This window comes from Castor canadensis, chromosome 11 (genome assembly GCF_047511655.1).
Source record: "Castor canadensis chromosome 11, mCasCan1.hap1v2, whole genome shotgun sequence".
In the NCBI taxonomy this organism is placed as follows: domain Eukaryota; kingdom Metazoa; phylum Chordata; class Mammalia; order Rodentia; family Castoridae; genus Castor; species Castor canadensis.
The window spans coordinates 137741057-137884273 of NC_133396.1; the positions used below are offsets into that span (position 1 = coordinate 137741057).

The 143217-nt window shown below is 37.5% G+C and overlaps 2 protein-coding genes across 3 annotated transcripts; one reads left to right on the forward strand and one right to left on the reverse strand.

Moving 5' to 3' along the window:
- Window positions 1-2836: 2836 nt before the first annotated feature.
- On the reverse strand, window positions 2837-111052 carry Cdc73 (cell division cycle 73). Of its 2 annotated transcripts, XM_020156198.2 has the most exons (17): window positions 110714-111051; window positions 108140-108245; window positions 105110-105179; window positions 101323-101385; window positions 101187-101239; window positions 96548-96636; window positions 92062-92278; window positions 87522-87620; window positions 85583-85661; window positions 84048-84112; window positions 35032-35089; window positions 28225-28260; window positions 27858-27945; window positions 17562-17723; window positions 15544-15644; window positions 8604-8745; window positions 2837-7774 (listed from the first exon to the last, which is right to left on the reverse strand). In XM_020156198.2, exons 1-17 carry the CDS (start codon window positions 110842-110844, stop codon window positions 7738-7740), a joined length of 1596 nt encoding a protein of 531 aa, XP_020011787.1. In that variant the 5' UTR covers window positions 110845-111051; the 3' UTR covers window positions 2837-7737. The 2 variants fall into 2 exon arrangements, with proteins under 2 accessions (XP_020011787.1, XP_073904863.1); XM_074048762.1 differs by lacking the exon at window positions 8604-8745 and having other exon boundaries at window positions 110714-111052.
- Window positions 49141-58393, forward strand: B3galt2 (beta-1,3-galactosyltransferase 2). The gene is made up of 2 exons (XM_020157839.2): window positions 49141-49842; window positions 54207-58393. The coding sequence occupies exon 2, from the start codon at window positions 54332-54334 to the stop codon at window positions 55598-55600; it is 1269 nt and encodes a 422-aa protein (XP_020013428.1). The 5' UTR covers window positions 49141-49842; window positions 54207-54331; the 3' UTR covers window positions 55601-58393.
- Window positions 111053-143217: the final 32165 nt, after the last annotated feature.

A 143217-nucleotide genomic window follows, 5' to 3' on the forward strand; every position in this document is an offset into this window, starting at 1 on the left:
AAGATGAAAGGCATAGACAAGTTCGAGTGTGAATGGGAAAAGGTAAGTACAGGCTAACGAAATGAACATAAGAGAGGTAACAGGCATAGTGCAAAACTTGCAACAGTGACAGGAGGAGAGGTAGTGTGAGAAACACGTATGAAAGGACAAGTCCTGAGTGAGCACAGGGTCCCAGCAGCTCTGTAACAGGAGGAAAGAAAGAAAAGGTGCTCACTGCAGGTATGCAGTCTTGTGAGACACAGAACTCGAAGTCCATGGCTGTTCCTCCATCAAGAGGAGGTAAGGGCACATCTGGGTGAATAAAGCTGGTCACAGCTGGACCACAGCTGAGGCACTGGCAGGAGAGCAGAGGAGGAAAGACTGGAAGCAAAATCAGTCACCAAACCACTAATAAGGAAACAAATGGATTTAAATTTAGAGAAGGCTCAGAATAGCATCTCACTATAGGAAAAGAAAGCTGACATCTTAAGAATTCTTTCCCCAAATCCAGAACTAACTAAGGAAACAGGTAACTCATAGAAAAGTCAAAGTCCTCAAGAATAAAAAACAAAAAAACTTTCCTACTACCAGTATCCTCAGAGATTTTTTTTTTTTTTAAACACCTCACACTTCAGGAACCATATAGGGATACAGGGTACTCTCTACTCTCTCAGTAATGAGATGCACACAGAACCAGTGACACTTAAGCAATGCTCAAAAAGAGGGCTGGCGAAATGGCTCCAGCCTGAGTTCAAAATTCAAATTCCAGTACAGCAAAAAAAAAAAAAAAAAAGCTCAAAAAGGAGCCAAGTCCAGGTCTTCCAATGAAGCTCTCCCCAGTACTAGAGCTACAGAAGGGGCAAGAAATGAAAAAAAAAAAAAAGGAGCATTGCCTGAAAGCAAAGTGGGAAGACTGGCTGAAGTCCTCACAGTCTGCTCAGCACAGACTTTATGGACAAGCACTTGACTGTTTCCAAAATTTGGTTGCTTGAGGGTAGTTACTGAAATGATCTAAACCCTTAACATTTTATTAAGTCATCTAAGTATATTAAAACGTAAACCACTCACTTCATTTTTGTTTTGAGCATAGATCCTTTAAGCTTACACTATCCAGTTACCATCTCTGGTTGCATCTTTGTTGCCCATTCTTGGCATTGTTACTACAACGTTCACATTTATGACTGTGGCCTCACAGATCCTGGACTTCTCATGTCGAAGATCGTGTCCTCCTATGTCACCACTCCAAAGGTTTTGGCTTTTTCTTACCAATATTAGACCACCACTGAAATCTTGGGTTCATGCATCCATAATAACCACCACCTCATCTTTCAGGTCACTTTACAGGAGCTTTCCATCTGCAGGACAGTGCCACTTTTTCACCTCCCTCCTCCTCCCCTTCATTTATTCCTCAAACTGACTAGATTCCATTTGCCAGTACTAGAAATCACCTTGGCAAATGTCTTCAGTTCCCTGGACTGCTTCTACCTGACTGCAATTCTCTACACCTGCAGCTGAGCAGCTAATGGTGCTGGGAAAAGCCATACCAGAAGTCTGCCTGCTTTGCTTCAATTCATGACCACCCCAAAAGTATACAAAGCAGCCTAGATCCTACTGTATTTTTCTTTCTCCTCAAATTCCTACATCAACTTGCTTTAGTCTTAAACTATTTTAAAGTTCAATTAATTTTATCCGTGACCTTACATTTCTTTTTATACTGACAAGTACCTTATGGAATAGATAAATTGTGTAAGAACACAAATGTTTTAAAACTGTTTTACAGTCAAAAGTGCCATGATGTTAAGTGTTGCTCACTTACACTAAAACAACTGAATGCGTGGTCAGCAGGCTCACCTGCTCTCCCCATTACACATACTGACTTGATGAACACTTTCAATCTGCTCCATTTGAAAGAACAATGTTTATCTAACTTATCAACTTAAAAAAAGAAAACCAGCCATTATCACATTTAGTTTTAACACTGGAAAGTCCTCAAAGGCACTTATGTGAGAGTACATTATGTTTTGTCACAGTAAATAATGTGACCTGACAAGTCTCCACTTGGAATGTGTGTAGGCAAGTGAAGCTCAGCCCAGTAAAACATCCAAATGTGGTAAAAGAATGTCTCGTGTATTCTTTGCTATGGTCTCAGTCTTATTTATGTTGCTTACATTATAAAGGTCAGCATTCTCTGTGAGGGTGAATTATAAGTCACAAATTCTGTGACGAAGGGTCTATAATTACTAGACTCAAACCCACAGCCTTCTCCAGAGATACTGAAAGTCTTCCAACTCACCATAAATGTTGATCATTACACAAATAAAAAAGGATTTTAGAAAATGACAGAAAAAAAGGTTTGACAATATGCTAGTATTTACATACCAGCACCTTTGAGACTAAAAAAAACTCAAGTGCATTTACAACTCATGTTCTATTTTAGTTATGCAGATACTCATCCAAGAGCAGAGGACTAAAGGAACAGAACAGCAGAATAAATATGTGTTTAATGGGCACTTATGAATATAAAATTAAATTTGAATATGGCCCATTAAACTCTTTATTAAGGAAATTCTGTTCCAGAAGACTCACACATTATTATTGGCACTGCTGATATGATAATGCTGTTAATGACTTGATTAGATAGGAAGCTTGTTTTGCAATTTATTTTAAAATGTTAAAATCAGGATGCTCAAATGTAATATATCAGGATATACCTTTAATACTATTACAACTCAGGAAATGTAACCAGAATTGAACTGTAAGTTCAATAGATCATATAGCTTGCTACCTTTATGGAGAACTATGACTCTAAATTGTTCATTAACCAAAAAGGAGACTGTAAATGGATTTAACACATAAATCTTCAAAATGAAAACTTTTATTTCTCAAACAGAAATAAATACCTTGCCTGACACATTTGATGAGTCACTTTACATAAAGATGATACCCCATCAATCGTTTGTCCTCTTGGTGTGAGTAGTTTGTTTTTTGAGGATGTGGGGCAGGGTGGAAATGACTCCAAGATTTTTAATGCAAAGCAAAATGTTTTATGTAAAACATTTTGCATAAAATACAACAAAATGGAATGAGAACAATTTATAAGGTGACAGAGTGGGTCAGCTCAATTCTATTCCAGAAACACTTTGTAGCAGTGATACATAAGAGAAACCCCTCTGAACGCAGACTTTGGAAATAATAATGAAAGACAGGACTATAAAACAGGTGCATTGGGAGGAGGAAGGGTGAATGGAGATGAAGGTGAGGGAATATGGTATATGGACTTCATATACATATACAAAATAGAATGATGAAATCTCTTGCAATTGCTTTACCTGGGTCTAGGAGGGAGTTGGAAGAGGAGACAGTGGGGCTGATCTAACCAATGTACAATATAAGCCTATTTGAAATTGTCACACAGCATCCCCCCTGTACAATGAATGTATCCTAATAAAAATGGGAGGAAAAAGGAATCACCTTGCTTGAGAAATAGCAATCAGTGGCGGGAAAGCAATCAATTACAGGGGTACTCCAAGGCAAAGGAACTACATTACTTATTAAGACATATAATCCAACTTGAAAGTTAAGCAGTTATTAGTAAGTTCAAAGTGGATAACAGGGAATTCAATGAGAGAGCATTTGCTTAAGTATGACATTCTATCATCCCACATTTCGAATTTTGGCAATAAAACTAGTTTTATTTCATCAGCTTTATTCATATAAAAATGCTTACTGCATTTCAGCAAACGGCACATATTTTTAACTTAGAGTACCAAAAATAATACACACAAACCCAAACACAATCAATGACCTGAAAACATTACTGCCTATTATGTATTTACTAAATAGAATTCTTTATACATCTATTATACATTTTCAACTTCTCCTTAATTGTTTGTTACACCAACATATAAATAGGGAAACAATGCTGGGGTCAATATACTTCCAAACATGGCCAGATATGCCAGAATATTTAGATCCTGGCATTTGAAAATTCCTACTCCAATTTTTAATTTGTCACGTTCAGTCATTTGTCCTGTTTACTTCTATAGTATGAGAATCACCATTTGAGTCTGAAACCTGAGTGAATAGTGGAAAGTCAGTCCAGTAATATTAAAGCTAATGTAGTTAAATTTGTTTTTTATTTAAGAAAAATAGCAGTCACCAACTTTTCAATTGAAAACAAATTTCTACAGTTCCTATTTTGCAAATTATTTTTCCTCAGCATTCTACATGAATTTTAACCAGAACTTCTCTGGAAAAAAAATAAAAATAAAAATAAAATGACCTGCTCTATTTTAAGTTATAATTTTCCATTTAAACAAACAATTTCAAAGTACAAAGTTAGCAGGGTGTAGCTAGCTTGGTGGAAGAGTGAATGCCTACAATGTGCAAGACCCTCAGTTTGATCCCCGAGACTGCAAAAAAACAAAACCCACAAAGTTCAAAGCCACTTTCTGAGCCATTAATCTTGACCAGCTTTTTATAATTACTATATTTGTAATATTGTAAAATGTCCTGTTAAGTCTCAAAGAATTTTATATACTACATAATGCAACAAATATTTCCTTCCCACCCTCCAAAAAAGAACACTGTCAATCACTTTAATTTTGTTAGGAGTCACAAAAAATTTATTTGGGAAAAATATTCCCTTCAATGCTCATTAGATAGTGAATCTTACTTAAGCGAGTAATTTTCTTTTCAATTAAAAAGCAGGCCTCTTTCTTTTCATTAGCACACTTATCTCATTCTGTGTCACAGATAAGAAATACTTCCTTCTACCTTAAAAATTGAGATTTTCGTCATTATGAATGAGTTCTTCCTGAATGGACTGCCATTGTGCTACTGCTAAACACAGTAAGGGAAAGGACACAGGGGACACAAACCATAAGCTATGATACTAGTTAATGAAATATATTACACATTGTTTAAACATTAAACAGCAAAATACTCCTATATTAAATAAATAAGATTTTAATTTCTCATTTGGGGATATAGACCAATAACACCAATAATGGGGACAGTCTAGTGCAAAGGGTGGCCCCCCACAAAACACACACACCCACACACAACATACACACAAATGAGAAAAAGGAGGAAACACAGCATTTAACACTGGTATTGTCTTCAACAAATCAAACCAGTGATTCTCACTCCCTTCTGCACATAAAAACCACATGGAGACTTGAAAAACAATTACCAGCTCTCACTCCAAACAAATTAAATCAGTCAGGACTCAGACATTAGATATTTTTCTAATGTGCAGTCAGGATTGTGAGCTAGTGATTGAAACCTACATGCTTTTTCCTTACTGTTACAAGACTCAGAAGAGTCTGAGGAATAAACAAACAGAGCCTTCCCTTATAGGTACAGCAACAAGGGTACCTCCGGTTAACAATAACTTATGGGTAAGTCCAGTTTATTAATGTGTACTTCACATCCATTAAATTGTCTACTTATGCCTCTTCATTCCCTGTAACTCTGTCTTCTCAAACTCCAATACCAAGTATAGTCAAATCACTTTTTTGTAATAAACCAGTTATACTGAAAATACATCATTCATTCATGCATATAAATATTTACTGAATGCCTACTATGTGAAGGCACTGTATTAGGTGCTGCTGTAGGACTGAGTTATGAAAGAATGAATGGTGTTTGGCTGATGTTTTTCAGAACTGTCATAAAAATTAATTACACGGTCGTAATTAAGGGACTAAACTGTTGGGGGGGGAGGGGGGAGGAGGAAGGGAGAGTGGAGGGAGGGAGGGCAAGAGAGACAGAGAGAGAGAGACATGGTATACAGCATATATGTACTTTTCCTCACATTCCATACAGTATTTCCAGAAGCCTCTGAATATATAAGGCAAATTTAAAATAGAAAAATAAACCTTGCTCAAAGTACGTGTTAATTTTAACCATACTCTGTATCAAGTGAATTTCATATATAATTATAAATACCAAAAATCTATATGGAAAGGTAGTTCATATTCACTTGTAGTAGTCCTAATAAGTAATCTTACATTAAAGTACTAACAGATTCTACCCTTGACTATTTCATCATGGCAAAAGTTTACACAACACATAATTTAAGAACAGATTTATAGCTGAGAATTTTGAATGTGAACAAAGTGAGTTTTCTTTTATTTAAAAAGGGGGTGCAAAGAAGGGGAAAATGTGGGCAGAATCTGTTCAAACCTTTTAAATACATAAAACCTAATAATTTAAGATGCTGGTTGCTTTTCTTCTGGAGAGCCTTGTGAATTCCACTGAATAAATATCTTTTCCATTTTTATTAGTATGGACTTTTGTGGTTACTTAAAAAATAAATATTTGTTTCTCATTTTTATGATAGTACTAAATTCCGAAAAGAGGCTAGGAAATGTCAGCTTACAGCTTAATAGTAAGAAAAAGCTAATTATACAAATATATATATACACATATATATATATATATATGTATGTATGTATATATATATATATATGTATATATATATATATAAACCTAGGACAGAATCACTGGGAAAAATGACCTAAGACTGAATGGTCAGCAAAGTACTAATGGCAAAAACAAGTTAGGGAATAAAAGTTCCCAGTAGCTTTTAAGTAGTGAAAGCCAAAATCAGGACTCAAGGAATAGGGTCATTCATTGGATTCCTTGGATGCAATAATACTCTTGTCTGAAGTAGAGAAATAGTAAAATATTTTACTAAGTTAAAATATAAGTTTTATATTTTATACCATATTGAAATACACACACAAAAATACCAGTGTTTTGTTTTGTTTTTGTTTTTATCTTCTTTCTGTGCAGACACTTTAAGTATGTTCTTTGGTGCCTGGGAGTTTATAAGTATTTAGGGACAAGGGAAGATAAGAAGTCCAAACTTGACATGCCTACAAAAGAAGACTGAAACCCTATGTCATATAAAATAAGAATCAAAAGTGGACTCATGAGAAGAGATAAGGAAGTTAAAGACATACTGGAATAGAGCTGATACACATTCTTTTCCCCAAAACATACTCTAGCTCCCCAAATAAAAATTACTACAGCCTATTATGTTTTAATCTGTGTTTTCAAGTGGAAAGATATCCCAGATAGAAATATATCATTCTAAGTTTTAAAATCATCAAAGTCAATGAGAAGAATGTACATTCATTAAATGTATTCATTTATAAAAAGAAAACAAGTCCTGGAAAGGCTGAAGAGTTGTTCTTGATTTTTCATTATTCCTTTTTAAATAAAGAGTAAGTATAGACATAGTGTACATACAGGTTGACATTTTGATGAATTCAAAATAGTCACATCCCTTTGATGGGTTTTTGAAGTTCCAGAGTCTAAAATTTAATACCACTCATAACACAGTATTTTCAGTAAAAGGAGCCATAGAGCAATGAAAAATCAGAAGCAAGATGGCCTTATAACCTCTAAATATACACACATTTATAACCTGTATTTCTAAAGAAATGAATTTTAAGTAATGCTAATTTTAACCAATAGAGAAAAAAACTTCTATCAAAATATACAATTTCCATTACAGACTAGAAGGCTAATATTAAAAAAATAGTTGTAAGCCAAAAAGTTTGCTTATATGGATGACAGGCATCATCTCTTTGAAGCACAAAGCATCAAATAAGGTCTTATAAAAGATTGATGTGACCTTCTTCATTTGTAAGTTCTTGATAAATTCATAAAGCTTGAGTCTCAGTCTTTAGATCAAGATATATCCATGCTTCATCCAGATTTTCAGAAAAGGAGGAACCAAATAATTCAGAATCTCAAGTGGGATTTATGCTTTACCATGTACCTGAAAAACAGTAATAGGTTATTATGGTAATAGGAAGGTTTTAAATTTTAGAATTTAACATGTACAAGTAAGGTAACATTTCTCAAAACTTAAAATCAACAAGGCAACAAGATGTTTTGTTTTCTAAAAAACTAGAAACTTGATACTGTAACCTTTGAAAATATAAGGACTTGTGAAATAAGTAAGAAACATTCCTCTTATGAAATTTTATAACCTAAGAGCTTGTTTTGTCTTTAACATTAGTATCAGTTTCTAATCATCCACTTCAAGACTCCAAGAAAGGTACAGGTTTTAAGGAGCACCTCAAAGAAAGCAACAGATTCAGTAGTATTAATTTTGATCCTGTGAGTTCTTAATCACGCCAATTACAAAACTATTATTATTGTGAAGGACTTGAAGAACTTTACTCACACTAGCAATTAAAATAAATTTAAAAATTAAATTCCTCTCATGAACTTCCCATAACTCAAATAAATCCAGAGTTAGAGACATTTGGGTGGTGTAAAACACAGGGATCACTTGACCCAAACTCCCTGGGTAGACAGGAAATGAGGTTCAGAAAGCTCATTCATTAGACTAAAGTCTATGCCTTCTGACTCACAGCTTAGTGCTCCTTCTGACATGCTATAAACCTTTTCTTCATCTATTTCTGCAGCCAATATATCAAAGACACTAATTATCTAATATAGATCAGCATCAAGTTTGACAATGTTTGAAGAAGGGAACTGGGGAATATGGTTTACAACTTTAAGGAATTTAAAATTTAACTGACGAGACAAGAAAATTACTGTAATAAAGCATAGGAAGTATATTTTAGGATCAGAATTACCTATCCAATGTTTCCCAGAACCGTAAGAAAACTGGTCTATCCAAATGACGTTTGTGATAGCTGAGCTCTAATACTGTTACGTCCCATTTTTGAACATTTGGATCTAGACGAACTTCATCATACTTGAGATGGAAGGCTTTAACTATATGGTGGGCAGGGAGAAAAAATAATAGTTTGTGCTCAAACTACAGTCGAAATTATGAAAGCATTTTGTAGAAGAATAAAAATATATATCCCACACAGATAATAACCAGAAAACAGAAGCAAAAAAAATCAACCTTTCTGGCATTAACTGAAGCTCCATTTATTACTAAAGTGATCTTTTAAATAGATGTTAAGCAGTGTAGTGTCATCAGAAACATTCAATTTAACAAATATTTAGTGAGGGAAGGTTTATACATGTCAGCCACTAGGTATTATAATGAAGAATAAGACAAGATAAAATGCATGTGGTTCAGTGAGGATATGGACAGTACAACAGCAGAGACACAAAAGAGCACCTTTTACCCAGACCTTGAATTCAGAAAAGGCTTGCTCAAGCAGTGATGTCTAAACTAGACCTACTGGTTAAGAAAGAAAGAAGCAAGCAGAGAATGAAAGTAACTCAGTTAGCAAGAGCATGCTTAAAGGGAAAATGCTTTAGTCTAAAAGATAAAGAAATGTAACAGAACTGCATATGCAAGTAATACAGAGAAGGGATAAAAGATTAAGACCACAGAGGTTCAGGGCATCGTTGGACTCATAGGCCATACTAGAGAGTTTGGACTTTATCAGAGTCTCCTACAATTCAGTAATCTAGAGGATGAAGAAGGATTTCAGCATAGAAATTATGTAGAAGAGAAAGATTCAAGAGATAGTTGTGGAGTGAAAGCAGGATTTGATTAAAAAGAAAGAGGGAAAGGAAAAAGTTGCAATTAAAAAATTAACATCTGGCAAGTGCCTGCTATATATCATGCACTATTCTAGACACTGAGGATACAGCAGTAACCAAGGCGAAGTCTCCACCCTCAGGGAGCATGCATTCTCCTAATCATTAAACAGAAAACATATACTATTCAGACAGTAGAAAGGCACTCTTTGAAGAAAACCAAAGTTGAATAAAGTGTATGAGGAGTTATTTTAGATAAGGTGTCTAAGGGAGGCCACGTGCAGAGGTGATCTAGAAGCAGGTCATTGGAAAGTATTCCTGCAAAGACTTAGAATTCTGGGCAAAAGGAACAGCTGCAACCTACGTGCTGAGATGGAGGCAGACATGAGGTGTCTATGAAGAACTGAAACTTTTAGAAGGCAATGGCCTAATAAGAAATCTGGATTTGCCTCCAATGTGAGAGTGGTTCACTGGGAAGCCTAGAGGAAGAAGGTGATAACTCTGGGAAGCCAGTCACGGTGGTGCATGCCCGCAATCCCAGTATCTGGTGGCTGAGACAGGAAGGTTTTGAGTTCCAGATCAGCCTGGCTACACAGCAAGACACTACATCAAAACAACAAAGATAACAGGGGTTTGAGCTAGAGAAAGGACTTAGACTCTTCCTGTACCCTGCTAACCCAGGTGAACCACCCCAGCAAGCTGATCAGTGTGCTTGCAATCCTCTGCCACTACTGCAGCTCTGTGTGGCACACATGTATGTAAAATGTTTAGCCTTTCTTTTTTTCCTTTTTGAAAATTTTTTTTACTAGCATTATGGTTTTTGTCATCACCTGGTGCCCGGGATTTCTAAAGAGAAAACAATAAACATTGAACAATTTTTTGATAGCTATTTTAGGAATCCTTTGTTCCACAGTGCTTAATGGTTTTTGATGTTAACAACTAATCAAGGTTCAATTCTTGATGGAAATTTAAAATCAGTCATGGGGTGGGGGGGCAGATGGACAGAGAGAGGACACTAGACACATAATTGTTATTTCTAAATTATCTGCTTTTAGAAATAAAATTCTCTTCATCAGACACAAATTACTCATTTTGAATAATTTATCTAAACCAAAGTGCTGTATGTTTTATAAATTGGAAAATCTATTTTCAAAATATTATTTATATGTGAAAAAAATTTGTCAATTTTTTAAATTATTAAATTACTGAATTAAATGTAAACCAACATTTTAACACCTTCTATTCTGCTTCCTATATTTTTCCTTTTCTAATTTGCTTATTGATTTGCTTTAAATGACTGTTTAAAATACATATTAAAAAATAGTAATTTTTAAAATAATTTATCTGACGCCATCAAGGTCTATATTCTCCTTAATAACTTCAACAGATTTAATTTTTCTTCTTATGCTATTTATTTTTCTATGAGAATATTTTGCTGGTATATTAAAGTCTACAAAGTTTTTACTATGAAGAAGCTAATAGTAAGGGTTCTCTCATCAGACAAAACATTTTATCTGCATAAAGCAACAGTGCAAGTAAACTTATGCCAATATGTTACCATAAAATATCTTCCTTATTCTGAAAATTAAGTTTGTAACCCTCTGCAAGTTAAAAAAAAAAAAAAAAGACCCAGTTATACGGTGACACAATATACACTAAAACAAAGTATTTTACATGACTCAGAATTGCTTTTTGTTTTGGTGGTACTGGAGATTTGAACTCAGGGCCTCACACTTGCAAGAAGGCACTCTACCACTTGAACCACTCCATCAGCCTGGAATTACCCATTTTGAGCAAAATGCCTAAATGCTACCAACATTTTTGGTGGGGAGCATGAAGCCAAAGGAATAGGAAGGTGCCCTTTGAACGGTATTTAGAAACACTGAAGATGGCATGACAAACTGTTAGCACAGGCAGCTAGTTAGAAATTAACAGGACTGAGGAAACGCCTGGGCTGCAAGACTCCATTCCCCTGGGCAGAATCACAAAACACCAGATGGCCCACATCCGGGACTAACTATTAAGATAATGGCCCAATAATATCCTTCTTATCTAGCAGTCTCCATCCCAAGACCACACTTGCGCTGCAGTAGCATAACGACTTTCACTGGCAGCAATAAACCAGCAAGGGCAAAAAGGATCAAAAGTGAAGGCACCTGCCCGTACCTTCTCAAAGAATAGGTTGTACAACTTCCTATACTGAGTAGCCAGTGCACAGGTGCCAAACCATTTGGGGAGAGCCCTAATTTCTTGCCACCTAGTAACCACGCCCTATTGGGTATGAAAAATCCCAAGCACCCACAACTTTGAGGCAATTGGTCCTTATTTGAGATACCAGACTCATATCTCCTAGCAAATCACTCTGTGCTGTCTTCCTACACTTTGGGATTCTTTTGCTGCAGATGAAGCACTGTCTTAATCACAGACATCGTTCCCAAATAATAGAAATACCACTGGTAACAAAATGAAAAGCGACAACGTAATACAGAAAATTAAAAAGTTTTATCCAGTGGCACATGCCTGTCACCCCAGCTCCAGGAGACACAGAGATCAGGAGCATAGCAGTTCAAGGCCAACCTGGGCAAAAAGTTAGCTATGATCTTATCTCAACACACAAGCTGAGTGTGGCGGTGCACACCTGCATTAGCACACTGAGCTAGAGGGGAGGCATAGGTAGGATAAGTGCTTTGAGCAAAAGCAAGACCCTATCTAAAACAATAACTAATAGCAGGAAGGGCTGGAGGCATGGCTCAAGTGGTAGAGCACCCACCTAGCAAGCTCGAGGCCCTGAGTTTAAGCCCTAGCACTGCCAAAAATAAAAATAAAATTAATTTAAAACTTTAATGGTAACTAGCAAGAATCTGAAGAAAACCATCATTAAAAAACCATGAAGGCTGGGGATGCAGCTCAGTGGTAGAGCTTGCCTAGCATGTACATGACCCTGGGTTCAGTCCCCAGCACCTCAAAAGAAAAAAAATTGGGGTGGGGGAGTTTTGTGGATGGGACTGGGGTTTGAATTCAGGGCTTCACTCTTGCAAAGCAGGCTTTCTACAGCAAGAGCCACACCTCCAGTCCATTTTGCTCTGGTTATTTTGGAGACAGGGTCTTGCGCACTATTTGCCCAGGCTGACCTCAAACCATGATCCTCTGATCTCAGTCTCCCAAGTACAGGTGTGAGCTGCCAGTGACCAGCAAAGAAAAGGAATCTTGATCAACATATGTGTATAGCCACTCAACCATGAAAAAACTTTTTAAAGTTAGATCTAGTCACAGATTCAAATTTAAGATCTTTTGAAAAGATCTGATTAAGCAATTTTATACAATTCAATATTAAATATCTTCCCTAAAATTTGTATCTGATCATAATTAGGCAGTGTTAAGAAGAGTTACTTTTTTACCACAGCCTGTGGAGGCACTCCTCCAAATCCTGAATTTCCCCCATGCTGTATAGCTACTGTAATTCTGTACTACAAAGGAGAAACGCGAAAATGCGTGGGACTAGTAAAAGCAGGAAGACCAACTAAGAGCTAAAGACAATATATACTCCTAAGCTTCTCATTCAGGTAAATACTGAGAAAAATGAGGCCAAGAGTGAGGGAAGAGAAGACCGTAAACGTCATTTGGAACAGGCTGAGTTTAACACACCAATGGAACTTGCCAAGCAGTTATCTGGTAGATATTGAGATGCACAGGCTCCGAATATCAAGCTAGAGACCTAACTGGCTTTTATTTGAGGAGATACAGATGGATGGAACTGGCAGCTGTGAGATTTTCCTAAGAGGGCACTCAGAATGAAAGGAGAAGAGAAATGGGAGCACAAAGCGGACAGGTGCTAGCCAGAGAAAGATTGCCAAGGAAACCTGAGATAAAGTGAAGCAAGTACTTCAAAAAGAGTATTTTAAAATGAATCAAATTCTCATGGGGATTCAAAACTGTTCCCCCTTCGTGGGTCCCTAGTGACTATGGTGGGAACAGTTCTAGTGAGAGAAAGGGCCAGACAGACTACAGTGGAGTGAGAACTGAATAGACAGTGAATTGGTGGAAACAATTCTTCTGAAAATGTAGCTGCAAAAGGAAGAAAAACAGGTGAGGGTAAGGGTCAGGGTTTGGTTTTGTTGTTTGCTTTAATATGGAAAGGGAAGGAACATTATGGAGGTGAAGCATTGGAAGTTTGAAGTCAGGGCACTGCACTTGCTGGGCAGGCCCTCTACCACTTGAGCCACACCCCCAGCTCTTTGGGTTTTAGCTATTTTTCAGAGAGGGTCTCCTGTTTTTGAATGAGCGGCCTGAACTGCGATCATCCAACCTGTGCCTCCCATGCAGCCAGAGTAGCAGGTGTAAATAACCATACTCCACTTGTTTTTTAAGACAGAGTCTTGTGTTTTTGCCCAGATTGGCCTAGAGCCACAATCCTCCAATCTCCACCTGTCACACTGCTGGGATTACAGGCACATATCAGCACACCTGACACAAGAAAGAGCACTTTTAAATGCTGGCAGAAAGGAGCCAGTACAGAAGGAAGATTGAAGAGAAAGAACAGTTCATGGAAGAAAATCACTGATTACAGCTAAAAGAAAACACTCTATGTTCTTATCTGTTTTGGAAGACTAGCAATCTTAACAATAAAAACATTATTGTATTCCTAATGAAATGCAGAGAACATTTATATCTTGAAGATAACCTCATCATTTTTGTTACAACAGTACTCAAGGCAAGCCACATATGTAAAAAAACAGGCCTTTTGCATTCGCTGGCACTTTCACTGACTTCCCATTCTCTTCAGTACCAACAACTCTCTAAGAATTAGTCAGTAACAAGAGTTACTCAGAAATAGAGCTAGCCAATGACAATTAATACTGTAATTCATTTATTAAAACAAATGAAGGCAGAAAGTGAAAACTTTCAACTCTGGACAGTTTCATGGAAGAATCATGGTGCCACTAACAAAACTTAGTTGCTGAAGAGGTTAATTCCCACAGCAGTAAAATCTACATTTGTAATAAATTATCATTTCTAATGAGTACTTATTCCATGAGAATAAAATTTTTTAAATTAATTTTACTAATGTTGCTATTTTAAATGAGTTCTCCAACTGAAGAACAATTGGAAGAGTCCTTCCAAACAAACAGATTATATTGATCTATTTTGTTCTATCAATTTACACCAATGTAGGTTTAGTAAGAGAAATGATGGACATGAAACAGTTCACTCAGAGGGTGTTTTCTCCATTGCAGAGAATACAAGGTAAGTAAAGCAGAAGAGGCCTCCCTGGTGGTGGACCTTGTATTCTCACCAGGGATGACTTACAAAAAGATGTAAAAATTAGATGATGTCAAGCAACAGTAAGTACTATCAAGGAAATAAAACAACTTAGGCACAGCTGGAGGTGATGGTAATTTCAAACAGGACGGTCACAGGATTCTTTAAAGACAGAACACTTGAGCCTAAAATCTGAATGAAAAGGCCAACTGTAATACAATTATTCCAGACAATGGGAATAGCTGATAAATGGCATACTGCTACAAAGTTCTTGTCAGCAAAGTCAACCCATATAAAATTGGTTATTACTTAACATATGAATGTATGGAAATGTCACAGTGAAACCCACTAATCTGCACAACTGATATACATTAATAATTATAACTTTTTTAAAAAATGAGTGCCAGGCATGGTGGTGCATGTCTATAATCCCAGTACTCAGGAAGCTAAGGCACAAGGATCACAAATTTGAGGTCAACCTGTGCTACACAGTGAGACCTTGTCTCAAAAAACCAATCAACCAACCAACCATAACACCAAAACAAAACAAAAAACCCTAATAATCAATTTTAATAAAAATGTGCAAGCATACAAAAATATTAATGACTTTAGGTGACCTAAAAATAATTAACGTTGCAAGATAAGCAGTATTTACTTTTATACACAGCCACACAGAAAATATTAATGCATAAAAAGGTTTTAAAAGATATTCACTGGTGGTTAAAAGTTAGTATTACACACACAGCCACATATGGCTTTCTGTTAAAGAACACATCGATACTGAATAAGCAGTAGATACAGAGAGTGCCTTACTTTTAGCAAATATGTCAACTGGTGATCCATCAGGCAAAAGCCAGGGCCAACCTTTGAACTGCCAAGCAGGACCTTGAACAAAAACTGCTACAACCCGGTCCCTGTAAGTAGAAAGGGAGAGAAGGGGATAGAGCAAGAGCATCTTAAACTTGAGCTTTATTTACTGCAAACTGCTAAGAAAGAGGCTCATAGCTATTCCTGTGATACAGTCTCCTATCAATCCTGTTGGCAAGATAAACAGTCTCACTTTAACTTTTCAGCATGTCACCATCACAGCACATCACAGCACATTAATGACTGCCATGCCTTTCAGACATAATTACAGACACAATAGCTTTCTGTAGGGTCCACTTTTGTACTGGAATAGAGATTACCAGTTCATCTAAAATACTTGATGCTGGGTGCAGTGGCTCATGTTTATAATCCTAGCCACTCAGGAGGCGGAGATTGAGGAGATCACAGTTCACGACCAGCCTGGGCAAAAATATCATGAGACCCCCATCTCAACCAATAAAAGCTGGGTTTGGTGGCTGGCACCTGTCACCCCGGCTAGGCAGGAAGCAAAAATAGGAAGATAGCGGAACTAGGCCAGATGGTGATACAGGCCAGAATGGGCATAAATTTGAGACCCTATTTGAAAAGTAGCTGGGCTGGGGGCAGAGCTCAAGTGGTAGAGTGCCTGCCTAGCAAGCTTGAGGCCTGGAGTTCAACCCCCAGTACCACCAAAAAATTATATATATATAATTTATATATAAATAAATTCATACATGTATACAAATATGTATATAGTTTTAAAAGAAAATAATTTAAAATTAAAATATGTTTTAAATGTTCCCCAACCATTTTATGAAGCCCCATGTCTTATTTTTTAGTTCTTCGATTATCTGGGAAGAAATCCTAAACAGAAAAACCATCTCAACTTTTATTCTTTTTCCAACTGTTCTACAACTATTTCATTTACCCTAAATGCAATAAGCTAGTTAGTTTTGTAAAGCAACTTGTTTTTTCTAGCCATTTAAACTGGTTTTACAGGAGAAAAAAAAAAATCTCTTTCTAGGACTGGAAGTGTGGCTCAAGTGGTAGAGAGCCTTCTTTGTAAGTAGGAAACCCTGAGTTCAAACCGCAGTCTCATTCCACGCCCCCCCAAAAAAATTTCTTTCTATACTCTATTATTTGCATAATATTTAATTAAATTGAGAAACATAATAGATATTGCCATAAATAGTTTAAGCCTGTAACTAAAGAGCTGGGAACAAAACATCAACAAGAGATAAACATTAGTAACATTTACGATGAGCATTTGCTATGCACCAGTGCCATTTTAGGCAGTTTCCATTAAACATGTAAACATGTTTGTTCTTCAAAACAATCTGGTAGGATAAACATTATTGCAAGCCCCTTTTCAGATGAGGAAACACAAGTGCAAGGGTAGATGAGAGACCAGCCCACTACACAGAAAGCAAAAGGGAAAAGGACTGAAGAAGATACTGAAAGGAGGGAGAATAAATGATTAATCTTGGGTGCTGGCAGGTGATTTTTCCTGTTTGAGGACTGACACATCACGAGAATAGTCATGTCAATTTATTATGGAAACAGTTTTGACCTTGCAACTCCATGGGAGGATCTTCAGATCTGCAGACCACAATGTGATAACCACTGCCTCAGATGAAAACTCTACTGAACCATGGTGACTCCCTATTGAAGTGAAAGACCTATAGCAATGATCAAAGTTGCTGAGAAAAAACACAACTCTAAAATTTTTTACTCAGCTCAAGATTTCTGAGGCTAAAATTAAATCTGAAGTTTAAAAACTTTCTCCCTTCCATGGCATACATGCCCCAAACTGCTAAAAACATCTTCAGCAGTGCAGCACTTTATTAAGTAAACTGCACAATGTTGAGGGGCTGCGGTTTTACTACAACGATAGCATTACTGATGACCAAATGAGATCTATACAGATTATCAGTTTTCAAAGGAAGAAATGACAGAATAGATAAGACAGATAAAGACAATCTTACCAGTCTTGAGGCATGAGTTTAAGGGGTTGGTCCACTACTCTGTAAGGTACTGTGACACTGATTGCAGTGCCTCCTGGCTGCATCTGATCTTTTCTTCTCTGTATTAGAGTTTCATTTTCTCGTTGACAGCCTTGTTTCTTCTTTTCATCTGATGGTACAAATCTTTAAACAGAGAAAAAGTCAAATGTATTCAATGTGATAAAACTGGGAAAATATATGTTGAAATGATTTTTTAATATTAATGTTTTAAGCTAAAAATGTTCAGTATGCCAAAAAGAACTCAAACTCACTTAGGATCAATGTGTGAACACAACTTCTATTCTTCTAACTAGCACTTAGCATTTTCCACATTAAGTTGTGAATTCTCAAATGCAATTTATTAGAGGCAAACCTTATGATAAAGGGAAGCTTAATTAAAAATCAAAAGGCCATCTGAAAGTAAGATACTGTTGTGGCTGGACTGGAGTCTTCCATAGGCAACTCAGCTTATCCCAGAGCTTCAGAAAACACCCTTTTTCCTATTTTTATGCTTCAACAGAATTAGAAAAATGCCATCAAGCTTGAGTCGTTCTGATGACTTTAAATTAGGGGAATCAGTGTACAACAAACATCTATCTTATTAAGTGCCACTAATACGATCAAATAGCAGCATTTATCAATCCTACCTGGTGGGTCAACTCTCCACTGCGCCCGAGCAGACACTCTCAGAAACACTTGCATTTTGGACAGCTGCTGCCAGCTCTAGAATCTGCTGATTTTCTTTACTCTTATTTTGTGGGCCTTGCACTTGCCAGGCAGGCGCTCCACCATTTGAGGCACACCCCAAGCTTTTTTGGCTTTAGATTTTTTTAAACAATGTTTCACAATCAGGTTAGGGTAATATAACCAACGTACTGAGCACCATTCTGCTTTGAAAAGTTAGGAGAGATAAAGGGGCTAAGAAGGTACATGAGAGCCTACACTTGATAGAGTTCTTTGAAAACTTTCACCACCACACTCTTGACTCACCACACAATAATGCTAACTCTAGAAAGTTTTTAGTAGATGATGACAGTGGTAATACTGAACTGTGTATCTGAGCTAACTGATCTCACATCATTTCACAGCCGATAAATGAATTACGATTTCCATATCATTTAAAAATTTGCCCCAAAATAATCATTTGCTGCTTAGAGATTTTGGTTATTTTAGCAATGAAGCTCATACAGAAAATGTCAAATATAATACTAACACTTTGAATAATAAAACACACTATTTCAAAAATTCATCATTCATCCATTTTTGAAAGCCAAATTCTAATAGAAAGCCACACTATAAAAAAAAATGAACAATATACGCAATATACAATATACAAAAGGTGAATTCCTGCACTCTCAGAACAAACTCACAGAACAAAGCCATGAGAAAGATGTTTTCCTTTATATAATTTGTCTCAATCAGTCTCTACTTACATGGGGTTTAAAATGTTTAAATTCTTAAATATAATACTGTACCTCTCTCTTTTCTGGCTTCTGAAATATTGTTAAAAGTATAAAATTATTTACAAGCTTTAATAATAATGAATTATAAAATATATATAAATGAATGATACAATACCTAACTAAAATAAAGTCTATGAAACACCTAATTCAACTTCTGTTGCCTAAAAAAATATGAGTTATACAGCATCTGCATGTTCACACATTGGTACTCTAAGTTTTATTACAGTTCAGAGTTACATAGTTTTTAAATTAACCATAGTACTAGAATTTTTTACATCTGATCACATCAAGGTATTTCCTTAGAATAGTAGTAGCTTTCTCCATAAGCAACAAAAAGCCAGGCGCTTGGAATTCTCACTACTTGGGAGGCTGAGATCAGGAAGATCACAGCTCGAGGCTAGTCTGTGTAAATAGTTCAAGAGACCTCATCTACAAAATAACCAGAGCAAAATGGACCACCAAAAGGGGTGAGGGGAGAAGCTTTACTTCAAAATGCTTTTTCAGACTTGATTACTACTCCACAGAAGGCCAATATGCATTTTACCTGTTTACCCTACATTACTTCATTAAATTCAAGACATTGTACCACCATGAAAAATAACTGCCAGTTAAACTACAGAACAGTACTACCTCAATGATACTGTTTGCAAGTCAGAACCACTATCCCTGTGAGGCATTGGCTGTTTCTTTCAAGTTGGAGTGCACTGTTTGATGTCATGACAGGAACTCCTTCCATATTTATCTTAAGAACAAAAGGCAGCAGAGTCCCATCTACTGGTTCAGGCTCTACTCAGGTGCATCTACTAGTTCCATAAAGCACCTGGCTGTTGCTTTACAAGAAAGTAAGGGACTGAGACCATTCCTCCCACAACGAGGAATTCACAAATACCAAATTTATACTATGTGGCTTCATTTCAGTTTATTTCTGCACATACAACATTTTTAATGGCATAAAATTTACATACTATGACATGTGTAAATTAGTTTCAATAAATACACACCCAATGTATGCACCATTCTGCTCAAGATAAAGAACATAATGCATTCATCCACTAGGGTGCCTTATGCATCTTTCAGTCAGTCAATTCTTACCACCCTTCTCTCAACGAACAAGCTATGTTTTGACTTACATCACAATACATTTGCTTTGCCTGAACTGAGAATTCAGACACACAGACTCATACAGGATATATTCCTTTGCACCTGGCTTCTTTCAATCAATTTAATGTTTCTGATACACATCCATGCTGTAGGGCCTTTCTTTTATTGAGGTAGAATTCTATTATTATAATAATGAAACTTGTTCATCCATTCTCCTACTGGTGGATATTTTGGGTAGGACACTAATCCCATTTATGAAGGCAAAGTTTTCATGACTGAATTACCTCCAAAACCCCCCACTTCACCTAAGAAATAAAAGTTATTTAAGCATCTGCATGTTTACATATTGGTTGCTCTAAGTTTTTTCAAGTTCAGAGTTACATGTTTTTTCATTAATCTCACACTAGAATTTTTACATACTCTGGAATTTTAATTTTACTATCATCATAGTAGCAATTAGGCTTCAACATACGAAATTTATGTGGGTTGGTGGGTGGAAAGAGACATAAACAATCTATACCAAGGTGGTTCCAAAATATGGATTATTGTTGATTATTAGCATTGCTTTCGTGAACATCTACTTTCATTTCTCTTCTAGAAACACCTTTAAAAAGAACTGTTAGATCATGGGGTGTATTTTTTATAAGAAACTGCCAGAAAGTTTTCCAAAGCAGTTGTACCATGCAATACTTCCACCAAGCTGCATGAGGGCTCTGGTTTTTTAACTTCAGCCTTTTGCTGGGTGTGCAGCAGTGGCTTGCTATGTGCTCTATGTTAGCTTCTGTAACGAAGGGTTGAGTTCCTTACATATTCCTGTAACAGATCTCTTGCTAGAAATAACAAGAAATATGTACTAAGAATATTCCCAAAACTGAAGACTCCGTCAGGGCACCAGCTAAGACACCTTTAAGATGTCATCAATTTTAGATAAACTAAATCATGAAAATAAATCTACAGCTTAGAATCAATAGGGTACACAATGCTCCAGCCAACTAACCAAAATGCTGTACACTGCAACTACATATTGCAGCATGTTTAGTTTGGCTACACTAGGCCAATTGCTAATTATCAATGTATCCTATTCCATCAGGAGTATGAGCTGATGAGAGCAATGACCAGTGGAAAAGAATTTAGAGTGCTAAAGGAAACACAACAAAACTTAAGCCTGTTCAGTGTTAAGCAGACCTCACTGTTAATACACCACTCAGTGGTGTTTCATTTCTATGCCTCTCCCTGTACAGGAACTATGAACAAATGGGTACTGGCCTATATATGTAAAATACGGTAATTGTCTATAGTTCATAAGGTGGCATCTGGAGGGACAGTGCATGTGATATTTAAATATGAATGGGATAATTCTGGTTTCCTAGCCTACCAAATTTTAAATGTATCTCTATGGTGGACTTAACATTTATATAATTCTAAGTTTAATCCGTGTTTATTTCACTATGAATCTATGAATTCATCTTCTTTATGCAAAGTAGCATTAATTTTGTACATTTTTTTAACGGTCTTTTTTTATTACCACAATTGTCACAGTTTGTTTTTTCCCTAGTAGACTTCAGGTCTCCTGGAGGCACAGCAGTCATCTACATAGGGCATTCACACCAAATAGCATGCTATTTTGCACTCGGCACAGGCTCAGATACAGGCTGAACTGAAAAGTCAATCTGAAGGAAATATTTAGATAGAATCATGTTATTCGAGATTCCCAAGTGCTCTGACTTCCATTAGAAACTATGAAATTTACATTTAATACACATTTTGAAAAATGTTTAAGGAACAATGACATTAGTTAACATTAACAAATTATGACCTTAAAAAAATGTCTTTATTTTCCTTCTGGCATGAATATGACAGACTCCCTAAGTAACTGGAATAATTCCCAAAAAACTAAAAATTATTAATAAAATATAAAAATTCTTAAAGGCATCTCTTAGTTAGCTAGCAAAAAGTAACAAATGTCTGGGCAAAGACTGAGTAAAGAAGGGAACTCAAAAAGCAACAATGACACTGCAAAGTCCTAACCATAGAAGACCGTGCAAACCAATTAAATCTGAACTTTGTTTTTCACATTTCACTGGGCTTCTAGAATAGGAAACAAAGCTCAAATTCTGCTCAATGAAGGGAATCTAATAAGAGTTCCTTTCTTCATAAACTGGGACTCTCAAGGGGTAAGTTCAGTGCAATGGTAATTAGAAATAAACCCACTTGCCCGTCCACTTTTCTCCTTTACCTCCAACCTTAACCCCTATGCTGGCAATTGCGAAGAAAATTCTAATGTCTCAAAATTGGATGTGCAGCAAAAACAATCAAAATCTGGATGTTAAAAATCTCAAAATGAGGGCCAGATGTGGTAATGCACATCTGTAATCCCAGCTATTTGGATAACAGTGTTCACGAGGAGTGCAGTCTGAGTACAGCCTGGGCAAAAAGTTAGCAAAACTATCTCAATCAACAGACCAGGAATAGTGGCGTGTGCCACTGGTCAGAGACCAGTCTAGGCAAAATGTGGGACCCTTCCTGCAAAGTAACTAAAGCCTTATAAAAAAGAGGGGTGGGATGTGGCTCAAGTGGTGGATCACCTGCCTAACAAGCACAAGGCTCTAAGTTCAAACTTCAGAAACACACACACACAAAAGCAAAGCAAAGCTAAAACTGCAAATTTCAAGTAACGCTGGAGAGGTAGTACTGCCAGGTGCTGAAACTTAGCAGATCTTCTCGGGATTCTCTGGAGTACTACCAACATTCACTGAAGTTAAAAAATTCCAAGAATATCTGAAACAGTAAGCCTAGTCTTTGAGATATCAAGAATAGCAACAATCCAGAAATTGAGTTCTAACAAGTCCCACGTACGATGTGTAGAAAAGACCTCCATATCTAAGTATGGCAGGTATGTTTAAAATAATCTTTACCATAATCACACAGAGCAGAGCAGATTTCCTTCAAAGGGTTGATTATCCCACAGACAGCTGGCTTCTCACCATCAATGGAGCAGACACTAGTGTGATGGTCTCTGCAGTGTGATACAGAAAATGATCCTATACTGCTTTCCAGAGCGGCTCTACCATTTGCATTGCCTGTGGCTGCTCACAAGCATGTGCAAAGCAAAGTGAGGCAAGTGTGAGGGGACCCTCTTGAGATATTTAGAGCGTTTTCTTGTGTCTTCTCTCCTCTGCGGAACTCTGCCGTCACGTGTCATCACTTTAAGTAACCTCACAGTCCCACTAACCTTCTTTCAAAATAATGTTTACAGAAGTAATTACTTTTGGAACTTCCACAATGACCTTAATTTTGTTATTTAGGAAGTTAAAGGTTAAGCTGAGTTTTATTTTTTGTTTCATTTATTTATTGAAGGACTAGAAATTTGAAGAATCCTAAAACCAAACAGAATCTATGCCAATTTGAACCATGGGTTACAGCCAGTACTATAATTGTGTGGAGGAGGTTTTAATTATGCATTAATTACATAGCAAAGCCTCCAGCTGCCTCAAACAGTAGGGGAGATGTCAGTTGCAATGAGGTGTTAAACAATGAAAGAAGTGTTTTAAACTTGGAAGAAAAACTAGGCAAGATCTAGCCTTAAAATGTGGTCCATCGGGCTGGGATGTAGCTCGGTGGTACAGTGCCTACCTAGCATGCATGGGACCCTGGGTTTGATCCCAGCACCAAAAAAAAAAAAAAGTGGCCCATCTAATTGCTTGGCCTCTCCATATTATGGCTAAAAAGAAAGACACTAAACTTAGTGATTTCTTTGCACTATAAATACTAGACTTGTAATAGATTGAGATAAACACTTCAAAGGTTCTGGAGAATAAAGACTGAAGGCAGAAATTCTCTTTTAACATTTTACAAACTTACTGTGAATATTTTACAACATCCAAACATATTTATAAAAAACATAAGCAGTTGTCAAATTACTAAATATTGTGAGAACTGTGTAACACCAAATTCACAAATCATAAAAAATTAAGAACTTTAACGACTACATGATCCAAAAATAAAAAAAGTGCAAAAAGCTCAATCAGGAGTAATAAAGCATCATATGAATGCAAGTCTAGTTCAAAGTGTAGACATGACCCTGTATTTCAACAAAGAAATTTAAAACTGGCAATAAATGCACTCACATTAATTACGGGTTGATAAAAGACACACAAAAATCCCCAAGTGTTTTATGTCAGGTACACAAGTCTCCCATTCTTCAATTTTTTCATTATGTTCCTTCTTCCTCGTTTATTTAATATCTATTATTATATAAACACTGTTTTAAGTAGTATAGCTACAAATACCAACAGAATAACAACCCCTTGTCTTTGAAGAAGTCACAATGTAGTTGGACACTAAAATACAACAACCAAAAAAAGCCAAATGGATATTTCAGACTGTAAGTGGTGAAAAACTACTTTTGGATATTGATTACAAAGTGGGAAGGAAATACATGAATGCTGATACCTTGAACATTTTTCAAAAGAAATGAATGTAGTCCGCATACGGTTTCAATGTGAAATGTTCAACATGGGCTCATGTGTTGAATGTTTGGTCCTGAGCTGGTGGCACTACTTTAAGGGGGGTCTGGAAACTTTAGGAGGTAGGACCTGGATGGAGGAAGTAAGTCACGGGGGCCTGCCTCTGAAGGTACACCTGGCCGCCAGCACTTTCCTTCCTCTCTCTGCTTCCTGCCCGTCATAAGGTGAATAGCCTCAGTCTGCATGCTCCCACCGCCCTAGCACATGGGGGCCAAGCAACCATGGAAGGAACCTCTGATGCTGTGAGATAAAATAAATCCTTCCTCCTTAGGTTGTTTATGCAAGGATACAAAACTAACACAAATCCATGTTGTACAGGTTTGACAATTTCAGTTATATTATCAAATCTATTCAAGAACTAGTCCAAAATTGTACTTCTTATTTACCCAGTTGTACATTATTTGAGGAATCTTGTTAGGTGGCAGGTTCAATCAGAAGACTCACATCTACTAAAACTTAACCACAAAAATACCTAATATAAAAATTTCTTCTTCCCATACTCATAGAAAAAAGATTCTTGAAAATTATCATCAGAAAGTGCTAAAAAAAAGTCTTAAGACAAATAAAACTTAACATATGTACTTCTATGTACCAGGTTACCTATGTTTTATAAAGAAAGCTAATTTAAATTGAAGGTACTTTTTAAAACTAAACTGTACATGTAGCAAAACCTGCAAGTATCGCAGCTTATTTTGCTTCTCATTTTTAATCAGTCGTAAGTTATATAAAACCAGTATGATTTTCTTCTTGGAGGGAGGTTGCTTTTATTTTCTTTCTTAAAGAATCATCATTGATTCTCTACTGAGAAAGAAGCAACAGCATTCACACTTTTCTTTCAGGTATTAATTATGTTCTGAATAAAAGTATTCTCCTAGTTACCACTAAAAATACTTAATAAGAACTTGTTGACATTAGACCTTTCAGATAACAAAATACACTGGTCAGCAGGAGACCTGATTTTATTTCTTGCTCTACAACTAACTACCAGAATTAAAATAAAAGGCCAAATAACCCTTGAGGTTCTTTTCTCTCTCTGTGTTTTCATTCAGGAGTAAGAGGGAGGGAGGAAGGAAGGGAGTCAAGCTAGATGTATTTTATAAACTTTCTAGGTCTCAAAATTGTTTAATATGTTCAAGCTATTTTTGATTAAGAAAAGCACTTGTATGTACATTCTCACTAACACCACATAATTTGTGAAAGTTGCTATGTAAAGCTCTCAGTGATTGGTATTTGTTGGGTTCTAATTTGATTTTCAGCCTGTTTGTAAGATGTGATTCAGGTATGTAAATTCTCAAAGGACATTTTATTTTTCAGTATACTTTGAACAATAAGGAATTGAAACTGGCTTTTATATTAAGTACTAGAACAAATTTAATTTCTTATCAGTTGCAATTAATGACCCTGACACACCAGTAACACCATTATGTGAGCTCCTAGAAGGTTGGGTTTGTGGTGTACTTGTCTACTTAAGTTTGCTTTTTAGTTAAATGAATAAACTCAACAACTTAAACAAATGAGTTATCACTAAATTAATCTGAATCGTGTAACTGAGGCATTAAGCATGACTGATCAGATAAAGATTGAAACCTATTTCTAATATTGACTGAATTCCAAACCCCAAGAATCTACTTATAGCTAAGCAGGCAAATGTTTTATGAAATACTTTGCATTTTAATACTCAGGTACAGCTCAAACTTACTTAGGAAGCATGAATTAAGAAACTTGCTGTGGCCTTAACAGATTAAGTCCACTGGTGTTGCAAGGAAGGAAAAGCATGTGTATTCAAGTGGTTTGTTTTTTACCATCCACACAAAGGGGCTGGAACTGGAATTTGAGAAAAGTCACACAATCAATGGAAGGAACAACTAAGGAAGAAAATGTTCCCAATCAAATGTCAAGGAAGCACATTCATCTTGATCTTGCTCTTCAGTGGTGGTAGAAATGGGCTGCTAGAAAATGCCAGCCAAGGCCCAACTCCAGTGTCACGAGGTTGATCTGAACTTGAATTTGTATTACCCTAAAAATGCCATAAATCCTTGAGTGGAGAATCTAACACAAAACCAACTTAAGGCTTTGGTTACTGTTGGAACATCTGGCAAAAGCAATCTGGAGAGCTCGCTCTGGAAGGGTATACCCTCAATCCAGGATCTCTTCAAAGAAACCTGTGCTAAGGTTAGTGAGCACCAGTCCACAGTCGTAACAAACATGAAGACCAACGCACCTGCTATGCAGTACAAATGGACAACTCGACAACGTCAGCTGGGGGTGCCACAGGAAAGTACCATACACTTGAAAACCTTACAGCAGAACACAGTAACCCCCCATTTAACACCTCTCTTAATCTCCCAAATGTTATGTATTTTGAGCGCTTCTATTTTCTTAACTTTGTATGACAAAAAGCATTGTGACAGAAGAAAAGTATCTTAAAACCCTACATCCCTCACCAGTGTTTAATGGAGTACATACTTAACAAACGGTACAACAGAGGGCAAAAAAATCAGAAAAAAACTCATTTTTGCCATGCTGACTCTTATAGACTTGACAGCATTCTGAAAAATCACTTAAGCATGACTCATTATGAGTGGTACACCTATTTACAGTCAATAAGATAAAGAGAAATGCTACTGGAAAATGTGAAGTACTTAAATTTTAAGCCTGAAGTTGGTTGCCAAGGGGAGATTTATTTTGTACCCATTTCCGTGATGCCAAATTGTAACTGAACTGACTTTAAAAAGGAAACTAGGAGCAGACATTAAAAACTTCAAAAAACTAAGCACCTATCAATGGACAAAGGGCATAGGTTTTATTTTCACTCTGCCAACTTTATTGCTGCCTAGGCTAAATAACTATGCACCCCACTTGCCCATCTCCTTGCCCAAGGTATGCACGCATCTAACGCAGAGAAAAAAAATTAAACCTGTTTTAAAACTCAAGCTCTTCAGGGAAAAAAAACAATTCATCTTAAAAGTTAACAGAATAATATTCTTTCCTCAGACTTTAGCCACAGGTTCCTGTAACTTTCTGTAAAGGATCCAGATATAGAAGAGTGTACTGTTTTGAAAAATTATCCTTTAGCTCTCTGTTAAATAAAATTTTGTTTTCTCCAAATAAGCTATCGTGAACCGAGTAACAACTACTTCTCAGTGACATCTCAGCATCCTGTAAAAAAAGTTGAACGCATTGCTTACTTCAGATCCTGCAGAAGGTCTTTTGCATTGAGCATGGTTATTAAAGAAGTTGTAGCTGCAGGAATGATGATAATAGGCGTTCGTGATCCTGTAAGACAAAATTTTAAAGACAGCAAATATATAATTAGAAGAAGAAATTGTACTTTCTTTACGAAAAATGAAAAGTTTTAAAATCTGTAACTTAATTTTTTTTGCATTAGCAATAATAAAATATTCAGTAATCAGTGTGGCTTCAGCACAGATTAATTGAGACAGATATAAGCACATCCATTCATATGGCTACACAGGCATATGAGCTCTGGCTTTGTAGCCTCGTCCTCTCAATGCTGCTTCTTAAGTAACTTTAAAATCATGGGCATGATCTCACCTTTTTTCTGATTTGGGGGAGGTCTTGCTTGAGAAACTATAAGGAAAAAAATCACAATTGAGTGTCACAAAAAAATTCTTATTTTCAAATTTATAATGAAAGCTTAAAAATTACTGGTATTGACATGACTAGCTATAAAATTAAAAACACACAAAACATCTATTTCTGTGCTTCATAAATATATTAAAATGTCTTAGCATTACTTAAGGATGTGCTGTTGCAAGAAAAGTGACTATATTACATTGTCATGTACTGTCGTGTTCATGGGTGTGCAGGTCTGGGAAAGGAAGAAAATCGCTGAATAACACACTGCTGACCACTGTCATCTATGTGTAAGACAGTACTACAAGAGCATGCAGCACTGCAGGAAAGGATAAAGGAAGGAAAAATGTACTTAACTATTTTAGAGGAAAGAGAAAAGCCTTATTGGGAGCTAAGCTCTAAAATAGTTCTTTTTCTTTCACTTCAAAAAAAAAGTAATTAAGAAAGGAACTGACCATTAAAAGCAAGGAATCAAACAGAGGTCTGTATTATCTAGAAATGACCTTATCAATAATTATAAGTGATATTATAAATAATATTATAGCTATATTAATTGATATTATTTAATAATATAGTAATTGTGTTGATAATATGACACTAATGTTAATTTTAATTAATTGTGCTTGTGTGAGGAAACAAATATGCATCCAGTTATACTAGTTTTATACATGACAGGCTTTATAATGTGTAGAAATATTTGTTAGCACAATGACAATTCCTGATGAACATTAGGATGGAAAGTACTGCATGTTCACTTTCAGTATTATTTATCCATATAATAAAATTTTATTATATACCCACACTGGAGTTTTTGTTTTTTAAAATCACAAAAATAAAAAATTAGAAGATTTAAAATTCTTAATTCACTCTACATGATGCTTTAATGGAGAACATAAGATAATAAACATTTGTCAAAAGACCACAGAACTTCACAGCACAATGAATAAACAGTGACATATGCACAACTTTAAAAAAATCATTTAGGAGAGCAAAATGTCTTAGGACAGAGTGTAGAATGTGACTTGAAAAGCTAAATGTATTATAGCTATGTAAAACAAGGTCATTGAAAAAAGGGGAAATGAGGTCGTAACAGAAGCAAAACCGGAAATTCGTGAAGTCTATAAGGCAAAAGGAAAGGTACCTAAGAATTGTAATCTAGCTGATACAGCTGTTACACATGGAAATATGGCTTAACAATTCTGAAACCACTGTGTATATGTATAGTGAGTATATAAATATATGTGCATATTGGAATTAAATAAGCTTACTGGTGGATTAGAGGAGAAAAATTCTAATTCAGTGTCAGTTCTTAGAAACAGATATCATCTTTAAACATTTTTGGAGTATGTTCCATTTTAAAGGCAGCAAACATGCTACATTTTAACCAATTCTTCGTATTCTTCTGTCTAGCTAGTTCGATTGTGATCTTTCCAGTCATACAAAGACACATTCACACACACCCATGTTTATTATTGTCATCTCATCTTTTCTCTTGCTGAGAAAAAAACATTAAAAGCTTCCTTAAAACATTTTTAGAAACAGAGCTCACAGATAAACCTAATTAGCTAGATGGTGAAGTCTGGAATATAACACTACTTAAGTAAATACTTCCTATTTGTTGGAGGACAAAAGAATGACATGAATAAACAGAAGGTATGAATGTGACTAAAGAAAATGGCAAGGAATGGGGAAGGAGGGAAGAAGCAAAGGAAGGGGAGATCTCAGTGTCATTTCAGTCAGAATTCCTTTTTTCTTTTTGTGGTGAGGAAGTCCAAAAATCAATTCAGGAATTTAGGGAAATATTTGTTAAAATAAAGGCTCAGAAGACTGAATGTAAGAAAAAGGCAAAATATAAATGCCCACACATACTAAAAAGTAACTACAAAGGAATATTAGCAGGCCCCGTATATAAGTAAGGCCAGGACTGTGATACACATACTAAAAAGCCTGACATAAAGGAGGGCGGGGTGATAAGGAGTGTGTATAGCAGAGTGATCAGTACCAAGAGCCTGTACTGAGATGATTTAAATTCACATCCCCATTTGCCAGTGCCATGGCAAATTACACTGGTAAGTTAATTAACTCTGCTCAGCCTCAGTGTCCTCCACTGTAAAACAGAGATGATGGCTTGCACACGCTGATACTGGTATGAGGATTTTAAAAAGTGAAGTGTATTAAGTCCTTACTGATCTCTGCAGCTATGCTGCTGCTTCCACTTCACAACTTTAGCAAATGCAATGACTGCCAACTTGCAAGCCAAGAAAGGGACATGAGAAAAAGCACTACTGTTGCTTTGCTTAACTTGAAATGATTATACTCTACATTTATTCAGAGGCTTGTACAAGGCACTCTACTTACATTATTATTAAAAGGCAAATAAAAGGATACTTAAATCTTGCCCTCCAGGAAGTGTTGGTAAAGTACAAAAGCCAGATCATAAACAAATACACAAATCTGAACATCAAGTGTATACACCAAGAAAAGTGTCCTTTAGATAAAATATTTAGAAAAGGTCTCCTGAAGAAAGTGACATTCAAGCTGGAATTTGAAGGATGAAAAGGAGGCAACTTGCAAAGAACAAGTAGGCGAACCATTCACAGAAATGCTTGCAAAGGAGAAAGGCAGGAAGATTGCTGTGCTTCTGGAACTGAAACAAGGCAAATATGTAAACCATGGAGAAGACAGAAAGAAAGAATGGCCAGAGACGAGACTCAGAGTATATATAGGAACCATTCCACACAGACTTTTATGTAATGTCACATACATAGACATATACATGCATTTTTTTTTTCTGTTGTGATGGGGTTTATGTTGTTCAGGTTGGTCTGTAATTCCTGGACTCAAGTGACCCTCCCACCTCCAAGGAGCTGGTACTACAGGTACGTGATACCATGTGTGGCTTAAATTGGGTGTTTGGTTTGGTTTTGGTTTTTTGGTACTAACAGTGGTTTCAGGGGGATTTTTTGTTTTTATTTTTTTCACCTGGAAGTACTGGGATTTGAACTTGGTGTCTCCACCATTTGAGTCATGCACCCATCCCTTTTCACTTTTATTTTCCATAGGATCTCATGCTTTTGCTTGGGACCACAATCCTCCTACCTATGCCTCCCATACAGCTGGGAATATAGATGTGAATGACCACACCTGGCCCCTAAGTTTGGATTTGAGTCCTGTAACTTTAAAGTTAGAAAGTGACATGATTTCATTTTTGTATCACACCTTCTGCAAAAGAAAAATAATTCAGACAAGGTATCAAAAGGAGGACAAAGTGTGAAAGCAAAAGTTCAGTTAGGACTATTACAGCAGTCCATAATGGTGGTCCTCAAGTGTGAAGCTTAAGGGTTTTTTAATGCTGCCTGAAAAAAGGCGAATTGCTAAAAAGATGACTGTGTACTTTTGTACTATTTCATCCTTAATTTCTATATGAATCTTGTTGAGGACCAGAAACAAAAAGGCAACAGAATGACATTAGTCTGCTGAGCAATTTAAGATGTTGTGGTCTAGACAAATAATGGTCTTCAGCTGGGGTGGTGGAGATAAAGCAAAACTGGAAGCAGAGATACAGAAAAGTAAGTCTGACAGATTAGGAAAGAAGAAAATACGAAGAACGAAGAATGTTGATGGTGGCACTGCTTATATATAAAGAAGCATAAAAGTATCGAGCAAAAGATCAGAAAAATTTGTTTTGAAAAGCTTTACAATGCCTATGTCATATCTAAATTAGAACAGATAGTTAATACAGTGAACAAATCAGAGATGAGATGTCTAACTGAAGATATAAATTTGGAAATTAGCACATAGACTTATAAGAAATGCAACCAGCACATAAGGTTATAAGCTGAATGACTGAATAGCATGGGAACTATATATAAAATAGATGGAGCAAACTTTTTCAATCACACATGAGCAATATCAAGGAAACAGACTAGAGCCACAGGCCATCTACTCACTGCTGAAGATCTACTAACTAGAAGTTTGGAATTAAAGCCAGAAAATATAGATAATGCACACATTAGAAACCAGGGTGAGGAAAGACAGGACATGTGCAAGAGAGTAAATCAGGCTACAGGAAGGAAATGATAGTGAGGACTACAGCTCATCAAGACTTGTATTTCTGAATCCAGGAAAAGGTGTCCACTGTTATTACACCCCCAAAGAAATTCCTTAAGTTTGATATTTTAGAGGTTTTAAGTGTTTAAATATAAATATTTTAAAATACTAAATTTAGGGCTGGTGGAGTAACTCAAGTGGTAAAGCACCTGCCTAGCATGTGTGAGGCCCTGAGTTCAAACTCCAGGACCACCACCAAAAAATATATATATTTTTTTAAAAGAACTTGCTTGGCACAATACAAATATCTGACAGAAAGATAAAATGCTCAAAAATGGAATTCCTTTCTTGAGGCATCTCACCTAAGGAAAAAACTAGTCTGATCCCCATTTCCAAATGATCCATCTCTATCTAACAAATAAATAGTATAATTCTATAATCCCTCATCTACTACATATTACAGTGCCAGGTATATTTAGGGTATTTGTTTTTTACTTAGATTTTAAAAGATCGTGATATAACTGAACATGTCAAATAAACTATTCCTTCAAAACTGGGCAGTACTCCATCAGCAAATATATTTAACATTTATGCAGCAAAACTAAAGTCAAAAAAAAAAACCTAAAGTCAAGATTTCAAACTACAACATTCATTAAAATAGGTCCTTTTTGTCAAATGAGTGCAAAAAACTCAGCTCCTTTTAGAATGGTAGGCAAGAACTATGGTTACATGGGTGTGGAGAAGTAAATGAAAGAAGAGAAGAGAATTCCCATGGAAGAGCATCTGAGAATTTAGGAGGCATTTGTGCAGACTAATTTCCACCTTTGCAGTGCACGTTGGCAGAGTGAGAAAGCACGATAGGATATTACAAAGTGAGAAGGCTGAGAATCCCTTACTTTACACATGGTTATTCTCAAGATCACATCAGAACCTAACCCCTCCCTTAACTTCATCTTACCACACCACACACCTACATTTGAGCAACGATTTTAGATACCAGTGCCTTCCTTCCCTGCTCCTCTCCTTTGATTTTGAGAAAATGTGAAATGGAGACAACTTTAAGTCATGGGCACACAAAACTAGATCAGAATCCTCAGGTAGGGATTTTTTTTTTTTTTTGACCTTGTATGTCATTTCTGAATTTCTCACTGATCTTCATTAGAATGACAAGCCATAACCCCCTACCCATCCCTCCCTTCCAAGAACAATTCTGGGGCTGTGCTTCAACTGCTTCCACAAATACTACTGTACTCATAGGAAGTATTCTTTGGACCCAACCCTATCTGCTCATCCCAGTTTCCTTCACTTTTTTCTTCCTTCCTGAAAAGTACTCCTTTAGCTCCTCCTACTTCCTGGCAAAGAGCCTAGGTACATGAAAGGTATTTTAATAACATCTGTTGAATTCAGCTGTTCTTCCTTATATTCTCACAACAGCTTTTGATGTAGTCATCACTACTTAAAATGGCCCTGACACCTGAAATAAGCTACATCCAATTGCAACTATAACATGGGTGAGGGACCTCTTCTCTCAGAGAGAGAGAGACAGAGAGAGGAAGGTAGGGAAGGAGAGAGACTCTACTAGCCATGTCTAAGGGGGTATGAAACCACAACACAGTGAAATTGCCTGCAAAGTCACTCCAGTAAGTCTCACATAATCTTAATATGACACTTTCACAGTGCTTCCAGAAATATTTAGTATTTACAATCTACGTAATTTTAGAAGTTGCCTGTGTGGCAACATATAATGAAAACAAGATATCCAAATCTGCACTGCTGCTACTGCTATCACCCAGATAAATTCTTGCCCATGCCTTTCCAATCTTTTTCATTTTGTTCAGTCACTTTGAACAGCACTGAAGTTACACTAAATGGAAAAAAATTAAACACCAAAAGTGGATATAGTATTGACATCTACATGCATCTATAAAGACCATTCTTTGTAGGTATGAGGAGGAGGGGGAAATCTTTCCAAAGTAACTTTATTACTACCCTTCCTTAATGAATTTTAAAAAGTTATTTGTTTTATGTGCTCAATAACACGTGTCTGAAATTCTAAACACCAAAGCCACACATCCATCTATTAAGATTATGATACTAACACACCTATAGTAAAAAAAATTTACATTTGCACATACTATTATGAGTCTAGGATAAAGAATTGGTGAGAAAAGGAATTACACATAGACAGCCATTCAAAACACTTTCAAAAACTCTTAGCCAAAACAAAGTAATCCTCTTAAAAGTTTTCTGAACGCTTACCTACAGCCACTTATTCAAGTAAGTATCCGAGTGGTATAACTTTAAGTCATTATGAGAAAGCACAGTGCTATAAAACCTATGTTACTGCCAAACAGTGCTACATAATCTATTTTATCAATAACTTTTACATCAAATTGGGGGAAATACTACTTTAGTAAAGAATATTATAAAATCCAATCAAGCTTTGAAACACACTGTATGAAAATAAATGATTCAGCATGCTTTTCATTTTAGCTTCTTTATGTTTTTCTATTAAGAATATAAAGATTTGGTAACAGTGCTGACCAAAGTTTAGCAATCACCATATGTATATTATCAGTTTTGAGAGCTGCTTAAGCAACTTTGATAGTCAATTTAAAGAAAAATGACCTTTCATGATTCTAAGTAAAATTTCAGTTTCTTCAGACACTATTATCATCTGTAAGAAAAACAAAAACCACCATTTTATCTTTTTACCTGGTCTTGGTACTGGCTGTGCTGCAGGAGTTTGAGTCTTTCGGGCAGATGCACCTTCCTTTAAAAGAATAAAAATTGATGTGTGACATCAAAGTTCTTTACATAATAAACATTTTGATCACTACACAGAAATCTCATATTGCTCTTTTGTCCAGTCATTCAATCAAACCCTAGGAATATGGAAGATTTATTTAAAAAAAAAAAAAAACACCTCTATCTTTCATATAATTAGTTATGAGGTACAATAAGAGAGATCTTTAGTAGAATATAAATTTCACTTGTCACCATGAACCAGTTACTGTAACGATGTTTTTAATGATTTGCTTAATTACTAACAACTGCTATTATTTTAAAATCAAGTCAAACTTTCTCCTCTAAACAATTCTAGAGTGAATACATGATAAGTGACCTCATGTTAGAAAGATATAAACAATGTTATTTTGGAGTGCATTTTAAGAACACAGAACAATTTTGAACAAATAAATGCCTTTAAAATATTCAGGAAAAATATTCTGGTAACTATGAGATGTTATGTGTTTGTTATATCTGAATTATGAGCAAATAAGAATACATTAAACACTAAGCAAATCTCAGCTAATGGCTGAGCATGTGATATGTCCAAGAAAACATGCTAAGTGCTGAAGTACATCAATTATATACTCAGGAATAGACGCCTCTGGAATATTTAAGATACTAAAAAGATGCCTACCTTTAATGCAACAGCTTCAATCATACACATAGAAAGCAGTAATGTACATTTCACAACTATTAATCTGTGGAGATTCTATTCTAGTTGTACTCAACAGAAGGAAATTTGACAAATATCAGGATGAGGTACACAAACATAATAAAAATCACTATTAGCATCACAAGAAATATTTCCAAAAAAAATTACCAAAAAAATGTTTAATTATGTTACATTCTCTTCAAAAACTGAGATTTTTTTACATGGTAAAATCATTTGGAATAACAGGTTACATCACAGCATTTTTAAAAAACTATAAAAATTAGTAGCAACAGAGAAAATGTTTTCACTTTTAATACAATGGTATTCCTATCATCCAGTCAGAATATCACATAAACTATTATTGAAAGAAGCAACAGCCAGCAGTAATTAGCAAAAACTCCTTGAAGAGGGAAAAAAATAAAGCATCTGAGGATAGCAAAATATCCTTTTGCAAGACACTCATGCATTTATTGAGTTTATTGTACTTAACACTGAGTTATTCTGGGTGCTGACTTCATGGATGTATTCATTCTGTGAAAACTCATCAGGCTTACTTATAATCATATTTCTCCAAGTAAATTACACTCAAGAAAAATTAAATGTAAAACAAGGTGAGTTGTCATTAAAGTGAACATCACGACAAGGTAGAACATTTTCTAGTTATATTTGTCTCTAAGGTCACACTGGAGGACCTGGTTTTAGTCTTCTTTGTAATCCCAGTGTCTACAGCGTAACAGGCATTGAACAAATGTTGACCAAACTGAATCCAGTTAAAAAACAAAAGAAATCAGCTGGGCGCTGGTGACTCACACCTGTAAATCCTGGTGACTCAGGAGGTAGTGATAAGGATCACGGTTCGAAGACAGCCCAGGCAAATAGTTCGTGAGACCCTCTCAAAAATACCCATCTAAAAAAAGTGCGGGGGGGGGAAGGGACTGGTGGAGTGGCTCAAGGTGTAGGCCCTGAATTCAAGCCATAGTACCACAAAAAAAAAAAAAAAAAGAAAAAAGAAAAAAAAAATCAGAAACCAATGAGGATAAACCAGGAAGTCGGGTTAGACTCACTGACGATCACCTCCCTTGATTCATGAAGAAAACTCCTAAGCAGACAGTCAGAGTAAGCACAAAATTCAAGAAAAGGATAGACTACTACCTCCCTTTTGAAAGCTACTATCTAGCTCTAGTACCCTGCAAGGAATACTTTACCCCAACCACTCTTCATTACATATGTCATTAAAATTCCCCATCTCACCACTCTACACACTCCACATACACATTTTGGCCTCATTTACTTAAGTTAAATGTCTGTCAGTTGCCAACAAGATTTTTTATCTAATGTTGTCTTCTTGGATGTAGGAAATTTTGAGATGTCCAAGTCACTATAATTTTGCTTAATTTTGGAGTCAGCATATACACACGCACCCAGACATGCACAGTTAAACAGCTATAATTCAATAACAGACTATGGACTTCTTGAGACAACCCTGAAAAGATCACTAGCAATCATGCTGTTAGTTTACAGCCATTTCTAGGACTCTCTAGATAACACTAATAGCTAAAAGCACATTCACTTTTCAACTCTACTACTTTGAAATAAAGTATGTAAGCCATTGCCTGAGGAGCCCCAGAAACCATATAACCAATCCCATCAACTACCTTAAAGACAAAAAGGTGAAGCAGTTTCAAAACCTACACAGCAGTATATCCACATATATTAAGAAACACAAATTACTGCAAATTTGGCAGTAATATGGAATAGACTGATAGTGCTTTATTTTCCAATATACTTAGACTGAAAGAAAAAAATATCACCCAGTCAGGAAAAAAGAAAAGGTATCAGCACAAAAACAGTCAAAAGAGCTGACAAGTTGTGTTAAGTAGAGGGGAAAACCTGCTTTTTCTTGAAAAGAAAAAAAAAACACCAACACAAACAGTAAAAAAGAAAAAAACCCATATGTACCCAATGCTTGCTAACACAGAAAACAGTTAATATACATATAAAGCACAGTGCTCACTCCCTTTAAACATGCAGATATAGGGCTCTGGATTTTGATAAGTAATCTTCTGGCCAGGCACTGGAGGCTCATGCCTGTAATCCCAGCTACTTAGAGGACAGAGATCAGGAGAATCATGGTTCAAAGCCAGCCCAGGCAAATAGTTCACAAGAGCCTATTTGAAAATATCCAACACAAAAAAGGGCTGGTGAGGTCAATTAAGTGGTAAAGCACTTGCGTAGCAAGCATGAGGCCCTGAATTCAAACCCCAATAGTGGTAAATAAACAGCTTTCTTTCTTTCCTATGTCCAATAACTGTCTCCAGATAAGAAACTACTTACATGTCTGGGCCACGTTCTCTCTCATTGCCCAACCTCAAAACGACTGAGTGTAGATGTTATACCTAATTTACAGATGAAAACTATTAAGCTAAAAATCCAAGTAACTTGTCCCAGGACACACAACCACCAAGTACAAAACAAGCCTAAGCCTTTTGCATTGCAAAGTCTATACTCCTAACCACTACACTCCACTGGTAGCCTCTCCTTTGAACACTTCCTTCCCTCAGCAATCTTTAGTTTCTCTCTTGCATTTTTCCTCCTCACACAATCCAATGTTTCTCCCCTGTGACCTCTCAACATTCCTTACAGATCTCTACCAAATCTCTCATGTCTTAGTCCATTTCTTAGTACTAAGAAATTCCCAGTACTGAAGGTAAGGAAGTCCAGGACAAGGCAGCAGAATCCCTGGGGCCTGATAAGGATGCTCCAATTCCACGTCAGTGTCCTCATGTGGAGGTGGGCAGGCAGGCAAAAGGGGTCTGAGCTACTTCCCTCCAGGCCTTTTATAGACACAAATTTGTTCCTGAAGGCAGAGTCCTTATGACTTAATGATTTTCCCAAAGGCAGACCTCTTAAAGTCATATGAATTTTTTGGATACCACTTCACTATGGTATATAATTACCTATTGTTTGCTTCCCACACCAGAGTGTAAGCTGCTTGACCTCAGGAACTATTATAAATGCAGCTGCTAATCAGTATAAACCAGGTAAGACACATCCATTTGCCTTACAATTTCCACCCATTATCATTATATTTAATAAACTACTTTTATCTTTTGAATGAAGGTGGCAAAAATACACAGGATTATAACATGAATTAAACAGCATCCATTCATCTACATACATTTATCAAGACTGTTCCCGAACCAAATAAGAAACCACAAATGCAGCAGCAGGACTGGAGATGTGGCTCAAGTGGTAGAGCAAGTACAAGGCCCTGAGTTCAAACCCCCCTGCGCGTGTGCACACGCGCGCACACGCACACACACACACACACACACACACACACACACACACACACGAAGAGTGAAGTAATAAGAACAAAAACAGAGTAATCTGTCTCTCATGATGCTTGCAGTCCAATGAAGGAAACGGGTGATGAACGAACGTTTACATTATAAATACAGTAATTAGTCGCTTTCCATATGGTCATGTGTGTTTGTGTATGCTCATGTGTATATGTTCACTTGGGTGACCAAAACAAGGACAAATAATTGCTAAACCATCTTTCCAATAGAGAAACATACTCTGTATAAGAATAAGACTTAGCAAACTAAATTCAAAAGCATATTAAAAGGATTATATACCACGAATTGGGATTTACTCCTAGAAAGGGTGTTCCAACATACAAAAACCAATCAAAGTAGTATAAAACAACACATTAACAAAATAAAGGGAAAAAACCCTCATGACCTTCTCAACTGGTACAAAAAAAGCATGTCACAGAATACCCTTTCACGATTTAAAACCAAACAAAAATATATCCAAGAAATAGGAATAGAAGAAAATGTCCTCAACATAATCATGGTTATTTATGAAAAAGCTCATAGTTAAATCACATTCAATGGTGAAAACCTGGATGCTTTTTCTCCTGTGACTGAGAACTTTTGCCACTTCTCTCCAACATACTATTGGTAGGACTAGCCAGAACAATTAGGAAAAAGAAATAAAATTAGGAAGAAATAAAATTGTCTGTTTGCAGATGACAGGATTTATATGTAAAAAACCTTAGCGTTTATATACACACACACCATTTGTTACAATGAACAAATTCAGCAATGTTCCAGGATACAAAAATCAACACACAAAAACCAGTGTATTTCTACTAATAATGAACAGTCTGAAAGTAAGTTAAGAAAACAATACCATTAACAATAGCATTAAAATAATAAAGCAAAACTTTTGGACACTAAAATTTATAAAACATTGCTGAAAGAAAGACATAAGTAACTAGAAACACATCTGTGCACCTGGACTAGGAGAATTAATATTGTTCAGATTTCTGCACTTCCTGAAATGACCTACAAAGTTAGTCAAGGTTAATTTTGATTCCTACCAAAATCCCAATGGCTTACCAGAAACAGAAAAACCCAACCTAAAATTCACATGAAATTTCAAGGGATTCCAAATAACTAATCCTGGAAAAGAAGATCAAAGTTGGAAGACTCAAGCTTCCTAATTTCAAAACTTACTACAAAAGCTACAGTAATTAAAACAGTGTGGTACTGTCATAAAAGACATACATGTAGAGCAATGAAACAAATAGAAAGCCCCAAAATAAATTCACGCATATATGGCCATCTGGATGTTAACATGCAAAAGAATGAAGCTGGAACACTACCTTATACCATAAATAAAATTTAATTCAAACAATTATCAAAGGCCTAAATTTTAGAGTTAAAACCATAAAACTCAAAGAAAAAAGCTTCACAACATTGGGTTTGGCACTGATTTCTTGAACATGAAATCAAAACACAGGCAACAAACAAAAAGTAAATAAACTAGACTGTGTAATTAAAAACTTCTGTACATCATAGAGCACTATCAACACAGCTGAAAAGGAAACTCAGGAGAAAGTATTTGCAAATCATGTATCTGATTAGAAATTAATGCACAGAATATGTAAAGAATTTATACAACTCAGTAACTTCCCAAATAACTTGACTCAAATATGGCCAAAGGATCTGAATAGGCGTTTTTCCAAAGAGTATATACAAATGGGCAAAGCACATTAAAATATGTCTATCATCACTACTCTTTAGAGAAGTGCAAACCAAAAACCATGGGACACCATGTCAAATCCATTAAGATGGTTACTGTCAAACACAATAACAACAAAAAGTGACACCAGAAAATAACAAATACAGATGAGAAACTGGAGCACATATGCAAAGCAGGAAAGAACGTAAAATGTCCTAGCATGCAATGTGTCAGCTATTGAGTATATCAGTTCAAAATACTGAACACAGAATTACCAAGACTCAGCAATTCTACTTTTGAGTTCCTAACAAAAGGAATTGAAAGCTGGGACTTGAACAGGTTCACTAATGTATGTAGCAAATTTATTCACAGTAGGCAAAGAGTGAAACCAACCCAAACGTTAGCATTCACGGATGAAGCATAAACAAACTCAGAGCATATTCCCTTTGCTCAGAAGTGCTGCACCATACCTACAAGTGACAATCATAAGAACTGAATTTACCCAATGAGATTCTGTCCCTAAAGTCTGAAAGCCATACTGAGATAGGCAGATACTGTCTACATGGAGCCTTTGAATTACATACAGAGCCTTGCTTATTTTGCTATGTGCACAAAGGGCCAGAAACCTCAGTACAGGTCAGAAAACGTGATGAGTAATCACGGAGCACCTCAGAGAAACAAACAGAAGTTTATTTAAGCTGGGGTGAGTAGGTTTCTGAGAGTTGAAATACAAAATGCCTAAAGTATTTTAATCTCAATGGAAGAAAAAGAAATATTCTATTCATATCCAAATCTACTCAAAGTAATTAAAACTTTGACCTGGGAGTATAATATTCATTTTCTTCATACTCACAGACAAAACTGCAATACACTGTGCCAATCAGCAACAGTATAAAGAAGCAAGATATTCATTGATTAAAAACCTAAATTAATACCAGTTTTCCATTCTTCATTCAAAATGCTTTCTTGCCTGAAAATTAAACTGGTTTAACAGTGAATGATTCACACAAAAAGAGAAAGAAGTATAAATAAACTTAGATTAAAAATTGTTTTTCAAAAGGTATAGGGAACTAGATGTAATCCTAGCTACTTAGGAGGCAGATAGAGAGGATCTCAAGACCTCATCTCCAAAATAATCAGGGAAAAATGGACTGGAGATATAGCTCAAACAGTAGAATGCCTGCCAAGTGCAAAGCCCTGAGTTCAAATTTCAGTCCCACCCCCCCATCCAAAACAAGTATAGGGGAACCATAGAAATAATCTCCATGGATTCACTAAACATATTCTAAAATATCTGGCCATGCTAGGACAGTTTTTACATGTATCACTGAGCTAAGAGGGATTACAGGTGGGAGGACAATGGTCCTAGGCTGGTCTGGGGCAAAACCATTAGACTCTTATCTGGAAAATAACCTATAAGCAAAAGGGCTAGGTAGGGTATAGCTCAAATGGTAGAGTGCTTGCCTATCAAAAGTCAAGTCGCAGTACCACCCAAAAAAGAACTGTAATTACCAACAATCCAAAGCATGTACGTTTGTATATAGGTCTCTTATAATAGTAAAGTCTATAATCATTTCACGTCTTCTGGGACAAATGAACGATTCTTTTATATGAGGTTTAATAAAAGCACTATCTTTCGTCACTTAAAACTGACAGGAATATTTTTACAGTACCAGGGGTTAGGGAGATGATCCACAGAATGCTTTATGTAGCTTAATGGGTCCAAGAATTAAAACAACAAACACATGGATGGAACAAGAAGCAGTATTAACCAATACAAAGAAACTTGAGTTAGAACTCTTGAGTTCTAAGTTCTACCTTTGGCTTTACCACAGTTAAGTGTGGACCTTTAAAAAAAATCATAACCACTCAGGGGTATAGTTACCTCATTTGTAAAATGAAGAAAATAGCTTTTCCAATGACCTCAAAGGTCCAAATGTGCTCTGACTCCATTTTTCTAATATAAATAATAACTTTTCCCTGGAAAAATACCATTACAGTTCCATCTTAAAGTTATTAATGGATTAAATCTAAAGACATAATCCAATATGGGTTTCTTCAAAGATAGTGTAATGGAATAATCATATAAATGTATTCTTTTTTTCCATGTAAATAAAAACACAGTACTCCCCTGCCTAGTTCCCTCCACCAAAAGTATGTTTTCAAAGTAGGTATTAGTTTGGTTATTTGGTATTACAACTACACAATTTTAATTACTGGAAATATCGATATTAAGAATATTATAAACTTTAAAGCACTCAATGTTTTCCCATTTAGTGTGATTCAATAAATTTTCTGGGAAAGTTATATTAAAACAGATGTGTATGTACACATCGGTACTTGAAACAACACAGTCATACACAGGTGTACACCAAAAAAATCCAAAACCTAAAAGTCAACTGAAATGTTCTGGAACATTATAAATTCTGGAGATGTAAATAAATATGAAGCATGTGAAAAGTCAGAGAACTGTAGATAAGAGTCAAAAGTTAACTACAGGAAACGAATGAAAAAGCAGATTCAGTATGTTAATAAATAATCAAGGAACTAAAATGAAGATGAAACTATTAAAATGTTCATTTTTTAACTTTGGTTCACTAAAACTCAACTGTATTAACTACAAGACCTCATCTTGTTTATATCAATGAGATTAAAAAACATTAGAACTGTGTGAGAAATTAAAAGAATATAAAAACTAATCACAACTGGAAAGAACCAAAACTCAGCGGAACTTAAGTGCTACAACCAACTACACACGAGAGTTTATATGTGAAGAAAATAAAATCAAATGACCACATAGTATTTACTTCTAGTTATGCTGCTGTCTTTATAATGATCAATGCATTCTTTAAGGCTATCAATTCCATGAAAGAAAGGAGCCTACTGATGTAGCTCGCAGCCTCCTACAGCTTACACAGAAGAAGATGTTCAGTGTATTTGCTGAATGTAAGTGAACCCCTTACGCAACCTCTTTCAAAGCTGAGATTAAAAAAAAGTCAAACCTTCAAGTCAAACATCACCACTTCAATAATGCTGTAACCTCTGCATGTCTTTTGTTGTTGTTGTTTTGTTTTGCAAAGTTTCTTTATGGTAATGTCCCTATATCTAACTAGACTATGAGTCATACAGAAGATTGCCACATGAATTTAGAATCAAGTATGGCTAACTGCTCCCTTTTTTCTTCAAAAAATCCCTTTGGGAAAAATATTCTATTTACTTACTTCTAACACAATTTCTTTTCTTATCTACTACAGCTATTTCAATAAGAAATATGACCTAATACTAATAATTTATACTTGATGACTATGCTTCTTTGTGAAGTTCTAGGAGTTTTTTACATTTACATGAATTTACAAATTTGGTATATTTTGTCATGAATTAATAATGTTAAAATTTTAAATACCAGCAGTGTGTTGGATTTGCAGGGTGTGGAGTATGAGGTGCCTGAAACAACTTACTCAACTGACCCAGGGGCTTCCAACCCTATCAAATTCAACACACACTCTTTTTTATAAACACTTTTATTAGTTTATAACAGCTGTACAAGGTTGGGAGGGGGCTTACTGTGACATTTCCATATATGCATATATTGTACCCCGGTTTGGTTCATCACCTCCATTGTTCTCCCACTTCCTCCTCCCCCTCTTAAAATGACTCTGACAGGTTTCAATATTCCATATTCACACATGTATAGAAAGTACATCAACCACATTCACCCTCCTTTGCCCTCTTCATTTACCCTCCTCCTCCCACTACTACCCTCCCCATAACTCGGCCTGTTCTACATTCATGTCCTTCATTTTTTAAGCAACACACTCTCTAAATAAAAGAAATTCTTTATGCTGATTTCTCTAACAACCTGAAATGAAATAAACTGGTAATATAATCAACCTATGTATATATTGTTAAAAAACATACTCTTAAAGGTAAAACGTTTACAGAAATTTATGATAAAAATATGTATTTCAATATTTAACTCTCAGACATGATTACACCAAACATGATTAACCATATGCAAATACCTACATATAAAAACATATTAAATGCAACAATTGTACACAGACTGTTATGTTGTATTGGTGATTCGGTTACTAAAATATTACTGCCACAAGCAACATGAATTTTTTGGGGGCGGGTGAGACTGAGGTTTGAACTCAGGGCTTCTTGCTTACAAAGCAGGTGCTCTACCACTTGAGCCACACCTCCAATGCAGCAATGTAAATTTTTGAAATGGTGAACTACTGGCAAAGTTCAGTGCAACATAAAGTACAAACTTTCCCTGACATACACTCTAATTATATTCCTAGAATATTCAGCATGCTAAAACTCTTCAAAATATTCACTATATCACAATGATGTTTTAAGTTCATTTAATTAAAGGTTTTTCACATACAAAGACATATAATGAAACACTAAGAAGTTCTACAGAAGCCAAGCATGGTGCACACCTGTAATCCTAGCACATGGGAGGCTAAGGCAACCTAGATCTTAAAAAAAAAAAAAAAAAAAAAAAGTCCTAGTCCTACTGAACATAGAAGCAGCCTTACTATTTTACAAGGATTACCCCCACAGTATGGGATGACTACCCTCCCTACACCACCCACCTAATGCTCTACAATGCCTACTAGGGAGAACTATTCTCAGTGGTGCCCTCTTGAGAACCACGGCTCTAATCAAGAGCGTCTCTGTTACTGAGAAACCAAAGAACACACGAGGATAGGATAGTTAAGTATTTGCCAAACAATTGATTTTAAATGCTTTTATTTTCCTTTCAGATCGATAATAGTGTGTATGAATTAAGAGAGATAAAGGGTCCGTAATTAGTTCTGAAAGAGACAAATTTTGCTTTGCTTTCAAGTCAAAAGAACTTCCTAACAGCATGAGTATCTGCCACACAACTCAGTGAAGACTGAGGGAGAAAAGTGAGACAGGCAAACACTGACTCTTGTGGTCATTCTGAGATTGCTAATTTGCAATTGGCCCAATTCTTCCTTTGTGAGTTCAAAGAAAGGTAAAAACCCGTTCATATATCATCAATGGACTTTGGAGGAAAATTTTAAACTCTTAATAAACAATTTTTCTTTAAAAAGGGAAACTGTTTATTAACATTAAATAATTAAAAGTCACTTATCCAAATCTTTCATGTAATAAAAAACTGTATTTAATTATAAATTTTTTAAAGTCAAGACTGCATTTAATTTTCAATAAAAAAAAAGGGTCACAGAAAGCCCCAAATATTACTATGCAAACATTTTCTACAGACCTCAGTCTCTAGAGAATATTGTCGAATGGCAGTTTTCAGAGTGGTATGGTGCAAATTACACCAAAATATTAAGAATCTTGTCTGATACTAATGAGTACCAGTTGAAACAAGTGCCTAAATTTAAGGGTTAGCTACTCATACTAAAACACAAACAGGAGTGGAAAGCAATATAGGGAAGAGCATATTTATATCTCCCTGCTCATATTATTCAAGAATATTTGCTGCTTTGTGTCTGAAGTTTGGTTTCTCCCCATTCCTTTCTCTATCTTTTTCTTACCAAGGACATACAGCTGAACTTTTACACAATAATAGATAACGTTACTCCAGGAATTACTATGGGATAGTGAGCAACTTAAGCAGCAAGTTTAGATCTGATTCATCATGTAATAATCATCCAAAAACTACCAACTATATGAAGAGAAATAATTATGTCTACACCCAGCAGAAACTAGGAGTTAGGAGAAATTACAAAGCCCACTGTTAAATTCCAGCTCTTTAAGAGTTCTTCTAGACATTCCCAGGAAAATCCTACAATCAGCTGGACAGTTTATAGCCATAATGCACAGTGATGGATGCATATTTTTCCACCAGGCATATGTTGTAAGATTAAAAAGTAGACCTACACAAGTAACAATCACAAGCCATTTATAACTGTAAAGCTTAACAAAGTAGCTGCCAGTTTGCTGAGTCTGACAAAGAAACCTGTCGTATTTACTAAGTTAGTTTAACCATAGAATTCAAATGCTGAAAGAAAGTAAAGAAAGAACCTGGACAAGCTTGCCTAGCATAAGATTTTTACCATTTCTCTTGACTAGAAACATGGCTAGAAAAAGTCAGTAGAGGAAATTTTATCTCACATCTACTGTTTTTCTGTACTTTATGTAAAGTTTATCAGCTTAATTTAAAAAGTAAGTTGCAGAGGTACCTGTAAGTTTGGTATACATTCTGGCTAACTGTGTACTGTGCCTGGCACACATTAGTTAGTACCATTACTTAGTGATGTTTAGGAGTGTTCTTGCTGTATGAACACTTGCTCTATAGCAAGCACAGTTAAGAAAACAGCTCACTGGTAATTCAAGGCCTCAACCTAAAACTGAAAGGAGTCATTAATGAGCAGGTTATCCATGAGCTCTCCTAACACTTTAGAGCCATTATAAATCCCATGGGACTTTAAAAGAGAGCCACTCAGAAGAACTGGCAAAGGTGATGAATATGCCAGCTTACTCTGATCTGATCATTACTTGTATGAAATGCCATACCCTACCCCATAAAATATGTACAATTATTATGTAGCGATTAAATTTTTTTAATTTAAAAAAAGAACTGGTAAAAATAATTTCATCCTTCCCAGAAAGATGGGGAATGTGCTTAAATCATCCTCATGGTCCAATATCTAATAACCTGTGCCTAAATGTAAATGTTAGTATATAGTAGTGGATCAGTATGCATTTAATGAAAAAGTGAAATATAAGTATTCATTCATAACTGTGTTAATGATTCCTTGGTATACAGCGTTGGCACTGGGAAAAACTCCTCACGGTTTCTCTGGCAGTCATGTAGTTTAATGTTTAAGAACATATTATAAGAATGCAGATGGTCTTGTTTCAAAGTTCTCAGCTAGGCCTCTTTCTTATCACTAATCGGCTAGTATTTGGGTTAATTAACATCTCTTGGCAGTGGCTCTTCACTTTTAAAATGGGGGTTAAAATAAACTATCATGAAGAACAAAGGTCATTTATATCACAGCTCACATAGCACACTCAATAAACGGCCAGGGCCTCCCACCTCTTAGTCAAATCCTAGAGTAGGAATCAACAGTTCAACACGCACTTAGAAAAATCCACTTCTACTTCTGGAAAATAAGTAGGTTCATAAACATTACTCTCTTGCCTACTCTGTCTAATTAACAACAACAACAAAAAGTGTGAGTCCTGCAGTTTGAGTGACCATATGGACTAAATATCAAGGAACTTAGGTTTTAGTCCTCTCTCTCCAAAATTCAACTAAGAAAAGCTAAAGTTCTAGGCCTTAAGTTTCATACTGGTGACTTTCTTTTTTCTCTCTCACGCTTAATGTTCCTTATAAATCACACAATAAACGGGGTTCTTGAAACTACAAAGCACATTTCATCAGCAAAACTCAAAAACATTAGGACAAAAAAACTTTAAATAGTAAGAGAAAACATAAATCTTTATTCATTTGAAATAACATCATGTGGAAAACAGGTATGTACAGCTATAAACATATAGCATAAGCTCCAAAACTAGTAACTTTCTAAGAGTTACTGTCTATAAAGGAAAAACTGAGAAAAGCTATTTAAAAAAATAATAACCTACCCCAGTGTTCTTGCAGAAAAAAAGAAACAAGATACCAAAAAACCACCCTATGAGGGACTCAGAATCTAGCACCTACAAAATCTGCTTGATGGCAATGTACAGAGCCAAACGAACTATTAGGATAAGTAAACAGAATTAGGAAAATCCCACCACCAAGAAGATCCGTACACGTGTTATTATCAACTATATTATTTAGTTGGAGTCTTTGTTCTAATACATATGCAAATTTGCAGGAAAAAAATGTTGACAATAAAGGTGATTTAAAATAAAGTTTACTGCCTTCAAGAACCCTAAGAACTGTAAAGCAAAAGGAGATCCGTCCCATCACTCAAGAAGCGATTCACTGCTGCTGATTTACAAAAACTGCAGGAAATAGGGGAGAAAACTCTAAGTTACAGATGGAAGACAAAGTACTAACCAGACTTTAGCAAAATCAAGCAAATTTAGAAAAAAAAATCACTTCAAGAGCAGGAATGCACATAAGGGGTTAATGTATAGCAACCTACATATAAAAGCTGAGATTACTTATGCCCCACAGATCCTTGTAAGAAACAGAAAAGTCACCACCTAAGACAGAAAATATTTAGAAAGCCTATCCCTTAATAAAAAAAAAAAAGGAAATGAGCTGTAAAAAAAATCATAACCCTTCATTTCATAATCATACCATTTTCATATCATTCACTCATCACTACACTTCTACTGAGTATATATAATTTATCACATAGAAGCAAAATTTCTAAGCCTCTTCCCTACCTTAGGCTTTTAGTCAAAATGAATGCAAACAATCACGTGGGATTCAGCCAAGCAGTGACGTTAAATTCTGCTCTGTCAGAGAGAGCATCTGTCAAGCCCACATTTAAACTGCTGCCTGCCTGTGCAGCAGCTGAGGAACCGTGGATTTCATATTATATAGACTAAAACCCCAGGAAAACTGCTCAAAAAATCTTTCTGCAGCTGCCAGGCAACAACGAAAGAAGAGAGGTAAATTCTTTTCTATTCCAATACAACCAAAGCCCTAGACTGTGGCTCTGCCGCTTTACATTGCAGCTCAGTGTTATCACTAGAAATATGGATACTGGGAAAAGAACACAGCACTGCATTGTCCAGCCAGGAAAACAGCAGATGTAAAAAGCTTCAATGCATCAACTGTCGGGAAGAGTCAACAGTGCTCCAAATACAACGGACAACTACCACTCTTTTGTTTAAAGGAAGAAAGAGAAAATGAAAGAAAAGGAAAATCTCAGAAGACTAGGACCCATATGAACAAGGAGGGTAACTCAAAGAAAGGCAGACAGATGGACACTTTGGATACTGTGAAAAGCAATCGCAGGAGGCAGACTGTTGGGGGATGTGCGCATGTTCGATAGCATCTTTTTTGCTGAAGTGATGGCGTGCCAAAAGTATTTTCAGTGGGCATAATCCTCTCCACATAAATGGCCTGACCAAGGAAGGTATGTTGATATCTTGTGTATGATATTCGTTTAAATGTGTTAGCTTTATATAGCCTGGAGGCACTAATACTTGATAAACAAGTTCATACAGTTCACTGCCCTTGAAACTATGAAAGGGTTTCTAAATACATGATTTTAAATTTTGTTATGTTTTAAAAACATCTATCACTGCTTTATTCAACTAAATATGTAGCTTGGAGTAATTCTGGATTAGAGACAGAGGAAAAAGCAAATAGTAACTAGATGTACTTAAAGGATTCTCTGAGAAAATAAACTTAAAAAAAGATTTGTAGCCCTTTCCAGAAAACATAACGATCCTCTACCAAATTAGGTCAGATTGAATCCTTGTCTAGTAAATTAAAGAGCACTCTTTAAAATGGCTATCAGTAGACAATGCAGTGAAATTACATTAAATAGTATCAAATATGATCTTAATATTATGAGCTTTTAAAACAAATCTTAACAGCCTATAGTAATGAAATCTTCCCTCCAATACCTATTCCCCAAATAAATATAATGAACATAAATAATCTAAAAGTATATCAACAAAATTTTAACTATTACTGAGCTAGAAGATCCTAAAAGGAAAACATTAGTATAGGATCACATAAGGTTGTATGAGTTTATTCACAGCATAACACCACAGTAGAGTTACATGTTATTACAGTATCATAACTTTAAACAAAGAGATATTTTAAAAATTGGTAAAAATTGCCCTATTTGAAATACTAAGCTTTTATTTTCAGCAACAGACTATTCTAAATGATCAAATCTAAAATTGTTCCCGGAGATCATTTTTAGAGTGAAATTCAAAAGCATAACCTAAAAATACTTTGGTATGAAAATACCCACTGAGAGCAATACAAGGTCAAAAAATAAATACAAGTGTAGATGGTGTGCTTCTAGGTTGCATTAATCTATAGTAATGAATTCCTGCCACTGTGTGTATACAGGACACAGATAAACCAAATGAACTATTTTAGCAACAATCCTCATCAGAATGGCAATTCAGAGCTCAAGAACTCAAAGATATTCCTAAAATTTTACAAACCTATCAGGATCTTCATTTTTTCCTCAGCCTCCTACAACTCACTGGACTATCGCTTTAAGCGTAAAAGGCAAATATTTTTAAGATACATAAGCACTGCATTCCAGAATTAAGATTAAATAAGCCCAACATCAATTCTCAATCATAAACATGAATTTTTATCCTGATAGGATTTTTTAAAAACCAGACAATATTAAACAAAATCGTGTGATTACAAAAACCAAGTCCCTGTGGTACCTTTATCAATGTGAAGTCACCAAACCAAAGGGTAGAAGTTTTTCTGTTAAAGAACCACTTAAATCTAGAGTTTTCTAAAAAACTAAATCAAATGATAAAAACTATGCATGTGTGTGTGTGGTGAGCCACATTTTACAGTGTTATTATTCTCCTGAACTTTGAAAATACCATTAAAACGTAAGTACAGCAGATAAACCTATTTCCATTCTGAAAACATAAAATGCAAAACTATTTTGTATGCTAAGATATTTGGCTTTCTTAACTTGCTCTCACTGCTCAAAAATTAAGGCAAGCATTAAAGTGGGGAGTAATTTTGCCATTTAATAAAAGGAGAAATATTTACTTCAATTTTATTTTCTTTTTAACAGAAAAATTATGACAAATATCTGAAGAACTTTCAACAATTAATTTTAAAGCTACAGACATGAGTTTCATTTATCAATGGGAGATTAACAAACAGGTAGACATGGATTTCAAGTTTCTACAGATGAATATTTACAAACATACAACTATCATCAAATTTAAATTAAGGTGTATCTCCATTACACAGTGTTATAAAATTATATTAAGCCCAAAATTATGTACTTATGCTACATTACAATGTAATCATTTACTCTCTTCTGTAACAAAGAAGCACTTTGGAGATCACTTTGGGTATATTGTTTTCATGAAAATAATGTAACTTATTACTATAATAGTTACCTTGATTCACTTCTTCAGTCTTTTACTCAAACATTCATTCAAATATCTGACCTTATGTTTATTGCTTCTTAAACCATAAATTTACACTTGTAAAAGATGTAAGTAATTAGACAGCAACCAGATTCTAAATATTTTATCAACAGAAAGCTGCTACATTATGTTTGGAATAGTGATACAGATTTTTAAAAAAACTTAAAAAGTAACTTTTGTTCCTTCTAAATTCATTCTCTCTCTCTCTCTCTCTCTCTCTCCCACCCTCCCTTCTTCTCCCCCAACCTCGCTCCCTCTCATAATCTACCAGTCTCTTTACAGGAGGGGTTGTTAGTATATACCAAATATATCATTTTCTAATAAAAGCTTAAAAGCAGTTTCCTGGTCTAAACAGAATGTCAACTATTGATACACAGGCAGGATAATATTGAGCTCCTAAGTCAGAAATGTTCAGCACCAATATTTCCAACTTATCTCATGGCAGAACTATGATACAGAGAATAGCTTTGGTCTTTATTATAGTAAGTTTAAAATTCATGTAAGTAGACTATAGTAGCAAACTAGATTTTTTTCAAGTTCCAATCTTTAAAAATCACTATATATATATATATATATATATATATATATATATATATACGTATCAAAGTGATTCAATAATTTTTTATGTTTGAGATAAATTGCTAAAATTGCTAAAAGCACTATTTAATGTCAGAAACTATAAATTGTCAAATGCTGGTGCCTGTACTGTTACACTTTCGAAATTCAAATTCCCACCTACTTGCTCCTCCTAGTGGCTGCTACTAGAATAATACTTTCATTCACATACATCTAACAATTTCAATCAATATTTTCAAGGTACCTAGCACTATGTATGTGAAATTTACTCTACAATTATGCAACTGTAAGAAGATTTACATGTGAATGCTATTTTTCCTAAAAAATAAATTTCATGTCAAGGTTGAGTGAATTTTTAATTCACCACGCGTTACTCAATATCACAGGCTAAACAAACACATGCAATTACACATATAAGTTGAAATAAACAAATGTTCCCATATTAAAATCTTACTAGTTTTCCTTTGCTTGAAGAATGAAGTTTCAGTACAGAATTGAAAAATCAAAACTATACATTTATTAGCCTTCCTTTCCCCAAAATTAGTTTCTCTTCCTTTTGAAATTCAAACTACAGTTAAGTCTATGCCTCTACCCCTTCTTCTTGGTCCAGAAAATCTAAGAACAGGAAAACAACTAAGAACAAACACGAATAAGTCTGTGTTATACACTGAAAAACCATTTTTAAACTAGCCAGTTTCTGACATGTGGCATCAAAAACCTCCCCCGCTGACACTTCAAACTTGTTTAAATCTGGGGCTCTCAGTGGTGGGCTGCTAAAACACCTACAAATTTAATGCACTCTGCATGCAAATTCCAGCGCAACTCCAGAATGCTTTAAAATATAATAGGTGAAAATTAAGATTTTACATAGTTGGATATGACAGTAGCTACTAACTATATTTTGTAAGAAGACCAGAAAAACTGTTCCAAATGTATGTGATAGTCCTTTGCCAAAACCATAGATAAAGATAATTACTTACTATATTTTAAAATTGATCTTAAGTCTACATAACGACAGTAATCTTCTGATACTTCTGAATATTTCCTATTTGAAGTGGAAGGTTAAAATTAGAAAAAGAGCACTTGCAAATGTTAAACATTTATTACAGTTTAAAAATCCTACACTGAAGTTACTGGACCCTGAAAATTAGTTTTGACAGGTGCATCTTCTCATTGACTTTCTCAACGCAGCAGGGGCCAATGGAAACATGCCAAGCAGTGAACTGTGACTAACAGAACTCTGCCATAGTCAACCTTGCCCCGTCTGTCCCACAACTGATACATGACCATTTTACAAAGAAGGCCACTGACCGGGCACCATACCATCGATGGTGTGTCAAATCAATTTTAATTAATGCCAATAAATTTCCCATCTGCTCTCAAGGCCTTCTTACACAGCCTTTGTCAGGATTCTAGTAACATTTTTCTCTTCTACATATATACAACTTTTAAATCTTCAATTTCGATCATTAAACTACAAATGACCAAAGTTGCTGAGACAAATAAGTGGAAAAAACTGATCCACTACCATCTTTAAAGTGCTCATGTGCCACACACAAAAAAAGTATTTTTAAAGAAACTAATTCTGTTCTCAGATATGTTGTTCTATTGCCACAAAAATAAAATAAATTATAAGCTTTGTTTCTGAGTTATCCTATTTTCACAGCTTAAGAAATTCCTATTTTCCTTAATTTCATTAGTTTTCAGAGTCCCTTTCAGACAATTTTGTGAGATTTGGCGTTTTGTAAGCCTTTATGCTTCATCTTTGTAGAATGACTGCGAGGGACACAACGTGACTGAATTAGAAAAAGATGATCAAAGAATAGTATTGAATCAGGAGAAGAAAACAGTATTTTGGACCACCAATCTCATATAGCATTACCGGATATTTACAACATGCTTCAGTGGAGGAGAAGACACTGCTGCTTTGCAAAGATGACCTGGAATGCTAAGAGGTCCCTGTTCCGTACCCATCTTATTGGGGTACTGTCTCTAGTGTTTCTTTTTGCTATGTTTTTGTTTTTCAATCATCATGACTGGCTGCCAGGTAGAGCTGGATTCAAAGAAAACCCTGTGACATATACTTTCCGAGGATTTCGTTCTACAAAAAGTGAGACAAACCACAGCTCCTTTCGGAACATTTGGAAAGAAACAGTTCCTCAGACTCTGAGGCCTCAAACAGCAACTAACTCCAACAACACAGACCTATCACCACAAGGCGTTACAGGGCTGGAGAATACACTTGGTGCCAATGGAAGTATTTACAGTGAAAAGGGGACTAGACATCCAAATTCTTACCACTTCAAATATATTATCAATGAACCTGAAAAATGCCAGGAGAAAAGTCCTTTTTTAATACTACTAATTGCTGCAGAACCTGGACAAATAGAAGCTAGAAGGGCGATTCGACAAACTTGGGGCAACGAAAGCTTAGCACCTGGTATCCAAATCACACGGATCTTTTTGCTGGGCCTAAGTATTAAGATAAATGGCTACCTTCAACACGCAATCCTGGAAGAGAGCAAACAGTACCATGATATCATTCAACAGGAATACCTAGATACATACTATAATTTGACTATTAAAACACTAATGGGCATGAACTGGGTGGCAACATACTGCCCACACATTCCATATGTTATGAAAACTGACAGTGACATGTTTGTCAACACTGAATATTTAATACATAAGTTACTGAAGCCAGACCTGCCTCCTAGACATAACTATTTTACTGGGTACCTAATGAGAGGATATGCACCCAATCGAAACAAAGACAGCAAGTGGTACATGCCACCAGACCTCTACCCAAGTGAGCGTTACCCTGTCTTCTGTTCTGGAACTGGTTATGTTTTCTCTGGAGATCTGGCAGAAAAGATATTCAAAGTTTCCTTAGGTATCCGTCGTTTGCACTTGGAGGATGTGTATGTAGGAATCTGTCTTGCCAAGTTGAGAATTGATCCTGTGCCCCCTCCCAATGAGTTTGTGTTCAATCACTGGCGAGTTTCTTATTCAAGCTGTAAATACAGCCACCTAATTACCTCTCATCAGTTCCAGCCTAGTGAGCTGATAAAATACTGGAACCATTTACAACAAAATAAGCACAATGCCTGTGCCAACGCAGCAAAGGAAAAGGCAGGCAGGTATCGTCACCGTAAACTACACTAGGAAAGACTATTTTTGTTTAAGTGTGCAATCTGTAAATTGCTCAAAGCATGTATAGTTAAAACCAATTACATCCATAGGACAAGTTTTAGTTAAAACTCTTCACATAAAGGAATTCGAAAAATATTTTTTTAATTTCTGAAGAAAGTAATTCTTAAAACTGCATTACATGACAAAAAGGTATCCAAACTGTATTAAAAGCTGTGTAAGGGACTGTGTGTACTAACATGCAATAACAAGCATGCATACATCAATGGTTCAAGTCTTATGTTCAGGGCCAATGAACTGTCTGTACACATTTACCACATAAATTTTAATTTAAGAAATGAAGACGGGCAAAAGACTTCAGTTTAGATTTATTTTTCATTTCAACACATAATTCAATGTAAATAAAGTATTATTATCAACTTTAAGGAAACTTTGTAACTGTGCAAAGGACAAATTTTATGACCTGACTATTATAGGGTTCTAAAAACTTACTCTCCACGCATTAAGATTTTGGTTGCGTTACTCCATAAACTCATTCATGACACTCAGATGCTTCATCTCATCTAAGTATTTACTTTTTAAAAGTAATTGATACTTGATTTTAATTTTTTATTAATACATATTGGGGAAAATTATTTTGACATGTGGTAAAATATGAGAAAAATTATTGTGTCTCAGGCTCAAGTTTTTATTTTAAAAGTTATTAAATGTTTCAAAATAATAATATATTTTGCTTCCTCATTGGTGTTAAGGACCAAATTAGTATTTCAATGAGTTTTAGATCAAATACTGCACTCTTCAAGGGTGTTACCATTTAACTTCAACCCCATATGACTTCGAGTATACCTGTGAAAATAGGTCAGGCTCCTCTCACAAGCAAAAGAAATCACTTAAAGGCACAAAGATGTACTGTTGAAAAGAGATGCACAATACCATAGCAGTTTCATTCAATACATTTTTAAAGATGCATGGCTGCCAAACTGCAACACACAGGAAGTTTATTTCCTGGTAGTAGGTGCACACATGCCATACTTAAATCATTTCATAGCACCTATTTCTCTGAGTGCCACATTTACAAATCTACAGTTTTTAATTTGGTAGATGACAAATATTCTATATCACCAACTAAATTCCTTTTTGGGAAGGACTGAGGAAAAAGCTACAAATATTTGATGAACACTCCATTCTAGAATGAACAATGTATACAATGCACTTTTATCAAGTTTTTAATAAAAAATGTAAACAAACAAAAAAAAAGCCTTCTCTGAGTGTCATGAAGCAAATATTCTCACAATAATTTTGTTTGGCTCCATCAGGCATTTAATTATATCAAGAAATACTAACTTACCACTAACTTTAATAGTGTTTTTATTCCATAATGTAAATCTATCATTCTTAATTATATGAAGAAGCTTATCTCAATTCTACTAGTTTCAAATCACCAAAGATGTTTGTGTTTATTATTTAATATTCTGAACTCTATTTAGAACCAATTTATCTCCAATTTTCAAAACAACAGCATCTATTCTGTATCAAGTAATTCTAAAAAGTGAGTTCTGAAACATACCCAAGCTCTGGGTTCAAGCCTATTTTTCCCTTGATTTATTGTATGTATTATAGAATAAGCAACATTACTAAGCAAAACTCAAACATAACCCCCAATCAGATCAGTACTTGATGAAATACAAAAAGAATCTTCCTATTCATGTGGAATGATTCCTTCTGCTTTCTAACTCAGTTTAAAACGGAAGGAGCACGTGTGTGTATGCACAGGTGTGTAAACAGAAACAGAACCCAAGTTCTGTACAAGTTATGGTTATTCTAGTGCAGATCTTTTAAAAATAGTATTTTTCTTCTGGGAAAATCCAAGTTCAAAATGGCCTTTGAAAAAAGAATACTTAACAGACACTTAAATTCCTATCTCAGGTATCAACTCTAAATCATCTCCATAATTCTAATAATTCTGTCTTGAAAATGGTAATACAATGGCATTCAGGATCTTCAAAAGGGAATTAGACCAGTGAAATTCCTTAGTAATGTTGAGAACCCCTATTTGGCCTGGCATGGCGGCACACTCAGAAGACTGAGGAGATTCACCAAGCTCAAGGCCAGCCTGGGCTAAATACTGAGACTCTGCCTCACAAACAAGCAAAGAAAAAAAAGAAAAAAGAAAAAAAACTTATTTTAAAATAAATATTCTATTTATTTTGACATTTCACTTTCAACAATATGCAAGTTATTTATTTTTTTTGGTGGGACTGAGGTACTTCATGATTGCAAAGCAGGATTTCTACCACTTGAGCCACACCTCCAGTCCCCACAAGTTAATTTCTCAAGCAAAATAAGCTGATATTTAAATATCTTACCAATTGTTAATTTTGTCTTCTTTATCCTCACATAATGTGATTTTTGTATGCATGAAAATATAATTGTAAATGACGACACTGGATTTGGTCAAAGAAAAGATTACAGGATCAACTAGGTAATTCTTTTTTTTTTTTTGCTCCCGGTACTGGGGCTTGAACTCAGGGACTACACCTTGAGCTGCTCCACCAGCCTTTTTTATGTCTGGTATTTTCAAGATAGGGTCTTGCGACCTATTTGCCTGGGCTGGCTTCAAACCACAATCTTCCTGATCTCTGCCTCTTGAGTAGCTAGGATTATGAAACCCAGCTTCAACTAGGTAATTCTTATGCTCAAAATGTTAACATATATTTTAGACTATGAAAATACCAAAATTGTCAATACTTACAACACTAGCTTATTTTGAACGAGATTAGATGTAATGAAATTCTATGTCAACTAAAATATTCAAGTTTCTCCTTACCTCTTCTTTTGTATGTAGCATAATCACATACACTCTCACCTGAAACCTTATTAATACTATTTCCAGGAAATCCTACAAAAAGAATACCAAGAACAGCAGCAGGAATTCTGTGCTCATTACAGAAGCAGTGTACTTGGTGCTGTGTTAAAGCGCATTACATACATCATCTCATAGGATGTTCATAAGCACCACTAAGAAATGGGAAAGAAAAATTCATGCAAGAGGTTAAACCCGCAAGACCACAAAGCTGGTAAAAGCAGGTTTCCACTTCAAAGAACCATTACGCTGTTCTGCTAGATGGTTCATACATGACAGTGCTAAAAGCGCAACAAACCTAAGCAAAACTGCCTATTCTGGTCACCCATTCTGTGATTGTTTCACTCTGTGCCAGGGCTTTTAGGCTTCACAGCCATTTCACATACCACAGTATGGCACCAGATGTTAGGAGCAAATAAAGAGATGGTAAAGGAGAGGACAGCTGGTCCTCCAGTTCTTTTCTCTTCTCCTTTGCAGTTGTTGATGAGAATGGACTAGAATCTTTGAAAAGCATGTGCGTTACTACTTATCTTTGGCCAAGAGTTAAGAGGTGCATGTGTACATCTGTGAATAGTGGGCAGGCAGAACTGAGAGATTATAAAACATGCCTCTTTTGAGGCACAACTGGTAAGTTTTAATAGACAAAGTGTCACTGCATTTATCCACCTACTATTTCATGGGGAGGTGGTAAAGCCACTTTTGTAAAGCCAGCTGGTTCAGGTAAAGTCCTCCCAACTTCTATTTTTAATACTAAGCTAGAAAATGATTCAATTAATATAGACTTAGAAGAAAAAAATCTCCATTTACATATATTTCTAAAATACCCTAAAGTATCAGTGTATTGCTAGATACTATTTGCGAAAGACAGGTAATGTACATCATATACTAAAATGGGACATTCTTTCGGGAAGAAACCTGTCACTGTACACTCTACCCTCTTGTAAGCAGGAAGCAACTACAGACCTTTCTGCTCTCAAAATACAACTTGGTAGGGGGAAATAAAAATTGCTTCTGTCTACACAAAATTATTTCCTCTCCCTTTACCACAGCAAATGACCAAAGCACAAGTGAAGCCAATGCATCCAACTACACCCATGTATTTATTGACATAACTACTTCAACTGAAATAATAATTTTAAACTGAACTCCACAAATTCAACATTTAATCTCACATCAAATAGTAGCCTAAATACGGAAAAAAATGAAAACAGATCACCAGCATCATAGAAATATTAAACACAAAGCTATAACATTATATAAAATATTAAATTCATGCTTCTGTAAATGAATTTCAATTAAATGCTTAAAAGACACTAATTTAGATAACATAATAAAACTAATAAGGTTTTGTACCATTATCATAATTAAAGTGTTATTAAAACTATATCTGAATACAAATAAACAGAATACATGACATCCTGATGGAATGAGAATTTTCTAACATGGCTGAAGGTTTGAGGAAAGCTAATAAAATCACATTATAATGACCACAACAAATTTATTTAAAAGCATTTAAGAAAGTCTGTTAGTTATTATTTTTTAAATACTCAGATAATTAAGACCAGAAAAATCATCTCAAACAATATTCTACTAGCCAAAATCATACCCATAAAGAAAATTAACAATAGGAGTAAGGACGCCCTAAGTCTAAAGGCCATCATCACACAGTTCTGTAATTTAAAAATCAAATTCCTTTCCTCAGATATCTAGGGACTAAGTAGCAGAACCAAAAGAAGGGTACTCTAGAGCCCTGCTTTGTCTGTAACAGCACCTGCACATTTGTATCTTAAATGAAGTGGGGCCTTATGAATGTTCATTTAAAAAAAAGAAAGAAAGAAAGATGGAGACTACCTCAATGATTCTTGAATTGAAATAACTATTACAGAAAGAAAAACTTACATATGAAATATCAAAAGAATCCACTGATTTAATGAATAAAAACATCATCAGTCAACAAAAATTAGGATGCTAAAGTAAAAGCCTTCCCATATATTACACAACAGATATGGAACCAATTTACTCCGCAACAATGACATTTGAAAAACAAGGAATCATAACGAAAAGTGGGAATTCCTATGGAGAAAACTAAACATTTACCAAGAGGTATAAAAATTCTGAAAATAAAAGAAGAGACCGTTTTTGGATAACAAGAACAGTATTTTTTGAAAAATGGAAAATCTTCCCCAATTAATATGCTTTGTCCATGTACATGAAGGAAGCTGGTATGACTTATAGGATAAGAATAACCAAATCTTTGTTTGCTTGTTTGTTTGTGTGGTGTCTTGCACATGCAAGGTGAGGGCTCTACCACTGAACTATGATCCCAGCCCCAACCAACCAAATCTTGGATGAATTTTTTTTTACATTTTTAGTATATGCAAATGAAGATCACAACATTATAGAGAAGGAATACACACCTAAGAAAATACTGTAAATGCTAAGAAGTTTCTGCTATAAAGCAACAATGATTTTGACATGTACAAGAATTAGGCAGCCAGATCAAGAAAATAATTACAACGGAATATATCAATATACATACTCGCTTAATCATGAGCAAACTAGAATTTAACAGATTATTCAATTATCCCTTATCCAATAAAAATTGGCTAATGTTTGGGATTTAATGTTTAGGATTCAAGTTACATCCTCACAATTAACTTCCATTATTACAGCAATAAGATTCCAGATAATATACAAAACCCTACATTAATAACTATAAAATCATTTCTATCACTAACCTTTTTAATATGGAAATGGCAGGTAACTTCTTTAATCAATCACACAGTACAAAACTGGGGGGGGGGAATCACAAAGATACACAGAATAGTAATTTCTATAAAAACAAAATGAACTTCCACCAAAAACAAAAGACAAAAGGAAAGAAGGGCACAGAGGGGTCTGCCTGTAGTCCGAACTACTCAGGAGGGTAAGGCAAGAGAAGCACTTGAGCCCAGGAGCTCCAGGCCAGCCCAGACAAATTATCCAAAAATTTTTTTAAAAACGGACAAGAGACAAATTTTAAGACATTGAGAAAATAGTCTTAGTTAGCTTCCCCCAAAAAAATGTAAATCAGGATAGAAAACAATGAGCAGTATATGGTTCATACTGTACCATCAGAACCATATGCATCACAGAAAATAAATATACAAAAATAGGAATCGTGGTGGTTTCTGAACATGAGTAATTACTTCCTCAATTTTTTTATTTTTTCATAGAAAAGTGAAAAAGTCAAGCCAACGAGCATTATATAAGTTTATACTGTATCTTGTGTGATTATTACATATGCATTGTTCACTAAATCTACTGTAATTTCATCAAATGTTAAATAAATTCTGAATATTTACTTCCTAGAGCTGAAGGATGATAATCAAAATCTTAATAAAGTAACTAGACTGGAAAATCTTTAAAAGACACTTTTTTCAATCATTCATCAAACATTTTTGAGAGCTTATTTGCCAGAAGCTGACATGATGATAACCATACAAAACATGCTACTTTTAACAAATGCCATCCATATAACTGCACAGCCAAAGGAAAAGGGGCTTAGATACATTCTTCAACCATATGAGAATAATTTTCAAATAGGTCAAGCAAAGATTTAAATGTAAATAACAAAACAAACCAGTTCTTGAAGAAGGAAAAGTGAGTTCTTTTGCAACTTGGAAAAAGGGGAAACTTCTCTAACTATGCAAAATCAGAAATAAGATTTACAAATATGATTATATAAAAATGTGGAGAAAATTATTTGCATAGCAATTAAAAATCAATAAAATTAGAAGTCAAATGAAAATCCAGGAACAGATATTTATAATCTAAGGTTTATAGTCCCAATGTATTAAAAGAGAGAGAGAAAGAGAAAATGACCACCACCACCACCACCACCACCCTGTTAGAAAACAGGCAAAAATACACTAAGAGTTTACAGAAGCAAAAAAAAAAAGAGTTTACACTAAGAGTTTGAGATACATACTAAACCACACCAAGAAGCAGGTCTCAAAAATGGTAACAACTATTAATGAAGATAATTTGGTAAAATCCAGCAAAATTAGATAAGCATTTACCCCTTTGTGCTGCAATTCTGCACATAGAAATCTCTCCCCAGTTACAGTCATAACAACGAGAAACAAAGTAGGCACAAACCTAGTAACTGAGACAGGATTTATAAGCAGTAGAAGACAGAAAACAACCTGAATGTCTGTCTACATGGGATAGTTTAAATAAACAGGGGTATACCACAACGTATCTGGAATACGCACCCCTACCGGGATATATTCTAAGGAAAAAATAATAGCACACAACTACCATATGGTAAAGTGTACTATTAGTATTACTATCTTGAAGTTATTAAAATATTGCCAGTGTAAACAAGAAACTACATCAAATTGATTAAGAAATGATAAGGACTGAATTGTGGCTCCACAAAATGCATACATTAAAGCTCCAAACCCCAATGTGATGTTATTTGAAGGTGAGGCCTTTGAAATATAATCAGAAGTAGATGAGATTATAGGAATGCCCCCATGATGGGATTAGAATTTGGGAGGGGAAGGAAGTGTGTGAGGCATGCACTTGGGTGTGCCACCCCTCAGGCTCAGAAGAAATGCAAAGAATTTAAGTAAACACTATGTTGAGACTCTTAATCTCATGGATGTAGGCTTGAGCCCCATTTTGAGCATATTCCTTTTGCTTTGCTAATGGTGGCTCATGCCTATAATCCTAACTACTTTATAGGCTGAGATTAGAACTATCACAATTCAAGGCCTACTCAGACAAACAGTTCTTGAGACCAGATCTCCAAATTAACCAGACAAAATGGACTAATGTTGGAGGTGTGGCTAGAGCAGTAGAGCGCCTATTTTGCAAGTGCAAAACTGAGTTCGAACCCCAAGTTCAACAAAAAAAAAGAAAAAGAAGTATCAATCTAGACCAGGTGCAGTGTCTCAGGCCTGTAATTCTAGCCACTCAAGAGGAAGACATCAAGAGGATCATGGTATGAGACCAGCCCAGGCAAAAAATTCACAAGACCCCATCACAACCGATGTCTGGGCACATGGTGCACACCTGTCATCCCAGCTACTCAGCAAAGTGTAAATAGGAGGATTGTTCCAAGCTGCCGTAAGCATAACAGCAAGACCCTATCCCAAAAATTACCAATACAACAAGGGTTGGCAGAGTAGCTCAACTCAAGTGGTAGAGCAGCTGCCTAGCAAGCCTGAAGCCCTGAGTTCAACACCCACTCCCAACATCACCAATATGTATACACACAGCTTTAATCAGCTGGCAAATAACATTCTTAATGTCCAGTTTACAGTCCCTAGATAGTACTTCCTAAAAAAATAACCATACACCTTTGTAGAAATAGTTAATTCCAGCTCTCAAGTAGAAAATGTGCAAGATAAGCATGCCAGAAATCAAGTAGGAGAGATTAATGAAATAATGTCAAAACATCCTTAGAAGCATGGTGCTGGTAGCTCACTCCTGTAATCATAGCAACATAAGAGACTGAGATCAGGAGGATCTAAGTACAAAGGCAGCTTAGGCAAATAGTTCACAAGACTCCCCATCACCAAAAATAACCAGAGCAAGATGGTCTGAAGTGTGGCTCAAACAGAAGAGCAACTACTTTGCAAGAAAATCAACTGAAAAATACGTACAAATCTGAGTTCATAACAGTAACTAAAGAAAATTCTGTCCACAAGATACAAAGGAATTGATTCTTTATTCGAAAAACTGACAAAGGCCACTATTTTGAATAAACTTGTAGTTGAGGCAGAAAGGAAAAAACTACAGTAAAATATTTTCTATATAGAAAACATACTTCATGCATATAAACATATATCCAAATGTATTATGTATATACACAGACATACACAGGTGAAAAATAGAAACTTTCAAGATTCCTTCCAGAGAAAAGGGCATCAGGAACTAGAGAAAAGGTTAGATCAAAAAGAATTAACCTAGAAGGTAACACACATGCACAGGAAATTAATAAGAGTCAACTCCCTGTATAGCTATCCTTATCTCAACCAGCAAAAACCCTTGTTCCTTCCTATTATTGCTTATACTCTCTCTACAACAAAATTAGAGATAAGGGCAAAATAGTTTCTGCCGGGTATAGAGGGGGTGGGGGGAGATGGAGGGGGTGGAGTGGGTGGTAAGGGAGGAGGTGGGGGCAGGGGGGAGAAATGACCCAAGCCTTGTATGCACATATGAATAATAAAACAATAAAAAAAAAGATTCCTTCCAGAATTATTTCATACTCCAAATGATTTACTTTAAGAAAATCCTTTCAATTAACTTTCCTTATGAACTGGCTTACATATATATGCTTGCTCATCACAGGGCTGTGGAAAGCAAAGGCACTAAAAAGGAACCAACATCACTTATTCTTATTCTCAAGCACACCACTAAGGACCACAGACAGGGTTAAAGAAAATAATGAGTGTAGGTGGGTTTGTTATACATAAACACACATTTTGACAGATAAAAGGAAAATGACAGAACCACAGGGAAAGCTGAACACTGGGGGTGGGGGGGAGAATACAACAGGGAATGGGACTCAAATTAGGAACACCATTATGTCTTGAGGGCAGAGAAGAACCATCTTTCTCAAGCAGTAGCAAAGTTTACCCAAAACTCCGGGTTAGGATAGAAACATAGAAACAGCATGAACCTGCTAAGATGAGCTATTATTCAGTCATTTTTTTAAAGACTGAAATTAAGTCTATCAGATTTGAGTCCCTGCTGTGAAGAGTGATTCCCAAACTCCACTCCCATAGAAAACTAGTTTCATCTGCTAGAGATAGAATACTCCTGAATGAGTCATAATCTGTTTTAAATCGTAGAAAATTCCCAACAGTGGAAGATTACTTTTGGGAAGCTGCTCCACCCAATTTAGAGCAACCTGGTAAGACTGTTAGTCAAGGTACCCTGCCTTGCTCCAGCAAGCTAAGATAATCAGAACTGTCCTAGTGAGGACATGAACCTTGAGGGGAAACAAGCACACACACACACAGAAAAATGTCTGAAATGAATTCATTTAAACTTCAGTATGCTGGAGAAATTATCCAGTAACTCCTGCTACCTGATCCCCAGGGTTAGGGCTCCTGTTCCTTGGAACACTTGGCTCTTAAACTTTATGGCTTCCCCACCTTTTTTTGCTTGCTTGCTTGCTTGCTTCAGTTAAGTCCATTTTTGTTTGTAACCAAAGAATACTAACTAAGGAAAACCAATGGCAAATTCTGCAGTAAATAAAATTATTCCTAGCTCCTCTGAGGATTCCATAGTGCTCTGTAATACCATGCCCTCTGTGTGCTCCGCCACCTGAACAAATAATCAGGGGTGAGAAGGGAATCTAAGAAAAACTTCTCTGTTAAAGAAGACAAGCTGAATATTTTCTATCCACTCATAATCCATACCCATAGCCAAGCTTCGAAAGAGCAACAAAGCAGTTTTTGTATATATACATAATGGAGCTGAGACTGTTGCAATAAAGACCTAGGTAGGGCCTGAGTTCCCAAGATCTCACCATCACAAGGCAAACCCAACTTGTCCCTAAAGTAACCAAAGCTTTTGGTCTAGGCTTGATACAATGTAAAACGCTGTCTGAGCCTAGAAATTAATAAGCAGAGAGGAATGGCCTCTTGCATTCATATTTGCTTATTTGTTTTAAAATTTTAAAAACTACATTCCACTGCCAGAGATGTTTTGTTTCCTGACCAAAAAAATGGAAGGAAAAAAAAAAGCTATAAGCATTTTCCCAACAAGAGAGGGAAGACAGAAATTCTTACACACTTAAGAGAAAAAGCTAACTACTTGGGAAAAAAAAAAAAAAGGAGAAGCAAAACTTGCTTTTTACAAAAATAAAACACAATTGTTAAAAAGTTCTTAAGTAAGGCCTTCAAGTATTTGGATGTCTATGTGAATGTCTGGATGTAGATGTGGGGACAGAAGACATCTTGAGTGTAAATTTCTTCTCTCAGCTCCAGAGTTAGAACCTTTCCAGCACTCTCTCAGTATCTACAGGCCACACAGGAAAACCAGGAATCATCTCTTCCTCTCCTTTACCATGTTACCATCATACCCACCTGTCTCAAGAAAGTAGATCCTTGGCATCACCCACTTTTTCATTTTGCCCCTCTAGTAAAGCATCTCCCACTTTTGAACTAAATACCTTGCAACCAGTTTCCTCAAATTCCTATTATCTTTTCTTTGTATTATACCCGTAATGGTACTCCCAAAACAAACCCATTGCTTCACTGGCTTCCCGTTATACTAAGGATAAATTTCCAAAATCCTTGGCCAGCTACAGGACTCATAAATGATTCCCTTCCTTGCTAAGACAAATCTCTCTAACCAATTTTTTTTATTATTATTCATATGTGCATATAAGGCTTGGGTCATTTCTCTCCCCTGCCCCCACCCCCTCCCTTACCACCCACTCTGCCCCCTCCCTCTCCCCCCCACCCCCTCAATACCCGGCAGAAACTATTTTGCCCTTATTTCTAATTTTGTTGTAGAGAGAGTATAAGCCATAACAGGAAGGGACAAGGGTTTTTGCTGGTTGAGATAAGGATAGCTATACAATTTCCTATGCGTGTGTGTTACCTTCTAGGTTAATTCTTTTTGATCTCACCTTTTCTCTAGTTCCTGGTCCCCTTTTCCTATTGGCCTCAGTTGCTTTTAAGGTATCTGCTTTAGTTTCTCTGCGTTAAGGGCAACAAATGCTAGCTAGTTTTTTAGGTGTCTTACCTATCCTCACCCCTCCCTTGTGTGCTCTCGTTTTATCATGTGCTCAAAGTCCAATCCCCTTGCTGTGTTTGCCCTTGATCTAATGTCCACATATGAGGGAGAACATACGATTTTTGGTCTTTTGGGCAAGGCTAACCTCACTCAGAATCATGTTCTCCAATTCCATCCATTTACCAGAGAATGATAACATTTCGTTCTTCTTCATGGCTGCATAAAATTCCATTGTGTATAGATACCACATTTTCTTAATCCATTCGTCAGTGGTGGGGCATCTTGGCTGTTTCCATAACTTGGCTATTGTGAATAGTGCCGCAATAAACATGGGTGTGCAGGTGCCTCTGGAGTAACCTGTGTCACAGTCTTTTGGGTATATCCCCAAGAGTGGTATTGCTGGATCAAATGGTAAATCAATGTTTAGCTTTTTAAGTAGCCTCCAAATTTTTTTCCAGAGTGGTTGTACTAGTTTACATTCCCACCAACAGTGTAAGAGGGGTCCTTTTTCCCCGCATCCTCGCCAACACCTGCTGGTGGTGGTGTTGCTGATGATGGCTATTCTAACAGGGGTGAGGTGGAATCTTAGTGTGGTTTTAATTTGCATTTCCTTTATTGGTAGAGATGGTGAGCATTTTTTCATGTGTTTTTTGGCCATTTGAATTTCTTCTTTTGAGAAAGTTCTGTTTAGTTCACTTGCCCATTTCTTTATTGGTTCATTAGTTTTGGGAGAATTTAGTTTTAAGTTCCCTATATATTCTGGTTATCAGTCCTTTGTCTGATGTGTAGCTGGCAAATATTTTCTCCCACTCTGTGGGTGTTCTCTTCAGTTTAGAGACCATTTCTTTTGATGAACAGAAGCTTTTTAGTTTTATGAGGTCCCATTTACCTATGTTATCTCTTAGTTGCTGTGCTGCTGGGTTTCGTTGAGAAAGTTCTTACCTATACCTACTAACTCCAGAGTATTTCCTACTCTTTCCTGTATCAACTTTAGAGTTTGTGGTCTGATATTAACATCCTTGATCCATTTTGAGTTAATGTGGTATAAGGTGATATACATGGATCTAGTTTCAGTTTTTTGCAGACTGCTAACCAGTTTTCCCAGCAGTTTTTTTTGAAGAGGCTGCTATTTCTCCATCGTATATTTTTAGCTCCTTTGTCAAAGACAAGTTGGTCTCTAACCAATTTTTTATCCCATTCCAACTTTCTACCTCATTATATTCTCTCGCCCTCTCTCTCTGATGAGATTGATTTTAAAATCAATTTTAAAAGGAAGGGTCTAGAAACACCATATAAGAACTTGACTCATCAAAGAACATAAAAGAGCCATCCTGCAATGTACAAAAGGACTGTGTGTGGCACCGAGGGCTTACATACTACAAAGCAGCAGTAACAATAGTTATAAATTATAATTACCATTCTACACACATAAAAGAAGCAAACTAGAGATATAATGTATAACAGGAACTTAAGAATCATTTGCTAAACACTTTCCAAGTAATACCTACATGACAAGTACTCTGTTCTCAGAGCTGTGGATATAGGGAAGGCAAGAAAAGTCATGGTTTCTACCTTAAGGACCATCTGTTCTTTTTTACTAGGGGTTGGGGGTGGGCAGTACTGGGGATTGAACTCAATACCTCACACTTGCTAGGCAGGTGCTCTACCACTTGAGCCACCAGCTCCAACTAGTCAAAGAAAACAACTTGAGAAGATTGACTAAAGAAAAGATGTCCCGAAAAAGTGACCTTTGAACTGAGAGCTGAAGTATAAGATGGAACCAGACTTATTAACAGCAGGAAAGACAGTTCTAATCAAAAAGAACTCAAAGAACAAAGGCCAGGATGTGAACCTGACAAGTGAAGCAGAAATGCAGCCAGGATCTTTCTCAATACACAGTGTCCCTTTACTGCAGAACACAAAATTGTGGATAGAATTTGGTGAGCTTCTGAATTTGGGTGGAAAATAAGCTTTTTACTATTTTATTTTCACCAACCAATAATTGAAATTAATAATTCCTTTATGAGGAGGCAACATACAGCAAGCTATTAGCAATAGCTGTGACTGTCAGCCAAAGAAACCAGATCCTTTCATATCACATTAAAATTATTTGATATTCTACAGTATAATGCATGACAGCATACCTTAAAATTCTACCGTTCATTATATTGTCCACTAGATCTTGTTATATAACACATATATATATATAAAATTGCAATGTCACAAGTGCCTATTTGTACGATGTCTTGGTAACTATTAATACAACTGGCTTTTCTTGATCTTAGGTACTTTTCTTCCATTAAAAGCAGTATTCGGAGACAGCACTCGTAGGTCTCAAGTTTGCCAAGTGAGTCCAAGCACAGAAACATATTATGGGCCTCTAATAATCTACAGCCAAAGAAACTTTAGAACCTAGCGATCTAAACACTTTTCAGAAATACCAAATAAAATGAAAAATAACTGGTTACCACGTGATTTTTAACATACTACTACTTATTTTATAATGCACTATAACAGCATTGTGGCCATGCTAAAGAAAAGTCCGTGTGTTTTAGAGATGAAAAGTACATACAATCAAAATTAATGTCGGGATTTTGCCTTAAAACATTTCAGAAAAAAAAAAGAATGGATAATGTAAGAGTGATTTTTAAAATAGTAATTATGGTATTAGTGTGGTGGGCAGATAAAAGATCGTATGCTACTTTCTCTAATACGTTTGAAATTTTTCATAATTAAGAAAACAAAGATACTAGAGGCTCAAGCCTGTAATCCAAGTTTCTTGGGAGGCTGAGATTAGGAGGATCACAGTTCAGTAATTCAAGGCTATTCCCTAGGAATTAGTTCAAGAGACCCCTCCAAAATAACCAGAGCAAAATGGACTGGAGGTATGGCTCAAACAGTACAGCACTTGGTTTGCAAGTGTGAAGCCCTGAGTTCAAACCCCAATCCCACCCCCCAAGAAAAAAACAAAGAAAAAGATAATCCCTTTTGGTAGTTGCTTTACCAAAAACAGGGGGGTTAGAAGGAGTGGGAAAAAAAATTTACAACTAGGCAGTACCTTTCAGAGGACAAATGCCTTCCCTAGCCTGATGATGTCCTAGACCAGTCCATCTGCCTTAATAAGGTGCAGGGATTTTCCTCTTTCCTCCCCTATTATGTTCAGTAAAGATGGCAGACATCATTAAAACTTGCTATGGCATCATTCTTATCTTGTGAGTGTGCACTCTGTCCAAAGGCATATGTTCACTTCAAAGAAAAGAGAACTTAATCCCATTTTATTTGCTGTCTGGGCCTAGGAAATTAGTCTTTGATCAAACTAGCATATCTTGGCATTAGAATTAGCAATGGTTTAGGGAAAATAATCTTATAGTCTTCAACAACCAAGTACTGATTAAATTTAGGCTTTTCTTCAAAAAGAACCTGAGGGGGGAAAGGAGGCAGAAGGAGGCAGTTCTGAGTCACTGTAGCTTTCAGGTCTGGTAGGAGGCAGAAATTTTAGATGGGAGGGTGAGGAATGCTGCACACAGGCACCTGGGCAGTATTGACTGTCCCAGGTTGTCACTGAAAAGAAACCTCTTTCTTTGCCCTTTCATGTTGCTGAGAATCAAACTCAGGGCCTTACAACATGCCAGGCCTGTGCTCTACCCCAGGCTACACCACCAGCCCAAGAGCCCTTTTCATTTGGGTAACTGGGGCAGGCTGCATATTTCCCCAGTCTTGGTATAATTAAGATAGAAACCTAACAGTTCTATCTGTGCTGCGCTGCTCTCCTAGTCTGTCATCTACCTCAACAGAGTCTCTCTCTCATCAACTGCTTCTTTGGCTTTGCATTATAAAGTCTTTTCTCAGCCTGCCTAACAGATGAAACGAACTTTGTTCCCCAAATATCACAAATCAGGTGTCATAAATCAGGTGTCTTAGCAAAAATCTATGTATTCTTTCACTAGTTATAAGAAACGTTCTTTTTTTAAGAAATACCAAACATCAGTTCTAGTTTGCTTTACACAAAATTCAGTCAGAAAAGATTTTGTTCATAAAACTTGCATTCCTTGAGCACTAAGAGACACATCTTATAATTATCTCTACACAGTAGTCCAACAGTTTATCAGTAGTAAAGTTTTATTCCAATGTTTTGAGATCAGGGCTGAAATTTACATTTTTCTGAACAAAAGGATCCAGTCTCAATCACTGCTAACAAACACTGGGTAGCCTTTGGGAATAAGTGCTACAGATTTGATAACTGTTTTTTAACCAACTCTACTTAAGTTATTAGACAAAACAATGGTTAAATAAGAAATCCATACTATCCACTTGAGTCCAATCAAGGTTGTCTGAATTACAAATACTCTCGAAGTGCTTTATACATGTTGTCATTCTCATAAACCTGCAGCAAACACATTTTCCAAACTTAAACTAGAGTTCAGATCAATTTCTTCAGCCCTCAATACAAACGCAACAGAAACTTGCTCATTTCCAAGACCACTTGGTTCTGTAACTGGGAAGCCCAGCTAGCCTTCTGTTGGTGATGGCAAATCTGCAGTGTGGTGACACACTAGACAAGGAAATAACTCAGGAGAGCTCTAGAATGCCTTCTGTGCTGTTAGGGTGCTCAGTTAACATTGTCTGCTCAAGACACAATACTTAGCAGCACCTACCTGTGTGGAAAGACTTGCTTAGAGATGAACCACATAACATCTCATTATAGACCAGAAACGAGTGCTTTCAATCAATTTTGGTGACAGGGAACACTGACTCTGACCCCAGCCAAGTAAAATGTTATCCCCTCTCCAAAACAAAAATTCCATTCTCTCATTACTAACTACTATGATTACTGCCATGCATTTCTTTCTGTCACTGAAAATTTGTAGAAATTTGATTTATCTACATAAGTACCTAAGTAAATTCTTTCATTTTATTTATTGGTCAGCAACCGTAAAGTGTTTACTATCAGGTCCTTTATGGAAAATATTTGCAAGGCCAGGCACAGGGACTCATGTCTGTAATCCTAGCTATTCAGGAGGCAGAGAAGGAGAAGATCATAGCTGGAGGCCAGCCCATGCAAAGTTTGCAGAACCCCATCTCAATCAACAAGCCAAGCATGGTGGTTGTTCCCTGTAATCTCAACTACACTGAAGAGATAGGTAGGAGGTGGTCATGGTCCAAGATGACCAATGGTAAATACAAGACCCTATTACCTAAAAAGTAACTAAAGCAAAAAGGGTTGGGGGCCTGGTTTAAGTGGTAGAGTGCCTGCCTAGCAAGCACAAGACCCTAAGCTCAAAACCTTATGTACTAGTGACAAAAAAAAAAAGAAAAAAATAAACACAGACCTTACATGTAAAGTTCATACTGTGTAAAAGATGACTTTTATGGACAAACACCAGAATCCAAATAATGGTAGGTTTTTCACTACAGACCAAATACAAACGTTTGTACATTTCATTTAAATATGAGGAGACTCAACCACATTTTTATCAATGTTATGTTGCATGTGTGGGAAGAACTGTATGTACAGAGTGAGAGAGAGGGAGAGAAGAAAGTTTCTTCTCCTATTACTGAAAATGCTTCACTGAATGAATTTTGATATGAAATACAACCAAATAAAGTGTGACCAGAACCTTCCTACACAACCCACCTGCACATCTTGCAGTTCTTGTTTAACACTGCCCCCCAGAAGTCATGTGGTGTGCATCCCAGCACACAGTGACCACACACTACTCACTCAGTCTTCTACAATGTTGCTTATAGCAGACTTTTCCACTTGTACTTCAGATTGCTTTTGTATTCACCCTCACTGTGTTTTTAAATATTTTTATACAATCCAAAGAAACACTGTAGTGCTCTGTAGCACTGAAGTTACTGAATTAATTGGGAAGGCAGGATCTTGGTAAACTCACTAATTTATCAACCTGTGATACATGAAAAGGAAAAATAAGCAATTTCCAGACTCCAGGAGGAAATCCTTGCCCTTCTCTTCCCTAGGAAATCAACAAAATTAAATGGGATTAATCCTAGGCCTACAACTAAACAAGCAAAGACATTTTACCACATCGGTCCTTTGAGTATCTCCACTATGAATTTTACATTCAAAAGAGCCAGCTCCCTCAGGAACACTTTTGTAGGAATCAAATAAAATACAAAAGAGGTGTTAGTCCTAAAACTAAATCATCAATCTGCATAACTAAGATACATTCCATCTATATGAACAGGGATTAGTCAGGCAGGACAGCAAGGAAGAAAAGCCACAAACACAAGTGATGACAAAGCCTACCCGAGCAGTGCCAGTGGGGACAGGCACCATGTCCTTGTAACAGTCTTTCCTTATCAGACTACTCTAATACCACTAAAATTTGAAAGTTAACATTTATCATGTGTTCACTGTGCAAATGAACTATGATTTCCAGTGTTGACTGACTTACACAAAGAACATGTATGTGCTAGATAGAAGAGCCATCCACCTAATGCCCTTGCCAATTATATTCCTCACTGTAAATTAATAAATTACCACTTGATTTCAGATGTTATTCTCATAAGCTTGATTAAAATGAATAATTCTCATAGTATACTACCATTACCCATTTGTTTAGACTTCCTCTTCACCATGACAAATTGCTATATAATGCCACCCTGTGAGGCCTCAGGGATCCTAGCAGCTGATCCTCTCCAAGCACTGTAACCTTCTGCACAATGCTCACCACCAACAATGGTGTATCCTTCCATGAATTACATAATCAAAGATGAAACTATTTATCGATTAGCCTCCAGTGATCTAGAAAAGACTCCAAATGTAAGACCTAATAGTACCAGTGTAACACACTGAAGCATATTTTTGTAAAATCTCCTATAATATGACCTTTATGCTGATACTTAACATTCTTTAAAAATCTAGAAACTTTTTAAAAATACTAGTAACAGCTCAAAAAACTTAAGACTAATTCCAATATGTATCACAGGTCACCCCAAAGTTGACAGTTATCAATTTATTTGAAGCTATCACACCATTTATTTCTATTACCATTTAATCCAGACAAAAACTATTTCCCAACATCAATTTATTTAAATTCTTGAGTTTTTTGTTACTGTGCTGTTTTGCTTGCAATGCTAGGGATTGAACCCAGGATCTTGCACATGCTAGGCAAGTTCTCTTCCATTGAATCACACACTCCAGTTTTAATTAAGCTCTTAGTTTCTCTTTCTTGCTATTATTAAAGTAACTTTTGTAGGAAAAAAAATACATTTCCCAAAGTTTCTGATGAATTATAATACACATATAAATTTACTATCAGAGTGACTGGTACTAGTTAGTATGCCATCCCATACTTTCAATTCGACATTCCTAAGGACAGTATAAAATATTTTATATAGCCTTTTAGGATACATTGCTGAAATATAATCACATACGAAGTTGAATTTAGGAGGATTTGTTTTTAATAAAGAAAACTAAAAACCATCTATATAAAAGAAGTTATAATTCAGTAGCTTCTGAAGGACCAAAGAGTTGATGAATTCTAATTCTCAAATTTGGTGTACTGATACATTCTAGAATTTCTTTTTTGGGGGGGTGATGCTTGAACTCAGGGTCTCCAAGCACTCCACCACTTGAGCCATGCCCCAGAAGTAGTTGCAATAGTTTTTTTGTTGTTGTTTGATTTGTTCTTTCATATAGTCTTGTGTAAAACACACTGTAGAAAAACTGAAACAGCTACATAAAAATCTCAAATTTGGGAAGGCAGATGATTAGAGGATCGACAGTGTCCAGAATTCACTGCCTGTAGGTGATTTAATTTTAAAAAGCCTAAGTCAATTCTTTATAACTATAATCTATAAAAATGTCTACATCTGATCTTACATTTATTGCAAAAATTGAAATGTAAAGTACCAGTATTTTTTCAGTGACACACAATGCGATAGTTACCCGAGTTCTACGGTATAAACTGTCTCTAATTAACACAAAAATAAGACTCAAATAGTTTCCACTTCTAAGGATTTCAAATGAATATATCTTCAACTTATTCACAGCAAAGCACCATTCTGAAATTTCAAATAAGAACTTAGTTTCCAATAGTAAGATTTGTCTAGATCAGAAGTAAATAAGAGATTAAAAACAGGTATTTTAAATAAACATGGGAACAGTCACTCACAGAGGAACATGAGAAGCAGGAAAGACAAGAAGAACAACACTAAAAGAAACATCCATCAAGTAAAAGACCTGGAAAAGAAACCAAAACTTAGAATTAAAAATCAAATGAGATCTGGGAGGACGGGGGAGGGGAGAAGGGAGGAAATTACACAATCCAATGAATACTAACACAAAAATACTGAGATAAAAAAATTTGCATGCAAGAATTATATAAAAGATTGACAACCCGTTGTTGATTTAAATCAATTGATGAGGTCCTATAAATTGATACAGCAAACTAAAGCTTAGCCGACAAAGCCATCAGAAAGGTATCAAAGACAAATCTAAACATATGAACATAGCATGAAATTAAATACACTATAACTTTTTTTTCTGTTTTTTTGGTGGGACTGAATTTGAACTTAAGGCTTCATGCTTGCAAAGCAGGCACTCCACCACTTGAGCCACACCTCCAAATACTAAAGTTTTTTCATATGCACAAAATGACTCAGATCATGCCATGACATTAAAGCAAATACTAAAGATTAATCTGGTTTTCAAAATAATAAAGGGGAATATACAAATTAAAAACACACTTCTTTGTTAAAGAATAATTGTTAGTGGTGGGCTGGAAGAGTAGGTCAAGTGGTAAAGCACCTGCCTAGCAAGCACCAGGACCTGAGTTCAAACCCACTACTGCCAAAAAAAAAAAAACTGGTGGTTAGTCTAAAAGTAGGCTGAAGAGTTGGAATTTAAGTGATAAAACATGTACAATAAATTGTTAAAATTGAATGGATTAAAGCTGTGCCAATGCAAGTTAAGCAAAAATTAAAGGTTCTATTACAGAACATCCAAAAGACAGTATTAAGCTACATGTAAACTAAAATTTGCGTTTGTACAATTCTGAGTCATATATAGTTACAGCATTATATCTGGAACTATAAGAAAGAGAATATGTACAATCAGATTCAAGTTTCATAGTACAAACTTTTATGTGAACAAAATGCCATCTCTTGGGCTGGTGGAGTGACTCAAGTGGTAAAGCACCTACCTAGCAAGCATAAGGCCCTAAGTTCAAACCCCAGTAACTGCCACCCCCCCCAAAAAAAAGAACAATCTCTTTTCTCCTGTGCTTACAATGATTAACATTAAAACATTGTTAAGACAAGGTAATGTCAAATTTATTATTAAAATTATGCAACGGTTTCCAGATTACTCCTAGATGTGTCAACAATAACTGTATTTCTTTTAAAAGTAAGTCTAAATAATTTTATAATCATGCCATAAACCATATGGTCATTAGCAGATTAATTTTAAAGGTTATGCTACACATATCACTAAAATCTCAACTAGAAATAGGTTTGGGGGGGAAGCCAATAATCACTCTTTAATGAAACGCAAAGCTAAATTAATGGAATTGGATTATATAGCCTTATGCCAAAAGTACTATACAGTGCGCAGTGGATTTTTCAATAAGTCCCAGTAAGATACATAGACTAAAAAACATTACAAAATAATCACCATTTTTTATGTATTAAAATTCCATTAATATGTTCTGGCATAACTCATTTCTCTTGATGTACATTAACATCTAAATGCTAACTCCTCTTACCAAAAAGAAGGTATCAGTGTAATGAGATTAATACTCATTCATCTAAGTAAGTGCTCACTCTACATATTAGCTAACAGGGGAAAGTGTTATCTGTACTACTTACTATAACAAGTTTACAAAATAGTGCATATTCTTAATATCAAATATTTCTGCAATAACTATAAATAATCCATGCTACAATCAAACCACACTAAAGGCAATACTAAACAAGGTACACACGTACACACTTAAACCTCAAAACAAATCCCTAAGGAAATTTACACTACTTTTCAGATGGGAACAAACTGCCTAATTTGTTGCGACAAGCAGACCAATCATAATCATAATAGAAAGTTCTCTCTTGTATCTCTATTATATTAAGACACCATCCAATCCTCGAGCAGTCCAACAAAACAAAATTAAAGAAGCAGCAACACTTGCTGCTAGACATATCAGTGGGGAAAATGACTATATGTGGGGTAGTTCATGAGTACAGAGAAAAATAAAATGCACTCAATTTAATGATGGCATCTTAGAAAAAAATCTATAAAAATGCAGATCTAATTTAAGAACTCTGTGCAAAATATTAATGTTATTACTGAACTATTGCTTCATTATCAGGTAAGTTTATAAAATTAATTTTCAAAAGCTTAAGAGCTATTAACAGTTATGCTTAATTTCTTATATTTTATACAGCATATATTCATATGAAACCAAAACATTATTTTGTTTATGGGGTACACATTTATATACTCAGAATTAAATAGGATAGAACCACCTGCTTCCTTTGATATAAAGACAAGTTTTAAAAATTATTTGAAGTGCAACACTTACAAGCACTATACCAGTCTAAATGCAGATCAAAGGAAATTCTACATTATGAAAGTAGTATTTCTGTGTAAAGTAGTATAATTCTGTGACTACATATTAAAATCTTAAATACTTCATATGCTTTTTAGATCAAAGAATATAATTTAAATCTAAACAAATTATATTTCCTCTAATACACGTAAGATTCCCTAATGGGTGGATGGAAAAAGCTAAGCTAGCTAAGTTATAACTTTTCATGAAAACTTCTTTGTAATTATCTTCTCTCAAAAGCTAAAGATCTCTGCTACAGCTGCAGCAAAAAATCCTAATATTAAGGGTTCTCTTAATATTTAAATAAATGAGTTTCATAAGCTTCAATGAAACTGTCTCACTGAACAGTAATATTAAAAACATCAATGAACTATAGCCAACATTTCTATGTAATTCAAACTGAGATCACATAATCTTAAATTCCTGAAAAAAGTCATCCTTGTTGAGTCCTCTTTGTGCCAAACACTTTACACAGTTTGTCCTCTAATCCTTAACAAAACTATTGTGTAAAATCTATGATATTAATCATAAAATTAAAAACAGAATTAGTGGCAAGGCTGGGATTCAAAGCCTTCCATTTGTATTGCTTCCAGCTCATTAACTTCTCCAGCTGGTGCTGCCTTTATTTACATCAGGAGTTAACTGATAGGGTCTATGAAGGTAGTGTAAGTAAATGAAGAAGGCTAGATAAAAGACAGAGGGGTGAGGCCTCTGACAATCTAGAAGAAAGAAGGTAAGCCACCACTAAGGTTGGATGTGGGAGTTGCCACATGAGATTAGGTACCCAATACCCAGTCATGCCAGATAGCTTCCTGAAAGAAGCTGGAAATGCAGACAAACTTCTTTTTAAATGTGAGAGTAAAATCAAATTTTAACAAGAGATTGGCACAATGAGTGATTCCAGAAGTATGTTCACAGGACACATGGGACAATGCACTGACATTTACAAGCAGGCAGGCTGCATTTACCTCTGGAAAGATTTTCCAAAGACTTAAAATCTACACAATCATCTTTCAAATAGTTCTACTTGCCATGTTTTTCCCATAATCACAGAGCTTTCATCTTTTAGTTTACTCTTCCTAAAATGTCCTCTCCTGCCATCTTCACCAGGTTAACGCCTACTCAAATTAGAGCTCTGTCTTCAAATATGATCTCATGGCACAATATACCTCTATAACTGGCATAGTCACAATCTCACATTCAAGTCACCAACTAATGTGTCCCTGTCCTCCACCAGACCACAAAGCAAGCCCAAAAGAACATGTATGCTTTCCATCTCTGACATCCCAACACTGAGCAGAGTGCATGGCATAGAACTATCCAACAAGTAATTGCTGAAGGAAGAATAGAGAGCCCTGAGGAAGAAGTCCTTAAACAAGAAATCTGTCTTGCTGAACATTACTGCTACTACAGTGACACTTCAAACAGAAATGAACAAACTAATCAACAACCAAGTAAGAATGAAGGGAACTTTATAATGGGAGGTTACTAATTAATGCATATGTTCCTGCTTTTAGAATATAACCTGGTCATGAGATTGAGATTTCTACATCCCCCTGAAAGTAAAAGTTGATGGTGATTACTATTCCACAGCTAACACAGGTACTGGAAATCTAAATTTACTATCAGAAAAATACTTTCCCATAAAAAACAATTTATTGTAAGAACTACTATGTCTCCTGGAGTTAATTCAAGTGAAGATCTTAAACAAAAGATTTCAATCCGTGTCATTTTAGGAACAAAATGCTTCCTCAAAAATGACAACAGTAAGGTGATCAAGAGTGAATAACAAGACTAGAGGCATGATTCGAGTTGTACAGCGCCTGCCTAACAAACTCAAGGTCGTGGGTTCAAATTCCATACTACCCCCCAAAAAACTCAATGATATTGAATATGAAAATTAAGTTTTATAACTTTCCACCTGATCTTGAACAGCCTAGATAGTTAAAATGAGGTGATTCTCAATACAATTACAAATCTCTAAAAATAACAAGTGAACTGTGAGTATTTTTTATTGTCTCTCCAATGGAACTATAGAGGTTCCCTACTACTATTCAACTAACAAAGACAGGTCTTCTTTATGTCCTCCAATTATAGTAATGTAATGAAAAGCATCATTGTGTAGCATCTGTAGTTTAAGATGGCCCTTTCACAAAAGGAGTACACGAGTATAAAAACATACAAAATACAGTAACTAAAGAGAAATAATTACCTGAAAATGTCAAAACTTCAAGTTCAAACTTCTCTATATATTCTCTGGCTAACAACTACTAAATGAATCAGAACACAGTACATGAAATAGATGAAAATACCTCAATGAAAGATTTCTACTTTCAACCCATAGATCTAGGACAGCTTTACTTAAGTTGATTTTGTGTAACGCTTGCTCTTTCCAGGAGTATTCCTTACCAAGAGGGAAGGAAAGGGCAGTCTCTGGGAAAAGTGCACTCTCATTTTCCAGTTTAGATGTGCGCATGTTAAAAAGAGTGAGATTCCCACACATAGTATCTATTCAATCTGTGTATTCTTAAACTTTATAGAACCCAAATGGCACACTTTGGAGGAAAGTTCCCAACTAAGAAAGGCTCTCCCTATACCAAACAATCTCATAGGTTGTGCCTCTGTAACTTTTACTGTGAAACATGGCCATTCCATGGCCTAAGTCAAAAGCTAACCAGAATTCAGCTGTAGTGGCATGTGCTGTAGTCCCAGCTACTGAGCTCAGGAGTTCAAGGCCAGCCTGGTCAATATATTGAGACCCCATCTAGAAAAAAGAAGTTCATCAGACTCAACTTACAAATTTGCAGGTTTTGTAGCTTAGGATTGTGTTCCTTTAAGAAATTTCAATAAATTACATTTTAGTATCACCAAAACACCCTGCCTGGGCCTTTATTTCCTTAACACATTTCAGTAACTTACAATTCTTATGAAACATGATTCCTAAAACACATGCCTTTTCTAGCACATGTAGGAAGAAACACATTTGAATGAAAATTATCAATATACTAATTTAGCCCTGCATCTAACAGAACTCTGATACTGAACTTAAAAGATAAATTAACTCTAATGTAGACTGATTCAATTTTCAGCAACTATGTATGTCAAGTAAATACATGAAAACTTTGAAGAACAATAGTAGCAAAACAAAATTATATATACAAGAGAAAGGAAGTCACATGTGGGCAACAAAGTCTTTTGATTTTAACATATATAGCTCATGTCTGGCTGGCTATTACAAGACAATTTTTTTTTTTTTTTTTAAGAGAGGGTCATGCCACATAGTTCAGGCTGGCCTGAAATCTGGCATGCAGACCAGGCTGGCCTCAGCCTCGAACTTCTTCTGCCTCTGCCTCCAGAGTGCTAGGACTGCAGGCATGTGCCACCTCCACAATAGAGAAAAACTTTCTTAACCAGAGAATAAGAAGAAAGTTGCTAACACTCAGACACTCATAAGTAGAGTTACAATTTCAAAATAGAGGAGGGAAAAAAAATGCTAAAAGGGAAGCCTAAGTTTGAGGAACTAAAAGGAAACAATTATCTAAAAACATTAAAGCTTTCAAGTTCAAACTTCTCTATGTACTCTCTAACAAACACTACATGAATCAGGACACAAGCAGCAAATATATTCAAAATGGGTACTGAAATAATAAAATTTGCCAGGCGCCAGTCCCACACCTATAATCCTAACTACTCAGGAGGCAGAGATGAGGAGGATTGAGGTTCGAACCCAGCCCTGGGCAAGTACTTTGTGAGATCCTATCACAAAAAAAAACCATGACAAAAAAAAGACTATATGGAGTGACTTAAGAAATAAGAATGCCTGCCTACCAAGCCTGAGGTCCTGAGTTCAAACCCCAGTGCTTGCCCAAAAAAAAAGAATTACTAGCAATTTGACCATTTTTAGTCTTTTTATTGCATTCCAAACACCTTTTTGTGGTTATTCTTTAAAATTATACAGCATAAATGTTTTAATTTACCTCTTTTAAATTCTATTTAAGAACAAAGCCTCTGATGAAGTCACAATACTACATCATCCTCCCACTGTACAATTAAGAAACTATCCTTGGAGTTTAGAAAAACTGCTCTGTTATAAAGTACCACTGTAAAAACTGGAGCTGATTTTAGTCTTTACATATAATGACAAAAATTTCATGGCATTCCAGAGCTATGGGTAAGAGGAAGTAAAAACAATGATATTGATAACAAAAAACTTAACTTTAATGGCTACCTAAGAAAAACAGTTTCAGTTCCCCAATAATTCACTTGTGGAATGAACAGTAAACAAGTTCCATTCTCAATAAAATGTCAATCACTGAATCACATAAGAATTCAAGTTAAAGCCAGGCGCCAGTAGCTCATACCTATAATCGTAACTACTTGAGAGACTGAGATCAGGAAGATCGTGGCTCAGCTCAAGGTCAACCCAGGCAAACAGTTTGTGAGACCCCCCCCCCATCCCTAAAATAACCAGAGCCAAATGACTGTAGGTGTGTCTCAAGTGGTAGAGCACCTGCTTTGCAAGCGTGAAGCCGAGTTTAAATCCCAGTCCCACCAAAAAAAAAAAAAAGAAGAAGAAAATGAAGACAATATAATGAAACACAGTTTAAAAGAGGGAATAAAAGGAGATATCTTATTCAATGTACAGAATTATCATAAGGAAACCCACTCATGTTATTAATGTATGCCAATTTAAAAATATAATAAAATCGCTAAAAAAAAAAAAAGAATTCAAGTTAAATCTTATACCCCTGAATTGAAATCAGGAAGATTTGTGCATCTACACTCCTTGACTAAATTAGAGGCACTGGCCTTGTTGCTGGTGCTGTACTAGGCTCCAATCTCTCCTGCTTTGCCTTACTGGGAAGGCTCTTCCATCAGGACTCTGCTCAACTTTCACCTCCTCAGAGAGGCCTGTTTGAGTGGTGTAATGAAGACACTTCATCTGTCTTATTCACAACTAACACAAGTGCTCAGCAATAATACTTACTGAATGAATTTATGAGTATACATACAATTTCAATAATACAAGAACTAATCTGATGACAATTTAAAGATAACTGTATTAGTAAAATATCTGATACCCTATCCCAATTTGAAGCCTTAAAAAAAAAAAAAGAAAGAAAAATTCTAACTTTTCAATCAGGTTCTCTATACTTATTTCTGTCTGCTTCTGGAAAGGAATGAGTAAACCATGGCAAATCAGAAATAGATATTGATATAACTTAATTCTCAGAAATCACAGCAATTATAATATGATTCCATGTCATCAGATCTTTACAAATCAGATGATTCATAAGCAAAGACAAGAGCAATTTTGTATTAGTAGGATTAAAGTAATAGACACTCTAATGCATATACTAGTACTTTTAAATATAAAAGGTATAATGTCCAGAATACAAATATGCAAAATGAATTCCTCCTCTACATTACCAAATCCTATCACTGACTAAATAAAAATTAAACATATTAATTATATTTAACATATTAAACATTAACTTTGTTAGACACCTAGAAATAATCATTGCTAGAGTTAAAATTTTTAAAGGGAGTTAGGAATGGTTGCACCTGTAGTCCCAGCTACACAGGAGGCTGAGAAAGGAGGATTGCTTAATCCCACTAGTTTGAGGCCAGCCTGGGCATGGGAGCAAGAGTTGGGAGCGAAAGTGAGAACAAGTGGTAAGGGGGAGAGTAAGTGAGCAAATAACCAAGAAAGAGAGTGGAGGGAGGGAGGAAGTCAGATAGAAAGAAAAAGAGCTTTGACAGCAAGGAAGGAAGAGAGAAGGAAATAGGGAGGGAGGGACAGGGTCAACAGGGAGGGAAGAAGAAAAGGAAGGTAAAAGTGAACCAAAAAGGCTCTAGTCGTGGACACGCAAATACCTGGTCCTGTCAGGTATGTACCTTGTAAGCGTTCCACTAATCACCGCACTCTGACTTTTTAAAAAAGGAGAGGTACTGTATTTTAAAGAACATAAGAAACTGCAGCAAAGAACTCTTCCCAAATGACCTTTTGAACTCCTTGATGGCTTAAAATAATCAACAGCACTATCCTAGTTGCAAGTTAGTAAAAACAGCTTTTATTTACACATACTCAAACACAGTTTGAGAAAAGAAACAGAACACCCATGAATCAAATAATGTATCACACAGAGCTATCAGCACAGGTGGTCATTAAAAATAAATGTCCCAAATAGGAAATATTAGAAAACAAAAATTGCGTTCAATATCCGCTACTCACATAAAATGCAATGTATAGAACACAAGAACCTCTACAGGCAAAATAACTTACCGTTACAGATTTTAGTGTCATACCATGGTAGGTGCCCATAGTGTCGATTTTAAAGCCTTCCGTTTCTACAAAGAAAAGGAGTTTACTGTTAGATTTTATACATTTCATGATAACTAAGAAATCTAGCTATAATCTACACTACATATGAAAGTCCAACATTATATACAAAGCCTTGAGTTTAGACTTGTAACATTACCTTACATATTTATGAAGGAAAAAGTTTTAAGACACTGGTCTCAAAAACATATCCAACACACAAACAAGTCAACTGCATTAACTGGTTAAGACTATCTCTGCAACTATGTTCAAAATTAGATTGTTCCATATTTTGTGGAAAGCAATGTTGTTAATAATGACAGTCCCATGACACAGTCTCAGCATGCTCTGCTTGTAAAAGGGTCATATAGCAAATTTTTTACACACTGTAGGCCATAAGTCTCTGTCACAACTATTGAGTTTTGCAATTGCAGTACAAGAATAAGATAAATAATATTTGTGTACGAATGGAGCAGCTGAATCTGGCCCATACAGGTTTGGATTTGTTCTGTGGGCTACTTAGTTTAATTCATTCCATAAGGAAAACATTGCAGTGAGTGAAAGAACAGATCACTGTCTTTCTATGGTGCTTATTCAGGATGTACTTTTATGCAGTAAATAAAGTCAGTACGAAAACAAATTCACTGCATGAAGGCAACATATTCTTTAAAGAAACTAAATGCAAAGATCAAATTATGCAGAAAAAAATTAGTAATGTTAAACTTTCAATTGCCTGTCTCATATTTTTATAGAAAGTCCAGATGAATGAGGATCTCAAGATAAAGCATTGTCCACCTCACTAATGCAGAAATGGTTCATTATTGCATTAGCCAGAATACCATGTAGGCCATCACAAAGTAAGTCCTCAAACTGCTGCTCCATGTCTATGCTGGCTACATTCTCAATGTATACATTTATAATCTGGGAAACACAATTTAATACATACAATCTCCAACCCAAAATAAATTCCTTAGAACCAAAACTAGTATTAATAGCAAATATTTGCAAATAATTTATTACATACCAGACACTATTCTAGGAACTTCAACTTTATTAACAAATTTAATCTCTACAATAACCCTAAGAAATAGGCATCACTATTAGTACTATAAGTATAGACAGGAGAAAACTGAAAAAGAATGCAGTTAAAATAACACTAAAATTCACATAAAAATTAACTGTGGCACAAATTATCTGGGTTCAGAATCCAAACTACTAACCAGAGGTTAACAAATTTTTTCTGCAAAGGACCAAATAGTATTTTGAGACTTTGCAGGCTATACGGTCTGCGAAAACAACTCAATAGTCTGTTAAGAAGCTAAAGCAGCTACAGGTAATACATAAATGAATGAGTGTAACCATTTGAAGAAAACTATTTACAAAAACATGGATGGCCTGCAGAAGTTATTTTGCCAACCCTTACTCTTTAAAAAGGTGATATACTGCCTCTCAAGTTCAGCACTGCATAGGAAAGGGAAGAGAAAAAGGAAGCAACTTGCCTTCTTTTCCTTTGAATCTTTCCTGGTCATACCTGTTGTAGGCAGCTGGGATAGGCTGCTTAGTACGTAACGTGGGATCCTACAGAAAAACAATTATGAGTTACAAGTTAATATTTACAATATTAAGAAACACTCCTAACTAAAAGCATTATAGGGGTATATGTTCGCTAAGCTTTTTTCTTACTATACATATGCAAATGTATAAAAGTAGTAAGTAGATTACTTGTCATTTGATGACTGTCATTTTTCAGAAAGGATTTGCTGCCAGAAAAATGTTATCCCTATCAAGAATGAGGACAAACAAACCCAAATATGCTTAAACCAAAATTCTTTAAAACTTCAAAAATAAAATGGCTAGCAATTTGATTCTGGTTATTTAAATATCTTTGTGAACTAATACTCTCCCTCCATTGATGATTTTTTTAATCAAAAAAAATGCAGTCTATTGAGCTGATGTATTAGACTGTTTTAACTGAATTACCCACCAACATTTTAATCCTTAAATAAACATGGCAACTATGACAATAAGCCCATCATATATGTATAAGATATCAGACACTGAGTACTTGGAAAAAGTTATCAATCTAATGATGCATAATTTAAGTCACTAATGCTTTATATTAAATTCATAGTCCAGAATAATCTAAAAGCAGATATTTGCCGAATATCCCAAAGCTGGCTGGGAAATTCATAATAGTCACAAAGACTGAAGTACTCTTCTTCCTTGTTACAATAGAACTCCACTCTAAATATGAATGAAAGCTATCAAGACTGTTGCTAAGTCTGTATACTTCTATAGTCAAGTGCCAAATGTTAACATTTTTAGTTTTCTAATGATTATGAAAATATCAACAATATTCGCAGTCACAAAGACAATGATTAAAATGTTTTAAGATTTGACATGCTTCCCTACAACTGCTATTAGAAATGTCAACCAATTTGTAATAAGTATCCTGTGCCTTAACATCAGAGGACTTATGCCACTACCTTTTTGTTACATCTAAGAAGTCTAGTTTCCTAGACTGCCAGCTCAAAGAGGACAGGGACCACAGTCCCCATCTTTTTCTTTCTCTGTTTCTCATTATTGTATCTCAAGACCAGAACACTGACAAACAGTATGTATTTGAACACTTGTTGGTAGACCAACCAAAAGAATTTATCTAAATATAATCAAAAAATCTCTGGCTGTGGGTGTGGCTCAGTGGTAGAATGCTTGCTCAGCATATGTGAGACCTTGGGTTTCATCTCAGCACCACAAAAAAAGAAAAAAAAAACCTGCTATCTCTAAAAGTTAAAATATCAATGATTTCATGAACAAATAAACTTACTATATCTTACATGGGCTATATTAGTACTCTATCAAAATTCTGATGTATTTTTTAAATTTGCATATTTATGTCACATATGAATTTACTTTGGGAGAGCCCTAAATGGAATCTCAAATAGTAAATAGCTGAAACTAAGGCACAATGAAAGGGCCACATGGTGGGTGACAAGGGAAGACACACAAACCAAGATGCCTCAGATACCAACAATTTCAAAAAGAGGTCCAAACAGGAAGGTAAAGCTGATGACAATGGTTAAGTACCCCTTAGATACCCCTGCCCAGGTGCATCTCCTGGGTTACAAGAACGAGGCAGGCCCACCGCTGAAAACTTTTAATACTACAGAGGGTCTTCACATCCATCAGATGTGCTAGACTGGCAAAAGCTATAGAACCTACTAATTTAAAAAGTACGATGTCTTCGAATGACAACACTGATATACAAAACAACTGGCACGTTTATTAAAATTTCTATGTTCTGCCGGGAAGGGGGGGAGGGGAGGAGAGAGAGTGGGGGCAGGGACAGGAGGGAGAAATGACCCAAACAATGTATGCAAATGTGAATAAATGAATAACAAAAAAAAAATTTCTATATAAACAGAAAAATATTCTTACCACAGGTGCAGCGTTTGGAGCTGGTCGCTGTTCAGGTGCACGCCCTTCTTCTCTGGCTTTCACAGATTGCAGAATTGCAAAAATATTCTTGGAAAAATTCTAAAATATAAATGGATCCTAATTGAGGCCACCTTAAGTACACAAAGGCAGGAAGTTTACTTAAGTGAGCAATTGGGACTGAGTTTTCTTCCTGTCGATTCCTCTCTACTGTATCATAAGGTTTCACTATTAGTGCTATGATTTGGATGGAATCTGTCTCCCAAAGGTCCATGTGCTAGAAAAGGCTTACTCTTCATTATCTTCATCTTCTTAATGATAAGGTGAGGCCTAACAGAATTCATTTCCTTCTGCTCTCAGAAGGAAATAACGCTATTCTTGAAGAGTTATTTCTCTGAGGGTGGGTTGTTATTAAGCAAAGCAACCACATATATTTGCTCTTCTGCATATGGCCAAGTCCCTGTTTCTCCACCATGCTGTGACCTGACCAAGGGGGACCACATCACAGGATAAATAGATGAGGCTGTCTAATCTTGGATTTTCAGTCCCCAAAACTATGATCTAATGAGCTAAATAAACCTGTCCCCCCCCACACACACACCCTCTGACGCTGGGGATCAAACCCAGGGCCTCACACATGCTAGGTAAGTGCTCTACTACTCAGCTATGTCCCCAGCCCTAAACCCCTTTTCTTTGTAATGTACCCAGTCTCAGGTGCTTCATTATAGCAACAGAAAACAGACAAGTTAAACCAACTACTAGTAGAAAAATGATTCAGAATCCAGTTATCAGAAACCCAGTGTTATTTCATGAATTTTATTTTACTCAGAATTATCTAATTTTGATCATATTCAGCATCTGCTCAACTATATAACCAGAAAACAAGGTAACATTTGAATTAAATATAATTTGTTATCAAAAGGAGGCTAATTCTGAAAAAAATTAACTATGCTATTCTCCTCAAAGCCTAATAAACTCCAGTGTTACAATCAGAACACTACAGATACATGAGATGTTGAAAGAGTTTTGAAATATTTTTAGGAGTCAATGTGCACTTTTCAAAGATTGGAAAATATAAATAAGCTTTTACATAAACAATGTTAGCAACATGTAACATTGCCAACTAGTTGACTACCCCTTCCTTCATGACACATTCTTCTTAGCCTTACAGACCCTGTTCTCCCTTGGTTTTTTTGGGTCCAATGTCTAAGTGTTCCTTTGTGACCCTTTGTTTCTGCCTATCATTTGCTCAATGGTTTAATGAACCACACTTGACTGGCACTTAAGTACAGCAACATAATTTCTCTTCTCAAGAAAATGAGGCACTCTGTTTCCTTGGCTTGAACTACACTCCCCATCTTGTATAGTTTCAAATACTTCACTAGTTTTAATTTTAACCCTCACCAGATGCAGAATCAGCCTGGACTCCCCAGCTTCCAGAATGGTAACTTCAGAAATTCTTGAGCATTATAAATTACTCAATCTGTGGTATCTTTATAGCAACACAAAACAGAGTAAGACATATAGTAATTAATGGCATTACAAAATCAGGTTGCTTTAGTTGGGGTACTTGTAACAACGCAACTGTATAAAGGTTGTATTTATATTTCTCATGGAAGCTTAAAGCTATCTTTTTTCCCTGAAACTCAGAAAATATAAAGGTCCTGATAACACTAATAATGAAGGTCTATGTAAAATCTATAAGACTCTTAGAACTTAGCAGATAAAAACAGTATACAGAGATCATCAGTCAAAATGTTTACTTTTGATTTTTAAAAATGTTTATACTCAGAGGCAAGGCTAGCTACCGACAATTCTTAAATTATTAACTTACTTTTAAAAAGATACAATGGTACCAAAAAGATTAAACTGAGTTTTGAAATTGTGATACAATTCTGCCACCTAGAGCTCAAAGAAAAATATTCATCTTGGTTATTTGAAAATGTAATGTTTTTCTAAAGTTGATACAGGAAAGAGTAGGAAATACTCTGGAGTTAGTAGATATAGGTAAGAACTTTCTCAATGGAACCCCAGCAGCACAGCAAATAAGAGATAGCACAGATAAATGGGACCTCATAAAACTAAAAAGCTTCTGTTCATCAAAAGAAATGGTCTCTAAACTGAAGAGAAAACCCACAGAGTAGGAGAAAATATTTGCCAGCTACACATCAGACAAAGGACTGATAACCAGAATATATACGGAACTTAAAAAACTAAATTCTCCCAAAACTAATGAACCAATAAAGAAATGCACAAGTGAACTAAACAGAACTTTCTCAAAAGAAGAAATTCAAATGGCCAAAAAACACATGAAAAAATGTTCACCATCTCTACCAATAAAGGAAATGCAAATTAAAACCACACTAAGATTCCACCTCACCCCTGTTACAACAGTCATCATTAGCAACACCACTACCAATAGGTGTTGGCGAGGATGTGGGGGAAAAAGGAACCCTCTTACACTGTTGGTGGGAATGTAAACTAGTACAACCACTCTGGAAAAAAATTTGGAGGCTACTTAAAAAGCTAAATATTGATTTACCATTTGATCCAGCAATACCACTCCTGGGGATATACCCAAAAGACTGTGACACAGGTTACTCCAGAGGCACCAGCATACCCATGTTTATTGCGGCACTATTCACAATAGCCAAGTTATGGAAACAGCCAAGATGCCCCACTACTGACAAATGGATCAAGAAAATGTGGTATCTATACACAATGAATTTTATGCAGCCATGAAGAACGAATTCGCTGGTAAATGGATGGAATTGGAGAACATCATTCTGAGCAAGGTTAGCCTGGCCCAAAAGACCAAAAATCGTATGTTCTCCCTCATATGTGGACATTAGATCAAGGGCAAACACAACAAGGGGATTGAACTTTGATCACAAGATAAAAGCGAGTGCACATAAGGAAGATGAGAGGATAGGTAAGACACCTAAAAAATTAGCTAGCATTTGTTGCCCTCAACACAGAGAAACTAAAGCAGATACCTTAAAAGCAACTGAGGCCAATAGAAGAAGGGGACCAGGAACTAGAAAAAAGGTGAGATCAAAAAGAGTTAATCTAGAAGGTAACACACATGCACAGGAAATCAATGTGAGTCAACTCCCTTTTTTTTTTTTGATGGTGCTGGAGTTTGAACTCAGGACCTTGTGCTTGCTAGGCAGGCACTCTACCATTTGAGCCATGCCTCCAGCCCGAGTCAACTCCCTGTATAGCTATCCTTATCTCAACCAGCAAAAACCCTTGTTCCTTCCTATTATTGCTTATACTCTCTCTACAACAAAATTAGAAATAAGGGCAAAATAGTTTCTGCTGGGTATTGGGGGGGGGAGAGGGAGAGGGGGGAGTGGGTGGTAAGGGGGGGGTGGGGGCAGGGGGGAGAAATGAACCAAGCATTGTATGCACATATAAATAAAAGAAAATGTAATGTTTGATATAAAGAAAAGGCCTATCACCTGTTTTATTTCTTCACTATAAGTTTAAGATTTCTAAGAGTTATAATGAACACTACAATAAGTCACAGTTATTCAAGTATTAGCCATACTCAGCAATGAAAATGAGTACACAGGTCATTTAATTACAAGTGACATATAGTTATGTTCTCTGTAACTCAAGGATAGCCTGAGCTACAAAGTGAGACTTTGTCTAAAAAAAAAAGAAGTCTTCCGCAAACAATGTTAAAGTCAGTTTCACAACTAGCAACTGCCTGTCAGTGAAGAAAAATTAACAATTAAGATAAAACTGGAAGGGGGAGGGGGACACAATATGTACAAAAACACAATCATCAATGTACTCTTTTTTTAGTGATTTATTAAATCACTAAAATACTGGAGCATCTAGTATTATCAGATTTTTATCTACAAAAATTAAAGTTTTTGATCAGTAATTTGTTTCCAGGAATTAATCCTTTGGCTGTACAGACATAAAATACACAAAGGTTAGGTACAAAGATTTTTTTTTTTAACGCATTATTTCTAACAGTGGAAAAGAATGAAGGAGAAAGAGGAGGAAAGGAGGACAACAATGGAGGAGGTAGGGAAACAGGGAGGAAAAACAAAGAAAGAGCAAAGCAAAGGAAGAAAACCCGCAATCTTGGAGCAAAATTAAAAGATCACCATTAATGAGGAATTAATTTAAAAATTCTACATCCACACAACCAAATAGAATATATAAAATATGCATAATAAACGTTTGCTGGCTGACTTCTGTAAGTTTTCTACTTTATGGGGGAAAAAAAAACGAATGATGACATCATCTCTCTGAAGACCGAAGAGCTTTCCCATCAATATTCCCTACTCGTCAAGTTTAGGCACAAATCTGATTCAACAAGAAAACTAGACCACTCTTGAATTTAGAAATGATGTGTGAAGGGCTTACATTGTGATTCAGGTTCTTTTCATCAGGTTCTTACTACACTCTCCTGAATGGAATAGTGAATACTTGGAAGTCTACAATTACTGATCTTTCAGAGAGATGAAATGTGAAAGCTTTCACACAGATGAGCACCACCCTGACGGACGGGTAAGGTGCTTACCTTCCCTGTGCTCTGCAGGATAGTTGTTCGAGTCCTCCACACTCTTTCTCTGCTGACAATGTCGCGTGTCACATCTACCTCAGCATCCACAAAGCTCCTCTGTTTAAGAGCAGTTATGTCATCATCCAGATCAGTCTTGATAGTAGATCTTTTCTTAGCCATGATTTTGGCTTTGATTGCAGCAATTTTTTCCACTGACATAGCTTCAGACAAAGACCTTTAAAAGTAATTTATTTTTTAGATTTCACAGCAAAGATCCCTTGATCACAACATCTATTTTGTTTTATTTATAAACGTCTGGTGAAAATACTTTAGATACCAGTCAGTTTTATTGCATGTAAACTGATGTGCTTTTTATATCGTACAGGTTTTACAGGTAAGAGCTCATACAGAGGCATTGTATGAGCTCACTGGTAATTTCTTAGAAAGCTCAATTCAACAAAATTCTTCAAATTTTTTAAATTTCTCCCCATTCAGACCTTCATCCAAAGAGCAGGACACATTAATATGGGTGCTTTTCTTTATATTTTCTGAAACTTTACCAGTGTCCAACAGCTCTATGGCACACACATCCACAGAGGCCACCTTATAAAGAAAGGGGTAAAAAATCATCCCATAAAAAGTTCAAAGCTTCGGTTTTCCATGAAACTTATTTCAAGGTTTCAAACTTATAGGTCAACCTATACAACGTATTTCACAGGTGAAAGAAATATACCACCACAACACATACTCCTTTTAATCTCTGGAAGATGAAACCACATTTTAAACAATTCCTTTATCTTCCCTTTACCAGATTTCCAAATAGACAAAATAGCAAAGAGAAGCTATGCTTTCCTAACTATAAAAAAAAGACTTTAACACTACAACTACAGACTTTATAAGATGATAATCTTAAGCACAGTCTCTTTTTATAACATAAAGAAAAAGAATTTAAAAATCGTTGAGTACCTTATAACTTATAACATCTGACTCATTTTGTATATTGCTCAGTGCTCCCCTAAAATCCAAAGCATACCAGCATCTCTTTAAACAAATTCAAATTCTTTTCTAAACTATACTCTAGCCTGACTTTCAGCCACAATGAAGCAGCAGGGAATGAAATAACTCAAATGTCTGGAAATGACCAGTCAAAATACATGAAACAATGGTTTACTAGATACTAGAAATGTAACAAGCCATGAAGGACCATGATTCTCTGACAAATGAAACCAAAACAAGGTATCCCCTATGACTCCCCCAGCTTACTGCCTTGAAAGTTTCCAGGACATGGTACAAGGTGAACCCAGGTAGAATTTAGTGAGCTCGCTGATTTGAGGAATATGGCTGAGATCACAGCAAGAGCAAGGTTAGAATTCACAGGCCAGAGTATCTGAAAGAAGAGCTGTACAGAAGATCTCCCTTGGGTATTCCAGTAGAACACTGATTAGCCTATGAGTATTGTATAAAAGAACCATCCACAGGCATAACGTAAACAAGGCTCAGTGCTCACACAGCACCAGTATTCCCACCAGCCAGACTGCTGAAAAACTAATATTCATGGAACATCATGAATAATACTCAGAATGTCTCAGCAGGTGGAAATAATTGCTCTAAATGACAACTGTTTAAGTAACAAATCTTAAAACCAAAACCCACAGTAACAAACAAAACAAAACAAAAGAAGATTTGGAGAAATACACAAATATTTAGCCTTCGACAAGGGAAAATGCACACTATTTTTGGTATCCCTTCAAAAAGTACAAGGCAGCAGGTGTAGTGGTGCGTGCCTATAATCCCAGTTCCAGGGAAGCTGAGGCATGAGGATCTCAAGTTCAAGGCCAGCCTGTAGTATATCCCGAGACACTGTCTTAAAAAACCAAAAAGATTACTCAGTATTACTTGGAAGATAAACTATTACATCCACATTAAATTTAACAACAACAAAAAGATTATAGGACATGTAAAGAAGGAGGAAACTATGAGCCAAAATGAGGGGAAATAGCAATTGCAAAGACACTTATCAAAACTATATACGTATGTTCAACAAGCAGAGATGTGAAATATGTATTTTCTAAAAGCAAAAATAGTTTATAAATGAAGCTTACAATGTTAGAGACTAAAAAACTAATACATAGGATCACAGGAAAAATACTGAAGTTGAATACACAACAATAGAAACTATCCAAAATAAATTTAAAAAAAAACCAAACAGAAACAAAGAATCCAAAAAAAGAATGAAAAAGAGAAGGAAGGGAAAGGGAAAGAGGGAGGGAGAAAGAAATGGAGGGATAAAGACAATCTACAAAAAGAAATCTAAGCTACCATCACGCTTGATGGTAAAGACTGAATGTTTTCCCTGAACTCAGAAACAGGAAAAGAACTCTAATCCCACTGCTTCTGTTCAGCATTAGACAACCTAGACAACATAATAAAGCAAAAATAAAAGGCATCTAGTTTCCAAATAAAGATGTAGAAAATCCAGAAAAAGTTACAAGAACTAATCATAGAGTTTTTAAAGGTCACAGGATACAAGAATATATAAAAATCAACTGTATTTCTATACTAGCAATAAAAAGTCAGGAACTGACATTTTTAAAAAACACCAGTAACAGCACTAAAAGTATAAAATATGTATGATGGCAAAAAGGTATATGATACCTATATGCTCAAATTATAAAATGCTGCTGTGAGAAATTAATGAACTAAGTTGATCAGAAGATTCAATATGTTTAAGATGTCAATTCTCCCTAAATTAACCTACGAGTTCAATTCAATGTTAATCAAAATCCCAGCAGGCTTTCTTATAGAAACTGAAACTCATATAGTAATGCAAAATAGCAAAAATATCCTGAATTAAAACAAAGTTGGAGCACTAATACTCTCTAAATTCAAAACGAGACCTTGCTTTGCGAAGAGAACAGTAAGGTGTTCTGCTCACACAAGGCCACCTATGGAAACATTAAGCTCAGCCATTCAGACATTCAGAGATCACAAGTCATGGCTCCAGGGCCAGGCTATTCCTCAAGCTGTTAGCCCACGCTATAGTCCACATAATGCTAGTTTGGAAGACATATATAATTCAAGAGTCAGATCATAGAGATATCTTCCCAGTTTCAAATGAAGGCCTGGGCGACCAGGCAATGTGTGGCAGGGTCAGGATCCCTGCACGCATTCCTTGAGGCAGAGATACATGAAGCTGTGAGGACAAGCAAAGACAAACGGAGACCCCAGGAAGTTAGAGATGTCAGGAACTTGGAACATCTGCCAAGAATTGCTGCAGGCAGTGAGCAGGGGCAGTCCAAGAGAGGCAATATGGCTGCAACCAGAAAGGCCACAGAGGTGGGGCCGCCCAAGCCCACTGGAGCTCGAATCATGACACCACATGTCAATGACACTAGACACACACCTACAGGATTTGGTGTTTCCCCCGCTGGGTTCTGGTCTGGCTTTGGTCCCATTCCTCCTTTCTGTGTCCCTATTCCTTCCTTTCGGAATGGGAATGTTTACTGTTTACTCTGCCATTGTATGTTAGAAGTAAGCTCATGCCTATAATCCTAGCTACTCAGGGGGTAGGGAGCAGAAGATCATGGTTTGGAGCCAGCCTGAGCAAATAGTTCCCTGAGACCCTATCACAAAAAAGGGCTGGTGGAGTGGCTCAAAGTGTAGACCCTGAGTTCAAGTCCCAATACCATTAAAAAAAAAAGGTATGTAATCTGCTTTTTAAATTTTATAGGGGTTCAGAGCTAAGAGATTGCCTTGAGTCTCAGAAAGGCCTTAGAACTTGGACTTTCAGGAAAGACTTTGGGGGCTTTTAGAGATGGACTGACTGCATTTTGCATTATGAGATCAACATGAGCCTTTAGGGGCTAGGAGCAAGAATGTTCTTACTTAAATATGAAATGTCCTTCACAGGCTCATGTACTGAACACTTGCTCTCCAGCTGATGGCACTATTTTTGAGGCACTGGAAACTTGAAGAGGTGGGGCTTAACTAGAGGAAGTAGGTCAGTAGGGACGGCCCCTTCCTGTCTATCCTTTGCCTCCTGTCTGCCACAAGGTGAGCCACAATGCCCCCCAATGAAGCTCTGCCTCGCCACCATGGGCCCAGAAGCAATGGAGTCAAGTGACCATGGGCTAAAACCTTGAAAAGTAACCCAAAATAAATCTTTCCTCCCTTACGGTTATTTTCTCCCTTGAGAAAATTTGTCACACAAGTGAAAAGTCTAAGACAATATGTAATATACAGGAGATTTAATGTATACAAGATGGATACATAAGACCGTGCCATTTTATATAAGGAACTTAAACATTTTTGGATTTTGGTATCTGTGGGGGTGTGCTGGAACCAATCCCCCAGGATTCCAAGAGACAAATGTTTTCTTTTGAACTTAGGACAGAGGTATATAATGAATGAAAGAGGTAAATGTAAATGTAGATAGCATTTAAATATCCCTTTTCCATATACATTTACATGTATCTGAATCACTTTCTACTAAAGAAACCCTTACCGAATCTGTTCAGTCTGCACAATCCCTTCTTTATGACCCTCCAAACGAGCAGCCAATCTCTCTTTATCAAGACGCACACACTCTTCATCCTGGAAAAAAATCAATGGTCAGCAAACACTTTAAATTTTTACTTAACTCTTAGAAGGAAAAATCACTACGCATAACTTTTTCTTACCAAAATTCCCATCTACAGAGACTCAAATATTACTGTACTTAAAAGATTTTTTGCTACACAAAGACGACATTTAGCATATGACAAATCATTTAAGATGGGAACTAACTACACATGTTCCTCAACTTAGGATGGGCTCACATTCTATTAAAGCCATGAGAAATTAAACACCATAAACCAAAACTGAACAGACCTACTCTACTAAGCATCAAGTCTTTGCCTTGCTTACTTTCTGTGCCCAGAACACATACACTAGCCTACAAATGAGCAAGATCGCCTAGCACAAAGCACATTTTATTATAAACTATTATAAACAAATTGTCTTAGAATCTGTCAAACACCATACTGAAAGGGAAACACTTTCTACTGAATTCATGTGGATCGCCTTTGCACCATCAAAGTCAAAAAATCATGCAGGACCATCTGCAAAAGCTCACAAAAACCTGCCTAGTCACTTACTTCTTTGATAAATAATACATCATAACTACTTTTATTTTTTAAAAATCCTACAAGAAATAAATCTCTTCTCATTGAGAAAACTTCTAACTAAATTTCATGGGAAGTCTTCACAGTTAACTAAATCTACATTTTTTTCTTTTCGATCTGTTGCCATAGGTCCCAAATCCACTCACACAGGTGAAAATACTAGAAGCAATAGTTTAATGGCTTTCAAAGCATGTTCCTCAAAACATTAGAAGTTTCCTACAAAGCACCCCACCCTCAGGTCACTAAGATTTTACCCGAAATTCAACCTTGGTAGTTCAACTTTAATCTGTATTATTTATGTGTATTGGGATATTAGGCAAAATTTAGTTTGAAAGATACTTGTAAACATAACGGAAACTCAGTCATTCTGATTTAGTTTCAGGCCCATATTCAACAATTAAAAAAAAAAAACAAAAAACAAGGACCAGAGTAGGGTCAATAGTCAATAGAATTAAACTATGTAAAAATCATCAGAACACTCAAGAGATTGAAAAAAAAAAAAAAAAGCTGGACTCAAATTCATGCCCTAAAAGTAACCTACCATTTAAAATTCTTAAAACAGATATATCACCTGAAATAAATGCAAGAATATTTTAGCAAATGCATCAAATTTTTACCAGGTATAAGAAAGATGTAACCTTAAGAGCTGAGCTCCTTATGGAACTTCTGACTTTAAAAACTATTACTGCCTAAACTTTAATCAGATCAGAAACCCTGCGAGGAGTCAAGGTTTCTTTTTCCTAGCACAGGGCCTTACAGGTACTCAAAATGCTGAACTAAAAACTGTTGAGGTAACAGAACAGTTTACACAAGACACTGCAACCCTACAAATGATTGGGGGTGGAGAGTTATACTAGTTCCATTTGGCTTTTCAAGTTACTGGAATCTGGACTACAGGTATGGCTCAAGTGCCTAGGACAAAATACTGGGTCCAATTGCTAGCACGGCAAAAAAGTTACTGAAATCCTAGCAATTTAGCATTTCTAATGTGTTAAACTTTTTCAAATAATTAATGGCACTCTTCAAGTTTTTCCACACAAATGGTACCCCTAAATTCATTTATTTTGTTAAAAGCGAGTCACAATATCCTTCATACGGGAAGAACCAGAAAAAAATTCAGTTTTAGTGCCATAAAATTGGTGAAGTAGTAATTCCATAAAGTGGAATGATTTAGCAACCAGATTGCCTTGGGTCTAATCCTTATTCTACAAACCTCAACAAGTCACTTCTCTTGTCTAGAGCCTCTGTTTACTCAGATACCTCAAGCCTAGTACTATCAACATCAAGAGTTGTTAATATACATGTCAACACACATGGAGTACCTAGAGTATTACCTAGTACAAAGCAGCAACAATGTGTCAATCATCATTACTGTCATTACTTAAAAAAAAAAAAAATCAGGTCCCTGTCTCAAAATATACTTAATTAAAGTTACATTATTTTAACAACAAATTTTGTTACTGATTCCACTATATGTACTTACCAACCAATCTTACCCCTTCAACAGTTACCCTTCTTGGTTCAGGTGTGGTAGCACACACCTGTAATCTCAGCTACTCAGGAGCATAAGCAGGAGGATGGTAGACCAGCAGGCACAAAGTGCAAGACCCTATCTGAAAAATAACTAAAACAAGCAAAAAGGACTGGGGACATGGCTCAACTAGTAGAACTCAAGGCCCAGAGTTCAAACCCTAGTACTGCCAAAAAGTCAGTTACCTTTCTTATCCTTAATTTTGGATGTTTTGCTGTTTATATAGCAGACAAAAAGTACATAAAAAGTCTCTATTAAAAAGTATACAGAAATCTATTAAAAGATTTATGGCTTCTAGCAATTTCAGCTAACAGTGTTATTTTCTGTAAACTGATGTATGAACAGTTTAACCATTTTTCAGACTTGAAGTGTACTTCCAGTGGCACTCTCTAAGTTCAGGGGTTTTCTATGTGTGTAACTGATACGGAGCTTGCTATGTACTTACATGAACATCATAATTGTATGATTAAAATTCCCGAAAGTTAACTGTCTCATGCAGAATACTAGCTGATCAACAAATTTTCCTTCCAAAGGTAACTGCATGGTTTTTAACTGCCAAAAACTGTACATTATGAATAATTGTATGAGGGTTTTTTGGCAGTTCTGAGAGTTGAACTCAAGGCAACATACTTGCTAGGCAGGTGCTCTACCACTTGAGCCACACCTCCAGTCTTTTTTGCTTTAGGTATTTTTCCTATAGGGTTTCATATTTATGCCCATGTCTCCAATTTGTAATTCCCCATGTAGCTGGGATGACAGATGCATGCCACCATACTCAGCTTTTATTGGTTGAGCTGGAGTCTCAAACTTTGTCTGGGCTGGCCTCAAACCTTGATCCTCTCAGTCTCTGCCTCTCAAGTAGCTAGGATTACAAGGTTGAGCCCCAGGGCCAGCCCAGTAATAATGTTTTGAAGCATGCACACACAGTGACATGGCTCAATCAAGCTAATTAGCATTTGTATTACCTCACACACTTACCATTTTTTGTGCTAAGAACATTTAAAATCTACTCTCTTGACCTGGGGGGTGTGGTTCAAGCAGAATATCTGCTTTGCAAGCAGAAAGCCCTGAGTTCAAAACCCCACTCCCATCAAAAAACAAAATCTACTCTCTTAGCAATTTTCAAAATACAATACATTGTTACTAAGTATAATCAGTGTTATATACTAGATCTCCAAAGGGAACTACATTTCTTATGTGGCTTCTATGTCATGTGAACTATTAACAGTTGGAATCCAAGTATCCCCCAAAAGTTCATGTGTCAAGGGTTTGGTTGCCAGCTAAGGGGCTTTTGCAAGGGGAGGTGACTGGATCATAAGGGCTTTCATTTCATGGATGGATTAATCCATTCATAGCAGAATGGACTATTAGGAGGTGGGACCTAGTTGGAGGAAGGTCACTAGCAGGTTGCCTTTTGAAGGATTTAGCTTGTCCCCAGACCTCTCCTCTGTTTCTCTCTGCCTGCTGTCTACCATGAGGTTGGTAACTTTCTTCCACCATGATGCTTCTGCTTTGTCACAGACATAAAAGCAACAGAGCCAGTCAACCATGGGCTAAAACCTCCAAAACTGTGAGTTAAATAAATCTTTCCTACTTTAAGTTGTTTTTCTCAGCAACAAAAAGTGACTAACACTATCCTTATTAATCAATATTATCACATTTGCTAACTAAAATGCTACAAAAAATGTAAATCACATTATGTCAATATTTTAATGACGTAACAATAAGCACTTCATGTTCACAACTCTGAAGAATAAAGCAAATCCCCACACAACCTTATTCTAGAGATAGGCAACCTGTAAGTCCAAGGCCAAATTCTGGCTCCCCACCACTTTGTAAAACTGTATTCAAACACAGCCAGCCACATCTGTTCATGTGTGCACTATGTATGACTGCTTTCACACTATAGAAGGAGTGGAGGAGTTGCTACAGAGACTGTGGCCCAGACAACCTAAAATATTTGCTGCCTGGTGTTTTACATAATCAGAGTTTTCTTTATTTTGGGGGAGGGCGCAGTAGGGTGATACTGTGGATTGAATACAGAGAGTCTCCTACCACTTGAGCCATGCCCCAGCCCTTTTGGTTTTGTTTTTGAGATAGAGTTTTGCTAACTGCCAAGGCTGGCCTCAAACTTGAGATCCTCTGGTTCCCAAATTGCTGGGAATGGAGGTGTGTGCCACCACACCCAGCTAAAAAGTTTCCTGACCCCAGATCTACTATAATATTTTCACTAATAAGGATATAAAATGAAAAAAATAAAATGATTTGTCCATCACAAAGCCTGGAGGTGAAAAGCTAACACCAAAGCTCAAATTACTATTAATGAACTTTTTACTACAAAAACACTTCCAGAGGAAAAAAGTCCTAAAATAACTACAAAGAACTCCTGTTACTACATAATCTCAATCTCAGTAACAATCTGAATCATCTTAAAAATAAAGTTCTATTACCTCAATTCGTGGTTTCTTCGCTTCTGCTAAAACTTCATCTGAAGCTCGTTTGACTTTAAGAAAAAGAAAAGTAAATAAATGCACAGTTGTAGGATGGAGTTTTGAAAGTTCAAAATAAAGCTGTGACCTGGCATACCTTGAGTAGATCGCTGAAGACCTATTTCTAGGGGGGCACTTCTGTCTATACTGGCCGATGTTGCTGAAAATTTAAAAAGATTCATAGAAGCAGATCAGTATTTGAACTACATACTGGCTATTAGTACAAGTGAAATCTTCAAACTTTGTTATTTCTCATTTTTGGACAGGGAATTTCCTAGGCAAAAATGAGTTTCAAAGCAGTTTTAGAAAAGTATTTTATTAAAGATATTAATCTGGATGAGAAAGCCTATAAGACAAACTATTTTTAACACTAAAGCTTACATATTGCTGAGATGATAGGACTGAAATTAACTGGTAAATTCAAAGAATATATTCCATTGTGACACACACATACATTAAAAGTATATCTAAAATGAACATATAAATATACGCATATCAAAGATTTTTTAGGTTAACATACACAATAAATATATAATTTTTAGTTACAACTGATAGAAAACTTTCAATTATCTTTCAAACCATTTAATTTTTGAATAGCTCAACATAGTGAAACTATAAGAAGAGGGTACCTGTCCCATCCACCTCGTTCCCACCACCCTATGTAACCACTGTTAGTATCTTGTATATTCTTCTAGCGTTTCTTCCTGTAGATACAAGAAATATGGTTTTCTTTTACCTTTTCTTTCCGTGGTATACCACAAAAGGTAGTACCCCATGCATAATGTTCTGAGCCTTGCTTTCTCAGTTACATAACAGTTTGCCTCAGATATCCCTCCACATCAGTATGTGCAGCATTTTCTTAATTTTTTTTTTTACAGCTTTGGGGTATGCTATTGTATGGTTTCATTGTAATTTATTTAACTAGTGCCCTATGGATAAGCAATTGCTTTCCAACAGCCATTTGTCATTAGAAACAAGAGCATAATAAAACTATGTGAACAACACTTCATACATTTTCAAATATACCTCTGCAATAAAATTACAGATGCAGGATTTCTATGTCAAATTTATAATTATAACTTGTTACCAACTTCTTCAATATGGGCTGTATCAAGTAATTTTATAACCAACACCACAGGGTACATTTCCCCATAGTCTCACCAGAATGTGTTATCAAGGTGTAAGGTTAAAAGAAATGCTATCTTTGCATCATTTAAATTTGTAATTAATTATGAATGAAAGTAAGCATATGTCATACGATTTCATCTCTTTTCTGTGAATATACAACAACTATAATCCAGTAAGTTGTTGAAATTTTTTGCATATGTTTCTATGGTCACTTCATGTATTAATTGGCAAGAATGACACTTTTTCTGTAATAGTAGTTGAAATATTTTCTCTCAATTTATCTAGGATCAAATTCAAGGCCAACCCAGACAAAGTTAGCAAGCCCCTATCTCAAAAACAAACTACAGGAACAAGTACAAGGGCTCTACAATTACAACCGCTCAAAGACCAATGGGACTGACTGTTGTGAGCAAAGGGAGAAGTTGAGGACCCAGAGACTTAAGCAGAAGAAAGATTATGGAGCTCAGGGTAAGGGGTATGATCTTTATTTTAAGCATAATGAGAAACCACAGATGGCCTTCAGCAGGTGAGTGGAACAGTCAAGGTTACTTGCTTGACTGTCAAGTTTACAAGTCTATGCAAGTATAGGCATAGACTATACTAAAGGAAATAAAGAGTGAGAACCTGTGAGGAGAACATACAATAGTCTACAGACAACAGATGGAAAAGGGTGGGTGTAGAAGGGTGAAGAGTTGTCAAAGAGATAGAGAAAAGGACTTGCTGATGGAACAGATGTGAGATGTCAGAGAAATCAAAGATTTCACCACAGTTTGGGCCCTAAGCAACTGCACGAATAGAGTATAATTACTCGCTACTGAGATGAACAGGCTCACTGCTTTTGTTTTGTATGGATAAATGGGAAGGAGCAAATTGGCCTTTCTACCTTACATGTGTTAAATTTCAGATGCCCATTAAACTTACAAAAGATGGTAACAATGAATTTATATTGTGGAGCTCAAGAAATCAAAGGAAGATCAATGCACTGACCCTTGAACAACAGAGGGGTGAGGGGAATTAACTGACTACTCAGAAGATTCATTACTAACATCCTACTGTTTATCAGAATCCTCAACAGTAACACGAATAGTCAATTAACATGTATTTCATGTTATAAATATTATATAGGGTAAATAAATGCAAGACCACACATGATCACGTTTTACTACAATACCCAATTTACTGGAGAGGTGATCTGCTCACAGAGGTGTTTAGCATCACACAGTGTTTTAAGCAGATTCCTGCAACTCCTGAGCTTACCACAATAGCAACAGAAGATAGCTATAAAATTATTATAGACTACAGTTAATTTTGTGCAGTTATGATTTAATACTGGATCTTTAGTTTGTTTACATTGCTCTCAACTATGAATGGTACCACGTACAGTATGCAATGTTCCTAAATTTTGGTAAAATTTAATTGTACATGACAGATTTGTGAATACCTTATGGTAGTAAATGATAAAACAGGCTATATCTACATATATTTTATGCATTCATTCATTCACTTTTTCTTAATTTTTCACTATTTCTGGGCGACATGAGTTTTTTTCAAATTGTCACAAATCTCCAAAAAAAGTAAAGTGGACCTGCACAGATTAAACCCATAATGTTCAAGGGTCACCTGTATCTGGAATTCATCAGAATGTATAGGATATTTAAAGCATAAAACTGGAAGAGATCCCCTAGAGATTTTAGGGTTTAAAAAAAGAAGAGTCAAGACATAGAAAACTTCAAAACTCAGATTCTGGGCATAGAGGCAACCAATATACTGAGAGGTGGACAATAAGCACAAAGAGAGCCAAAGAGCCTCTTCCTCAAATGCCAAGTGAAGAAAGGCTTTCAAAAAAAAGGAGTCATCAACACCATCAAACACTACTGACAGACCAAGGACAGTAAAAGAAATCAAAGGATATGGTAATCTGTATGTTACTGTTGACCTAAGAGTGATTATTAGTAGCATGGTGAGGATGAAAGCCAGAAAGGAGTGGCTTCAAGAAAGAAACAAAGGTAAAGAAGAAGCAGTGGTATGCCAATTCTTGCAAACAATTCTACAGTAGAAGAAGACAAATGGAGCAGTAAATAGTAGGAATCGGGGAGACAAAAACATTTTTACACAGTAGCTATCTTCCTGTATGTATTCTAAAAGGTAAATCACAATACAAGACAGAAACAACAATTTACAGAGGCAAAGTCTTTGAGAGTATGAAAAGAATTCACACACGAGAGGATAACTGGCCTTAGGAATAAAGACTGTGTATTCACTTCTACTAGCAGGAGAAACATATGGACTCAGCTTTAGATAAGTTAGTTTTTTTAATGGAAATAGAAATTCTCTTCTCACTGCTTCTTACTTCATAGGGAAAGAAAGAAAAAAAGAAATAATGCCTATTTTAAGAGTGAAAGCTGGCCGGGTATGGTGGTGGTACACACTTATACCAGTTACTTGAGAGGCTGAAGAGATAGGCAGATCATGGTTCAAGGCCAACCCAGACAAAATTTAGCAAGACTCTATCTCAAAAACAGGCCAGACATGATGCCAAATGCCTATGGTCCCAGCTACTTGGGAGGCAGAGATGAGGATCATGGTCTGAGGCCAGATAGGGCAAAAGCACAAGACCCTATCTGAAAAACTAAAAGCAAAATAGACTAGGGTGTGATTCAAGTGGTAGAGCACTCACCTAGCAAGCACAACACAGTGAATTCAATCCCCAGTACTAGGGGGAGAAAAGGAGTGAGAACAATTCAAAAACTACTTACACGCTTCACCGTTGAGATACCCAAGTAGATCTTTTCGATCAGGTCTTCTAACCACAGGAATATTTTCAGTCTGAGGCCAAAATTTTAAATTAGATATTAAATGGATAACAACTATATGAAGTTTGAATGTATTCCGACACACTTTGATAACATATATTTAAAAATCACATTTGTCAAAAAATGCTCAACTAGCTGGAGGAGTAACACAAGTAGCAGAACACCTGCCTAGCAAATGTGAGGTCCTGAGTTAAAGCCCCAGTATACCCAAAAAATATGCCCAACTAAAAGAACTTAAAATCTTGAAAGTTTTTATTTTTGTTTTTTAGCAGTACTAGAGTTTGAACTCAGGACTTCACACTTGCAAGGCAGACACTTTACCTCTTGAGCCACACTTCTAGCCCAAAAGTTTTTAAGCATCTTCATTTGTAGTAATTCTACTTTTGAAATTTTAGGAAGATATACTAAAGATAGTTACTCAAAAAAAAAGCAATGACCCTATCCCTTTCCAAAATATCAGTTCCAGTCTTTTTCCCCTCAACTTGCTCCAATACTGATTTTTAATTGCACTCCTATGCAGATGAGACTAGTAACTTTTCAGTCTCACTACTGTCTCCTTTCATACAATGTCTGCAGTGTTTTCTCATACACAATCTAGGCTTCTTCAAAATATTCAACTTGAACTCTTCCAAATAAACTATATTAACCACTGAAGCTAGATTTTATAATTAACAAGTATGTATTATGAAATAAAGTACAAGAGATTATATAGGAAAATGTTAATGCTGGTTGTTTACCTTCTACATTATACATTTCTTTCTGTCCTTAAGAGTGTATAAATTCTGTAAGCAGGGGAAAAAAGATTAAAAAAATTAAATCTGAAAAAACATATCTATTTCAGAAAAATGGATGAGATTCCTCTAATGGCCTGTATTAGCAATTTGTAAAAAAAAGAAAAAAAGTAAACAAAACAAGTAAAATGTACACTTCAGGCATCAAGTCATGTTTGGGCCATGAATTCAATGACTGCCATTATCTCAATTTTCCATGTCATTTTTCTAATGGAAAGAATGTCTAAACATAGGACAGTTTAAGTTCTCTGTCACCTTAGATGAGCAAGAATAAAGTAATAACAACCCTCAGTGTCACCAGCCAAGAGGCTCACAATGACTACCGGTCACACTTCTCTATACCAAACACCTACACTTACTCATTGTTGACTTGTTGAGCTATATTTAATCATTTATAAATTAATCTTTTTTTTTTTTTTTAAAGATCAGGCTAAATTTTAGTTTCCCCTTTGTAAGTATAAAAGCTTAAAAGCCCAAAAGTTTTTTTGTCCTTTTTTTTTAAACCAGCCTACCTGGAATATTATAAACAGTTAAAATATTTGAGTTGTTGTTTTTAATTACTGTTTCTACGTCTAATACACTTCATCACTATTGAGCTATGTACACATCACAGTCAACTGAAACAGATATAAGCCTCCCAGCACAAGAATGGCACTATGGGTTGGGAATACCTATCTCAGGAATGGTCTACTCACAAGAAAGAGCAAATAAAGGAATTAGCGAAGAACAACCTCTAATTTGTAGAACCCTAGAATTTTAGAACTGTGCCCCTTCAATTTGGAAAATATTAAGAAAAATAAAGAGTTCAGTGTTATGCGACCAATGGTCCTAAGGGCCACAGTAACAACTATAATCATTAGTATTCTATGTGGTCATTCTATATGAACATAACATATAAATCTAAAACAGTACTAAATTACCTTTATTATCCCAAAAGGAATAGCTGTATAAAACAAAACATTCTAATTACTGCCTAATTCAGTTTTTAAAGATCACTATGGGCTATGGTTGTGGCTCAAATAGTAAAATACTTCCTAGCATACTCGAGGCCTTGGGTCTAGTGGGGGAGGGGGGAATCTAATATGAGGTAAAATAACTTGAATTCAACTACTTTGCCATTTCCCAAGTAGTTTCACCCTAATTTTATCTAATAAAAAGTAAGCACTAAATATATTTTCCCCCTCAGAAAAGCAGTCTTATTAAAGCCCTTTAAGTAACAGAGTACTGTTTAAAAGAACCTCACATAAAACCAGAACTATCCAACTAGTTAGAAGGAAGAGGTTACGAAAGTAAATTTCACACGGCTTCAGGCAATCTAACAGATAACTCAAAAAGCAGCTCTAGTGATGACAGATACAGTGATATTTATGAAGGCCTGAATAAAACTTTGAACAAGAAATAAAAAAGAGTACTATTTAAAAATTAACACATCTCAATAAAGTATGAACTTGCAAGTTAAAACATTAAGAGCAGATATTTGATTATCTGAATATCTCTAAAAATAAGTTTATGTTCAACTCTACCAACATGAATTTGAGGGTTGTACTCTCCAAACTGATTATTTTGGGGGGCATCTTATTTGCATATTATGGAAATTACGATACATCACACTGGTATCATACTCAAATAACTCTGAAACTATTTACTTACCAATTAAGATACATGACTTCCCTTCAGATGGAAGGATCTCATCACCAGTCTCCATGAAATCAGTCATTTTCAAGTTATCCCTAAAGACTTCCTCTAAGTACTAAACTTCAAACACTGAGAAAGCAGGCAAAACTGATAAAAATGAACTTATCAATAGAGTATGAAAATAACTTTGTTAAGGTGTTTAAAAAATTAATTCTGAAAAGCTGTCTGTTAACACTCATTCAAATGACGAAAAAAGTTTTCTTGAAATTAAAAATGCAGACTTATCAGGATCCTTCCACTGGTTTATAAATTCTTAAAAACATCTATATAAGTGCCTTTAAAACATCCACTGCTATAAGCACTATCCATATTTTCATTAAAAAAAAAAAATCACAGATTAAAAAATGTGCATGAATTAGCTAGTAGCCTAGTTCTGACCTCCAAGAGACTTTCATACACGTGAAACCCATGAGCAAAGTGACATGCCAAATGATGCCTACTGACCAATGAAGAAAAAGACCCAAGTTGTAAAATGAGTTCTACTTACAGCTGCACGTCGAACATAAACAGGATGAGAAAGGTGCACATTATTAAGCAGAAATAAGATGGAATCCAATGTGTAGTACTCTCTGGGTTGGCCTTCCTTTCCGGTTCTGAAATATTAAGGCAAGATTTTTATTCACAATTTGGATCCAATACTTTGTGCTTTGTTACATGTATTCTGTTATGTATACCCACCTGGCTATCCAAGAATGCGCTTAACATGGCTAACAGAAACACACACGAACTATCAAATCTAGTAAGTAGGCTTTCATTAGGGCAAAAAAACACTAAGGAAGACAAAAAATGCAAGAAATGGGGACAGCACAAATTCACACTCTAAAGTACTGCAGACACTTTTTAGAATTAGAATCAAATTAGGCTCTGGGCATTGTCAATAAAGAAAGAAATCCAAGCAGTTACACACTGGAAAAGATCCAATCAAGCAACCAAACTGCTTACAAGCACTATGGTTAGTGCTGAAGTTTCAAGAAATTTATCCTATAGCTCTTTTTGAACAAGATGCTGCTGAACACAAATTCTCACAGCAAATAGCAATCACAAAGAAGTATGATTCTTATAACATCCCTCAAATTAGGGCCAGACATGGTGGCTCACGCTTGTAATACCAGCTATTTAGGAAACAGAGATCGGAAGGTTCACAGTTCAAGGTCAACCTGCACAAAAAGTTAGTTGGGGCCCCATCCCAACAAATAAGCTGGGCATGGTGGAACATGTCTGTAATTCTAGCTACATGAGGCATAGGGAGGATGACAGTCTAAGGCCAGCCCCACGCAACACCTTTCGACCCTACATGAAAAATAATTAAAGCAAAAAAAGGGCTGAGGCCATGGCTCCTTAGCACCTCCTTACAGCAAGCACCAGGACCTTACTTCAAACCCCAGTACCACAAAAAAAAGGTTGTCTTGGTGCAAGCTCTTTAATACATAAGACATGTCCCCCACATCTACCTATCATATTCAACTGTATTGTGTGAACTCCTTTGAATATAGCCCACAATAACCAGCTCCAAACCTACTTTTCTAGCCTCTATTATCACTTTTCCTCTAAATCAATATAATTCAAGCCACACATCATTTGCCAATTACTGTACAAAGTAATTCAATTCAAGCAGGCTTTTTTTCTTATGCTATAAAAAAGAAGACAAAAATAACAGAATGCACTGAATGCAATAAGGTATTATTTAATGTTTCTACATGTATATTTATACATGGGCACACACACATAGAAAATGAAAATAACTCTTGTGTGATTTGCTGTTGAAAAAGTTTGAAATTTAAGCATTCCTTTTCTGCTGGCTTCAATGAACTGCTGTCAAAACATGTTCTCTTTCCAGACCATGCCTTTAGGTGTATGTACAGTTATGTCATCCTAGAAGAGCAGCCCACCGTCTCACTCACTGGATTCCTACCCGTTCTTTAAAACTTACTCATTTGTTCATCCATTTATCCAAGAAAACGTTGTGGGGTGCACACATGTCAAACACACTTCTCCGGAACCTTCCCTAAATACCCTCAACTAGGACTGTTTTCTTAAAGCTGGAAACCATTTCACGTCCCTTTATCTGCTCTTCTTTTCAGAGTGAGGGGATTGGAATTTTTCTATTTCCCGATTACACTGCCTTTAGTACTCACTAACCAATTTCCAAGGAAAAATATCCATTAAAATTCCAATCAACTATAATCCTGTGTGTGCAGTATCTCTGAAAGGATAAGACAGAGGGAACAGAACGGTATCATTTCATCAACATTTCATAAAGCTAACTAACCATAAGGCAAACAAACAAAAAAGCTAAAAATTCCCACAGTTTTTCACTGACTCCTCCTAAAGTTCCTCAGTCCATTGGGGTAGCAAAGTTCTGGCCCAAAGAAGCACCGATGACAATGCCACCGTTAAAGAGGCCCCAAATGATTATTAAACCTGACCCAAGATGATTCCCGAGAGACTGAGACCCCCGGCAAGCGTGGACCCACGTTCTCCAACACTTCTCTTCCAGCAAGACCACACCGCATCGACTCCTCCCGTCTGCCGGTCCCCCTCCCCCGGAACTCTCTCCCCCTCACAAAGTCCTGCTTGGCCCTGCACCCGACTCCTGCAAATCCAAGTCCCCCAAGTCCGGTCCTCGCCCCCCGATTCCATCCCTGCCTCTCCCTCCGCCAGGAATGACGAAAGGGGAAGGACCTCGGCGACAGTTGCACCCCCGGCAGCCTCCGAGAGAGGACCGGTCAGAACAAAAAGAGCCTGTGCGCTCGAGTACCTGGTGCAGGTGGACGCGCGCACCGCCCCGCACTCCACCGACGGGCGAAAAACGGGCTGGGAAAGTGGAAAGTCAGACAGTCCCTGCCGCTTCGCCACGCCTGGGAAGGACAGACGGCCCGGGGCGCACCCCCATCTCCTCCGTCCTCACCCCAAAAGTGCAACTTCGGCTCCCGGGAGTAACTTTCTCCCCGAGCCCCCGGCTCCCCGCAGCCCCAGCCCCGAGGCAGGGGGGAGGGGTCCGGAGAGAGGTCGCCCCACTCTGCCCCGACGCCCCCCAAGGCCGACGCCGCGCCAGACGCACCCCCACACCACATAGTTGGTCTTCACATTCTTGGGCCAGGAGAACTCCCCGAAGATCACTTCGTCTCCCTTCACCACGATCTCCTTTTTCTGGATGTTGTACTGTCGCAGGACGCTCAGCACGTCCGCCATCTTCCCCCCCCTCGCCGCCTCCGGCCCCCGGGCGCCGCCGCCGCGCCGGCCTCCTTCTTCCCCGTCGCCTCGCCCTCTCCCTCCGCCGCCGCCGCCGCCGAGAACCAACAGCAACCGCACCAACAGCCGTCCCCGTCTACGACAGCAGCAGGGGCAGCAGCCACCCAGGCCGCCGAGGACCCCGCGCTGAAGGCAAGGCCCCGCCGGCCGGCTGCCCGCGGAGAACGCCTGATTGCGCGCCACCAGCGCCGCCCGGCCGCCGCCAGGGGGAGCCGCGCCCGCCCGGGAAAAGGCCCCTCCCAGACTCCCCCGCGGCACGCGGACTGCCGGCGGCCTGCCTTCCCGAGACCCGCGGCGCAGGAGCACCGCGCCCGCGCACGGCGCGCGCACGGGGAGCACGGCCTGGCGGGCACGCGCGCGGGTGGGGGGCTGGGGGGGCAGTACGTCTGCCGCGGCGCGCGCTCGACAGCGACAGGTGCGCGCGCACCTGGAAGGGCAGATGGGAGCTTGCGTCCCTAGGAAACGCGCTGGAGGCTTGGTTTCCTAGGACTGGGGAAGTCCTAGAATTACCTTCGCGTGTAGATCGCGCCCACACGTCGCAAAAGGGCTTTAGGCCCTGTGGCCTGCTAAGCCCTTTTAGAAGCCTGGGGCTTCAGGCTTTGGACTTTAGGTTGGGCTTGGGGTGTTGATGGATTTGCAAAGTGGAAAAGACAGAGTGAGGCAGAGAACAATTTTGACCCTTGTATTTGTTAGCGGCTGTTTGACCTTGGTCTAGTTACAGACTTTAACGTAGCATCGTTTGTTTGATGGAGAAAAGGGGATTAATACGAAAATGAGGTGAAAGCATCTAGTAAAGCAATTATTAATTATTAATTAATAATTGGGCCTTCCTTCTCCTTTGGAGGATAACTTTTTCCAGGTGGGCACCTTCTTCCGGGTCATCAATCACTAAAGACTACAAATGGTTCCAGATTGTAAATGGGAAAGCTACTCTGAAAGAAACCCCAGACTGTACGAATTAGATCACTTTCAGACTACTCGGTATTTTTAATGGCACTCAGCTCAATGGTGTCCTTCTGGTGCTGGGAAATACATCCAACACACCATGGCCTTCTTATAGGAAGTCAGCCCGGCCATCTCCAGTCTTGGCCCCATGACAGAAGAATTCAGGCAAGACACAAGACAGAGTCGCAAAGAATATAGCTTAGTAGAACAGAAAGTTTCAGAAGTGATCAGAAGTGAAAGTGGGTGTTCTCAGAAAGAAAGGTCTAGAAGGACGCTTGCATCCACCCTGGTACAAGCTTTATTGAAGTTTAAGGGGCATAGAGTATCAAGTCCCTCCCCAGGCCCAGCCTACAGAGAGTGACTGACATGGAAATTGTGAAAGAATTATAGGTCTCCAGAATCATTATGTGCCTGAGACTACCTATGACCACCTAAGAAAAATCCCGGGGGAGGGAGAGAGATTTAAAAGTACAATGAGATTATAATGCCATGGTAATGGGCAAACGGCAACTGTTGGTCAAAGCTGCCCACCTTGACTGGTGTAGACCAGAACTTGTTTTTCACTTGAACACAGGTGCAGGAAGACAATGATGTGTATGCATTACAGAGCAGAGTCGATCTTGAGGGTCAGAACACACCAGGCCTCCTTCCTATTGGTCATATAGGGGTCTCTTGTATGTTTTGCAGGTGTTTCACAAGGCCATAGAGCCAAAAGCCAAGCTCAAGAAATGCAGCATGCAAGCAAAAAGGTCATGAGGGAGGGTGAGAAGAGGGCTCCGGGCATGTAGACAGTAAACCAAGGATTCTTCATTTTACCATCCCTTGCATATCCCCATTGCTCATGTCTAACTACTACCTATCAGCCTCTTTACGTTAACCAAACATCTCATGGGCCCCATGTTTTTCATTCCTCTTACTACATTGAAGGGGGGAAGGCAACTTTGTGATTGATCTAACCAAATTCCATGATCTGTTTTGAAAACGTATGTTGTCATGTGCAACAGTGAACACTACAAAGACAGAAGTATGTGGTTCCATTCCTATCCTATACCATGCATTCTCCTTTTGTAAATTCGAGTTGGAAAAATGTGCCACAAATGTTCTCACTTCAGAAATATGTTAGTGAACCTCACCATAAACGTACACTACTGACAAGAGTAGCTGACTACTCTTATCTGTCTCACACATGCTGCTCTATTCACACCTGTCTCAGAGCAACCAGTATTTCTTGGCTTCCTTTATTAGTTTACTTGCCTGTCTCCTACAAAACTAAAGGACTTTAGACCCACATTCTCATATCCTAATGTCTGACACATAATTTGATACATAACAGGTCCCTACTAAACACTGAAATAATAAAAGTATGGGGCTGGGCACCTGTAATTCTAGCTACTTGGAAGGCTGAGATCGAAAGGATCATGCTTTGAGGCCAGCCCTCAAGACCCCATCTCCAAAGTAACCAGAGAAAAATGGACTGAAGGTATAGCTTAAACAATAGAGTGCTCGCTTTGCAAGTACGAAACCCTGAGTTCAAACCCCAATCCCACCACACACACACACACAAAAGACTGTGACACAGGTTACTCCAGAGGCACCTGCACACCCATGTTTATTGCGGCGCTATTCACAATAGCCAAGTTATGGAAACAGCCAAGATGCCCCATCACTGACGAATGGATTAAGAAAATGTGGTATCTACACACAATGGAATTTTATGCACCATGAAGAAGAACGAAATGTTATCATTCACTGGTAAATGGATGGAATTGGAGAACATCATTCTGAGTGAGGTTAGCCTGGCTCAAAAAACCAAAAATCGTATGTTCTCCCTCATATGTGAACATTAGATCAAGGGCAAACACAACAAGGGGATTGGACTATGAGCACATGATAAAAGCGAGAGCACACAAGGGAGGGGTGAGGATAGGTAAGAGACCTAAAAAACTAGCTAGCATTTGTTGCCCTTAACGCAGAGAAACTAAAGCAGATACCTTAAAAAGCAACTGAGGCCAATAGGAAAAGGGGACCAGGAACTAGAGAAAAGGTGAGATCAAAAAGAATTAACCTAGAAGGTAACACCCACGCACAGGAAATCAATGTGAATCAACTCCCTGTATAGCTATCCTTATCTCAACCAGCAAAAACCCTTGTTCCTTCCTATTATTGCTTATACTCTCTCTACAACAAAATTAGAGATAAGGGCAAAATAGTTTCTGCTGGGTATTGAGGGGGTGGGGGGAGAGGGGGGGCAGAGTGGGTGGTAAGAGAGGGGGTGGGGGCAGGGGGGAGAGATGACCCAAGCCTTGTATGCACATATGAATAATAAAACAATAAAAAAAAAAAAGGACTCAAGGAGCCAAAATTGCATCTGAGGACCTCATGCATTGTATGTTTGAAGTGAGTCTTGCTGGTCTGTGGAATGAAGATGCTGTGTTAAGAAAATCAAGCTGATTCTGAAGATGTTCAGAGCAAAACTGCTTAACTTTCATGGCATGGGTTTCACCCTTGGTAAAATGTGTCCCATGGTTAAAAAATGTCAGACCATGATTGAAGCTCATGTTGATGTGAAGACTACATTTGCTTCCTCGGTTCTGTGTTGGTTCTACTTTAAAAAAAAAATCAGGGCGGCTGATGGAGTGGCTCAAGTAGTAACATACCTCCATAGCAAACACAAGACCCTGCATTCAAACCCCAGTACTACCAAAAGAAAAAAAAAAAAAAGAAAGAAAGAAAAATAGGTTGTGTAAGACTTCTTACCTATACTCAGCACCATTGAGTCTGCCAAATCTGGAAGAAGATAATGGAAATTATGACCAAAGAGGTCATTATTTGAAAGAAGTAGTCAATAAATTGATTCCAGATAGCACTGGGAAAGACATAGAAAAGCTTGCTAGTTTATTTATCTTCTTTATGAAGATAAATACTTTTTGTTGGAAAAGTAAAACTATGACCAGGCATGGTGGTTCACACCTATAATCCCAGCAACTCTGGAGGCAGAAATTGGGAAGATCCCAGTTCAAGGCCAGCTTGGGCAAAATTAGCCAGACCCCATTTCAACCAGATAAGGGTGGTGTGTACCTGTAATCCTAGCAAATGGAAGCTTAAGTAGGAGGATCAGTGATGTTGGGTTCAACTATGTCCTTCTTGATTTTCTGCCTACTAGATCTGTGCCCATCTAATAGAGGAATGTTGAAGTCTCCAAATATAATACTGGATTCATCCACTTCTCTGCAGTTCTATTGTTTTTTTCCTCATATAATTTGATTCTCTGCTGTTGGGAGTTAAGAATTGTTATGTGTTCTTAGAGAATTAACCTTTTTATACCAAGTAAATTTCCTTGGTTGAAATCTGTTCTGCCTGAAATTCCCTAAATATTCTTCCTGTTGATTAGTATTATCATGGGATATTTTTTATTTACTTATTGGAAGTAATAGGGTTTGAACTCAAGGCCTCATGCTTGCTAAGCAGGAAGCAAGCACTCTACCACTTAAGCCATGACTCCAGTCCTTTTACGTTAGGGTTTTTTTGCCTAAAAAAACTCAGACCACAATCCTTCTACCTATGACCTCTCGAGATCACAGCTGGGATGACAACCACATACCACCAGGCTGAACTTATTGACTGAGATGGGGTCCTGCTAACTTTTTGCCCAGGCTGGTCTCAAACCGCAATCCTCCTGATCCCCACCTCCTTCATAGCTAGGATTACAGGCATGAGCTATCAGGGCTGGCTCCATTTACTTTTTCTTCATGAATTTTGTCTTCTTGCTGTTTTTTTTTTTTTCAGTACTAGAACTTGAACTCAGGGCCTTCACCTTGAGCCACTCCACCAGCCCTATTTTTTTTCCATTTTTCTTTTATTATTCATATGTGCATACAAGGCTTGGGTCATTTCCCCACCCTGCCCCCACCCCCTCCCTTACCACCCACTCCGCCCCCTCCCTCTCCCCCCACCCCCTCAATACCCGGCAGAAACTATTTTGCCCTTATCTCTAATTTTGTTGTAGAGAGAGTATAAGCAATAATAGGAAGGAACAAGGGTTTTTGCTGGTTGAGATAAGGATAGCTATACAGGGAGTTGACTCACATTAATTTCCTATGTGTGTGTGTATTACCTTCTAGGTTAATTCTTTTTGATCTCACCTTTTCTCTAGTTCCTGGTCCCCTTTTCCTATTGGCCTCAGTTGCTTTAATGTATCTGCTTTAGTTTCTCTGCGTTAAGGGCAACAAATGCTAGCTAGTTTTTTAGGTGTCTTACCTATCCTCAACCCTCCCTTGTGTGCTCTCGCTTTTATCATGTGCTCATAGTCTAATCCCCTTGTTGTGTTTGCCCTTGATCTAATGTCCACATATGAGGGAGAACATATGATTTTTGGTCTTTTGCAGCCCTATTTTTATAAAGAGTTTTTTCAAGATAGGGTCTCACTGATGTATCTGCCTGGGCTGGCTTCAAACTGCGATCCTCCTGATCTCTGCCTCCTTCGTAGCTAGGATTACAGTTGTGAGCCACCAGTGCCTGGCTTTTGCTATTTTTTATTAGCATAAATTAATTGCACAAAGGGGTTTCGTTGTGATACTTACATACGCGTATATAATGAACTTTCATCAAATTAACCCCCTTTATTGCTCTTTCATAACCCTCTTTCTGCTCTACACCCCTTTTAACATTTTAGTGTATTTTATTATTCTGTTTACACACATATATAATGAACTTTAATTATGTTCACCACATTACACTCTCCTTTCTCCATCTCCTCTCCCATTTGTCAAACCTTGCTCTTATTTCCTGGGCAAGTGGAGTCCTATTCAGGAAGTCATAACCTATGCCTATATCCTCAAGTGTTTTCCTGTATTAGTTCCAAAGTTTCTGATCTTACATTAGGACGGTTGGTCCATTTTGAATTGATTTTTGTACAGGCTGAGATATAGTTTCAGTCTTCTACATTTGAATGTCCAGTTTTTCTCAGCACCATTTGTTGAAGAGGCTGTCTTTTCTCCAACATATGATTTGCCCTCTTTGTCAAAAATCAGATGGATATAGCTGCATGGGTTTATTCCTGGGTCTTGTGTTCTATTCCATTGGTCTATTTGTCTGTTTTTGTGCCACTACCATGTTGCTTTCGTTAATGATCCTGAGATATAATTTAAGCCAGGTATTGTGATACCTCCAGCATTGTTCTTTTTTGCCCAGGACTGTTTTGGCTATTTGGGGTCTTCTGTGCTTACATATGAATTTTGGGATTTTTTTCTATTTCTGTGAAGAATGGCATTGGATTTTTTATGGGACTTGCATTGAATCTGTAGATTGCTTTCCATAGTATAGCCATTTTCACAATATTAATTCTGTTGATCCATGAACATGGGAGGCCTTTCCATCTTCTAGAGTCCTCTTCAGTTTCTTTCGTCAAAGTTTTATGGTTTTCTTGGAAAAGTCTTTCACCTCCTTAATTTGGTCCATTTCTAGGTATTTAAATTTTCTGAGGTTATGGTGAATAGGATTTTTTTTTCGATTTCTCTCTCATCCTGTTCATTATTGTTATATAGAAGACCTACTGAATTTTATATGTTGATTTTGTGTCCTGCTACTTTGCCAAAAGTGTTTATCACATCTAGTATTTTTTGGCGGAGTCTTTAGGGTTTTTTAAGTATATCATCTGCAAATAGGGATAATTTGACTTCTTCCTTTGCTCTTTCTATCCCTTTTATTTCTTTCTCTTACCTTATTGTTTTAGCTAGGAATTCAAAGACTTTATTGAGTAAGAGCAGAGAAAGTGAACACCCTTGTCTCATTCCTGACTTTAGAGGAAATGGTTTCAGTTTTTCCCCATTTAATACAATGTTGTTATATATAGCTTTTATTATTTTGGGATACATTCTTCCTATTCCTAGAGTCTTCATTATGAAGGGAATGCTGGATTTTGTTAAGCCTTTTCTGCATCTATCAAGATAGTCATTTGATGTCTGTTCTTTATTCTGTTTATGTGTTCTATGATGTTTATTGATTTGTGTATGTTAAAACATCATTGCATCTCTGGAATGAAACCACTTAATCATGGTTATGATGTTTTCAATGTGTTGTTAAATTTGGATTGTTAGTATTTTATTGACAACTTTTGTTCCTATGTCCACCAAGGAAATTGGTCTATAATTTTCTTTTTTGACCATGTCCCTATCCAGTTTTGTTTTTGTTTAGTTTTTGGGAGTACTGAGGATTGAACTCAGGCCAGACACTCTACCACTTGAGCCACACCAGCAGACCTAGTCAAAGAAAGAGTTTGGTAGTGTTCCTTCTCTATCTTTTTTATGGAATAGTTTGGGTAACATTGGTGTTAGTTCTTCCTTAAATGTCTGGTAGAATTGGGCAGTGAATGCATCTGGTCCTGGGTTCTTTATTACTACTTCAATCTCATTACTTATTACAGATCTGTTTAAGAAGCTGATATACTATTAGGTCAATTTAGGTAGAGCATATGATCGAGCCCTGATCCCCAGCTAGATGGAGTCTCTTGTAGTTCCTAGTGGATGAGCTGGTGCTGTGGATTGAAGACAGGACAGTCAAGGATCAGTTGTCCACTTCTGTGCTGCTTTCACCTTAGAAGTTTCCTTTCTTTGTGTACTGGAAGCCAGTTGGTTGCATGGAGCTTTGTAGTCTGTGGACCAGGAAGATTCCCACTTGCTGTGCAGGCCCCCTCACATTATGTCCCCAGGGGAAGAAGGCAAGCCTAGGAGTGTCTCCTAATGTGTTGGATAGTCAGGTAAGCAAACAAAGCACTGAGTTCAGCACGGGGGTGGAGAACCGAAGGACTCAGGTACTCCACCTGCAGATCCCAGTGCTTCAGGTCCTGCTGATCGCTCACCATCCTGCACAAGATAAGAGGCTAAAGGAGGTGGAGTGAGTCCTGGGTTCTGTGCTAAGATCTCTCACCCCACCTGGCAGCAAACATGCAAAACTGGCAGACAGCTTCTGGAAGCTGAGTACTATGCCAGCCATAGGCTTGTTGCTATTACTGCAGCGGTCCTCAGACAGTGGGACTAGCTCTTGTCAGGGACGGTGGAGACACTGACCACCAAACCCTTTACTACACAAGCTTCCTGCTTCCTAAACTTCTCAGCAGTGTATATCAGACCCTTTCCTTCTCCACTGTGAACTCTCCTGGGTGTCTTCCATCCAGACATGGTAGCAGAGTTTCTCAAGACTCCTTGAACCATGATTGTTCTTTGGTTTTCAAGCTCAGTCTCAGCCCCTGCCTGGCAGTAAACCCTGCACTGGCAGGCAGTTCCTGAAGCTGGAGCACTCCACCAGCAAGGGGCATCATGGTCCCTTCCTGCAATGGTCTCAGGCACTGGAGCTTGCTCCAGCCAGGGAAGGCAATGCCACCAGCCACCATGTCCCTTGCAATCTAAGCTGCTAGCTCCTTGCAGTTCTCTGGTAGACCCTCTCCATCTCTGTGACTGCCTCTCATGGCTGTCTCCCTCCAAGACCCTGTGGCAGATGTCCCAAGACTCCCTGAGCTGGAACTGTTCCTTGTTTTTAAGCCTCTAGAGTATCTCCATCTCAAAACCCACCTGGCAGTAAATCCCTGCTGCCAGTCAGAGCACCCTGTCAGCAACAGGCTCTGCGTTCTGTGTCCAGAGTGGTCCTCACACAATGGAGTTTGTTCTTCCCAGGGAGGGCAGTGCTGTTGACAACCTGGCCCTTCACTGCTGAACTCCTGGCTACTCCAACTTCTCTGCCGATCCATGTCAGAACCTCTCCCTCTTTTTAAAATTTTTTTATTGTTGTGCTGGGTGGGGGTACATTTCAGCATTTATGAAAGTTCTTAAAATATATCACACTTGAATTCACCTCCCTCCATCACTCTTCTCCTTTATCTCCCCCACCCCCATCCAATTCCTGGAATAGTTTCAACAGGAAACTATGAACATTTATGAACCTCTCCCTCTTGATTACTACCTCCCATGGCCATTTTCCTCCCAGACACTGCGGCCAGGTGTCCCAAGACTTTCTGAGTCATAACTACTCCTTGTTTACAAGTCCCCTCAGAAGTTCAGTCTTAAGCAGTCAGCCCTCTCTCAAGATGGTGCCTTGCTATAGTTCTCCAAGATTGGAGAGTGAAAGAATGTCTTTCTTGTCCAAAGTTATCTGTCACACTGGTGGCGTCAATCCCACTAAATCCCTGCAGTGGTTTTAAGGCTTGCAGGAGGTGTGGGCTTGTCCCACAGCTAGGTCTGCCAATCTGTCTCTCAGGCTCCCTAGCTTACCTTGTGGTGGAAGGTCAAGCTACCTCTCCCCCAAGAGAAACCAGTGCTGGAGCAGCAGACTCTTTCCTAATTTTCTCTGCTGCCTTTTGTTTCTCTGTGTTTTTTAGCTGTCCTGTCCTTCTTGTGTGGTTCCCAGTGCTTTTTCTTTTACTCTCACTCAAGTAAACATTACTCTTAGCAGAGTCAGATGGAGAAATCTTCCACTCTGCCATCCTGACCTTCTTTCCACTTATTTTTAATCTTACACATCTCTGGAGTGAGTTTCTTGTAGAAACCATATATTTGGGTCTTGTATTTTGATGCACTCTGACAATCTCTGTCTTTAATTTGTTCTCTTAAGGACTGGAGGCATGGCTCAAGTGGTAGAGCGCCTGCTTTGCAAGTGTGAAGCCCTGAGTTTAAACCCCAATTCCATTAAAAAAAAAAAAAAAACAAAGACTTATTTGTTCACTTATAATCTTAATGTTTAGCCAGGTACTGGTAGATCATGTCTTGATCTACTTGGAGGCAGAGATCAGGAGGATCACAGTTTGAGAACAGCTCAGGCAAATAGATCATGAAACCCTATCTCAAAAATACCCATCACAAAAAAGTACTGGCAGAGTTGCTCAAATGGTAGAATGCCTGCCTAGCAAGCATGAGGCCCTGTGTTCAAACCCCAGTACCACCAAAAAGGACAGTAATGTTCAAGGAAATTATTATGGTTATATTAATACCTATATTTGTTACTGTCTTGCATTTGTTGTTATTGTTCTTTGTTCCTGTTGTTAACTTCTAGTCTTTCATTGTCCTTTGTGTTTTTAATTAATCATTTTATATGATTTGAATTTCTCTCCTTTCTTAACATATTATACATACTTATTTTGTTCCTCTTTTTTAGTGGTTTGCAATATATATTTATAATTAACCCAAGTCTACTTTCAAATAACACTATATTGCATCATAGGGTGTGTGTATTATCTTATAATATGATAATCTTAATCCCACCTCCTGTCCCTACCTTTAATTTCATTTATATACAACCACGATATCTTAGTTTTCATTGCTGTGACAACATACCTGAGATAAACAGCTTAATGGAGGGAAGGTTTATTTTGACTGACAGTTTCAGGTTTCAGTCCATGGTCACCGGGCCCCATCACTTCAGGCCTGAGACAAAACAGAACATCACAGCAGAGAGGGCATACAGAGCAAAGCTGCTCACATCTGGAAGCCAAGAAGCAGAAAGAGAGAAAAGGGAAGGGTTCAGGGACAAGATACACTCTTTAAAGGCATGACCCCAATGATAAACTTCCCCCGCAAAGGCCCTGACTCCTAATGACATTCAACTGTGAATTCATCAGTGGAAGGATCCACTGCAAAATTTAATGCCTTCAGTATACACTCTCCTCTCAATAGCGCCTCCAGCTGGGGACCAGGTCTTCAACACATGAGCCTTCTGTAATACATAAGAGCACACGTATGTATACCTGCATACATAGTGTACATAATCAAACACATGGTTGCTATTATTATTTGATCAAAGTGTCATGTTAAAATTAGAATAAGAAAAATAAAAGTTCTTGTTCTACCTTCACCTGTCCTTTCTGTGATTTGAATTACTGACCGGTATTATTTTCCTTATCTCTAAAGAAAGGCAAATCTACCAGAAACAAATTTCCTCAATTTTATCTGCCAAAGTCTTTATTTCTCTATCACTTTCACAGGATAATTTCACAAGGTAGGAAATTCAAGTTTAATGAGGCTGCTGTTTGGTTGGTTGGTTGGCTGGTTTTGGACACAGTATCTTGCTATGTACCCAAGTCTGGCCTCAAACTTATAATGTAGCCCAAGCTGATCTTGAACTCAGGATTTTCCTGCCTCCACCTCCCCAGTGCTGGAATTACAGGCATGTACCACTATGACTTACTTATCTCAGTACTTTAAATATTCTACTCCACTCTCTTCTGGTTTGCATGGCTTCTGAGAATTTGGATGAGATTCTTTCCTTTGTCCCTTAGAGGTAAGGTATTTTCTTCTCCCTGGGTTTTTTGGGGATTTGTCATTTTTCTTTTTAATTGATACATAATATTTGTACATATTTAAGAAATATGGTATGATAATTTGATACACACAAATTATGATTAAATCAGGGCAACTGGCATTTCCATCCTAAACATTTATCATTTCTACGTGCTAAGACCTTCAATATCATCTCATTTAATTACTTTGAAATACATAATAAATTATTTTATACTATGGTTACTGTGTTGTGCTATGGAACAGGAGAACAAATTCCTCCTATCTTTCTGTTAGTATCCATTGCAGGAATTTTTTCTTTATCTCTGATTTTCTGTAGTTTGAAAACGATATGCCTAGATGGAGTTTTCTTGGCTTTTATCCTGTATGTTGTTCTGTGATCTTCCCAAATCTGTGGTTTGGCATCCAAGAGTTATTTGGATTTTGGGGAAATTCTCAGTTATTATTTTTTTGAATATGTCTTATGTTCCTTTCTCTCTTTCTTCTCATATTCCCATTATACATATGTCCTTAGATATTATGTTCTATTTTTCTCTGTGCTTGTTCTCTTTGCCCTTCAGCTTTAGAGATTTCTATTGAGATATTCTGAGTCATAAATTCTTTCCCCAGTCATGTCCAACATACAAAGATGCCCTGTTGCACTGTTCTTTTTTTTATTATTATTCAGACAATGACTCACGATGCAGCCCAGGCTGGCCTTGTGCTCACAGTCCTCCTCCCTTTGCCTCTTTAGCACTGGGATTACAGATGTGCACCACCATGCCCAGCCCTGTTATACTGTTTAGATCTCTTGCATTTCCTTGTGATTGCTTTCTAAGATTTCTATTCCCCTGCTTCCATTGCTCATTTGTCCTTGCATGCTGTTTACTTTATCCACAAGAGTTCCCAGCACATTAGTCATTGTTTTAAATTCTTAGTCTGATAATTCCAGCCTCCTTGCCATGACTGTTTCTGAGGCTTACTCTGTATCTTCAAATTGTTTTTATTCAGTTTAGTAAGCTTTGTAATTTTTTTCTTGACATGATATACCAGGTAAAATTGAAATACTATAAATAGAAATGTGATATTAAGATATAGGAGAGGAAATCCTCTCAATAGTCCTACAATTAGTTTTCAGTCTTGTAGTGAGTCTGTGCCTCTCGACTGTGAACTTCCCAAATGCCCTTAGGTTCGCCCAATGGCTAGAATGTCCTGGTGTCATGCATTTCCCTTCTGCCACATAGAAGGCTACAGTTGGCTGGAGTCGGATACTCCTCTCCCCTTCCAGGTCAGTTAGGCTCTGATAAAACTCCAGCAGATTGGACTTGGCTAAACAAGGCTTTTTGGTTGTTTGTTTCTGAGAACAGACCTTAAGAACAGAGTTCTCACCAGGTACCAGTGGCTCATGCCTATAAAACTACCTACTTGGGAGGCTGGGATCAGGAGGCTCACACTTCAAGGCCAGCTGGAGCAAATAGTTCATGAGACCCCCATCTCCAAAATAATCAGAGCAAAATGAACTGAAGGTGTGGCTCAAGTGGTAGAGCACCTGCTTTGCAACCATGAAGTCTGAATTTAAACCCCAGCCCTGCAAAACAAAAACAAAACAACATTCTTTGGTGTATTTCAAAATGATTGGTCTTCCCTTTCCCCTACTGGAAAAATGAGGGAGTTTTTCTCTGCTATTTATTATGAAAACCCAGACCAATTCCTGGAAGAAAGTTATAAATGGGTCCCCCTAGAACTTTTCACTCTCGGGTTTGTCTACCCTGTCATATTTCACCTCATAAAAATCTCTGCTTCCTGAGATTCTGGGACTGCCTGCGTGCACCCGTCTGAGTCTCCAATCCTGGGGCAGCGGCTTTCCCTAAGTCCTCATCTGTCTTGTAGATCTGAGAAGAGCTGTTTAGCTTTTTCCTTGACAATAGGATCAAATAGTTTCTTCCAAGCTCTTTGCATGTAGAACCAGACATGTTCAGGAATCGAAGATTATTTACTAGCTAAATTAAACATTTGCCTACACTTGTAAAGGTAGTTAAGGATCCAGGATGTACAGTTTTAGCTAAATTTTAAATTCTTAGTTTTAGCACTTTAAGAGCTTAATGAAATTAGAATTTGACAAATTATATCTATTATTATTTCATTCACTAAATATAATTACATAATTTGGTATATTATATTTGCAGACATATATGTACATTTAAACATGATATAGAAGCAATTATCTCTATTTAACTCCTAAAACCAACTTAGGAAATTTAGGGAGTTTAAAGCATAAGAAATTTAATGCTAGCTCTATTTAAAACACAAAATTATGTTGACATTATTTTTATATGGTATTAAAATTTAAAGGCCGAAAGGTTTTTTGTTTGCTTGTTTTTATCTTGGAACTAAGGCCTTGTCTTCTTATCTCGTAACTATGGTAACAAAGGCTATTCCATAAATTCACTTTTCAAGGTTCGCAAAAAGGTTGGCAAATTTTTTATCCTGTAAATATTTTGACTGCCTGGACTAGATAGTCCTAGAATGAGTCCACAATAACTGAATTTGTTTGCTTGTTGATCAGTTCATCTTTAGAATTTTCCAAGAGAGAGAAAAATGGAGAAAGAAAAGCATAACAAAGTAAGGAGTCAGTTTGAAGCAAATATGAAATCACTATTCTAAAAGGCTAACTATACTTTCTCTGCACAGAAAGTTTAGATGGAGGAAAACCTATGGAGCATGTGCACACACACACACACACACACACCCCACACAACGGTTATTACACCTGATTTTTTTTTTTTTTTTAGGTACTGGGGCTTGAACTCAGGGCCTACACCTTGAACCTCTCCTCCAGCCCTTCTTGTGATGGTTTTTGAGATAGGGTCTCATGAACTATTTGCCTGGGCTGGTTTCAAACTTCCTGATTTCTCCCTCCTAAGCAGCTAGGATTGCAGGTGTGAGCCACCAATGCCCTGCATATTATAACTGATTTAAGGAATAACTTGGGTCCTGCCAATTTTTTCTAGCCATGCAAGGAGAAAGCCAGCATTACTTAATATTCAGAGTATTAAAAGGAGATGCTTTTTACCTTAAATTCAATGTTCTCTCTCTCCTTCAGACTAACAAGGCAATTTCCTCATGAAAGATTCTTCCTGTTTTGTTTTAAAGCATTTTTTTCATAAACAATCTTTTCTCGTTAAAAGGACCAAAATGGCTGCTGTCATTCCAGACTACCCTCGGTAAAACTGTCGGAGAGGTAAGCACACAATTAATGTTCCAGCATGAAAACACGAGGGAAGCAGCGCTTTGGCAAAGAACAGGCAGTTTTCAGTTAAGAAGAACGTAGGAGCATTGCAACATTTCCTAAAGATGGCACTTGTGTAGCTCAGATTCTTAGAATTTGCCAAGAGCCAATTGTCACACGGCACGGGTTGGACAAACCTCCTGAGTGCAAGCAGGCGAACTCTAACAAACAGGGACACAAAGATAAAACCAAGTAGGAAGTCTTTGTATAATTCTTAATAGAGACTCAAGGCAAATACCTCCATTCTTGTATCCAGCATGGGAGGAATTCAAGCAAGATGCAAAATACAGTAAAGAAATGATGGTAAAGTTCATTAGGAAGGAAGGACACTTCCAATAGTCTGAAAGCAGGTCATCTCCAAAGTGAGAAGGATGGTATTAACATTTGGAGTTGAAATAGTCACTGAGGAATTCTCAGCCCCAGTCCATCTGATCCCTAGAATGGGCCCCTGGGCTTGGGTCTTTATCTTGTTTTTTGGCTGTATTGGGGTTCAAACTCAGGGCTTCATGCTTGCTAGGCAGGTGCTCTACCACTTGAGCCACTCCACCAATCTTTTTTTTGTGTTAGTTGAACTATTTGCCCCAGCCAGCCTTGAACTACAATCCTCCTTATTTCTGCCTCCAAAGTAGCTAGGATTGCAAGCATGAGCCACTGGTACCTAGCCTAGATCTTTATCTTATTAAATTAAATTACCTGCATGAAATTCTAAGCCCTGGTCTACTGATGCCTAGAGTGCAGCTCTTGGGCCTGGGTCTTTGACTTGTTAGGTCAGAGATTACCTGTATAAACTCCCAGCCCCAGGTCTAGCTGATGTGTAGGGTGTCTCTTACTCTTGAGTGAAAAAAAAAAGGGATTAAACTTTAGGTGAGTGTCAGACTTCAAAGAATCCTGTGACAGCCTCTGGCCTTAATGGGCTACTTTGATCTTAACAGAGACTGGTCACCTGTGGAGTTAGGGAATTAAATTACAATGATTTTCTTTCTTTTGTCCCCACCACTTCTGTCTATCTTCTGAACATCTCAGTCCGCAGGGTCGGCTCAAGGATAAACACCTTTGCCTGGCTTCTTCCTATACACTTCTCCTCTAATAGACAGTTAGACAGAATATTGCAGCAAATGTAAGAAGGCTGGAAAACAGTTTCATCAAGAAACAGTATGATTCACGGATGATGCAGGAATTTCAGGTTCTTGAGCCTGTTCTGAGAACGAAAGTACAGACAGAGGTCAGAAAGATTTTATTTGTAGAGAATTCATTTGTAGAGAAGAGAAGAGAAAGACTGTGTATTGGGGAATGCAGGGGGACCTGGAAACCAGTGATCCTGTGGGTCAGGGTGGGAGTGGGTTTTATAGCCTTTTTGCATTGCCTGATGGTGGAAATGCCTTTCAGATGTAAACAGGCATTTCCTAGGGAGGAGAGGTGTCTCCTTGACCTCCTGCAGTCTGTCCTTCAAGTCCCCCCTCTCAGTGGTAGCCCTAACTGCTGTTAGGAATAGGACGATGAAGTCTGTTCAGTAACTGCTTCCTGCTGACAGGGGGCGATGAAGGGGCCCGCAGCGTCAGGGCTGACTACCAGAGGGGTTGTCAAGGGGACCATGACAGTAGGTCGTTTTCATCTCCAGCAGAGGCATTTGTAGTTTGATGGATTCTAGGCGAGAAGAAACAAACTTGACAAGTAAGTTTAAAATGCAAGGCCCAAACGCAAGCAAGAGAATAAGGGCAACTATAGGCCCCAGAAAGGGTAGAAACCGGGTCCTGGAGGGGAGCCAGGATTTTATTTGGTCCCATACCTGAGTAGAAACCTGAGTTTCAAGAGATTGCTCCTGGAGCCACTTAGCCTGTTGGAGAATGTAGTCTGCATGTTCCTCTACAATGCCTGATGTGTTTATATATGTGCAACAGGAAGGATTAGCCATGGCACATACCCCCCCTTGTTTGGCCAAAAGAAAGTTAGGGCCAGGCAGTGGTCCATGACCATACAGGCAAGGCCTACCTGGTCTGAGGTGTCCTCTACCACTTTGGTTAGGTTTTTTGCAGTTACATGATTGGCAATCACCCCATAGCTGATTCCAGCCAGGGCTGCAACTAATGTTGTTCTCCCTAAAACTATTAAAGTAACCTCTCTTATTTCTATGGGAAGCTGTTTCTATTTGTTAGCATTTCTCTTTTCTTCCAAATGGCTGCATGAGCATGCAGGATCAGGAAGACATACATAGAATCTGTATAGATGTTGACTCTCTGTTCTTTTGATAATCTTAGGGCTTCTATTAGGGCCACTAATTCTGTCAATTGAGCACTTGTATTAGGAGGAAAAGGACCTGATTTGAGGATGCCAAATTTTGTTACAACTGCAAACCCTGTATGTCTGACACCATTCTTGGCAAAGGAACAGCCATCAGTGTATAATTCTAGATCTGGGTTTTTAAGGGCTGATCAGTTAAGTCAGGATGGGCAGCATAATTTTCCATGAATACCTCCTCACACGAGTGCTCAGGATTTCCCTCTGCCTCTGGTAGAAGGGATGCAGGATTTAGGCTCTGACAGGTCCTTAAAGTTATTTCTGTCCCTCCCAGAAGCTGAGCCTGGTATTTAAGTAGACGGCTGTCAGATAGCCAAAGTTCTCCTTTTGAGTTTAAAATTCCCCCTGGGTTGTGTGGGGTATAAACCATTAGGGGGCAGTTTAGGATAAGTTCCTGAGCTTCAGGCACTAGAAGGCTTACTGCTGCCATTGCTCTGAGGCACCCTGGCCATCCTTTGGCTACCTGATCTAACTCTTTGCTTAAGTAGCCCACTGGCTGGGGAGTGATGCCCCGGAGCTGAGTCACCACGCCCGAGGCCAGTTCTCCCTTTTCATAGACATATAATTGAAACTTGCCTTGTACTGGGAGACCCAGTGTGGGAGCTGTCATAAGAGCCTTTTTACACTTGTGGAATGCATTTTCTGACTTGTCATCCCATTTAATAAAGAGCTGGGTATCCTTTTGTGCTTCCTTAAGGATTTGATATAAGGGCCTGGGTAGGTCTGCATATCCCAGGATCCAAATTCTACAGTATCCTATGACCCCCAAAGGCCTTCAATTGCTTTAGGGTTTTAGGTAGAGGAAACATCAGGATTGGACAGATTCTATCTTCTCCTAGAGCCCTCATTTCTTTCTCCAGGACAAGACCTAAATGTGTAACCCTAGACTGACACAATTGGGCTTTTTCTTTAGAGATTTTATAACCTCTATCTGCTAAGAAGCTTAGTAAGGACTCAGTGGCTCATGAAATGACAAGCTCATCTGGTCCTCAGAGCAGGAAGTCATCTACATATTGTAGCAGAGTAGCTTGTGGATATTGCCATTCTGCCAGGTCTTGGATTAGAGCTAACCCAAAGAGGTGGGGGCTGTCTCTGAATCCCTGGGGGAGGACAGTCCAAGTGACCTGTCCAGACTTTCTTGTGGGGTCCTCAAAGGCAAAGATAGGTTGATTTTCAGGGTGTAAGGGAATGCAAAAGAAGGCATCTTTTAAATCCAGGACAGAGTAGTAAGCAGTACCCGGAAGTATTTGGGCTAAAAGTACATAGGGATTTGGAACTACAGGATGGAGAGGCACTACTGCTTCTTTGATCAGATGGAGATCTTGGACTAGCCTCCATTTGTTAGGTCCCTTCCTGACACCGAGAATAGGAGTATTATATGGGCTGGAGCATTTTATTAGCAGTCCCTGTCTCTTTAAGTCTTTGATTATGAGAATTAGCCCCCCCTTAACTTCTGGCTTTAAAGGATATTGTTTTTGATGGGGAAACCAGGAGGGGTCCTTGAGATGAATTAGGACTGGAGCAGCTGGTTGTGCCCGTCCCACAGTGTGTCCATCCGTCCACACTGTGGAGTCTACTTGTTCCTCTGTTAGGGCCAAGCAAAAGTACTCTCCTGGGGGTAAAAGGAGCCGTATCCCCAATTTAGATAGAAGGTCTCACCCTAGCAGAGGAGTAGGGGTTTCTGGGACAATTAAAAAGGAGTGACAGAAATGGAAATCTCCCCAGGAGCAGGCTAAAGGCTGAGTGAAATAACTCTCTAGAGGCTGGCCTGACATGCCCCGAACAGTAATTTTCTTGGAAGACCTGGGTCCGGGAGAGAAAGGAATAGCTGAGATGCTGGCTCCAGTATCGATAAGGAGGCTGACCTTGTGCTTTTCAATTGTGAGTAAAACCCGGGGCTCCCCTGCTTTTATGGTGGTCACAGGAGCCTGGATGGAAGGCCATGGGACCCGTCATTGGGTGGGAGGCTCTGGCCTCAGTTCCTCTGGGGACCGGGGACAGTGTGCCTTCCAGTGTTTTCCCTGACAAATGGGGCAGGGTCCCGGAGGTAGCTTTCTCCGGGGGCACTCCCTCCTAAAATGGCCAGCCTGTCCACATTGAAAGCATGTCCTCAGGTTTGGACTTTGCCCTGGGGAAGCCTCTCTGAGCACTTAGATCAGAGCCTCCTGCCACTTATCCTTTTTCTTTTCCTGTTCCAGGTCCTTCCATTGTTTTTCTAAGTCCCTGTTATAGTATACAGACATGGCACATGGACCAATTGGTCCAGATCTCTGCTCCCTTCAGCCACCAGTTTCTGAAGCTTTTCACAGATATCTGGGGCTGATTGTGTTAGAAATTTATCTTTTAGGACAATTTCCTCTCCCTGTGACTCTGGTACAATGTTGGTACGTTTTTGTAAAGCATCCTTAAGTCTCTGTAGGAAAGCTACTGGAGTGTCTAAGGATCCTTGCTGTACAGCTGTGATTTGGGAGTAATTAAGAGGTTTTACCTTGGCTCTCCTTAGACCCTCAAGAATGCAGTGGATGAAATGATTATGACTCCATTCATCCTTGTAATTTTCAGGGTCCCACTTAGGGTCATACCTAGGCACTGCCTGTTCTCCTGTTGGAATTGGAAATCAAGGTTCCCTTCTAGGTATCCAATGTCTTTGTCTTTCTTCTCCCTCCCCCTCGTCCTCCTGTGAGGGCCCAATCTGAGACAGGGCTGTAGGGCTGCTTTTATCTAAGTGATAATTGTCTCAAGCTGTAACTGCCTTATCTAGAACCCACTGTTTCTCCAGAGAAGTGATGGTCTGAGATAGCAATAGCAGTACATCTTTCCAGCTCAGTTCAAAGTTTTGGCTGATTTCTCTAGATGCCTGGATGTGCTGATCTAGGTTTTCTGTGTAATTTCTTAAATCCTTTTTTATTTCTTTAAGTTCACTCACTCTAAAAGGAACCTGAGCTCTATCCCCTCCAGGAATTAACTGGAGGGGGTAGTCCTGTGGGATGATGTCTGGTGTGTGAGGTAGCTGGGTAAGGGGGAAGTGGGGGGTCTGACGGTTTTTTTGGTTCAAGGGAGTTAGAGGGCTTTTTGCAAAGGGTTACCATGGTCTGGATATCTAGCCTGCATTTGTTCAGCCATTCTGGGTGATCTCTCAGGAAAAAGAACAGTCAAATATATGGAACTTTGGTCCACTTTTCTTTTTATAGAACATATCTAATTGAAGAATGGTATTATAATTAATGCTCCTTCCTTGTGGCCATCTTTCCTCATCTCCCAGAGGATACTGTGGTCAAGCCTGGGTGCAGTAAAACTTGAGTCACTTTTGCTGAAGACTTTCTGGATCAAGATCTTTCCAATATTTTAATAAGCAGGCAAGAAGGGATCCTTCCTGGATCCTTGAGGCCTGATTCCCCATCTGAAAAAGGGAAACAAGGGAAAATTGGTCACTTTAACAGAGGTTTCTCCTTTTATCTAGGCGTCCCCAGATGAGGAGAAACTCTAGTGGGAGAGGACGTTCCTTTCTCCCTTGCTCCTTCCACTGCCACTTGTGGGTAAAGTCGTGGAGAATTTACAGATATCTCAGCTGCACCCACCCCCCTGAGATGATCTTTGACCAATCTCTCGTCTATTTGACTTGCCTGTTTGCCCTGCGACCCAGGTAGGCCTGGTTCTCCTCTACCAGCTGAACGCTTGTAATTTAAAAATAACTCTATCAAAGTAACCAAGAGGGCTTGCATGGCCAGAAGGAGGACCCCTGCAGATGCATGGATGGGGACTCCTGATGAAGTAGACTTTTGTCCCCCTATATATTCTGTGAGGTATACATGCCTTTTATGAAAAGAGAGAGTGAGAGCCTCTGGAGGCTTTTGCTCTAGTAAGGGGCAAAAAATCTCAGGGAGACCTGAGATTTTTGCCTTTTAAATGTTTTTTTTGTCTTTCCCTGAGGGCAGGCTGTGGAACCTGTTTAACCAGATAACCTGATGCTTGACAAAGACAATTAAGGCTAAATTGGAGACTAGCACTTTTCTGAGGCCTGTAAGGATTTTTCCCAAACTCCCTGAAGAAAGAAGTGCACTGCTATTTATAGCAAAGGCGGGGAGGGGGACACTCATCCTGAACTGCCTGGGAAAGGGGAAGGAGAGGTTAAGGGTTGGGAGAAAAAGAGTGTTTCCAGGCTCAACACATGAGGGATTATTGGTCACCACTGCTGTCCAGGTCAATCCTGCCCAAGGGCAGTACTGGAGCACTGGAAGCAAGAGGTGACCTCCACTCTTGGGCCACAGAAACCATGAAGGAAGTGTAAGAGATCTGATTGTCTGTTTGTCACAGACATGGCTGGAGGGGTCTGAGTCTTAGCCACCTTTGGAGCCTCAGGGTGGGTCAGAAAGTTGCATCTTCAGCCTTTGGGTGACACTGGGGAGTGCCCCAGCCAGAACACCTTTTGTATGTAGCTTGAAGACAAACTTTCCTTACCACTAGCTGTTTTCGGACCTCCTCTTAAGCTGGTCAGATCTTGAAAGAGAGAGTTAGAGTTTAAGGAGAGGAAAAAAGAAAAAAGCCTCGGTGCACTGAAGTCGTGTTCCACCCACGTAGCATTGGCAGTACGGTATAATCCCCTGTTTGGCATCCGAATTTCCTCAGATTGCCTGCCATACAGCTGTAATGGGCTCAGAGCTTTTCCTCAGTTTCCCAAGGGAGAAACCTACCTTAACAAGACAGAAATAGAGAGAGAAAAGGTCGACCTGAGAGTTCCACCATAGCTAGGCTGTGGTGGGGATTCTCTCCTGGAAAACAGACTCCACTAGAGTGCCAGATGCTCACAATCACATTCCTAGGCAGTCTTTCCTAGTTTGGCATAACCTATACCGACCTCAGGTGACAGCTGGTCCTTTTGTGCATTGCCAAATATGATGCATGGATGATACACACAGGAATTTCAGTGTTCAGGGTCCTTGAGCTGCTCTGAGGATGAAAGCACAGGCGGACTCCAACAGCAGAGGTTGGAAAGATTTTATTTGTAGAGAAGAGAAGAGAAAGACTGCATATTGGAGAATGCAGAGGGACCCAGAAACCGGTGATCCCGTGGGTCAGGGTGGGGAGTGGGTTTTGTAGCCTTTTTGCATTGCCTGATGACAGAGATGCCTTTCAGATGAAAATGGGCATTTCCTAGGGAGGAGAGGTGTCTCCTTGACCTCCCAAGATCTGTCCTTCAAATACAATTCTGATCAGATAATGGAAGAATTCCAGGGGACCTTATTACTCAGAAAACAAAAACCCAATGTAAACGAACTCTACAAAGTACTGGAGCTGAGTTTGGTGCAAACTCACTTCTCTACTTCAGACCAGATGGCCTCAGTCAGGAGGAGACAGAAAATTTCAGATGTCTAAACCAAAAAATCAAGGATGCTAGTCTGCAGTAACAAGAATTCAACCTGAAACTTCATGGAAACTTCACTTCTGTCGATGACTTGCAAAGAGAATTTACCAGGGACACACGGTGGGGAAAGCAGTGCACCACAGGTCATGAGCACATTCTCTGCATGTTCTTACTAAGCATGCCAGATTCCAGTCAGATTCATCTCCTGATCTGAATAGTGGTAGATAGTCACCTCGTGCTATGGTTTAAATATGGCTTGTCCCGTCTGAAACTCATGATGAAATTTGGTCCCTGGTATACCAATGTTAAGAGGTGTCAGTACCTTTAAGAGGTGATTTGGGAGCTGGTGGAATGGCTCAAATGGTAAAGCATCTGCCTAGCAAACTTGAGGCCCTGAGTTCAAAACCCAGTACCACCAAAAAAAAAAAAAAGAGAGAGGGAGGTGATTTGGCCATTTGAAGGAATTAATGCAGCCCTCACAGGACTGGGTTGGCTACTGTGAGAGCAGGTGGTTATGAAGAGAGGCCACCTCTACTGTTTTATCTCTTTCTCATGTGCCCACCTTACCCATCAGCTTTTTTGCCATGCTACATTGCAGCATGGGGTCTGCACAGGAGGCCAAGTGCTATGCTTTGGAACTTCCCAGCCTCCAGAACCGTAAGCCAAATGAACATTTCTCATGTAAGTTACTCAGTCTCATGTAGTCTGTAGCATGCAGCTGCTCATTCCCCCAGGGAAGGGGGACTGGCCTGAATGTATCTTATTGTACGGTTTGCTGCTTGCTCAAAATGCACCAGGCCCTTGCCTTTGGTTCTTCTCTTGTAAAGCAATTCACTCTGTATACTGATGTCATCAGATCCCTTATGTCTTCTGATGGAACTGGGACTCAGAGCACCAATGTAAATACGTTGACACTCTGGGAACTGCTTGCAGTGATAAAATTCTTCATCTCTCTCCATCCATGAAACTGTGATGGGACAACCTGGCAACTTCAAGTAGACCGTCTCAGGCTCTTCGTAGTCCTTGACCAGGAACAGGAAATGCTTTTCTGTGAAGGGCAAACTAGGAAACATTTTGTAATTCCCGGGCAAGGGATGGTCTCTGTCACATATTCTTGTTTTAAAACAACACTTTAAACTGTAAAAATCACTCACTTCTCAGGACACACAAAAACAGGTTTCCTGACTCCTGTTTTTAGTCAAAGTTGGGTTCATTGACTATTTGCTATAAGGAAGATCATTCTCTCCCTCTTTAAATATATATATATATGCACATATACATATATATATGCACATATACACATATATATATATATATATATATGTACAGACTAGACAATTTGGATTTGTGTTAATTTTTTGTATAGCTTTGGGGAGTACTATTTTTCAGATATGGTTTGAGAATACCCCAAGATTCATTTCTTTTTTTTTTTAATTTTTGCGGTACTGGGATTTAAACTCAGGGCCTGCACCTTGAGCCACTCCACCAGCCCTTCTTTTTTTGTGTTAAGGCTTTTTTTTAAAGATAAGTTCTCATGAACTATTTCCCCAGACTGGCTTTGAACCTCGATCCGCCTGCTCTCTGCCTCCTGAGTAGCTAGGATTACAGGCGTGGGCCACTGGTGCCAAACCCCCCCCAAGATTCATTTCTTAGAAGTGTGTCCCCAGTGTGGTGATGTTGAGAGTTCAGTAAAACATTTAAGAAGCTTCATGAGCTATACTACTCATTCACATTTTCTTTCTGTTTGATTTTTTTTTCTTTAAAAATGTTTAAAAACCGGCCCAGCACTGATGGCTCATGCCTGTATTCCTAGCTACTTGGGAGACTGAGGTTGGGAGGATTGCAGCTGGAGACCTGCCCCATTCTTGAGATCCCATCTCCAAAAATAACCAGAGCAATACGGACTGGAGATGTGGCTCAAGCAGTAGAGCATCTGCTGGGCAAGCTCAAAGCCTCAAGTTCAAACTCCAGTTCTGCACCAAAAAAAAAAAATAATAATAATAATAATAAACAGCCAGGCACTAGTACTCCTATAATCCTAGCTACTTTGGAGGCTGAGATCAGGCACTTCAAGGCCAGCTTTGGCAAAAAGTTTGTGACATTCTCATCTCAACCAATAGCTGGGCATGATGGCATTCAGCTGCTATCCCAATCTGCTAGGGAGGCTGAAATCAGGAGGATTTCAGGTTCTAGGACAGGCTGGGCAAAATATAGTTTGCAAGACCCATCTCAAAATATGCTGGAGGTGGTCACATGCACCTGTCATTCCAGCGATCAATGGTGGGAAACCTAAAATCAGAGAATCAAGATCCAGGCCAACATGGGCAAAAAGTGAAAGCCTATCTCCAAAACAAGCAGAATAAAAAAGGCTGGGGGTGTTGCTCATGCGTTAGATCAGCTGCCTAGCAAGTGAGAAGCCTTGAGTTCAAAACCCAGTACAGTCAAAGAAAAAAGTGAAAAACAATTTTTTTAAAAGATTGTACAAAATATTGTCATGTGAGCTGGTGGTGTAGTTCAGTGGTAGAACATACGCTCAGTAAGTGTTCAGTCCCCAGCACCAAACAGGCCAGCCGCCAGTGGCTCACACTGTAATCCTAGCTACAAAGGAGGTAGAGAGCAGGAAGATCGTGGTTCAAGGCCAGCCCAGGGAAATAGTTCACAAGACCCTATCTCAAAAAAGAAAAAAAAAAAAAAATCACAAAAAGGGCGGGTACAAGGTGTAGGCCCTGAGTTCAAACCCCAGTACGGTTAAAAAAAAAAACCAAAACAAAGTCACAGACTTGACCCACAGAGTGGTTACTAACAGTGCTCATTTTTAGATCTGATGTGATTACTGAGTGGTCTTCTTTTATTACAGTCCTCTGTGGTTTTAGCTGATACACTCTGTGAAATGATTTAACAGGAGAACATCATGGTCCAGCTGTTAGTGCCAAGATCCTGGAGGGCATAGGCTGCCCTCCCTTTGTCCGAGGAGTAGAGGGCTGGACTGACTGGCCTCCCACACCATAATAGATTGGCTTTTTACAGCAAACGGCTTGACAGGTCTTTGATGTTTGACCTTCGTAAGATAGTGGAAAGTTGATGACATTGGAATTGAGGGACTTGTGGTCAAATCTCAGTTCCATCTTTTTAATTTATTTATTCTTTGGTTTTTGTTTTGCTAAATCGGAGATTGAACTCAGGACCTTGCACTTGCTAAGCAAGTGCTCTACCACTTTAGCCACATCTCAGTCGTTTTGCGTTTAGTTTTTTTTTTTTTTTTTTTTCAGCTAGGGTGTCCCTACTTTTTCCCAGGCTGGCCTGTGACCTCAATCCTACTGTCTCCTCCTGAATTACAGGTGCATGCCACCAAACCAGGCTCAATTCCATCATTCTTAATTGTAGCCTTGTGAAGTTTGTCATCACTAATTAGAGACAGAACTATTTCACTGTGAGAATCATTGTGGTTACTGACACCTAGGCTCTAGCATCAGATCACTTGCATTAAAAACAGTCTATCAACTATATAACCCTAGCCAGCATTCTCTCTCTCTCTTTGTCTCTCTCTCTCTCTCTCTCTCTCTCTCTCTCTCTCTCTCACTTCTTGCCTTAGGTCATGGGATGACACAGCACAGCAAGAATGCCCTCCAAATGCCAGCACCTTGATATTGATCTTAGTCTCTGAAGCTATGAGAAATGAGTTTGTTTTCTTTATAAATTATCCAGTCTGTGGAATACAACACAAAATGGGATAAAACAGTATTGTTTGCTTAAAAAGTTTTTTTTTTTTTCAGTACTGGGAATTGAACTTGAGGTCTTGTACTTGCTAGGCAAGGACACTACAACTTGAGCCACAGCCCTTTTGTTTCTGGTTTGTTTTTCAGAGAGTTTCATCCACTGGGTTGGCCTATGCTTGTTCTGGATTGCCATCCTTTTAATTGCACCTCCTAAGTAGCTGGGATTACAGGCTTTAGCCACCACACACAGGTTTAAACAAGTTTTTGGAGGATTTTAGGGTTTTTTTAATTTTATGGTACTGGGATTTGAACTCGTGGTCTCACAGTTGCTAGGCAGGTGCTCTACCACTTGAGTCACTCCACCATCCCTAAACAAATTTTTATGTCATGATCCATTCACATAAAGCATCTGACATACTGACAAATCTGACTTCTTTTTATTTTTTGATGCTTTGTCTTCTCATTAGAAAACTTTTTCCTTCCACAATTCTACCTGCATTCTCCTGTAAGAAGTCACAGAAAGGATAAAAGATACAGTTTAGGGAAAAATAAGAGTTTTAAAATTATAGTTGAAAAATTACACTCTTAGGAATCAGTGTCAAACCACCCTAAAAGACAAAAAATGAAAACCAGAGTGTTTAACTATGTATCCTGTCTCTGATTAGTGCATGACCTTTAGTATATCAGACAACTTCTCCGTGTCACACCATTCTCATCCATTAGAACAAAAGAATTGGGGCTAGAGGCATAGCTAACACGGTAGAGCACTTGCCAAGAAAGTGAGAAATCCTAAGTTCAAACCCCAGTACTGCCAAAAACAAACAAATAGAGCAAAACAGAACAGAACAGAAGGTTTGAGGGCTGTAAATGTCTCTTGCACAATAGATTCTGATTCTACTCATTGATTCTTACAAACAATGGTTTGGAATGTTTGGGAAATTTTGTAGTACAAAAGAATTACGGCTGAGAGCAGTGTCTCAGGCTTGTAATACTAGCTACTTGAAAGGATGAGAGTGAGAGGATCATAGTTTGAGACCAGCTTGGGCAAATAGTTCAAGAGACCCCATTTCCAAAATGGACTGGAGGTATGGCTCAAGCAGTAGAGCGACTGCTTTGCAAGTGCAAAAACCTGAATCCCATCATAAAAAGAAAGAGAGAGAGAGAGAAAAAAAACACTTGATCTGGGCCATGGTTGTTCTGCAATCCTGTGATCCTGTGATTATGTACAGAGGAGGCCTTCACCAGATGCCAGTACCGAACATCTACTCTTTATAAATACCCCAGTCTCAAGTATTTTGTTACAGCAACAGAAAATGGACTAAGTCAAAAGGAAAACTGAACAATTTTCTTATTTTTTGGAAAATTACAATTGCATATTATATTGGTCAGGTTTTTCCAGAGAAACAAAAAGATTTTTGTGTGTGTGTACATGTATACATGTGTGTGCATGTATGTGTATGTGTGTATATATATTTGGGGGAAGTTATTAAAAGAAATTGGTTCATGGGATTATGGAGGTTGGCAAGCCTAAAATCTCTCAAGCCAAGGTCCCACTTTGAGTATGAAGACCAGCAGGCTGCAGTAGGAACCCAAGAGACCAGCTCATCAGTGTGACAGCTGCCAGACAGAAAGAGCTCACACTCAGTTCTAAGACCACGTGGCAGGAGATTCTTTACCCATGGGAAGGTCACCCTTTTGATTTCTTCAGTATCTCAACTGATAGGAAATAGCCTCATAGAAACACTTCATGCCCAAATACTTGGGCATCCCATGACCCAGTAGTAGGTGAAATTAATCATCACAGAAACTCTGTGTGTGTGTGTGTTGGAGTGTTTTGGGTTTTTTGTTTTCTCGAAAACTGATTTGTATGACTCAATGTGAATCTCCTAGCACAAATTGTCTCTCTATTGAAGTTCTAAGGTGCTTCAAGAAATATCAGGGCTGAGTGGGGACTGGAGGATGCTGATGTGATCTCTACTGGTTATGACTAGTTGAAGTAAAGACAATTCAATCAAAACCTTAGAGAGAATCTACTCAACCATCTTTACCAACCACAAAATGAAAGGAGGAGGGAAAAAAATAAGGCATATAACAACTAGATTTGGTGGTAGGTTTTCTCTTCCAACACAGATTTTTAAATATAAAAACATGGACTAGTCATGTTTGCTTCTTTTTCAAACACATTAAGATAAAGAACACAGGATTTAAATCAAAAGTATTGTATGTGAATGTGTAATACCTTTTGACATCTTCCTGCTCATCTAGAGCCCACTTCCCCTTCCCTCCTCCCTCTGCCCCCACTTTCTCTGGCTAACTCTTAATCTTGTTAAAACCTCAGGTTGTACGTTACATCCTCTGACATGCCTTCCCAAATTCTCAAATTCAGTTCAGGTTCCCCTCTTAGGTAGTCTTTACATTATGTGAATATTGCTATTATTTCTGTATTGTCACATAAAACTTGTTGAATATAGGAACAAGGGTTTAGCTCTTTGTGGAGTCCCTTGAATTAATGGTGAGAGACTGAACATACAAATGGATAAGGGACAGACCGTAGATGGCAATAAAACTCTTGCCCAAGCAAACATCAGAGAACAGTCAGGAACTGGTTAACAACTGCCAGCTTCCCAAGTAAGTCACCTAGGATGACCCCAATGAGTCACCTTGGATGTTCCCTGTCTAGTTAGCCTGTCTCCAGCCCCTCAAGAACCTCCAATTGGGGCAGACCTGAATTCTTCCCTTTCCCTGGCCTCCCTTGTCTGTCAACTGGTAACTGACTCCCTTGCTGGGTCTCATTTGTATAGTCTTCTTTTTGGCGGTTCTGGGATTTGAACTCAGGGATTCCTGCTTGCTAGGAAGATGCCCTACCACTTGAGCCATGCCTCCTGCCCTTCATTTAATTCCACAGTGGGAAATTATTCTTTGAGAACAGGCTCTTTCTTTTTGAATTATAATAGTATTCTTTAAAAAATGTATTGTTTCATTTTTATGTGAAATAAGTTGATAAAAAGGTTGTATTTTAGGGCTGGTGGAGTGGCTCAAGTGGTAGAGCACCTGCCTAGCAAGCATGAGGCCCTGAGTCCAACACCCCAGTGCCACCAAAATATATATATATATATATAATAAAAAAAGTCTCCCACTTTTTCCATGAGGCATCCTCACACAGCAATCCTTCTACCTATGCCTCCCATGTAACTCAGATCACCACCACGCCAGGCTTATTTGCTGAGATGGTGTCTCACTAACTTTTTGCCTGGGCTGGTCTTAAAATGCAGTCTTTCCAAACTCAGCCCCTGAGTAAGTGGGATTGCAGGGGTGAGCCACCAGGCCCAGCTGGAATGCAAAATCATCCCTTGTGTTCTCACACATCAAATGTTAGTCCAACACCAGGTGAGAAGAATGATTAGTGATCTGTGTATGCTCTTAACACTTTCCTTACAAATTAAAGGAGATCATACAGCTGCTAATGGCATTTGTCTCACTTCATACATTCTGAGGAAGAACTACAGGATCTAGTTTGGACAAACCAATGATAAAATGACTGCAGCCTCTGAAATGCTAGAGTTAAATATTTCTTTTTCTATGACTTCAGAAAGAGAAGTGAAATATAAGGTTAACAATAGTGAGATAATTATAGCATATAAGAAAAAATGTTTTATGTAATGAAATGATATTATTTTTCAAAAGACAGCTGTGAATTTGTTTTGGTGACTGCTAAATTAAAGTATTATGTTCTGTACTAACATGTAATGAAGTCATGCATTTATTTGTCAAGTATTTATGGAATGTCTGCACCTCCCAGAGCCTCGTTCTAAGACCTTGGAAACTGTTAGTGAAGCAATAGTCGAAGCCCCTGACTTCAGCTGGTGAGCTGATGGCTCACACCTGTAATCCCAGCTACTTAGGAGACTGGGATCAGAAGGATCGAAGTTCGAAGCCAGCCTGGCAAATAGTTCGAGTGACCCCATTTCTAAAATAACCAGAACAAAATGGAATGGAGGAGTGGCTCAAGCAGTAGTGCCTGCTTTGCAAGTGTGAAGCCCTGAATTTAGACCTCAGTTCCACCAAAAAAAACCCTTAATACAAATATGCATATAATGCCAAGAGGAGACAAATTCTCTGGAGAAAAATAAATCAATAGGAAGGGAAGAGAGTAGAGGATGTGTTAGCCATCATACGTGCTGCTGGCAGAGAAGGCCTCTTTGATAAGCTGTTTCATTAGACAAAAAGTAGCAGGAATGACCAAGGTCAGGCATCTTCCTACAACACGGCTCCCTTCTCTCCCCTATTTGTAGTGTAGAAACCATTAAACTTTAAGTTAACTAATGCAGTATGAATAATAAGATTATCAGAGTTCTTTTTCTCTGAAAATTATCAGCCTCTGGTTCCAAAACATTTTATGCAATTACCAGTGCAACTAATTTTGTTTGCTTTATTTCAGTAATAAATTTGCAGATACACTGGATTGTAAAGGCTATTTAAAATAGCATTTTAAGACTATACCATTTCCTAAGTAAATTTTTCTGGGATTCAGCCAGAACAAGATAAATCTCCTGCACTTTGTAGCTTTTATTCTTATGGTGAGAGAAACAGTAAATACATGTGCACCTATCTGCAGAGTCAGTGCTGATAAGTGTCCTGAAGAAGAATAAGGCTGGAAAAAGGTGTTGCTCTTTTGTCTAAATCGATCAGGAAGGGTCTCAGAGTGAAGGGAATTGCATTACATGCAAGGGAATTTGATTAGAGACACTCTTACTGCATCTTTCTCTCACAGTTTATATCCATCATTACAAAGATTAGAGTTAGAGGCTCAGAGGAGTAAGAATTCTACTAAAACTTTGTTTTTGAAAAGCTGCTGAAATTTCTCTTCAGTGGTAACCAAAAGATGATACTAAATTATGAACATAAATTATTTCTACTCACTATATGTCTTTGTTAGAACATATCTCTCTTTTTGATACCAGTCATTAAACCTTTTATACTATTGCTGTAGCTTGGATCTGTAATGTCCCCAAAAGGCTTAGTCTCCTGTTTGGCACTACTGGAAGGTGGTGGAACCTTTCCTAGTGCCTTTAAAGGGGATTGTGGGACTTTGGTCTCTTCCCATCTCAACTAGCAGGTGAACAGGTTTGTCATAGGTTGCTGCCACCATCTTGTACTGCCTTCCCATAGGGCCAACCAATCATGGACTGAAACCTCCAAAACCAACCATTTCTCTTTATAAACTTTATAAACTCTCAGGCATTTGTTACAGAAATGGAAAGTCTACTAACATCACAATTATGATTGCAAAGTAGAAAACAGAGTTCCTCACTGATTCTTTCCCTTTGAATTATAACAAAAGAAAGTAAGAATAAAAAAAGTTTAGCATCTTCTTGGCAGAAGGAAATAGGACACGGCAAAGCAACATTGGCCTCTCCAAAGACAGAAAGACAAACATCAAAATGCAAGGATTAGGATACAAAGCTGTAACAAACCTGCTTTTATTCAACACCAGATGGAGTTCTGAGTTATTGCCTAGTGCAAGGTTTATAGACCACTCGAGATCTTTTAAAAATAATTTGCTCATACTTCAAAAGAAAACATATTTTTCTGGTCTTGAAATTCTAAATTTATTGACCCAGACATTAAAAAAATATATATCTTATGGATATAAAAATGACATATACAGAAGGAAGTGGTGCTTGGAGAAAAAGAAAAGCCTTGTAAATAAGTCAATTATTGATAGCATACTGTACACAAATTCTTCAGAAAATTGAAATGGGAGAATTATCACATTCTGGGCTGGGGGCACTAACATGGTAGAGTACCTGCCTCACAAGTGTGAGGTCCTGAATTCAAACCTCAGTGCCACCACCAAAGGGGAAAAAAAAAATCAAATTCATTACCAGCAGTTCCCTTAAATCTGTGATGTTACCCTTCATATTCATAAATATACCAAGGAATACATGGTTTAGGAAGGCCTTGTGCACAATTCTACCCTAAAGATATAAAACAACCATTCTCTGATTCTCTTTCCCTTATTCTCAGGACTCAGAACATTTAAATATGTTTTAGTTTTGACACTTTAATAAATTCTAAATAATTTTTTTTTAACTGAGCTAGCAAGTATTCTCATCAACCTCAGAGAGGTATTTACTAATTCATATTTTAGTTAGGAACAGGAACGATATCTTCTTAAATATGAGAACTTTAAGACCTCCATTAGTTATGGCTGTTTTTCTCCAGGTTTCTGTATTAGACCAGGTATTTCCTGTTCAATAGTTCCTGGTGCAATGAAAAAATGCAGTACATATGTAGTCTTTGCCTTGAATACGGTTCCAGGAATGGAATTCCTAAAACTCTTGGAATTTCTGAGTTATTCATAATGAGCACCCCCTCCACCAAACTGAGTTTATGCTAATGAGGTCATTCAAGGGAAGGGTTGGACCCTTCAATCTCCACCCTAAC

Excerpts from the sequence above, each read along its gene's own strand:
- B3galt2 (XM_020157839.2), top strand. The coding sequence starts at position 54,332 with ATGCTTCAGTGGAGGAGAAGACACTGCTGCTTTGCAAAGATGACCTGG.
- Cdc73 (XM_020156198.2), bottom strand. The coding sequence starts at position 110,844 with ATGGCGGACGTGCTGAGCGTCCTGCGACAGTACAACATCCAGAAAAAG. Across the intron at positions 87,621-92,061 it reads TCCTGCAGAGCACAGGGAAG|AATTTTTCCAAGAATATTTT; the intron begins GTAAGCACCTTA and ends TTTATATTTTAG. Across the intron at positions 17,724-27,857 it reads GACCTTCTGCAGGATCTGAA|ATTTGTACCATCAGATGAAA; the intron begins GTAAGCAATGCG and ends CTCTGTTTAAAG.